Raw genomic sequence first — 144,179 nt, 5'->3', positions numbered from 1 at the left:
GGGTGAGCCATTCCTCCACGTCCTCGCCGAATTTTCCTGAGAAAGGGCGGGGCTCCATCTGATGCATCCAGGCGCCGGTTGTTCGCACTGGAGCTGCCAGAGAAGGTTGTTGGTCACCGCTGTGGGACATCGGGATCTCAAGTGGTGTTGGGGGCAGTCGAGCGAGGCGTCGGCTCCGGCATGGTACTTGCTGCAGCAGCTCCGTCGTCTTGGTCGAAGTACCCCGCACCTCCACCACAAAACTGTTACGGTTAAAGTTAAACAGGCTTTATTTAAGGACCGAGATTGATGGCGAAGTAAAGATGGCGTCCCGAGGCTGCACACGCAAGCACACGCTAACGTCTTCTTCTTCTTCTCCTCGCCCGGCTCATGCCGTAGCAATATATATATATATATATATATATATATATATATATATATATATATATATATATATATATATATATATATATATATACCCACTGAATATCTCACAAACTGAGCCTATTTGTATGTTTGGTACAGATATGTAAACGGTTGAAGCGACAATAAACGATTGAAAAACAGTGGTCTTGATTAAAAAGCCGCAGTTTCGCCAGAAAGGCTAGGTATTGATTGCGGTAGCAAATTAGCAGACGGCCATAGGAAGTGTGTGTGTGAAAACTTTTATTGTACTGAGGTCCGGAGGCTCGACTTCTCAAGCCAAGGCGGGCCGCCCCCACGTTGGCACTGTCAGGCCAAGCCTTTCAGCGACATCATGGGCCCTCTGGACTGCCCTTAGTTGGTCCTGAAACAATGGGCTTTGAATCCTTTTCTCCCACTGTGTCCATTCTTCAACGAGGTTGGGGAGAGTCGCGGGACACCCCGCCAGCATATGTCTGATTCCAATGATGCCATTACAATCATTGCATTCCATCTTAATCTCCCTCTCTGGATATATTTTATTAATGGTGTACGGTGTGGGATATGTACCCGTTTGCAATAAGCGCAGTGAGACTGCCTGAGCCCTGTTCAATTTTGAATGTGGCAATGGGAATTGTCTGCGTCCTAAATAGTAATGTTTGGTAACATCATTGTATGTTAATAAATGATCTCTGGATTCCCTCGCTTGATGGTGAACGGCTCGGTTGTGACTGTCACGGTTAGCAAGTCCTCGTGCCAAGTCATGAGCAACCTCATTGAGGTTTACCCGAGTCTCGTCCACTTTCCCCATATGCGCAGGAAACCATCGGATTTCAGTTGTCATAATCACAATGTTTTCAAAAAGTTTAGCTGCAACTCCAGCTACGTAGCCTTTATCAAAACACTTTACAGCGGTTTTCGAATCACTGTAAATGAAGGCCCACTTATTACTCCTGATGGCTAGAGCAATTGCCGCTTGTTCCGCCACCGTGGGGTCCTTGGTAAAAATTGTGAGAGCGTCTTGCACCTTCCCTTGATAGTTTGATACAATGGCCGTATATGCTTCTTTACCGTTCACCCAGGCGGCATCAACTATAGCTGCCAGTTGGTTCTGCTGCTCTATTTCCTTCAAGAGTGCTTTAGCTCTTGCCTTTCTCCTTTCGACATTATATTCTGGATGCATGTTTCTGGGGAGAGGGTTGGTTCTTATCTTGCTCCTAACTTCAGTCATTAATTCTACTTCAGCCTCTATTGGACTCCTCGATGTATTCAGTTCTGCACCTATTGCCTGTAATATGTTCCTGCCAGCTCGTGACTTTGTCAATCTTTCGTGTTGCGCTAGCTGTTGGGCCTCCGCAATTTCTTGCATTGTATTGTGCACCCCTAGACTCATGAGTTTGTCGGTTGCAGCGTTACTGGGTATACCTAGGGCTACTTTAACGAGCTTCCTGAGCATCACATTAAGTTTGTTAAGTTCTGCCTGCTTCCATTTGAATAATCCAGCCACATAAGTGAAGTGACAGAGAGCAAAGGCATGTATTATCCTCAAAGCGCTGTCTTCTCCCAAGCCTCTGTGTCTATTGGTAATTCTCCTTAGTAACCTAATGACCTCATCTGTCTTATTCGAGATATGTTGTATTGTTCTGTAGTTAGTGTTGTTTCCGTCTATGTGATACCCAAGAACCTTGATTTTTTCAACTAGCCTGATTGCGGATCCTTCATGAGTATATAAGCACACTCTTGGCTCATCTTCCGGAATGTAACCTCTTGGTTTACGACCTTTTCTGCAATGTTTAATGACTAAGAGTTCTGATTTGGCTGCCGAGCATTTCAACCCCATGGCTTTAAGTGTGTTCTCTACAACGTATAAACTTTCCTGTAATCTGTTCTCTGTCTGTCCTATATTGCCCTTGGCACTCCATATGGTTATGTCGTCGGCATATATCACATAACGTATACCCTCAATTTTCTCCAGATTTCTTGCAACCTTGGACATTGCTAAATTGAATAGCATGGGTGAGAGCACAGCCCCTTGTGGAGTGCCCCTATTTTCCAAATTCTTAGCGTCTGATTTAAGCTCACGCAGCATGAGTTGTGCAGTTCTATTTCTAAGAAAGTCCTTAATCATGTTAAAAAGTCTCTTACCTAAACCCATCTCCGAGAGAACGTCAAGTATTGCCTTATGCTTTATACGATCAAAAGCTTTTTCCACATCCAATCCCAAAAGAGCTTTCGTATGCGCTGGGCTAGCCTGTATAAGTTGATGTTTGATCAGCAGCATAGCATCCTGAGTTGACAGCCCTGGACGAAAGCCGATCAAGTTGTATGGGAGGATCTCGTTCTGCTCAACGTATTTCGTGAGTCGATTTAGGATGACATGTTCCATAGCTTTGCCTAGACATGACGTTAAGGAAATTGGACGGAGGTTGTCTAGAGTGAGTTGTTTGCCTGGCTTTGGTATGAGGATAGTATTGGCCACCCTCCATTCCTCTGAGTATACCCCTTTTCTCCAACATTCATTGAAGTGTTCAGTTAGATAATAGATTGATGCATCATCCAGATTTCTTAACATCTTGTTAGTTATTCCGTCAGGTCCAGCCGCCGATCTACCATTAAGACTGTGAAGAGCGGCCCTCACTTCACTCTCAGTGAAGTCCCGGTCAAGTTCTTCACATATGCCTCCCGTATACTCGGGGCTCTCCTCTCCTTCGTTTGGTTGTTTAAGTGGGAGATATTTGGCTGCGAGACTATCCATGATATCTTTCTCTGTTCTATCTTGGCTTTCCTGATGAACCAACTTAGCTACAGCTGTTTTCTTGCTTGTCCTTCTTTCATTCTCGTTGAGCAAGTGCTTGAGGAGGTTCCAGCTACCTCCATGTTTGAGTCTACCATCAGCCGAATTACAGATCTCATCCCACTGTTGCTTCACGAGGGTCTTCGAATGATCATCAATTTCTCTGTTTAATTGTGCTATTTTTTTTCTTAGCCTTCTGTTAAGTCTCTGCGTTTTCCATCTCTGTAATATAGCCTGTTTGGCCTCAATCAGATGCGCCAGCCTGCTGTCCATAGCTTCAATATTTTCCTCTGTCCTGATTTCTTTAGTGGCCTCCTTGACGTCCTCTCTGAGCTGGATGACCCACGTCTGAAGGGGCTCCTGCTCGGCATGTGGAGGCCCCACTGTCCCTCTGTTCGCCCTAATTTTTCTGAAGTGATCCCAATCAGTGAATTTGTAGATTCTTGTTTCCTGTCTCGGTATGCGTATGGTTATGTGTATGATGTAATGATCGCTTCCGAGATCCAAGTTTGAATTTTCCCAATTGGCTCCTCTTGAATTGTTCACAAAAGTAAGATCTGGCGTGGAGTCCCTGCTTGTGGAAGTGCCACAACGGGTGGGATACGCAGGATCAGTAATCAAGCATAATCCCAGATCCATGGCAAGACTCCATAGCTCCTCTCCCTTCTTTGTGTTCCAAGCGTATCCCCATGTATGACAGGGAGCATTAAAGTCCCCTCCAATAATGAGAGGGGAGTTTTTGGCAACCGAAAGCACCTTGTTGAAGAGTGCTCTAAACCTTTGTCTCATGTCGTTAGGACTGCTGTAAATATTCAAGCAGAAAATGCTTTGCGTCTTACCTCTGTTTCTTTTAAGTATAATCTCAACTAGAATAAATTCAAACCTGGAATGTCTAAGGTGAATCTCATGCTCAATGTACGGCAACTTTTTGTCAATGAGGGTCGCCAACCCCCTCCCCATTCTTTTGTCTCTACATATAACTTTGTACCCAGTGAGCATAATTTCGTCCGCTAAGGTTTCCTGCAGCATAATTACCTTTGGCCTGGCCTCAGATGACCTGATCACCTGTTGCAGTGCTGCTTTTTTGTGTTGGAACCCACGACAATTCCATTGCCACACGTTAAATCCATGATTACTGTCCATTGTTATTAGGTGAGGATGCCTTTCTATTACCTGCTATTTTCCTCTTTGTGATGGCCCCCGACAATCCAGGAATGGACTTTATACTATCCGCCTCCGATGGCAGATACTCATCGTCGTCATCCCCTCGCGCCTCCATTTTTTTAAGTCTTTTCTCTGCCGTTAGCCTCCATTTCCACAATTTGTCCACTTTAAAGTTGGTCGTTTCCACTGTCTCTCTTAACGCTTTAATTGCCTCTTTTATTTCACTGAGGGCTGAGAGGACTGAATCACCCTCGGAACTCACCGCTCTCTTTTTAGGGGCAGGGGAGCTGGATTCCCCTGGATCGTTGCTTTTGCTCACAGGTCTATCTATCTCTACACTAGCAGGGCTTGACTGCTCTTTTTTACGAAGCTCTACTACCTGCCTGGTCAATTCTTCATTAGCTTTTCTTAAAGAGGCTACTTCTTTAATTAATTGCTGTATTCTGGCATCATTGTCATCACCCACAGCCGCCGAGGCGCCCCCAGCAACCCTCGCCATACCTTTGACTTTGTCAGCCCAGGTGGTTCCTGGCGTCGTCTTCTCGCCAGGGATTGAGTCTCTTTGCACGAAGTGCACCTGCGCGTCCCTTGACTTGGAGCGCCTTTTCTCCCTGGATAGCGAACGATGCCTGGATCTGGTGCGACTCCTGGAGCGCGAGTGCTCCCTGTCCTCGGGGCGATGGTTGGGCGCCAGCTGATGCGCCTCCGACTGCGCTCTTGTTGACGACCGAGTCCTGTTGCGCTCTCTTCGACGGAGTCGTACGACGTAAGGGACTTGAAATCTTTTCTTACAAAATTTGTCGCCGGTAGGGTGATCGCCGTCACAAAATTTACACCTAGGTACACACACATGCTCATCTCCTGGGTTGCGAGTTCCACAACCTCTGCAATGAACAAAGTCAGGTGTTGGACACACATCAGAGCGGTGCCCGACCCTTCCGCAGGTGAAGCAGACGTCGAATTGCTTCCTGTAAAGGTAGCATCTCACTAGTGTGGATCCATACCTGACAAAATTGGGCACTTTGAGTCCATCGAAAAGTACTATGACCGATTCCGACGTCTTGATGCGCTTAGCAGCCAGCGCAAGCGGGTTCAAGTCATGCACGATATTTCTTGTTATCATAGCTTGGGAGTCTCTGATGTCCACTCTTCGGATGACGCCTTTGCATGTGGCATGTGGTGCCGCTTCGTATGCATTTGCCTCGTATTCCGCTGCCATGATCTTGAAAGACTTGATTCTGACGTACTTCGCAGCATGTTCGGGCTTAGGTGTGCTTACTACGATGATATTTTGAGTGAAGTTTGGGCAGACAACATCTTCACGGGCCTCGTCTTCCGTTAGGCCGGACGCCTCAATGACTGCAGAACCAATCGTGGTGGTGCTCACCTTGTTCAAATTGAGCCTTCCTCGAGGCCGTATAATGATCTTGCTGTGCTCCTCAGGCAGTTGAGGCATTCTCGAAGCTCTGATAACCCGATTCTTAATCATTCCACCGACGGCGGTTTTCTTGGCGCCATGATCTCGCTGACTGCGTGGCAATGTGCTCTCCTCATCCACAGCCTTTGTGCTAGCTCGTGATCTTCGGCCAGCCACGACTTGCCAGCCGAAGTCTTCCTGAGCATTGTTTCTTTCATTTCCAGGAAAATCTTCATCGTCCATGCTTGTATCCGCCATGCCTGCGGGCAGGTGGGCTTACTAGGCCCAACAAGGGCCCTACTCCTCACTAAGCTTAGCTCCGCTAAGCTCAAGTCGGCGTCTAGGAGCAAAAAAGGTTCTGTAAAATTGTGAAAGTAGGAGCCCCACCTCGAATCTTGGTGTCAGTCGATTCGCCGTCGCTTCGTGGATCCAGTGGTATGCTTCTTTTCGTTGTACTCTCAAAATTGGCGAGCGGAGCATGGAAAAAGGAACGGAGCCGATGCTTCCACGTCTGCACTGCTCGGCGCTTCTTCTTCTTCCGCCATAGGAAGTACAGTATTTTTATTTGCCGTATCAGCTTGTAAACTTTCGCTTCCTAACTAAATTAACAGGCATGCTGTCAGCATGCATAGCAAACATCAACACATCACTCTTGATGACAGCAGACATTCGCTGTCTAAACGATGGCGTAGGCAAGCGCGACAGAAGTAGCGAGCGAAGTGACCTTTATGCTGTCTATCGCTTCAACGCAACCTGATCACCGAGAACACACAACACGCACATAGCTACAAGCCGTCGAAGCACCTAGAATCTTCCCCCAACGCAGATTTCTCTCAAGATACGGCCGTGCGACCGCGCACAGACGCCACATACGCAGTTGCAGCCGGAGCAGAACACCGCCCCCTCCTCCCGGTGCCTCGCAGCGTTGGGTGCCTCGTGCGCGACGGAAGATGACGCGTATCTCCCCACTCTCCTCCCTTACGCGCTTGCAAGATTGAGCCGCGATCGTCGGCTACCCTCGCACGCTTTCACTCGCAAATACAGCGCAGGGCACGCGGACACCACGTTATCGATCTTGGACTTTATACGGAACATCACGGCGACGCTGGCAGTGACGTCGACGACAGAAATACACCTGGAGTGGCCATATAATTTCTATCGTAATAAGAAGGGCATGAATATTGCTCAAAAAACTTTGCGACCGGTTCATACGCGTGCCCGCCCTCCCCCTTAAAAACTTCAAATAAGCTACGGAATGGGGAAAAACGCTGCCACAACAATACTGAAGAAAGAAAAGCACGTCAATGGTTTCGCAAATCACAAACTAATAACGTTGGTTTGTGCCAACATTGCCCTTCAAATTTAACCGTAGAAATGGTTTTTCGTTCAGAAAGCAAAGATAAGGTTTATAATAATACGATTCCTTGTCACAATCTCTGCTTTTAATTACGGCTGTTAGTAAACAGAAATAATTATTAACTCAGAAGAGCAAAGTAACCATTACTGTACCGGTGATGCAGTAGTCGAGGAAGGGCCAAGGGCCCAATAACGTGCAACTATTCCAATATGTTTCTATTCCAATTTCCTGACGTCAAATTTGCGTAACCACCAACGCAAGCACCGGGCGGTCACCCACAGGGTTGTCTGAGCAGACCAATCAAACCCTCTCCTTGTTCATAGGAGGTCACTTTTGTTTACTTGAAAAACGAATAACATTGCCTACACTGAGCGGCTTGTCGTATCTAATTGGCTGACAAGAGGCGAGGAGAACGCTCAAGTGGAGAGGGATTAACTGGGGCAGAGCCAGTGCACTGAAAATCGATAACCGGATGAAGAGGGTGGTGCCGGCGTCTGCGATTGGTCGGATTTCCCTTACTTAGCTTGTCGTGGCTGGTCGAAAATCGCGGCGGCATGCAACGGAAGTTTAAGAATGACGCTAAAACTGACCCTGAGCAAAGAAGAGTTGGCAGAATGAGGTAGTAAACGTGCCTAAAATGCTTGAAAACGTTACACGGTCAAGCAAGAAGTTTTATTGTACACAAATACACCCATGCTCTCCGGCAGGTGTGAGTAGCCAGCGTCACAGTGATTGGCGGCAGCCATTTTTATTCCTTTCGGAACGGGGCAGCCTGTGGCTATTCCGAAAGAAATTTAGTTTTGTTCGGCATATTAATGCATCTTTATCGCGTACACGTCACTTTGAGGCGGTGAGTTTGTGCGGTTTTGTGAAGACGCGTGACAGACAGGTGAAGTGGGTGCAGCCCGAAAACTTTTTACCAACAGCCGAGCGCTAATGGTGAAAAGGAATCGAATCAGAAATGACTGTTCTTCTTTTTTCTGTCAAATCATGCATAATCAGTGTGTGCACATCATATAAGATGGGGAGGTATTGCGGTTTTCGTGACGTCGCGTGACAGACAGATGAAGTGGGGGGTGGTCGAAAAAAGTTTTTGACCAATCGCGGAGGCCTGATAGCAGAATTGGAATAGAAAAGTTTGGAATAGTTTCACGTTATAGCGCCCCAACTGTAGTAACCGTTTTGACACCGTTTTAACTTATACGCAACATCATACCTTATACGCACTTTATACGCAACATCACGCTGACACCGATGCTGACGACGCCGACAACGGCAAAAATTCGTTTTGAGTGTCCGTGTAATAGATATTGCAATAAACTGTAGGCATAACTTAGGAGACAGGAAGAGAGTGGTGTGGATGAGAAAACAAACGGAGATAGCCGATATTCTAGTTTACACTAAGAGAAAAAGAAATGGAGATGAGCAGGCGACATATTGCGTGGAGAAGATAACCGTTGGACCGTTAGAGTTACAGAATTGGTGCCAAGGGAAGGGAAGCGCAGTCTGGAATGGCAGAAAATTAGGCGGAGTGATAAAATGAGAAAATCTGCATGTGCGACTTCGAATCAGCAAGCACAAGACACGGCACATTGGAGATTGGGCGTTCGTCCTGCAGTGGATATAATATAGGCAGATGATGATGATTATATATAGATATATAATATGTATATACCTATATATAGATATCCGTAACATTACGGTGAGCTGTAGTCCCTGAGGTACCTAGGCAACACGTATCGGCTCACTTCTTTTAGGCTGTCCGTGAGCCGGTCTCCTGGATTGGCTCAAGAAAGAGGGTAGAAACGTACCCGATACGGAAAAGTGGTGGTAGCCCTCTCAGAAAGATTTTATCTTATAAAAAAAATGTTTTCACCTAAGACAACAGTTTCTTACTGGCGTGCATCCAACTGCCTATACATGTACTTGGGATATTTCTACCGGTTGTGTTTTCTAGGATACCCTCACGCGCCGCTTGGTAGGTTTGACCATAGAGAGTGGTCGTTCGTCACAGTTCGCGCCGGCACAGCACTTGTACTCCACTGCTTGGCTGCACTGACGCATGTGGGTGGGCCCGAGTCGTTCGACTGAGGTAGGGCAGGGAGGACCGAGTGGTTTGTCGCCTCGGTATCGCGTGCGAGCGCGGCCCCTGCGGCTCACACTCGGGAGGCCCGTGGCCAATCACGGGTGCCTTAAAGAGTAAAGCCTGCCATATTTCTATCTTTTCACTCACGTCAGGGATCTTCGGTTTGTCAGATCTGAGCCGCTGGCGGCTATCTTTGGTTTGAGTAGCGAATACCTAATTTCCTTTATGATAGCTAGGATCGAGTGCGGGCAAGTTTTCGGAAACTCTATGCCCACATAAGATACCACCAGTGGTTAACACTTCAATATAGTGTTTTCGTGGCAGTGTCCTTAATGTTTGTTTTGCTTAGCCTAATTTTTTGCATCGCCTCGCATTTCGCCAGCAACCGTGGCCTATCGCGCCTCCTCAGGGCTCCACAATGAAACTAGAAGGCGCAGTCACGTGATACAAAGCTCGTGCCCAGGTACATCACCAAATGGTGTTGCGCTGCGCACATCTCGGAGCACCTTGCTTGCGGCGTTTTCTTCGCACGGGCGCTTTCGCGTTGTCGGTGGGGCGGGCGTGTCAGGAGTCGCGTTTTCGCTCACGAAACGCTAGCCTTGCTGCACGTCAGCCATCCGAAGAGGGGCACCGCGCAAGTGAAGCTGCACTATGTCGCCAACACGGGCGCGGAATCGGAACGTTGCCTAAAGCGAGAGCGTCGGCGAACTGCAGCGATGAAGCCATTACCGGTGTAAAGACTTCAAAGAGTGCGGACCGAGGACTCTACGATCATCCAAAACTCCGCCAAGAAAACTTTTTTTTTAGATCTGCCTAAAAATGACTTTAGCGTGAATCAGCCATTTCTCCCCAAAACAAGAATTTCCCACGTAAATGCAACGCTGGTTACTATATCAATAACACGGACTGGCCTCTACGTCATAATGATGCGCACCCATTACAAGTGCTTCTAGTTACTACTAATGTTACTTATGATAATTGGCCTTAATGTTTTAATACCGCATGGCTCTTTAATTATTGCGCTTACATTTGAGAATCTAATGGCTCGTTTTTTTGCGAAAGCTGTGCTTTCCCGATCGAGGCTATTTTGTTACTTCTACGGGAAGCTCACCGTCCGCACACTTCATCTTGACGAAGTCAAGCGGTTATAGAAAGCTACGTGACGCCGGGAAAAAACGGTTTCAAGTTGACATTCATCGCAGTGCTGGTATAGGATGGCATGTCATGGGAAGAAACATTCGTTTTTGCGAACCGCTCCTTTTTATTGAAAAACAGGGGCACTTCCAGATAGAAAACATTCCGGCAACCAACCAGCCAGTTGACCGAAAAAAAAGAACTGAAACTATAGAGCTCTCAAACTGGTACACTTGTTGAATAATCTGACGAAGAGATTTGAGAATGTAAGAGCAATCCATGGAGTTTCATCACTGTCGATAAAAAGTATTTTGGTGCAGGATCTATTCTTAAAAAAAGAACAGAATTGATAAAAAACAACGATAAGAAAAGACACGGTCAAATGCGGACGAATCAAATTTAAGAAGCAACTACAGCTAAACGACTGGCTCGGCACGTCACTCGTTTTTGCTGTTTTTCATGCTGCAAAAGAGTGTGCCTGTACTTTCAAGTGCTGTCCTACGATGTGGACAGCGGGTAGCGAAAATGACGAGCAAAGGACGAACATCAGCTGATGGACGATGTCCGGAAAGCAAAGGATTGCGTTACATTCAATGTCTCAACTTCCCTCACAGCAGCCTGCGATGCGGTAGTAGTGCTATGGCGAAATGCGAAATGATCGCCTTATTCTTTCAGATTTCTTCAGTTTTCTTCAATGATTCCCGCGCGCTATTGTACATGTGACGAAGCTACAACTCTACACGAATAATTTTTTGACTCCGTCGATTTCTTGGATCATTTGGCTCAGCAGAATTTCTCAACAACCGTAGTGTTCTTCATTTGTTTATTGAATTCAAAGTTTCCATGGAATTTATTTTAAATATCAAGGGCTTTCGGAATTTTTCTTTTTTGGTGACGAGATAGACGATGCTAAAGCGTTAAACTTTTCACGTGCGTGTACTATGGCACAAAGTTTTCCCTTCTCTTTGATTTTTAATGTCAACGTCCACAGGACTAATTTATCCGGGAAATTTACATGTACGCAACCATTCGGTGATGCTTGAAGGAATTACGGTGTGTGGCCCGCTTTTTTATGCCACGTAGAGGCTTGCGAGGAGAGGCAATCCAACGGAAATAGAAAAATGTGGCTGTTTATATGGACAACGCGAGTGGCATAACAGAAGTACAGGCAGTAGGACGCTGAACCTGGCATCTGTAGGGTGAGGCAAATGCCATGATCGTTCTTTTCTGAATTCTCTCGCCCTTGCTGTTGCGCCTAGCAAAACTGACCCGATACAGCATCGCAACGCCCCTTTTCCCTACAGTGCTGGTCTAACGAGGAAGCTGAGTCCCTACAGCACCATATACTCGCACCCCCAGTCGCGCAGTTCAGGGAGTTCTCGGAGAGTACGGCGGGCTTCTTGCGAAATGACTGGGTTGCGGAATGCCTGCCGGATGCATTCTGGGAGCGCCGGCATATACTTGGGGGACGGCCTCGCCACGAACTTCCAGGCCGACCTCAGCACGTACCGGAGACACAGCATCTGGAAGCGGGAGGTAAGTTTAGTATCAGCTTCTCATATTAAGATCACAAAAACAGATTACGCCGGCCAAATTGGCGTTGTCAAAATGGTTGACGTTTCCGTTTCCACACGGAGAACCCCCTCCTCCCCCTTTCTCTTTCTTTCCACCCACCAACGAACACAAAAAACGAGACGCTCATACAGGACGATGAACACTGATGAAGGAGATTTCACTGACGACTTCTCCTATCATAAAAAAAAAAATTAATTCATGGCATTCAGGCGAATGTCAAATTTCGTTCAGCGGCTTTGCTCGGTGCTGGATAACCACTGAGCATGTAAATACCGTGCGTGGTCGACGTCCGCTTTCAGACTTGCCTCAGTCGCGACGTCATGCGCTGCCTAGCCCACCATGATCTTGCTGCGCTCGCACATGATGTCTGCGAAATGCAAGGTGTACTGGACTGACAGCGAAGGAGCCGTCGAGTTCCGCGTCTTTCGGTTCATGGCCTCCACAAGAGAGGAGATGAAGGCCACGTACGCAGTCCAGCGGTACTGAGGTCTCCAGGCATCCCGCCGTGCTGGCGCTGAGCTTGGTGGCGGCCACCTCGGAAGCATCTCTTCCTAAATGCTTGTCTGATAAATTACACGAGTATCAGATACGCGGACACGGACATTCGATCGCGATGGTGCTTGATCCGGATCCCCTCGATTGCTACCCGTCCATTGCGGTGGAATAGTTGGACTAGGTCCGTGCTCTTACTTTGTGAGCTCAGCCAACTGAGCCCGAATAGTTGGACCGTATAGCAGCGATCTCTCTCAATCACGCTGGAAGGATTCCTTTCGAATCGGGCTCCATTGCGATCGAAAGGCCCGTGTGAGCTCTCAATTCCTATTCGACTAAGCTCCGTACCTCGCACGCTAATAAAAAAATTGTATTCCTTTAGAGTCTCCACTAAGAAGGGGGGCCTAGGCGAGGACAACCTACTTAGGGTGCATCACGCTTTTCTTATGAGCCACATCAACTATGTGGTCTCGGCCCTGCAGTGGACAAAGACTGAAAGGGACAAGCTTGACACGTTGATGCGGAAAAGCGTCAAGAAGGTCCTGGGTATTCCGATCACGGCGAGCACGGACAGGCTAATGCAGCTCGGCGTTCATAACACGACCCTCGAACTCATAGAGGCGCAACGAGCGGCGCAGATCACGAGGCTTTCGGGCTCCAGCGCCGGTAGGCGCCTCTTGGAGGCTGCGGGCTTGCAGCCACGTTACAATCACAGCGAGGTGGTTCAGCTGGACGAGAACTCCAGAGGGACCTACGTCGTCAGTCCCTTCCCTAGAAACGTTCACCCGCAACATAATGCGGGCAGGCGAGCAGCTCGTGCCAGGGCGATATTGAAGAAAACGGTCGGCATGGAAGCCTTCGTGGACGCAGCTCAATATGGGCGCTCCGGTAAATTCACGGTAACGGCGGTCAGCGAAAAGGGCGAGCTCCTATCTGCGGCCTCGGTAGGCGCTGTGACGGCCGACGTGGCAGAACAGGTGGCGGTGGCGCTGGCGATGCAGGATTCACAAAGGCCGTATATCTACACTGACTCACGCGCGGCCGTCAGGGCTTTCGCTTCGGGAATGGTTGCGAGACAGGTGGAGGTGATTCTGAAAAACAAGTCCAGAACTAATTGTGACCCCGTGCATTATATTATATGGTTTCCAGCTCACATGGGCGACAACGTGCTGCCGGGCCGCCCGAACCCCAATGAAATTGCTCACCGCCGTGCGCGAGAATTAACGCGCCGCGACGGCGATGGGGCTACATTGGATCTGGAGGAGCTCGGCCACAGCGACCCGTTATTAACATTTCACGAGATCGTCTCCCATTATAAAGAGGAACGCAGGCGCTTCCCGCCTCCACATCCAAATCTATGCAGATCACAATCGATCACGCTTAGGATGCTTCAGACGAGGTCATATCCCTCGCGAAGTTTCTTAAGCAGGATTTATCCAGAAATTGACCCACAGTGCCCGGATTATGGCGAGGTTAGCACTCTACCTCATATGCTCTGGCAGTGTCCTGCGTTACGGGATACGTCCCTCACCAGCGAACGGGACTGGGACGGGGCCATATCTAGTACGCAACTGAAGTTCCAGTCCATGGCCGTCCAGAGGGCCCGTGAAAGAGCGGAGAGGCTTGGCCTCCCGATTCCGACATGGGAGCAGCCAGCGGTGAGCCGGGGGCCCCAACGGGTCTCCACCGGCTGGTCCCTCAGGACCTCAATAAAAGTTCATTGTCTGTCTGTCTGTCTTTGGCGGGCGTAGTATCTGTGAGCTTTTCTAAAGTGCGCGAGAAACCATTTACCGCCTTAGTTGTCAGTAAAACACAGTGCACGTTGACTTGCTCAGAGTGCATCTGCGAGTACTGCTAAAGCAAGCATTGTGGACGTTGTGGAAGCATTTAGGTTACATTGCGTAAGCGCGTCGAGTAGCTCCTAAGGCTGCTTGGCTGCAAGATTATAGCTCAACACTGCTGCCTATTCCACCATATGTTTCTGCTTTCCAGGTGCGACTGCGGACGCTGTCAAGTGCGTCGCAACTTTAGCGAGCTCGAGTGACTGTGTGCCGCTAGATGGGCCCTTTTCTGCTACCCATACAGGAAACTATAGAGGTATGCCGAGGTCATTTGCATCACTTACCAAAGCTATTCCTATCGTATAATGGGACAGTAAAACTGCTGTCATATTCAGCGGTTAATTTCTTAGCTGGCCCAGGACATGTTCTCTGATTTTTCAATATCTTTACCTGCCACATATGAAAAAGAAAATGCTACTTACCGTAAACTTTTATACAAGCACTCTCGTACAAATTCACTCCCTCACTCAGTCAAAAGTTTGCGCTGAAAGTTAATACACTTTTCTTATTGAGCAGCAATAATTACTCTTGATTGCCTTCCTTATCTTTAAGTGCATTAAATGCTGCACCTGTGCATCAAATAATTACAAAGACAGGATTGAAATTATCTGCTATCTGCGTGCACAAATTCAGGACAGCTCCCCCAATCTGCTACGCCTTCTCTGTAATTGTGACTTTGTGACTGTTTCACTCAAACCACGGAAGCGTTTTTCACATCTGTCATTGCAATTAGTACTGCAGGCCAGGGACTGACGTGGACATCTGTAGGTCTTGCTTTTGTTACCATCCATCACATGCATCATTGCATCATTTATAACCTGTCACACTGTTTTTCAATTAACAAGTAAAGATCACTTTCCAATATACACATAAAAAGCACCAACACATATTGCACCTTCGTATCTGAACTTTTATACACCAACAAGTAATAGTAGTATGCACTGTTTACTTTCTCACCAAATGTCACCTCTGGGGTGCAAGTCAATTCTTCCGGCTCGTACGTTGTGTCATGCATGTAAGGATATTGCAGTACTGGGGACACGTTAGGCGAGGGAATGTAACTGATGTCCTTTGCGGGTGTGCGTCTCTAGAGCTTGACTGGTTTCCTGACACAAGTGATACGCCGTCTCTTGATTGGAGTTGATGTATTTGGCGTAGGTATGTTCCGAACATTCACCTGAAGTGCCTTGCATTTCATTTCCTTCAGAGTTGTTTTTACTTAAACAGCTGGAGAGCAAAGAACCACCATGCGAAGGTCTGAACAAAAGAGAGCCAGAACAATAGGTTTAGAGAAAATGACACTGTGCCGCGTAGTTTCTGAAAAGTTTGGAAAATGACAGCAATTCTGACTAAATTTGCATAGCACAAAGCACCAGCAAACATGCTGAAGTAGACAACGTTCTACTAGCCTGTCTGATATTTTTTTGGTGGTGCTACGAAACAAAAGAAAATTTGCTACTTGTTCAGACTCCATCACATATAACATAAGTAGCTTTCGTTAAAAGCCAGGTAACAGCACGGGTGTACTTAACAACGCTCGTGCCCAGTGGTTTAGCCTGCACTCTTTTGCATTCCCGACGCTGCGGAAACTGCTTGCTTTCGTGGGGATCTGCATTAAATCTGCAGCGCCTCCGCGTCTTTCGCGCCAGAGGGAAGCGTCTGAAATGTGCCCAAAATGTACTAAGCTGCGTGTTGCGCCTGATCTGCGTACAACTGCAACCACCACGACAAACCCCGCACACATACCTCCGCGTTGCTTTCGGTCAAAGTGCCAGCAGTGTTATTTTCAGTGATCAGGTCGGCAACGTTAGCCTGTAAATAGAGGCAGCTGGCTATGAGTAACGTGAAGGCCGGCGCACACTTGCTGAGTTTTAGTAATAAAGGTTAAATAGCATGCGGCGTCAAGAAGAGGCACATCTCACGAAACTTACGTCCTGCAGCAACGGTGCTTGCTCGTCATGGGATAAAGGCGATATCGACGGAACAACGTTGCCACCCAGTCGCGCTTTGAAATGCACATCGATTGGCTGTATTTGGAGAGAACTGTGCTCAGAATACGCGTTGCTTTCAATGGAGGTTCCAGTGACGTCATTTTTCGTGACCAAGTCATGACAGTTGGCCTGTCAATAAAGGCAGCTGGCTATCAGTACCGTAAAGGGCTGCGCATAGTTGCTGAGGTTTAGTAATGAAAGGAAAATAATATGCGCTTCAAAAAGAGGCTCTACTCACCATGAAAGTTTCGCCCTGAAGCAACGGTGTTTGTTCTTCATGGGATGAAGGCAATATCGACGGAACAGCGTCGCGACGAAGTAGCATTTGAAAAGGCACGTCCATTGACTGCCTCAAAAAAGAATTATGTTCGTAATCCTCAGGGCGGAAATGCATCGTGCACACGTGCAGTCTGATCGGCACCTTTCCTACCCGCTGTAGCATGGGAAATGCACTGAGCCAGCGAGAACGTCGAGGTTCGCCCCGCGGAACCGCATGGTAGTGCACGTTGGTGTCGGAGCTTTCAGTATCCTTGTTCAGACGACGTGGACCGTTTGGGCACCCCGCGACATCACATCGACCCGGCATTTCGCCGCTGGAAACTGGGAACTACAGCTGTCAAGAGCCTTCGTGATACAGCACCGACAGCACAGCACGCCGCGAAATGGAAGCTTTGCCATTCACCAAGCGAAAGTGCGAGCTTGGTCAGCGCGGCCGAGCGAAACCAGAACTTGTCGGCACTACTGTGGAGTGAGCGCGATGGCCGTAATATGCAGCAATACAATAACTATGGCCTATCACATATTTTATTTGTTGCTAAAATTGATCTAATTTACTTTTCAAGTGTAACATGTAGCAGTAGTTGAATAATTAAAATAGTGGCTGTGACGCCACTTTATGAGAGGTACCACAACGCACGACTGATGGCGTCCCTTCAATTTCTCAATTTCTTCGTTTTCTCGCTTAGAAATAATCTGTTCTCGCTAAGAATGGTGAACTTGTCATTACAAGAGCCCAAATTTTCACTCTAGTTCAACTTAATATTTCCCTTTAGTGTCCCTTTAAGGACCACGCAATGAGCGATGCAACGAAAAATGTTAGGCGTAATGTTAAGAGACAGGAAGAGAGCGGTATGTATCAGAGAGCAAACAGGGATAGCCGATGTTCTAGTTGACATTAAGAGAAAGAAATGGAGCTGGGTAGGTCATGTACTGCGTAGGATGAATAAAGAGTGGACCATTAGAGTTATAGAATGGGTGCCAAGACAAGGGAAGCGCAGTTGCGGACGGCAGAAAACTAGGAGGGGTGATGAAATTAGGAAATTTTAGGAAATTAGTTGGAATCAGTTGGCGCAGGACAGGGGTAATTGGAGATCGCTGGGAGAGACCTTCGTCTGCAGTGGACATAAACATAGGTCGATGATGAGGATGATGATAATGATGAAGTGTTTAGATTTTTCGTGTTAATAATGTCCGCCTCTTTGAATAGCCCACCTCAAGAAGAATTACACAATTGCTGCAAAGGAAACCCATACGGGTTCATCGAAAGAAAGGCCTCATAGTTGAAGCAAAGGCCTGCTTCGTGTTGTCGACAAATTCGACTTCGCCGTACCATCTGCTAGCCGAGTGGTTAGCTCAGACGGTAAAGCGGCTGCCCCGGAAAGGCGGTGGTCCCGGGTCCGAGTCTCGGACCAGGACGAATTTTTGACGCATTTCTTTCGAGGAATCCGTATGGGTTTCCTTTGTAGCAATTGCTACGAACGGGTGGATGTCTGATTTTCCCTTTATTAATTGCTTCTCTTCACCTTGCAGATTTCCGCAGAACTATTACGTCAATTACAGGATATGCAACAAACAATTTTTAAATATTGCGGAAAACTTACAAATTATCACACCGTATTTTGAGAATAGATATGGTAATACAAGAAACTGGTCCGGTATCCACAAGCTCTTGCTCTAGGATTGTTCGTAAGAGTACATGCCAACAAATCCTCATACGAGACATACCGTAGTACCTTGTTATAATGAAGTTGTAAGGACCGGGAACAATCTTAACTATATCAGTGTAGTCGCTGTAGCTGTAGTTGATCATTTTGCTCTTCTGTAACTGCGATATTTCTTTTTTTCATTTCAAAAGACCGCAAATGTGCTCTTTGTTGAAACTCAGAAAACGTGTACCTCTGCTTCGAAGTGTTGAATTAATTTTGTTCGGACAATCCTGGTTTCTGGTTTTGTCACTATTCTCCCGAACCACGAAAACAGTCTAAACTTATCATTAAGAGTACCTCGTGCGCTTAAGGCGATTCGATAAACACATGAAGAGCTGAAGCGGTCTCGCCGCGCCTGGTGTTGTGACGCAGTTAGCAAAAAGCAGTTTGGCCGTGGCGACAAAGTTAGTTTGGCGTGTACTGAATCTTAGCGGGACAATTTTGCGGCGCTTCTGTGGCTCCGCAACAACATATAGACGGTTTCATTCGCGCCATAACTGCAGCGAGAGTGCGCCCCCACGAAACTACAGGCCAAGGGCCTTATCAGTCTACCGCGTCAGAACACAAACCGCGTTTTTACGTTGTTTTACTGGCGGAAACTCTATCTGTAAGTTTACAGATAAAATACATGCGCATTACGCCTCAAGGCGTATACATAAACATTTTCGTATAACTTAGGGGGACATTCACTTGTAGAATTGTTCTTATGAATAGCGGAAAAGTGTTGAAAATTTGTGGGCTTAGATTTTAACGCACTCTTGCTAGTCAATATTGCAGCCACTGCATTTCTTGCTCGCTAAATTTAGCGGGCTACGTCAATCAGCAAAACCGGGAGCCGTCCGGGGCCTATGTTTATAAACAGTGAAAGGGTCTATACATTCTTTCGGTACTCACGCTTGTCGAAAGCGCGACGAGCGATTGCCAAGAGTGATAACACGAGAGTATCTTGCTTGCGTCGACAGAACGCACAAAAGATAACGCCGAGGAGCTGAAAAACCAGAAAGTCATAAATCGAAAATTCTATCTTTTGAACGACTGAAAGCAGGCTCGGAAGTTCTTGCACGCTTGTTTAAAGAAGACTACGAGAACTATGGAAAGGTATAAGCCGCGCATCTTCGTGAATACCGCCTCTCTGCCGAGACATTTCGACAGCGGTTTAGACAGGAAAAAAGGGGCAGCGTGTCGCACAGTGAGTTCGCGTACGAGTTAAAGTCTAACTTGAAAGAGTGGCTCGAAAGTGCAGAAGTGTATGGCAACCACGACAAGGTGCTTGAATGCATAGCACCGGAGGAGTTTTACCGAGTTCATCGAGAAAATGTTAGACTTTCGCTGCAGGACAGGCTCCCAGGGCTAGACTTAGAGAAGGCAGCGCAGCTCGCGGAGGAATATTACGCGCGCCAAAATTTCCAAGAAAAACCTATTGAGCAAAATAGGCTAGAGAATAATGACAATTCTGTAAAGCGGTTTCCCCCTCGCAACACAATTTTTCCTAATAAGAAATCATCTACGAGCGGCGAGTTCACCAAAGAAGTATCGACTAAGGCTGAGGTGACGAGCGAAGGGCTTGCGAGGACAGCCCAGTTGGCTGGGTCCGCTAAAGCTAAGGCAGAGGTAGAGCGCGCGTTCGAGGCCCGGAGACCAATTATCTGCTTCCGTTGCAACAAGGAAGGCCGTATTTCCTCAAATTGCAAGGAGCAAATCATGTCCGCCAGAATTAGCCAGTCAGACGAAAATCTGATGCTGCTCGAGCCATATATGCAGGATGTCGTGGTAAACGGGAAAATATGCACGGTACTTCACGATTCCTCCGCCACAATGGATTACTCATCCGTCCTGTGTTTCTCTCGGGGACTATACAGGAGAATGTGCCTGGATCAGACAAGTCGCAGAAGAGCAGAGCGTGTGCTTGGTAGTTGCCAGGGTATCTCTCGAGGGCGCTTTTGGTAGGTTGCAAACGGATGCAGCCGTGGTTACAAGTTTACCCGAACACTTTTCATATCTTTTTTTCGAACAAATCCGAGCAGCTTTTAGAAAAGGAGGGCCGGTCGTTCTCTACCAGTCTCGCTTGCATGGCATTCACGCGATCGCGGTCACGCGCCCTGTCAAAGAAACGTGAAATCTCATCTTCAAACGAGGAAACTGACAATGTAACGTCCTCACAGCGGCAGCCTAGGTCGCGGCTGATGAAAAGCAGAGGACTCAGACTTGTGGCGGATCAATTACCGGATCAGTGACAGTTTTGCCGGGCCTTTCGTGACTCGGGAAAACGGGACGCCTAGGGCTGAAGTGGGAGGTTCGCTGCTTAGTCCCGCACCCTTTTGCTGGGAACAGCTTAATAGGGTTTACTGAGAGCCGTTTATCGCGGCACAAAAAAGTGACCCTTCGTTAACTATGCTGCAGGCTAATGTGAATGGAGTGGCCTGAAAGAACGTCTCGTTCTACACTAGGTCGTCTCAAGTGCCAGAAATATCAGGATTCCAAGGGTCGGACATACAACCAACTACTCGTGCCAGAAAAGTACCGACCACAGCTTTTACAGTTAGCGCATGGGAATGCTTGGGCGGGTCACCCCGGTATCGAGAAGGCAAAGGTTAGGATAGCGCAAGATTTCTATTGGCCAGGATGCTGGAAAAAGGTTGAAACAATTGTTCGGTCATGCGATGCATGTCAGGGAGTTGGTAAATCCAACGACAAGTGGAAGGCCCCAATGAAATCGGTGCCCATTACCACAGAGCCATTCCGGAAGCTACATGCAAATGCTGACGGACTTAGCAGAGCCTTTTAGGGTGCAGCCTATGCTTATCCGAGAGCTTATCCTAGAAGTTAAAAGTTTAAATGCTACGTTTTCATGAATGCTCTTGTCTCTCCAGTTATTTTAGCAAATTGAAGTTGGTTGACAATCACTTACGACACACAATCGTGTGAAGGAAATCGTAATGTTGGTGTCACCGATTAAAATGAGCCTCCGGATCGCTCGAGAGCTTACCGAAGCCACTCGAATTGACTATCATTACAAACCAAGTGACAGAATTTCGCTCGCAGCGAGACAGGGCAAAATATAAACTTTCTTTGACTGCCTCAGCTGTGTTTTGCCTACCCGAATGATGGTTGAGAATTGCTTTGCAGTATATTCTTGAGCTGTTTATTCTCTTTGAATGTGTCTTCTTTGAGAGCACTATTTATAGAAGTCTGTATCCCGAGCTCTTTATCGGGCGTGTGTCTCGTGTTTACTACAATAACTGTAATGATGCGGTTGAGAGCATAGGGGGGTTAGAGCGTTTGTTTTCGTGGAGTTTGGTCAGGCGTTGTGGAGAGCATTGGGAGGGTGCTCACTTTCGCTGAAGTGGTTGGCGTTGATTTTCGGTCATTCCGTGAGTTTTCTCAGATCCAAGCAAAGGAAAGACCAGCGGATGAAAGGGCAGCAAAGCCATTCGAGGACGTGACTCAACCAGCACATCACCTACGTCGAGCCGCGTCGAACAGCTCGACTTCTGGATGCACTATCTGGCGGCGGGGGTGCTGTAGTGCCATACTACGTGCCTATCATCGAGGTGACGAGAGCTCCCACTTCTCCTCAACGAATCGAGAATTCGACGTGGGTGACGTCATCACCCACCCCGCCTGTTCCTGCCGACGAGAAGTCGTCAAAGGGATTTAAGGGAGAACCGGCCCATTGTGAAGGGAGGGAGTCGCCCCCAGCCGTCCAGTCGGTCTGATGCGCTCTTACAGCTATATGTAGGTTTCTTCTCCATCTGCGGAAAGAGTCCGTCTCTCGTCCTCCACCCCGAAGTCACAACATCCTCTAAAATGGCATATACCACCGACAGAAATTTGGCAAATAGAGTTTTCTTATTTTTCTTTTTTTCCAGTATCGGAAGCGCATTCATAAATCTTTCCGTTCTTAAGTGTTATTTGATATTTGCTGGCTGCCTTCACTAATCGCAATTCCAGCTTAACAATTGACTAAAGTTCGCTTTTAGCAACGATCCTAGCATAAGATGTTTTTCTGAAATTATTATTACGGGCCCTGATTTTCCTGTAGTCCTGCTGATTATAGAGTCCATCTATTGATTCACTTAAGTATGTCGCCCTCTACGAAGATCAGTAACTCGGCAGTAAGAGCAAGTAATCCTTATAATTAACAGGTCAACATATACAATCAAAGCTAAAAATCTGTCTATGTACATTGTTTTGAAAGGGAAAAAATAAATATAAATCAAGTAAATCAATAACAGCATTGTTTTACAACATGTGCGGTATCGATCCGAGCCACGGCGTCCCCATTTCCATGGGGCGAAATGCGAAAACACCCGTGTACTTAGTTTTAGGTGCACGTTAAATACATTATTTCGGAGTCCCCCACTGCAGCCTGCGTCATAATCAGATCGTGGTTTCGGCACGTAAAACCCCATAATTTTATTTTTGCAAAACATGCCATAGGTGGCACAAAGAAGGGCCGCAGTGGCCTAATTATTTTTGCGTCAGCGCATTGAACAACTAATATCTTCAAGCTTCACAATCTACATAGGCAAAAGCATGTACATATAGGGAATTCGTACGTTCATTGCCCCACGTTCATGTTTCATTTGACATAAATGAGGGATTTCATTTAGATCTGTGTTGTTTTGCCTACGCAGAGCAATCAGGTCTGGTGAAAGTTGCAGTCCTACGACACTAGCCACTGTGTAAGAATGTGTAAAATGCACATATCGGGCCAGAGAATAAAGTTTTGCTCAGGATTTAATCAAATACAATAGCACGCTACAGTGACGAGAATTTGATGATGTCTTTGGAGAGACATCGATAAGCTATGGGGACTGCTGATAATGCCTGGCTCAAAGTCTGCCGGTGCGTATCAGTTTTTCTTGGATGGTATGTCGAAATACCGGGCAGGCCTTCAACTGACCTTTCAAGATTCACGAGGATTTCCAGGTTGTGTTTTTTCGTTCGCAGGAGCTGCAAATCAGAACCTATGCAGTGCGCACGCATGCATACATGTGTGCGTGCGTGCATTTTTTAAACTAATGTATATAAATGATGTCGTCACCATGAAACGCTGCTCTTTGATTATCTTATATGCAGATGATTCGAATGTATTTTTGGGGTTACAGACGCATGCGACGTCTTCAAACACACAAAGGACTGGCTGCAGGCGTTTAAGCTTGTTTAATACCAACAACCTTACGTTTAAAAAACCCGCCGTGGTTGCTCAGTGGCTATGGTGTTGGGCTGCTGAGCACGAGGTCGCGGGATCGAATCCCGGCCACGGCAGCCGCATTTCGATGGGGGCGAAATGCGAAAACACCCGTGTGCTTAGATTTAGGTGCACGTTAAAGAACCCCAGGTGGTCAAAATTTCCGGAGTCCTCCACCACGGCGTGCCTCATAATCAGAAAGTGGTTTTGGCACGTAAAACCACAAATATTATTATTATTACATTTAAAAAAGGCACAGTTACTCGCTCTTTGAAACGAAGAGTATACTACAACGCCGAAAACATACATTTAATTTTCTATAATTTACGATTTGAAAGGCAACAACTGCTCAAATTTTCGGGGTCATATTCGACGAGAACCTGTCCTTGTCCGCGCACATGGACACTTCTGAGGTTGCCATTTCTCTTGCTGTTGACTAAGCTGAGACCCGTTGTTTGATGTATGTTACACACACGATATACTTTTTGCTTATATAGAGGCCCGCGTTTCATACTACTTTCTTGCATGATCAACAACAACAATGCAAACACATCTGGACGCATTAGAAACGGCGCAAAATGGAGTACTACATGCTATTCGTAACATTGAACGCAGAGAACTACTACAAAAATAGCGCGAATGACACAGGGACAGAAAGGACGACTGCGCGAGCGCTTCCTCACGACGGGGACTTTCCCTATTTTATGACACCTACTGGCCCAGTTGGCGATACTTCGTAATCGTTCTATAGCAAGTACAAAATAATGAACATCGCGGGAGCTTCAATCAGCTTGTATTTGCGAAAACGCTCTTAGGCTAGTATTGCCCGTAGGGCAAATCGCAGTGATTACTGATGCTGGGCATACTAGCGAAGACGACCGGTCACTTGGGAAAACACACGCAAGAAACGCTTTGCAAATTCGGTCCCTGTCAATGAATATCCACACTCTTGAGTAGTGTTTTCACGTGCTTCAAATTTAGCGATTTTGCTGACTTGTACCGCCTTACTGCTTGAGCTGTAAGGGTGTCACAGTCCACTCAACTGCCTGCCGTAAACCAGAGGCAATGTTTCTTTTAAGATTCTCAAAAGTAAATAAAAAACGAAGAAGACGAAGAGGAAGGAGAGCAGTTGCAATGTTTAATTAAGAATGTGCCCACTATTCTAACAGCATGTTTTTTATTTCGACCACTTGGAGCTCTTTGACGCTCGCTGAGCTCTGAAATAAACGATAGTCCTCATGTCAGCGCTATCATGCATAATGCGACCACCGTGGTTGCAGGCTGAGTCCGGTACCTCGGGCTCGGTAGAAGGATGTGCTGAGTCACTGCGCCAGACGAAGCTCTGTGCCATACTTCATGGTGCAGTCAGTGGAAACAACGCGCTACCTAAGCAATTGCCATGAAGACAATGTATGCACACTGTGCATAAGGTGGGTTTTATTTCTCTTTATTTACGACTGCTGATGCGTGTCTTGCGGCGCTTCACCGTGGCGTGTGGGGAGCTCCAGGTCGTGTCGTCCGTTGATGTGCTCTCCTTTCTTTTTCTGCGGCGACTTGCCCCACACGATCTTGTCCAGGCGACCAACAGGAGCCTCGCAGGCCAGGAACACAACCAGCGCGAGCATGCAGCTCCAGACAAACACAGACACACTCTCGGAGAACTGCGGGGAAGGAGAGGAAAATGAGCGCTGGCAGTGAAAGCCTCGAAGTAACGGCGATTGTATGCACTGCACGAGAAGTAATCCTATGAATACGACAAGTAAATAAAAATGAAACGCGCATTCGCTCTAATCGTAGTAGGAGAATAATAATAATAATATTTGGGGTTTTACGTGCCAAAACCACTTTCTGATTATGAGGCACGCCGTAGTGGAGGACTCCGGAAATTTTGACCACCTGGGAATCGTAGTAGGAGAGTTCACAGTCAATTGTAGATTCATTTATTCGAAGGTGTTAACGTCCTATAGCAAACTGGGGCTAAGGAAGACGCCGTAGTGTAGGGCTCTGAATTATTGTTTGCAACGTGTGTTTATTTAAGGTGCACTTCAACCTAAGCACACGAGTGTTTTTGCATTCCTCTCCCATTGAAATGCAGCCACCGCGGTGGGGATTTGAGCCCGCAACCTCGTGCTAAGGAAGAGAATGGCATAGCCACTGAGCTACCGCGGTGGATATAGAAACAATTGCAGTGTACAATCGACAAGACAATATTCTAATTGGATGTAATTGGTTGGCTGAAGCGCCAAAAAGGTTCTACTCAAATTGAGGACGACGCAACGAGCTATGGAAAGAAGAATGATAGGTGTAACGTTAAGGGATAAGAAAAGAGCAGATTGGGTGAGGGAACAAACGCGAGGTAATGACATCTTAGTTGAAATCAAGAAAAAGAAATGGGGATGGGCAGGACATGTAATGAGGAGGGAAGATAACCGATGGTCATTAAGGGTTACGCACTGGATTCCAAGGGAAGGGAAGCGTAGCAGGGAGTGGGAGAAAGTTAGGTGGGCGGATGACATTAAGACGTTTGCAGGGACAACATGGCCACAATAAGTACATGACCGGGGTAGTTGGAGAAGTATGGGAGAGGCCTTTGCCCTGCAGTGGGCTTAACCAGGCTGATGATGATAATGGAAGCGCCAAAGGCATGGACAGTTTACTGCGACAAACACGACACAGCGTTTGCTGCGTCCATCCGCTCATTCGTCAGTCCATTTTTGTTCTTCCTATACTCGCGCACAACTCTCTGCGGCAATGAAGGGGTGGAGCTGCTACACCTGCGCCTGCACCAATACTTAAAGGTCTCTTGCTTGCCTCGACTGCTGCCCGGTTGATTCTTCCGTTCACTTTAAATCTAAGCGCTTCTGGAAGGTGCACGCTACCTGAGTGGGTGAACGCCTTCGCGTTCCATCAGGATGTGCTGAGTGGGGTCCGGATTTTCTTATGCAGCATGCACATGCCTTATCTTGTTGAGAATATTGGCTCCTGTATGTTTTTGTCCTCAGGCAACCAGCTCGAGCCTCAAATAGCAGAGCACTGCCCTTTCTCTTGTCGTACAGATTTTCCCCTTTTATTTTTTTTCTTCCCTTTCATGTAAATTTACATGGACGTTTCTGTTTCCATTCGCTGTATCCAATTCCCTACCTCTGTTTCTCTCACGTACTTGCTCGAGACCCATGCTTGTCCATATACACTTTCAGTTACCCTGCACTTGGATGCCAACTTTCTCGACCTCTTCCTCCATTGTGTGTCCACGATTTTCAGGTACAGATACTTGTGCACTTTAGCTGCCCCTTCATTTTGACACATGTTCCGGAGTCTTCCTTCAAAGATAGTTTTGATGTGTGCTGCTCTGACTTCTGAAGTGGCCCAACCCATGTCAACCTGCACTGCCTCATCTGTGGTTTTACTGTGGGCTCCCAAAGCCAACCAGCCTACCGATCTTTGTTTAACTTCCAACCCCGACAATATATCCGATTTTAAGTATAAAATGGCATTTGCGAACGTTAGCACTGGCACCATTGCTCCTTTCCAGATTCCATGCATCAGCTTATATTTATTGTGGCCCCAAAGTGCTCTGTGTTTCATTATTGCTATATTCTGATTCCCCTTTATTTACAGATTATCTTGTTGGGTGCTTGAGTAAGTCTTTCCTTCGTTTATGTTTACACCAAAGTATTTATACTGCTTGACTATGTGTATTGCTTGCTTTTGAATTGACACCACGTAATTACTCGTGTCTTCAATAAATATAATTCCCGAAGAAGGTAAGGCCAATGCCACGCTGCGCAGACTTTCATATAGTTATATCAACGACGCTTTGTCAGCGATATCAGTGCCAGACGGGAGAAAAAAGCCGCACTGCTCAGCAGGCCTACGTTAGCGTAAGCGCTCGGTCCAGTGCATTCTATTCGGTGCACCAACGAGTGCAATGGTTTTGCACTCGCTGGAAACAGAAGCTGGCCGTCTCAGCACGTGTACAAATCTCGCAGCCCTTGGCAAACAAAAGGGTATGGGCGCACTGCTGCTCCCTTGTGGCACTTACGTAATTGAACGTGCTGAAGTACAACTTCTCCCTCACGGCGCTCTTCCACAGAAAGTAGAACGGGAAGTGGACGAGGTAGATGCCGTAGGAGAGCCTGCTCAGCACCGCCAGTGGAGCAGCCGACAGCGTTTTTTGTACAAAGCCTGGAACAGAAGTACGAAGAAGCCGTAGAAACACCAGGAGAATGTTTCAGCGTTTGCTCGCCTTCAATTTTTTTCAGCGGGCCTCAAGGGCCGCATTCATGCTTTGCCGCATAGCCTGGGAGCGATGGTGCAACACTGGACAAAACCATTGCGCATAAAACGTACAGGCAATAAAATTCGTTCACAAGAATTGTTTGTCATTGGCCTTTGCAAGCAGTACGTTCGATACAAAGATTCAAGGGTTCCAATTCATTGGAACCACCGTATTGTGTACGAATCGCGTTTTGATTTCGGCCTTATGTCTTGTTCACTTTGTCAAGGGGTAGCTATATAGCGTGCGTGACCCGCGTCAATTTGCACAGCGCACTTTCAAGGCGCCCCACAGCCTCTGCAGTTGTCGATGATGATGATTATAAGTGGCGTCTTTGCACGATTCTACCGCGCCCCCGATTGTAACGCGCAGTTATAGCCCCGCCAACATCCTCCCCCCTGCCCCCCCCCCCCTCAAAAAAAAGAAGAAAGAAAAAGGAAAATAACTTGGTGCCGATTTTACCGCGCACTTCAAGTAACGAAACTTCAGTCGACACGTACGGTGTCGACATAGAAAGACACACAAAATGGCACACAGCTCAGTCTTCGCGGCTAGACACTATCGGAGTCCGACAACTCCTTTTCGCTGTCTACCAACAACAGAAATTCATCTTCAGTTCCTTGTAATGCATTAGAAATGCCACACGTACAACAAATTAGAAAATAGCGAGCGCATATTAAGCAGAAAAAAAAAGTTCCGTCCCTTCGATGGAAGTGTGGCTAGCTACCTTGCATAGAGTTTCTTTTTATTGTTTTAGTAAAGATCGGTTTCGTTTTTGATGTTGACTAGTATTAGTTACAATTGCAACGCTCATGAAGATTTGAACTCATTTTTTAGCCAAAAATTTGTGCGCGTTAGAATCGTGCAACTACGTACTTCATTCATTTTTTTTTTTGCGCTAAGAGGCAATGGGGACGAACAAACGCTGGATAAGAAGCGGACATGAATACACACCAACTAGTCCAATTCATAGCTCTTCTAAACCTATTTTACTGATAGAAGTAAAAAAAAAAGGTCCCTTGTTCCAGTGATCTTAACGCGTAGCTTTTTCTTCGTCGTCGTTTTATTCTCTTGTTTCTTTTCTTCCTCTTTTTTGGGGTTCATGGCGCTAAATACGACCATCGATATCTGGCCATCGTATGTTTAGAGGGAAAGAGCTGGTAGGTTTAATTCCAGGACGCAGCAACCGTGCTGCGATGAGGGTCACTTGAAAGATGCACGTCAAGGAACCCCAGTCGGTCAAAATATTGAGGAGAGTCCCTCGATACATGCCAAATGTACCGGAGCGTACGGATAACAAAACAAAGTGCTTTCAGTATTCTTCGCGACCAGAAACGTGCGAAAAAGAATGTACGAAGAGAATACAAAACGAATCCCCTCCTTTCACACATTCTTCCCCCTCAACTCCTACAGCGAAATTGACACGCGATTTCGCTGAGGTTTTAGATGTTTCTTTTAACCAAGCGAAAAAAAAATGGAGACAGCCAAAGAAACACACACCCCACCACGATCGCAGTGGTGTAGTGTGTGTTTCTTTCGTGTGTGCTCGTTTTTTTCGCGGAGTTAGAAGAAACGTCTAAAACTATGAAGCACGTAGCCCGCCAGAACATCAGAACCCTGCTGTGGCTTCACAGTTAGACGGCAATTATGCAGCGCTCCAGAATCGAATTATCAAATTTCTTCCTCGTTTACGAGAAATCTACGATAGACCTATTAAAACTGCTATATGTAGGCCCGTATTTCTTGAACTTTCCTTTCATTTGCCACTCCTTCTTGGCCATAGCTGTGCATCCGAAATCGCTGTGATTGGCAATTAGGCGTCACAGATGAAAAATAAAGAAGTGTATGAGAGGACAACAAAAACGCTTGCAAAATACTGAAGAATTAATTTTCCTGCGGAAGAAAATGCGTGATTAAAAGCTCGCACACCAATTACAGCAAAACTAACAAATGAAAATTCCACAATAAAGGTGAAACAAGGAAAGCGGACTAAAGATGAAAATAAGAATGATTTAATATGATGGGATCTGAAATTTAAAGGTCACGGGAGACGTTGCACGACATCTGGAGGGTGAAACAGAAACACCTGGAGTTAATGTTGGAATATGGAATCAAAATGTCTCTAGCTGCAAATAACACCCATTCGGATGTTTCAAACAAGACTAATTTAGCGTAAAGTGTGATCGTAATTAAAATCGGAAGAAACAAAAAATAATCGCTCACGCAATCCGCACAGATGGTTAACCAGCGAAGCTGAAACATGCGGCCCCGCTGCTTATCACTGGGTAATCAAGACGTTTCCTTAAACAATGGCTTGGTAGGCTGCTGGATCATCGGTGTGCAGTTGCTGCTTGCGCTCGGCTGCATGAGTCTGTTCTTGTGCCCGGGCTGCAGCATCGGCACGGCGTGGACGAGCTCGTTCCCTGTTCTGCTCGCGGCGTTGCTGATCGAAAGCTGCCTGCTCCTAAGTACGTAAGGCGCGTGGCCTGCCCATTTCGGAGCCGGAGAGAAACTGCTGCGCGTGCGCTCGTCTGCGACAGAGAGCGACGATGTCATTACTGGCGCAGCTAATCCAACACCACCTAGATAGCACAAGGCCTTTTCACTCCGATCAATGACGCCACGTAACCAGGTCGCGCTGCCATATAATCTAATGGGGGGGCTCCCGAGTAGGCAACAGTAATTTTGACGTCACCGCTTTCGTCACGTCGGCCTTGTCCATGGAAATTTCGTGCCAGGCAGCGTTACATCATGGATCGGAGTAAACAGGCCTTGTGCTCCCTAGGTGGTGTTGGCTAATCACGTGTCTCTCCTTCTCTCTTTTTTTTTCGCGCATGCGCATGGCGTAGCGCCGGAGGAGTTTTCGGCGTACAGGCGAGCGACAGACGGACGAACGGACATGTCGGCTAGCCATATACAACTTCGCTGTAAAAGAAAGCAGATGAAGAATTTAAAGGATGTTGGTCATAGTTTCTGTAAACACTTTGTTAAAATGCACCTTTCTTGGTAAATTTCCGACAGTACAGCTTATTTCCTTCGGTCATGGTATATTCGTTGCAATTCATTACGGCTTTCTCTCGCACTACTCCACGCTTTCCTGCGCACTGACCTTACACCATATTTTCGCGCATATTATACACCAGTGCAGGCTGATTTGACCAAGTAAGTGGGCCAGTGGAGTGTTTTCACTTCGTAAAGATCCGCCATGCGAATTTGCGCTGGCAGCGCGTACTGTTTTCTGGGGAACAACATAATCGAGGTACATGCGGCGAATGTGAAAGATCGTATTTAGAACACAATAAAAGTCTCCTTGGTCGTTTTTCGTTTTCTGGTAATAAACACTTCACTTTATGTTGAGACAACGTGCCCGTATATTCACAGAACCGTTCATGTGATAAAAGGCTTTATAGAAACAAGTGTGGCCAATCATGACAGGTTGCTAGCGAAGGCAGCCAAGCAACTAAAATTGCGTCTGTGAGACTAAAAGCTCTGCGACTCCAGTTCCTGTATGCAGCGGCCCGCGGATGGACGACACCGCTGGCCCCAAACGGAATTGGCAGCTTGCGCGTAGTGTTTTTTTTTTTAAATTAATTGTGCGTATCTGTATGACCTAGATAAGGGTGACCTTGTTTTGTGATCCTGTGCTTTATAAACAAGTGCGCTATTGTTGTCTCTCTGTCTTGGCTGGTTCCGGAGTGGCTTGTCTCCCGGCCGTTTCCGGCAGGTCAGTACGTAGCATGCCAACTCCTTTGGTGCGCCCGAGTTGCTAACACCGTAGTGTATATCATCATTTATGAACTGTTCACAACTGCACTTAGAGAAGATGATTCTAGTGAGCTCATGACTAACAAAACCGTGTCATGAAAGTGTCGCACAGGCGCAGCAATCTGCAAAGAAGGCTCCGAGGAATCATCGTCGCGTTGCTCCCTGATATTTATTTATTTATTTTTATTTGTTTATTTGTGATACCCTCAAGGTACATAATTGTACATTGCAGAGGGGTGAGGCGAGAATACATTCAAAGAGTAAAAAAACACAGGATTAGTTCAAGGAATTTCCAACGAACAAAAGCAATATAAAAAAAGTAGTAATACATTCATAACAAATATCAGAGGCTTACATAACATGAAAATACAGAAAGAATACACTTTAGCAAGCAGACAATGTTCACGAATAAGTACATAATCATGCCATTTGCTACCATACATTATTTTATGCTGATTAGTGCATTCTTAAAACGAGTGGGGTCACTGATGCTTACTAATGATGTTGGTAGATTATTCCAGTCGAGTGAAGTCCTAGGAAGGAATGATTGTGAGCACGCGACGGTGTTATGACGGGGTACGTTAACTTTATGTAAGTGGTCACGAGGAGCCGAATAATAAGGCGCAGGTTGGATCCAAAGAGGGCGAAGAAATGCGTTGTGGTAGCAGATTTTATGGAAAAGGGAAATGCGTGATTCTTTTCTGCGAAGAGATAATAATGGAATTTGAAGGGTTCTCTTCAATAATGTAACACTAGCAGTGCGATGGTAGTTAGCTAAGATGAAACGAACCGAGCGATTTTCCACCGATTCAATTTCGTTAATTAATGTGATCTGATGAGGATCCCAAACAGATGAGGCATATTCTAATTGGGGGCGGACGTATGTCGTGTACAACAGCCGTTTTAATGAAACAGGCGCAAGCGAAAAATTTCTCTTCAAATATCCTAAGGAGCGGTTAGCTTTAGATATTACATACTGTACATGCTGCTTCCAAGAAAGGTCGCTTGTTATATGGATGCCAAGATAATGGTAGCATGCAACGGATTGAAGGGGGCAGTCATTAAGGGCGTAGGTAGGGCAAGTTGTGTTAGAACGAGAAATCCGCATAGATTTGCATTTATTAATGTTGAGTTCCATGCACCAAGTGAGGCACCAGTTATATATGTTATTTAAATCAGATTGAAGGGTAGCTATATCAAATGCATTAGTCACTTTTCGATATATAACGCAGTCGTCTGCGAATAAACAAATTTGTGAGGAAATGTTATCAGGTAAATCATTAATATATATTAAAAATAAAAGAGGACCAAGAACAGACCCTTGTGGAACACCGGATTCAACTGGAGCCGCGTGAGATGTGGAGTCATTAGTTACAACAGATTGGGAACGTGAAGAAAGGAACGATTGGATCCAGCTGAGTAATCCCGGGTCAATGTTGAGTGCACTTAGTTTGTGTAGTAACAGTACATGTTTCACTTTGTCAAAAGCTTTAGAAAAATCCAAAAATATGCAATCAGTGAAAAAACCACTATCAAGATATACATGTAAGTCATTAGTGAAAGTGACCAGCTGGGTCTCACAAGAAAAAAATTTGCGAAAGCCATGTTGACTGTTAGAGAAAAAATTATTTTCTTCGAGAAGGTTGACGAGGTTAGGAAATATGATATGCTCCATAATTTTGCATGGTACTGAGGTAATCGATATGGGCCTGTAGTTAAAAGGATCTTGAGTTTCGCCAGATTTGTGGATAGGAATAATCCTGGCTGTTTTCCAGTCATGAGGCAAGGATGAGGACAGATACAATTATGAAAAAATGCTCTCTAAGATGATAGAGGAATACTCACTAGTATTTTTTTGAAATTTCGTCGTGATTTCGTCTATTCCCCAAGAAGACGTAAGGTTAAGAGTGTCTATTATCTTTTTTATGCCAGTAGAGTTAAAAATTACAGGATCCATAGGAAAAAAAAATTGCAGCATGGTAGCCTAGGAAGGTCGTTATCATGTGCTGAAGGAGTGGAAGCTTTTATGAATACATTATTTAAAACCGCAGCGCAGTGCTGCCGAGGTATAGGCTCACCGGAAGACGTGCTAAGTGATATGATTTTCGATGCACTAGGCCTTACTACATTCCAGAAGCTTCTTGGATTATTGATGAGCATGTTCGGAAGGGTATTATTGAAAAAAGAAAATTTTGTATTCTTTATCGCAGATGAGTAGGCCGAGGCAGCTTCTTTGTAAGCAGACCATTTAGCCTGGCTTTCCGTCCGCTTAGCGGTGCGAAAAAGACATTTTTTTCTGTTAGATAGGCATTTCAAAGATTTAGTATACCATGAAGCATTGTTATTCGAAAAAACGCGCCTCTTCGGAATAAACTTGTTAACAAGATCGTGAATTTTTTCTTTGAATATATTCCAGTTAGTATCCAGTGAGCGCTCAGCAACTTTAGGCAGGTAATTATCAAGGAAAAGAGCAAGTTCGTTGTTGATAGCGGTGAAGTTGCCGTTTTTATAATCATGACTGGTTTCAATAGTGTTTTGGGACGGTAGGATTGCCAAGCTAATGAAAAAATGGAAGACGTCGTGATCACTCAAGCCAGGTGAGTGTGTAACCTTAGATATGATATCTGTTGATGATGTTAAAACAAGATCTAAAAGAGATGATGTGGTGTTTGTTACACGTGTAGGGGAAGTAACTACCTGAACCAGGTTGAAATCAGCACATATCTCTACAAAATGCTTCGATTCTGCGGAAGTTGTATATAGTGAAGGACACGTGCTTGACCATGAAATATTCGGGAAGTTAAAATCGCCCATACGTAATATTGGCGCTCCGGGGGAGCGAACGCTTATCTGGCACAAGCAATCGCACATGCTATCGCAAAAAGTCGCGGCTGATGATGGTGGTCGGTAACAAACAGCAGCAGCATAACAATGCAGCACCATGCACATTCAATGTTACATGATATGGCTACAGGGAAACGGTCAAAGCATTCATTAACAGCTATTAAAACACCACCGCCTAGTGTGTTAGCGCGATCAGTACGGTAAATATTATACTTTTTGTTGCTACTTTTATTTGCTGCGGGTTCAGCGCTGCGTCATTCACCGCCATCCTTCGAGCAGCCTTCCGCGTCGAAAGAGTGATTTCCATACACGAGGGGAGGGGGGGGGGGAGGAACGAACACCAAAGACAGCACAGCGATGCAAAATTATCGCAGCACAAGGAAAAGCCAACGTTACTAGACTAGCTTCAGTTGTAAAACTCCCCGCCCGCGCGCTTACAGCCGCTGTCGCCACTTCTGTGACAGCCGCCAGAGGGCAACGCTGTTCCATCGGGCTCCACTGCAGACGCCTCGTCACAGCCTTGAGCTCGTGCGGACGGGCCGCCGTTGGCGCGTGTTTCACGCTCGCTGGCGTTCCCCTTGTCCGAATTAGTGAGACCACGAGAAAGCGATATCCACCTACAGCAATAAGATTTATCGCACCAGTTCGTTAATACTGAAAGAAGGGTAAACTGCACGAAAGGAAGAAACGCATACAGCGAAGCGCAGAAGCTGCGTCTCTAAATGTCGTGTGTTTCTTCCTGTCGTCTTAACGTTTCGCGCAGTTTAGGCTCAGGAGCCTGAATATCTGGCGAAAGTGCGTGATTTTAGGATGATCTTCATCCCCACCGAAGCTTGTCACCACGCCAAAGAAGCGCTACAAAAAGAAAGATGAGGTCGGTCTTTGTACACACAAGCCACAGGCACACACACAAAAAAAAGAAGCCGGATTTTTCATTCCGTCAAGATGCTTAATCAGCGAAGCTGAAACGTGCGGCCCCTGTGTTTAGCACTGGGTTAATCCCGAGCGTTCAGTAAAGTATTTCTCAGTTATGAGGTTACACACACAATCGGCTGCGAGTGAGAACGACGTCACTGATGGTATGCCCGCAGTCCGCAGTTGTCGCTTGCGTTCGATGTCTCGAGTTTGCTCGGCGGCGTGGTTAGCAGCCATAGCCTGCGATTTGCCGCTTGTGATTCTTTGAAATTAAATTTCTTCAAAATTAAATCTTTCCGTTACGTAAGACCATGAGGGGCTCATACTCCCTTAAGCAATGGCTCATACCCCCGTAAACGCGGCCTCCCCATTATGACGACAGAAGAGAAGCGAAATTCTATGCTGGAAAGATGAACGGCCATGCAGCCAGCTGTGCAAGACGATGACGAACGCGGGAGCAGTGGCACGAGCGCGTGCTGTTGATTTCGCAGAGTGTTCCCGGTCTTCTTTCGTTCGGAGCGTCCACTTTGGGATTCAGCCACAGGGATGCATGCTTCGCTGTCGGAACATTCCTTACGGAATCTAAACGGATGCCCTGCTAAATTCCTTTCTTTTTGTTTTTACTGTTAAATTAATTATTACTCATTCAATATGACCTTCCTCATTTTATTTAACAGGTAATTCTGCGCTATTCAATGCTATTTCAATAGCTATTAGGAAATTTATGCTCCATAATAATTTAGAATAATCCACCCATTTCTTGGCCAATGCCCCATCGTGGGTAGGAGCCACACGCATCACAGGCTACAACAACTGTTCCCGGTCGGCACGAGGAATCGCTCTTTTTCACGCCGAGCGAAGCATCGCATTGCTGGGAGCACAGAAAAAGTGGTGCGCCAAACTGTTGACATCGTTCCGATAGTGGCCTATGCAGACAGGTACGCAGCACGTCGGCATCGTCAGCTGATATTCTTAAGAAACTCGGCGAAGCTACAGTTCCAAGGATGACATGCTTGCTGAAATTCGCTGTCAACAACGAACCACAGAATACACCAACGCTGCACCGCGTGCTTAGTCCGGCCCGCCCGCGTAGCCGGCCAGTGACGAAGTGAAGCCGGGCGCGACTGCAGCGCCACGAAGGCGCGGGCGGGTGGCGGTTCCGCGCAACGGCGCCGAGTTTTAAAACTGAAGCTAGTCTAGTAACGTTGGGAAAAGCGGTATCCACTGCCGAACAAGAATGCAAAGCGTATCCAGTTGAAATAAATTTCCAGAATGACGCCAGTTTGGAGATACGCGCCATCAGACTCGTCGTAAAAATGCACTGTGGTTACACTTCTTTATGAAAACATAGTTTCATGCATTGATGTCCAAAAGCAATTGGATCGTCGATGTATTTAGTTCCCCATTTGGGAAATAATGTCTCGAAACTGGTGTCATCCTGAATAGTTATTTCAAGTGGATACGGCTTGCAATATCACCGGCTACATTTCGTAAATTGCAATACGTACCATAAAGTAAATATATAAGAAGGAAATTAGTGAAGTTTTGGTAATTAATCATACTGCGTTTTGAATTATCGTGATCGTAATGTCAGCCTCTTCATATCATCCAGCTAAGGGACAGGAATTATGCTATCTGCCTCAGGCATTTTTAAAAAATTCCGGATAACTTAACAATGACCACCCAGTATAAACAGTATAGAGTGAGTTTCGTTATTTCCCATCAATTTGATCGCATTTATACAATGGTAGCTGAGGCTTCGCGAAAATGTTTATGGTTAGAGATGATCACAATTTCTGCAGGACGGTTGTGTCGTTCCATGCATGTCTGAAGAAAATACTTAGTGTTGCATGGTTCAATTCAGACTTCGTACTGATGACCGATGCGGTGTGACGCGTATGGTGGACGAGTAATTAGAACATCATGAAGAGTAGTGTGATCCATTATGGTATAGTTTTTGAAATAAACACAGTCGTGCCACTTCACGGCTTCTTGCTAGAGAAGGAAGAATGAGGCTAGCTTTCATGGACGTTATACTAGCGGTTTGGTTATAGTAGCTAAAAAAACCTACGTACTTTGCACTGGTTTTAGAGATGTATTTAAATTTTCGTTACTGGGATCCTAAACTGGTGACAAAAATTTCAGTTGAGACGAAACTAGTGTTTTATAGAGCATTAATTTAGGAGAAGTTTGCGTTTTGTAAAATTTACCGCGTAAGTAGCCGAGCATGCAGTGGGCAATGTTAATAAGATCCCTTATTTACATGAAGAAAAATCGCACATGCAAACTGTAAAGCCGAGAAGAATGTTTCGTGTGCTTTCAAATGTTTTTTTTCTCATTTTTTTACAGGATACAGGATGTCCTCTACAGTGGACAACATACGCATCAGTTCCAGTCAGTGTAGGTGCCGACTGTTTTAACGCGATAGCGTTAAGGAGCTCGTGTCGCAGAAAAGCCGGTGTCGTCGGCGTCCGCGGCGTTGACCGTGAGCGATAAATCACTGCAGGCACTTCATAAATAGAAAGCAACTTCGAAGATGGGCTGGGTGGGAATCGAACCAGGGTCTCCGGAGTGTGAGACGGAGACGCTACCACTCAGTCACGAGTTCGATGCTTGAAAGAAGTACAAAAGCGCTTCCAGTGAATGCGGTGTTGCCTTAGAAACGTGCCGTAGAAAGTTATACTGCGGTGTATATCGGTAATTACGAGCATGTTACTTACAGAAGTCGCATTTACATGAGTAGCGCAGTACGTTTCCGCAACATTTCTTCTGTGCTTACCGCACACGCAGAGCCATCTTGCGACAAACACAGAAGACCCCCTCCTCTCAATGTACGGCGCTGCCCCGACAGGTGGCGCGCCACGGCTGTGCGCGGACCGGTGCCAGGCGCGTCGCATGCCTCGACTCCCTCTCCCCTGACGACGCTTCGCCGTTCTCCCACACGGGTTGCAGACTCAAGCGCCGTTCCTTTCTTTAGATTACTATCTATCTATCTCTCTGCCCGTGCCGATCACGACGTTCGGCTGGCGTAGATCGTTTCCTCCTCCGAGACACCGAGTTCTTTGGTTTGTGCCGTTTGCTCAGACGCACATTTCGTTGCCGCGCCGAACACTGCGTTGCTCGACGCTCACCGTGTCTGATGCGGGGCGCCTCGTAAGTGATCGCTGCGCCGTAGCGCATTGTCTTACACCCCTTGGCGGGTCGACGGGAACGCTGTCGCGTTCCACTCTTGAAGGCGAAGCTTAAGCGTCCTCCAATTTTAGAGCGCAGCTCCTTGGCGTCCGTTCCTGGGTTTCGCGTCGTCGTCGGCGTTGTCGTCGGCCTCGTAACCAGCTCCGCCCCCCTTTCATCCCCCCAGCGCTAGCAGCGACCGACTGATACCGCTGGATGCCGCTGACGCCGCTAGAGAGTCAAGATAACGTGACTGCATAGAACACCGTCGCCGCCATGCAGAAAGAGGAGGAAAGGGTCCCCCCCCCCCCTGTTCTTGTGTGGCGGATAGGGTGCTCTTCAGTTGCCGACGCGCCGGTTATTTCACGTAGGCCCCGGCACGTCGACGAATACGTGACCACCTTCCCACGGCTAGACCTGGTTCTTAGCGCTGCGGAAGCGAGGGTATCATATTGTTTGTGTCGGCATCGGCGGCGTTGTCCCTGAAACCAACTCCGCAGCTGGGGTTGACTCACTATCGGCGTCAGCGGCATCAGTCAGTCGCTGCTATCTCTTCCCTCCTCCCTTTATCGTGTTGTCCGCTTGCTGCGCGCGCTTCTGCCCCCATCGTTTGCCGCTGGGTGTACACGCCGCCCCCCTCCCCCCTCTTCCTGCGAGTCTCCGGTTGTCAAAGCGCCGGCTCGAACTTAATTCCTTTCTTCGCTCCTCCTCCAATGCAACCCCTGTGCGGTGGCAATCAGAGAGCCAGATCGGTGGCGGCGGATCTGTATATGTGCACCGCCCGAGCCGAAATTGCCGCTGCCGTTCGCCCTGTGGGGTGGCAATCAGAGAGCCAGATCGGTGGCGGCGGATCTGTATATGTGCACCGCCCGAGCCGAAATTGCCGCTGCCGTTCGCCACTGCGAAATTATCTGCCAGTTCTTTCTGAGCCATGAGCGAGACAACCGATGGAAGTCCTCCGTCTGCTGCTGCTGCTGCTGCTGCTAAACGAGCTGCCAGAGCAGAGGCCCAGCGCCGTCGCCGTCAGAATCCAGAGGTGCGTGCCGCCGAAGCAGAAGCTTACCGTCGCCGCCGTCGAGATGATCCAGGAGTACGCGTCGCCGAAGCAGAGGCTAAGCGCCGCCGCCGAGAAGACCCTGCCGTTCGCGCCGCCGAAGCGGAGGCTCATCGCCGCCGTCGAGAGCAACCAGCAGTAAGCGAGGCTGAAGCAGAAGCTCATAAAAGCTCAATAAAAAAAAAATTCTGTGATAGCGCATACATGTGTTGCTCGATTTCTTTGCCTCAATCTATCGAAAAGGTGAAACAGCTTATTTGCTGCGCTCAAATTTCGCATTAGGAAGTAACGTAATCGTCGGTAATTTTTTTCTTTTGCTTCTACTGGCGCATTTTTATCACCAAATTAACAAACACAAGCTTGAATAGCGACGTTTGGATGTAACGTATGTTATTGTGCGTTATGGAATACACACACACACATACACACACAAAAAACGGTCACCTTTGTCGGTAACGTGCAAGTATACCCTGCAGTGTTGTAGTAGCGAGGAATTTTATTTTGTAGGTGGGTGTGTACTCACTTGACCGGATGTCTGACAAGGCGCGCATTGTCGCATGTCGCTTGTGCAACCTTCCTGATATGCAGAAATTTGTGGGAAGGGATGGAGAGGAGAGGCGAGGAGGACGGGCCCAGTGTCTCCCCCCCCCCCCCGGCTGCGCCCAAGACGCCTTGCATATAACGCAATTATATGTCGCTTTGCATTTCCAAACAACCTTTTACATATTTGTTCGGCACGTTATTTCTGACTTTAAGAATTATTCACATTGTCATAACGCTCGCGGCCGCAACAAAAATTCACAAGTGGTCTCCATTTCTGCTTTGGCAGGAACTGCTGGTAACGTATTCAATTGTTCCTTCCTATTAACTCGCGGGATAGTATAACGAAAAAAAGCGTTAGTACATCAAAATAAGAGGCAAATATAAAAAAAAACAATTCAGTTGAAAGGTAAAGGAACGAGGACTGCACTGCATGGGAAATGCTCCCACGCACGTGTTGTTGTCATGCACGGTGTCCACTAGTGTACAATTTAGACATGTGTTCCGCAGAAAGAAATTGGCTTTACTCCGCCCTGTTGTTTACAGGTCTTGCCTCCGAAGGCTTCTTATATCCCGCGTAGACAATTATATGTACTATATCGCAACGCCACGAGACTTATATGTAAAGCTGAGAGGAGGTGCGCGACTTACCTTCCAGAACAACATGACACTATCTTTGAAGTCAAGTTCGAGAAAAAAAACGGTGGTTGGTGGCACCTTCTAACACAGCTCTAGAAAGCTTCAGTTGTCTGCTCAAGCTAACAATATGCGCAAGAAATTCTCGAGAGCACCAGACTTCTTAGAAAAATCACCGAAATTTGTACACTGTAGTGGCCAGCATGCAACAATGAGATATCTTATCTTTTTTCGCGCAGTGCCAAAGTTAGGCTACAAGTGATGTGAATGCCTAGATGGACTCACAGCATGCAAAGGTGTGCTACTAAGGCAGCATGGGACACGAAGTGCCGCAGCCGGACAGCGTAGCTGCCATGGTAGGCCCGACCGCGTTTCACAGTCACGTGGAACACGGTCTGTCAATCATAATAGTCCGCTCCCGCGCAATACGTATAAGGACGCCTAACGTACTTCAAATGCAGAACTGACAGAGCCTTTAGCTAGCTTTCTGTTTTTCCTTTTACACTGGTCATCGGCGCATGTTCTTACGCAGTGCTCGAGCTTACAAACGGCCTTGTGAGGTAAGCCCTCTCTGCGAGACACTATCGTTCAGAATTGTACTGGCACATTGAGACCTTCTCGTGGCATGCTTAACTCTTTCCTTATAGCTAGAAACTTGCTGACTTTCGCCGCTTTTATGTTTTAGCGTTTTATATAGAGAGTGATCCATGGACGTCTACCGAACTCGCTGGTGTTTTGAATGAAAGTAAAGCGAAAATAAGTGCTTATAATAACAAAAGTTATCCTGAGAACCTTTGATAAAGCACCTTAAGAAACATTATTGCAAATAAAAATTTGCTATGTTTAGGATAAGTGCTGAAAGGAAAAAAGAAACTGAAATATGGGAAAATGTGCGCCTGGAACCTAGTTCCCAACTTCTGTAAGTTAGAGCGCGCAAAAAGAAATCTTATGCAGATTTGTTAGTGTGAATGCTATCCATGGTGATTCCCATGTTATGCGGGAAATCTGTGGCTCCGCAATATATGGGAGCGGGTAAGTGCCTCTTGCGCAGAGAGTATCTTTTACTTATCCCAGCAGGCACCTGGTTCCATTTTTACCGCATTATTTACGCTTGCTGAGCGATGATTGTGAGGTTGAGGCGTCTCAAGGCCTCCTTGTACTTACTTATTTTCTTTGATCAGGTTTTCTGCGTAAGCCTAAGCCAGCCGGTCTATCGCGCGTTAACAGACACTGGAGCATCCACATGCTTTTTAGAGTACCTGTACAGTACTGCACAGCAATGTGCCGTGCTGCACAATATTCTAATGTAATCAAAAAGGACATTTGCACAGGCAGAGCAGAAAAACTAAGAGATTAGACTGCTAGTTAGGCTGCGGTTGAAGGTCGGTATGAAATTAACTGCATGCTCTGGTGTGAGTGAAACATCCACACGACGGGAAGGATTGCTCGTAATCATTTGTACATGTGCTGTCGAAATGTTGATGGATAAAAGCGGCCCACGGTGGGAAAAATAAAGTTGTGCTTGATATTAGTGGAACACAATTATGAAGATAACACGCACTCATGAGCATCTAGCGATGTTTGAGACATCGTTAACCCAGCTTAAGACGTAGGATCGGAAAATTAGACAATGCCACAGAAGCTTCTGTGTCGTCACTGCTACTTTCATTGAAAAATTGTGCTGCCGAGTGGACCAAAGCGCAAGTTTTAAGTTATCTGATTGAGGCAGTGCCACGAGCACTGGGACTAGTTTCGACGATACCTCCAGGTGAATTTTTGTTATTTTACAGACTCCCCAGTCTGAAGAAAAGTGTTTAGTCTAACAACGAGTGAAAATACTGTCACCATTTCATACGGTGCATGGCGTTCCTAGTGGAAGAATTCCAAAGGGAATGCTTAACAAGGTGTCAGAAAGCTGTCGATCAAACTGATAGATTTCTTTGGGTCTGCCAAGCAAAGCGTTAACGGCAAAGGTCTCAGCTATGCAGTGCGCCCTGCTGGAACATCAGTGTCAACACTCCTGCGTCTTTGGAGCAATGTCGTTCACGAGCCATTTTTATGTGTAGATATATTGCTAATCACAGCTGATGACCTGGCAAATGGTGCGCAACTAGTGAGACAGAGCGCATCGCCGAACAGCGGTGGGCTAAGATTGTAGTTCCGAAGGGAATTCTATGTGGGTATTACTAGGCGAACAGATGCACCTGAAGGCATGTAAGGTAACGTACAAACTATTTTGCATTGTAATCACGGCAACCGATAAAAGCACTCGACGACACACACATTTCGTCAACTCATCAAAACCGCAAGGAGCGCACCTAGCCGTCGGAGGGCGCCTAGAATCATTAACCAGTCAGCAGTCGAGATCAGCAAGAAACGTTTAGAAAATTTACAGAAAACAAACAGCGAAGAAATTGATAGTACCGGATCCGTTACAGGCATACGTAACTATATACGAGGTAGACATAAATAACTAAAAGATTAAGAAGGGATAGACAAAATTCTAGACTGATAAATATTTATAGAATATTTGATTATCTCAAGCAGGCTAGGTGACTATTTGTCGCCGCCCCGTTTTGAAGGGGATGCTAATAAATCATCGTCATCATCATCATAAGCGGCATCATCATCACCAGGAGCCGATTTCGTTCGTAAATTTTGTCTGCAATTGACCGGCCGCATTCCTAATAATATGGGCAGCATAACGATTGGCTGAACTCTTTTCGTGGGAAAAATTTTAGCTCAAGAATGTTTTGTGAATATGAGCCCTACTCTATATGTCCTGTGGAATACGGATTCTGTGTCGCAAATTCGCCATGCATATCGGTAAGGTGTAATGATGGAAGACGTTTTTCTTAATCTCTCCTTCTTGAGTCTTCAATGTGTTAGTGCTTTTCTGCACCCTTTCTTTTTGCTCTAGCCTCATACGTAACTGCATAAAGTGCCACTCACCTCCTCTTCCGGTAGCGAGGAGGAAGGTGAATACCGCCAGGTTTAAAGCCCAGAGTGTTCGATCCCAGAAGGCCAGCGACACCTTTGCCAGCTCGCTGTGCCTTGTGCCGCGTGTCCACTCGAAACGGTAAAGCACGCAGGCCGCGCTGAAACCGATGACCACGGCCCACAGCATCACCTGGATGCCCTGCGTGAGTGTTACGCCATTTGGATCCACCGGTGGACGTCATGAGCTTGCCTGCGAGATTGCAAGTCAGGCTCTTCTTTTCGACATTATCCCAACAAAGGCGGCGGTAGCACAGAACTTGTTGGCCGGGCGACGTTCGTGGTTTTGTCCAAGACGCAGCTGCCTGCAGCCTCACAACTTTGATTGCGGGATATTGGCTCTGCGACGAATTACCTTCGTGCTTCTTTGAAGGGACACTAAAGGAAACCACCATCACTTTAGACGGATAAACTATAATTTGAAAACTCTGTTGTTGCTAATTTCGAAATAGGCTGGTTATTGGAAGAGAAACTGAAGATCAATGTATCCGTTTTTGAATTTCCCGCCGAGTCGTCAAATGCGGCACGCCAGTTAGTCGTCATGTTACTCCGGCGGCGGCTGTGTATGGCGCGGCTGAGCGTGGCCGTGCGGGCCCTATCTTGAAAGTGATCTGCGATTACTAGAGAGCCTAGGTGCGCGGAGGGCAGATAGCTTCGTGTGCGGTGTGTTTTCGTCGCTCAGTTCCCGTTGAAACGAGAGGCAGCACGAAGGTCAATTCGCTCGGTGCTGCAGCTGCTCTTGCTCACGTCAGCGTTTTGAGAGAGCGTCCGCACTCGTCGAGTGGGATGTGTTTATGTTTGTCTGTGCGTGCGATACACCATGCGTCGTTGGTTGCTCTTTCGGGTGAAACTGACTTTTTTCTCCGTATGACGTAGGGATAGAAAACTTAGCTGCGCACGCTCCTTTTCACTTAAAACATGCGTATACGTTCTGCATCTCAACGACGAGAGCCTATGGTCGTCGTAATCTTCAAACAGCTATCAAAACAACGTTCTTTTATTGTGCGTGCGCATCAGAATTGAGGTAATGAAATAGGATGTGGGGAAGAGTATAGGCGTATTAAAGATGCACATCATGAATCCAGGGCGGCTGTAAAGTAAGTATTCCTTTCGCTCTATTCTATTTTTTTATCATCTACCATTCCCGTTTGGCTGATACCGCTGGTAGCGTAGGCCGAACGTCGCTAGACCCGGTGAGGAAGCACGAAATGGAATGACGTTGGAATAGAATCGGTGCATTATCCCGACCAGGTGCTATTGCTTGTGTGTTTAGAAAAATATTATTTCAGCAATTGCCAATACAAACTGAGCGAGTCACGATGACGGGACAATACCACCAGGATGAAGCTACTGTGCATTAGGCCGGATGTCTCTGAGCATTTTCCCGCATTTCTCCGCAAAGTTCGGGAATTATTATCTCAAAACTGATGTGATCCTGAGAATTCGTTCTAAGTGGATCCACCTTGTGAATTCCACGGGTAGAATTTGCAAATTGCAACATGGGTCATAAGGTAGTTAGAACCGAATTAGCAATTGCTTGTTAATTAGTCGATTATGCGTTTCACTTTTTTGTGCAAGCAATGTCCGCCGCTTCGAGTAGACCAGCTCATGAATTAGAATTGTGCATTCTGCCACAAGCAACCTTTAAAATTTTTTAAAGTGTTCGCTGAAACACTCTGTATACACGTCAGGTGTTCACAGAAATGTGCGGCTACACGTCCTCTATACTATACATCTTAGACGAACTGGGAACACAAACACAGTTACAGATAAATGAAATTTGAATTACAGATATATGACGTTTAGCGCTCCGCACAAACACACAAAGTTTATGTGCATTTCACGAGGTGTCCGAGGCAAATTATTGTCGTTCTCTTTCCTTTCTTTTTTTTTGCGGCTAACGCTAACTTCGAAATGCACGCAATATTGGATATCTCTGACTGTCAATTTCTGGCTTAACGGAATGTTTGAGCTATTTTAGCCTATCGAAATTATTAATATACGTGCAGAAAACAAGGTTTTGCAGACGTGCTACTACGTGAGTTTGCATCCGGAATTGGATATTTATTTTAAGGACTCGGTTTTCACTCCTGTCAGGCAGTATGTCTACAATGTGGTCCGGAGTTTTTTCCGGTCAGGGTTTTACATCACTATCACAAAGTCTAGGGTAACTATACCGGGTGAACTATATTAATGGAAACATTGTTTTTTCTTCTAAACAGGGCTTAACTGATGCGATGAACTCCGCTTTCGCCCTTTTTTAAAAATACCATTACCACATTGGCGTTAAAGCCAGGTAATTCAAGATAATTTACCAATCTTGGTTAATAATTGAGTGGACTGCAATGGCTGCTCGTCCACCAAGTGTCCGCAGTACTGAAAAAAAACGAAGAGTGAAAAAAATATCACCACAACGTTTAAATCCTTCTAGAAAAATCTCTTTTCATTAGAGAGAGATCGCACGGTGTATGATGGTGGCCGTACCAAGAACCGCCAGCGCAGCCGGGGTGGTTTTGAGATCAAATGTCTACTTCTGCGTTCACACGAACGTGGACGCGGTGATTTAAATGCGAAAACGCGTTTGTTGTTATTTCGCCGCATCGACGATTAACTTCGCCGATGAGTCGGCGCACGTTACAGTTTGCGGCTAGTGCCGACTTGGAATATTGGTCTTTATACACTATTGGTGTTCTTTTTTTAGTTCCACGCTAACTGTGGGTAGAGGTTGCGTTTACTCGAGTGTTCGGCTAAAAGCAAGCGTGCAGCGCATAAACGAGGCATTATAGGCGCATCCTGCAAGCGAAGGCCCTGCACAGTCTGTTGCCCGATCGCCGTTTCGGCTTGCGTCGCTGAATTCAGTGGGGGCTTTAAATCATGAAAAGGCTCCCCTCAATGAGCACGTATTTCTTAATAAACTATATGCATGAGTTGCGCTCTCTCCGTCACCGGCAGTATGCACAGTGAATACGTTTCTTTTTTCATTATTGTAGCTTCGGCTTGGAAGCAGCGTACCGGAGCGCGTATTGGCTGCTCATTTCATTCTTTCGTAAGTGCTGAGTGTAACTGGCCGGTCGCCTTCGCTAATGGTGTGTCCAACATCAGGAACGCCGGCCATCTGCTCTCACGTGCATGTTCAAACCTAAGTATATACTTTTCTGTGAATACTGGGCTGAGACACCGTATTCAAAAAGAACTCTTACGTTAGCATTGTTTGTGCGAACAAATTCCAGCCAATCCTGACACGGTACTTATTATTAACGAAGGGCCGGCCAATGACAAAGATTACTTGCGAACAAAAAAAAAAGATTTGTGGGTTTGGCCACAGAAGAGTGAAGAAGGCGAAAAGAGCGGAAGGCTAGGGAGGTCACTGAGACAAATTTGAAAAGTTAAGGAAAAATTTAATTCACTAAAGTTAAGGGAAAAGGGGCTAGAAAGAAGAAAACAGGGAGACGCTCACTAGGTCATACTGGTGAATTTGAAAAATAGGAGTGGCAATGAATCGTATTGATCGCCAGCGACAATTGTGGCGATGGTCTCCGAGGCCCAATTTACCAAGTTTTTGGTTCGTAAGTGCTATTTGCCATTGGCAGGGTGCGTTCGCTAATAATTCGTCGAGCTACGGGATTAGCGGCATGAGATGTGCTCTGAAGAACAATAGTAGCGTCGATACTTTTGTGCGAATACGGGCGATGTCTACTGGTTGGGTTACGATCATTACATGCTTGTGCTACCTTTTCTGGGTCACTTGGCTCCATCAGCTGTAACACCAGAAGCGTATTGTGAAGCGGCTGCGTGTTTGCACACTCAACTCTTATAACGACCAAGTCTACGAGTTGAGTGGTGCATGACACCGGTTTCAAAGCTTTGTGAGACGTTGCAACGAGGCAGATGTGTTGAAATCCAATGTACTGTGAGAAAAAAAAGAACTAACGGACACAGAGTCAAGGCATGCACGTTCGGGAGGCTGGTTGCTAAGATGCTTGAGATCTCCACTGAGGGTCTACAGTATCGACCAGAAACAGCCGAGTGTCTCGTGTGCTGCAACGCAAAAAAATATATTGTGGAAATTCAGAAATGTTCCAGAAAATTCTCGGTAGCCACCTAAAACATTGTTGCTCAGGTTGGCACACTGCGTGTATAGTCACTAGCTGATTTCGGCGAGTTTCTTCGGCAGTAGAGTTGATTTGCCACCGGAATGGTGTATAGTAGCGTTTGTTAACTTACGTAAAACGCTTCTCTCGCGCTATCGTACCAGGTGTGATCTCTTCCCTTAAGAGTGAGTGCAAGCGATATTTTCCCTGTAGTACATACAATCCTGCAGCGGTGCTGAGTACGCATTTCACGTCACATGTCACAAACGTTTAAACCGCGTGCCCATTGCGACTTATGTTTATTTTTCATTCATTTTCTCGCTGAGCACATCGCATCGAGTACAACACACTGTAGCCATTGTATCGTTGTTTAGTGTTGCTAATGTTGTACAAGTCACTGAGATTAAATTAAATTTGATTTCTCAACACTCAACGACTGCTCCATCATCAGAAAGAAACTCTCCGCAGATGGCAAGGGCCCTTAGTAGAAAATAACACTGTGCGTAAAACATATTACGAAGATGTTCCAAATTCCATGATATACACACATCACAATTGCTTTCAATAGATTCTAGAAAACAAACTCTGCATAAGCTAAGTACAGTCTTGTCGTATACGAGCATTACCTGGTTCTTTCCCACTAAGCGAAGGTTTCTCAATTTATGTTTGCAAATGTATCGGCTTACCTTTGAAATCTTGTTGTTTTTGAACTTTTCAACCACGTAGAACGTAATGCAACCGCCAAAGAAGCAGACGCCGTGGTATGTAGGAAGCATGTAGACGTCGGTCAACATTTTCAAGTAGTCACTGCGAACGAGTCAACAAATCAGGCACCTGTTGCACCTTGAAAAGCAATTAACTCGACTCCCTCCACCAACTATATAGAGCACCGCATAAGCTCAATCGCAAAATTCGCATGTTGCGAGCGTCGGCAGGTGGACAAGCATATGCGTGTATTAATGGTTCTCACCGTGAGTCAATAATAATAATAATATATGGGGTTTTACGTGCCAAAACCACTTTCTGATTATGAGGCACGCCGTAGTGGGGGACTCCGGAAATTTTGACCACCTGGGGTTCTTTAACGTGCACCTAAATCTAAGTACACGGGTGTTTTCGCATTTCGCCCCCATCGAAATGCGGCCGCCGTGGCCGGGATTCGATCCCGCGACCTCGTGCTCAGCAGCCTAACACCATAGCCACTGAGCAACCGCGGCGGGTTACCGTGAGTCAATGACCCAATCCTTATGAGCGTTGCTAGTGTAAACTAGAAGTTTAAAAGATTTCGATTTCGAAGACGATGGCGCAAGGCGTCGTGACGTGGTGGTCCAGTGGTCAAACTTCGCTCCGATATCTCATTATTGCAAATTTTTTAAATCATATCAGCAAGTTTACATTCAGAAGTTTAGGCATTCGTAAAAGCGGTGGAGATCTGGGAAAGCGCCGAGTGTCAGTGAAAGCTCGGTGAAAAGGCTTGCTCACTGCCTACATGTATACGCATTTCATGCGCAATAAGATGTACTATGTGTAGAATTCAGGCATATTTTTAAAATGACTGCTACGTCGCCACGCCACTTTTTCGTTACTCCTATATCAGCATGCCTGCAATGCAAGTCGAATGGTACTCACTCGTACGTCTCTGTCAGTTGAACGATAACCGGTGAGTACCTACTTCCGTGAACCTGCCACGCAGTGAAGGAGCTGCATGCGATAGACAGCACCGCCAGAGCAGCTATGATTGCACGTGTTCTGGTGGACAAAAACAAAAACAAGAAAAGTAAAAGAGAGAGAAAAGCAGGAGGAAAACTCAACAACAACATCGAAGCACATGCGAGCCAAAATATTTAGATAACCGGCCATGAACACATGTAACCTGTCAAAGACCACATGTAAAAGTAGGTTCTTTGACTAATCAGTTCTGACAAATATGAAATTCATGGCTGCGCTACAATATTCGCACGCGTCTTTAACCATACAGTAAAAAAATTGTGCCATTAGCGCTGATGACATACTAGCGCAGAATTCTGTAGCCGTTGTGTACCACATTTCGAAGTGACGCCATTTAGCAGCGTTGGAATGAAAACGCTTGGAGCGAAATGCGTTCTCATTAGAAATAAGAAGATAATTGATATAAAATCTGTACGTGTAGAGATACGTAAGAAGGTGCATTGAAACACGCTACTGAGCTACAATAACGTATATCCATAGGATACACAGGGCTCGCAGGTATATGCACGATTTCCGGTTCTCCACATGTCGTGCGTATTTGTGTGTGTGTGTGTGTGTGTGTTTGTTTCTTTGTTCAGTTTCAAGCTTCAATTGAATATGTAAAACCAATCAGGTCAAACCGTAGCCCTTCTTGTACGGTAGAAGATATACGAGATACATTATTAACTGATGAACCGCTTCACCGCAACACTTATAGCGTCCCATCATGCTTACCGCTGATCGCGCGTTTTACGCGTCCTTACGCGCGTTTTACGTAACATTAGTGGTGTGAAAAAGATTGTAAAAGGCAGTAAACACTGATAAAGTTGGTGTCAGCACCTGTTGCTTTCTTCCTACTAGCCTTTTATTCTAATAGATGTTTGAACAAAAGTACTAGAGTCACATAAAGCCAGGCGCTGAGAGGCGGGTAAGCGGCAAGGAAGGCAACGACCACCTGTGTAATTTGGGCCCTATCGCGGCACTGTTTTATTTTTCCCTCATTCCCCGGCGCTTGCCAAATACCCACCACTTAGTAGGACCTGAGCATTTGATGTGAACGGCGATCACCACTTTGTTTTCTTTTCCTTCATGCGCGGTTGCTCCTCTAAACCAATCAAATCGCCTGTAGGTTCGTTGGCACAGTAGATAATAATAAATTATGAGGTTTTACGTGCCAAAACCACTTTCTGATTATGAGGCACGCCGTAGTGGAGGACTCCGGAAATTTCCACCACCTGGGGTGCTTTAACGTGCACCTAAATCTAAGTACACGGGTGTTTTCGCATTTCGCCCCCACCGAAATGCGGCCGCCGTGGCCGGGATTCGATCCCCCGACCTCGTGCTCAGCAGCCCAACACCATAGCCCCTGAGCAACCACGGCGGGTGGCACAGTAGATGACTTGACGCGCTTACATTTTCTGACGAGCCTCAGTCATATGGATAATGCCTTTGACACACAAGCACGCTAGAGTCGTTTAAAGTAAACGCCTTTCTGTTCGGCTGAAGCACCCCGTACCAAATGGAATTTGGCCGCTGGCACACACTACGGCATTGCCTCCTTTACATATTTTTAGCAAGTGTCATACAGCAAAACGCGTGGCACCGCTTCTTTAAACCAAAACTGACAGAATGTTAACCAATACTGTATCGATCGGATTAATGCCGAGTAAAAAGAATGAAAAAGGTGAACTAAATTTAGTACGGTCTTGTCGCAGCATTAGACAGTTCCAAGGTGAGCATCGCATACCTTGAGTTCATCTTGGAATGTTACGTGGAAAAACCTGCAATCTCTGTTAAATTACAATGTTCCTACTGAACAGATACATAGTTTGAAAATAAAAGGCATTGAGGTAAAGCACAAAGCACTTGCAGACACTTTTAAGAAACATTTTGTTAACTTTGGAGCAAACTGCGCACCGATCCATGATCTTGAATACATTTCTCCAAATGCTAGTTCTATATTTCTTTATCCAGTACATGAGGAGGAAATAACTAATACAATTCTCAGCCTAAAAAAGTGCCAGAGAGATTAGCGGCCTTCAAATTAAACCTATAAAATACGTTGCTGATCTTATATGTCAGTGCATTGCTTATGTCTTTCCACCTCTGTTTAAACGAAGGTACCTTTCCTCATAGGATGCAGATAGCGCGCGTCATTGCACTGTTTAAGAAAGGTGATAAGAATGATTTGGGAAATTACCGGCCATCATCAATACTTCCTGTGTTTTCAAAGGTTTTCGAAAAAGTTATATTAAGGCGGCTAACTGAATCTGTCGAACACATAAGCTGCTAACCGACAGTCAGTATGATTTCCGTAAGGGGATGGGTACTCAACTTGCTTTGCTAACACAAAAAGAACACCTACTACAGCATTTGTAGAAAGGCAAACTTGTTCTGGGCATCTTAATTGACCTATCAAAAGCATTTGATTGCATTAATCACAATCTTCTAATTCAAAAACTTCAACGCTATGGCTTTCGTGGCAATGTCGCTTCTCTTTTACGGTATCTAGAATACGGCCAACAAATAGTTGTCATAAATGGCTATCACTCAGATCTACTACCTATCTAATCCGGCGTCCCACAGGTTAGCATTCCAGGGCCTTTCTTTAAGTATGTGAATGACATTGTTAAAATTAATGAAAATGTGAAATTTATTATGTAGGCTGACGACACTAGCATATGGATAGGTGGTAAAGATATCGATGACCTTGTCGGCGACGCTAATTTCACGTTAGCAAAGTTAGCTGAATGGACACGTAGGAAGAGCCTCCTAATAAATGAGAATAAAACAAAAGCTGTAATATTTCGAGCTAAAAAAAGATATATCAATGAGCAAACTTATCTCAATAAATGCGACATCTATTGAGATTACTTCCTGTATTGAAACATTAGGTGTCACTTTCCATGAACATATGTCATGGGATACTCATGCGGATAGCGTGGCGAATCAACTTGCGCAACTAATAGGTTTAACATACAGAATTCGCTATATACTTCCACCGCAACTACGATGTTAATGTATAATTCATTGTTTTCCAGCAGAATAACCTACTGCCATCTAATATGGTCTGACACATCACAGGGAAACATAAACAGGCTTTATAGGTTGCAGAAAAACGTTCCTTAGTATTATTGAGGGCTTGCCCTATTACTCTCACACACGGCATCTTTTTGACCAGTACAACGTAATAGAAGTTGCCAAATTGTTCGACTACACTTTAGGCAAATCATTTAAAAACGAAAAAGTAAATAATAGCTCCTTTTTACAACGTTTAGCTAACCTACAGGAAAACACTTCTGCCTGACACGTAACCCTATGCCCTGGAAAGCGAGAACTAATAAAACAACGTAAGGTCTACAGACACTACAGAACAAATTACCCAGGTTACTAAATAGATTAAATAATGAACACGTTAAACTTGAAGATATAACATTTAAAGAACTTCGACAGCACTTTAACAAATTCTAGGCCATTACTTTCTTAACTTTTTGTTTCAGCAAACCAGGTGTTTCTTTACCACGTTATCCCTAACAGTGTACGCGGTGAGGGAATAGTTCCGTTTTCCCTACTTTCAATTTACAATGTGTATTTTATCTGTTTTGTTTCTCTTTACCATCATTGTATATGGACTACTGTTATTTCTTGCGGATAAGTGAAACTGCAATTATGTTGTTTCTTTTGTGACTCCTCCGTCGTTTTGTTGTTTTATTATATGAGTGAACTTGTAATTTGTATTTCCATCTTGCCTTATTTCATCACAATGTGTGTACGTTACACTGTACGGTCGGAATGTGTAATTTCAAATGTGATCATGTATTATATGCCTTTTTTGTCGTTATGTAACTGCCCCGTGTATGGGGGGTCTACGGCTCTGTCAAGCTGTCATTCATGACAGCTTTTACTGCGGGTCTCCCGTGTGGTGTATTCTTATGGGACATAAATAAAGACATTATTATTATTATTATTATTATTGCGGTCCGCTTCGATAGCATTTCACTTGTTCAAGATTGCAGAAGTGCTGTTCATTGCGCGTTTCTAAACATGCTTCCTTAGACGCTAATGGTACGCAGTCAGTTTTGCTACAAAGGCTCAATTGGCTCGACAGCTGAGCGAGGACACCGTTTTGGTCAAACGATTCTGCCTTCAGGTACCGGAACAAGCGTCGCGCGAGCGCGCATAGGCATTCCCGTTTAGCAGCTGTGTGCAAGTTTTTAGGGCACGCTGGTCTGAGCGGATAACAAACGTTGCATCACAAAGCTGTACGTTGCTCCCTCTCCCCTCCTCCCTCCCATTGACCCCCATACCGTGACGAAACTAAAACGACTCGAATCACGCTGTCTTGTGTAAACTCCATGTGGACAGAGCTACTGATTGACCAAGCTGTCAATGGTCACGCGACAGTGGGATTGGTAACTGGGGCAAATAATGGCTAAGACGATCTGAGAGTATCGCTGCCACTATGGTTTGACTGCCGGACAAAACGCGCCGTCCGCTCAGTATAAAATTGTTTTTTTTTTCTAGCACGAAAAGTATTAATATGGCACCATTGTATTTTGTCAAGTTTTCGGTTGTTGAGGAGTTGCGCACGAGGTTACCCCTTTCGATAGGAGTTCGGATACCTACATTTCTCCAGGGACCCTTGCCGAAAAGGAGAGACTCCTTAGTCATGTGTCACACCGCATTAAAATCTCTGCGGTAAACGTTTGCTATAGTTCAAAGGTCTTTGTAGTGCTCGTGTGTCAGTAGTATTTAATGCTATTAGCTTTCGTGGCGCACTTTCAACACGTACCGTGCGTATCAGTGGCTCGTAATAAGAAACTCATCCCAAGCTGTGTTTACCAAGGAGGCTGCTACCTCTCGGCATGTTCGTAATTGTTCCAAACGAAATTATAGACTGCTCGTATCAAAGTAATTCAGAATATGTTGTTCCTTGTGCACTGAAGTAAATTAAACGAGGCATTGAACCACAAATTCTAGCTTAACAGCTACGCACATCATATAGTCGTAATTTTTGCACAATTTTTTACAAAATTCTTTTCATTGGTGCTTCAAGTAAACGAGAAAAAAATTATGCGATTAGGCAGAACAGCTGTTCCTCTAGCAGTCTTGCAAAAAAAATTATGCCGAGTGAATAACGCAGTATGATAGAGCGAAACTGAGAAAAGAGCTCATTGGTGATTTTCTGGTGCCACCGAACGTCCCCACCAGAATAAGCCTTACCCAACCAGCTGGTAAACAAGAAGAGCTGCAAGGAAGAGCTGGTAGTCTGCCGAGATGTACCAAGTATAGGCGTTGATACCCTGCAAAAGCGATTAGGCATTATACGAGGTTTTAGAGATCAGCGAGGTGAGCGTGAACGAAGCGAAAGCAAAACCTAGCAGGTCATCTCATTCGGGTGTTTTTTAGAAGAGACGTAGTTGGAAAATTCAAGGTATAATCAGAAAAAAAAGGAAAATGTAAAGCTCGCAAATGTTTGTAACGAGATGAAAGAACCTTGAATGTTTCCAAAGGAATGCACGATTTTCATGCAGCGTAGGTGAACACCACATTAGATTTCTTTTTCCCGACGCCCATTACGAGTTGGGTGCAATGTTTTTGCCATGGAATGATATTCGTGCTTGTGCAGCGATTCGTTGCGTGAGCCACAAACCTTCGCCGCTCGCAGAGAAGGTATGGGGCGCGATATCGCAGCGAACTCATCTGTACGAAATATGGCCTAAAAGCGGTTCTCAGAAACGTGCAGCTTAAGACATACGTCGTGTGGAGCGCGAGATTTAAGATGCGTAGAACGCTAGTTGGAGAATATCCCATGTGCGTGCATGTGTTACCAGATGGCAGAGGAACAAGTTCATCTGCATAGCCGGTGATATTCGCGACCATAGCGCCGCCTGTACGCAGCGCGGCAAATCGGAGACGCCGTCCCCCTCTGTGCCGGCTCGCAAGCACTGATGCCGCATCGTTTCCCTTACGCGCTCTATAGTAGAGTGGTGCGCGTGTTGAGTCTGCTACTATCGGCAACGTCCCGTATCGCGCCCCATTGACGAGTGCGAGCGCTTGCAGCCCACAGTACCACTCGTTATGCGCGCGAAAATTGGCGGGAAGAGACACTGCATGCTATCCATGAAGCAGTCGATGCTTCTTGTTGCCTTCTCGTTTAATTGTTCGAGTTTTCTTGTTTCATGCCTGTTTAGGATTTAAGCACACTGCCATGAACTGCACCCGATCAATTCACGCGGCCAGCTGTCACAAAATCCAGGAATTGAGAGACCTGTGATGTGATGCTTGTTGGAGCACGGGATCGCTTATAATCTTAAACTTTTATTTATACATACATTGCGCGCCAGCTGTTGTTGATATCCCAGTCTTTAGAAGGCGCTGAATGCGAAAATGAAAACTGCGTCCTGTAAGATATCCATACGAGGTGGTCATTAAAATATCTTAAATTAAGTTCAGTAGTTTCACGTGTCAGAACCACGATCTGATTATGCGGCACGCCGTATGTGGGACTTCGGATTAATTTCTTGCGTTCTGCCCCCATCAGAATACGGCCGCCACGGCCGGTATCGAGCCCGTAACCTCGTGCTCAAGAGCATAATGCCTTGCTCCCGGCGCGAGTCGAGGCGGCTATTTACAGCTTGCAGGAAACGGGTCTCGCGACCAACTATAAGGCTGTGAATTCCCCTTGCAATATCGCACATCGTTCAGCATAGACAAATCCCAGGGTGCTTACAAGGAAAAAAAGCATGCGTTCAGCTAGGCGCAAAGCATCGTTCTGCGTCTTCTCGTAAGCCGTGCGCGTCACTAGCTGATCGGGCCTAGCACCATGTGCCGAAACTTTAAAATGAGTACTTTTTCGGGCCTTTCTTAAGCCGGTGGCTGTGTTTTCAAACAATCCATTTCCCGAAAATATTATTACGGGGATGTTGGGAGTATTGACAGACTGTATTTGCAGACTCAATGTGGTCAAGATGGCTGACCAGCAACAACACGCAGCAGCCAGCGTCTCGCGATTCTTGTTCTTCCTTTCTCTTCTTTTATCCTTCCGTAACAATACTTTCTTATCCGTCACGCCGAGCGCCCTACACCGGCGATAACTTCAGGTGGTAATCAGCCATAACGAGCGGCGAACTGAATCTTGTGTGAAGTGCATATTCATAACATTGCGCACCTTTGGACTACATACGTTCGTAAAACTAGCAAGCTTACGCTACCAATGCTTGAAAAGTGTCGCTTATCTTTCGGGTTGCCAATTCTATACGGTCTCTATCGGAAATAAATGCACGGCTGCTGTCACTATTCCGGGTGCGTAGATTCGTCGCACGGGCGGGTACACAGCAAGCTTACTACGGCGACTAAATTATGCCGGCAAGTCAGCGCTTTTCAAGCCACACATTGCATTCGTAGCCGTGCACTGTCTTGCTAGACTGAGACAAGTACTCCGCGCGTGTGCGGAATGGATCTTCCCACATTGCAGCGACATCGGAAACCTGTCCGCCGTCATAGAGTGTCTTTCCTTTCCGGACGCTGTCACTACACAAATAATACTATTTTTCGCGCACAAATGGAAAATGGCAGATCCGTACCTCTGTCATCCTCGCTGTAATTGTCGGGGAGTCGCGCCGCGTCTCATCCCCAATTTGAATATCCACCACTAGGCTGCCTTCAGGGGTGCCTCTGTAAGCGACGCTCACCACGTATACCTTCAGACAGCTGTGCGATCAATGCGCGCATGCCAGTTTTCCAGGAAACATCTCCTTCCTCAAACCCATGAGGACATGTTACAAGCGGCAATAACGCACCTACCCCTGTGAAAACTTCCCTCGGTCACAACATCACAACTTAGTTTAAAGCCCTTCATCAATAGCATGCATACTCATATTGATTATTGTACAGAAATTTACTCCAGTGGACCCGTTCACAAAGAAACTTTGCATGAGACATGTCATTGCCTGTACCGGTTCCGCCAACTCTATCAGGCAAAATAAATTAATCCAACTCATATCATGAACACTATTTTTAAGAGTCACTTGCTACGAAGCCAGTTCCTGTGCGATAGGCACAGCGGCGCGATATTGCGACAAGAAATAATCGCAGCCCCAAATGAGATGACACTGGCAACCTAACACGATGACAAAAAAAAAGAAACAGTCTTTCCATGGACTCCTTAGCAAGACCCTTGGCTATAGTGGAAGGCTACAACCCGGTAACCGATGAAGGCACACGAGGCGCACAAAGAACAGTGCTGTGCCTTTGTACTTTGTGTCCCCTTTGTCTTCGTCGGTTCCCGTGCTGTAGCCTGTCACTATGTTCAACCAACAAGCCCAGCTAGTTACTCTGCTCAACCTTGGTTATACTCAGCTATACTCAACGTTGAGCGTTTGCGCTTTCACTCGATAAAAAAAAGTACGGTGAATATTTCCCAGGTATTCTGTATAATAATAATATTTGGGGTTTTAAGTGCCAAAACCACTTTCTGATTATGAGGCACGCCGTAGTGGAGGACTCAGGAAACTTTGACCACCTGGGGTTCTTTAACGTGCATCTAAATCTAAGCACACGGGTGTTTTCGCCCCCATCGAAATGCGGCCGCCGTGGCCGGGATTCGATCCCGCGACCTCGTGCTCAGCAGCCCAACACCATAGCCACTGAGCAACCACGGCGGGTTTATTCTGTATAAACCGAAAAGGGTGAGTGAAATAAACCTATCCGGGTTACTATGGCGACCGGCGCACAGCTGCTAGCCTACATGCATGCGCTCCGATAAAAGAAGCATGATGAGGTCAAAGTCACGAGTCAGCCTGCGTCCCAAACAATAGGAATCTTTCTTTTAAGTGCCTCGGTTTTATCGGCCGTTGCGACGGAGACGAAAAGTAGCGGGAGGGCACCCGGGCCCGGAGGCGGGGTGCCCTAGCCCTTGTAGTCAACCATATAGTGGGGCTGCGGCCACTATGGTTGATGAGCTGACCAAGTTCACTGGTGGTAACACGTGGTCGTATCTACCCAGTGATAGTAAATAAAATAGCTTTCTTTGGCTTTTTCGCACGTTTCTGTGGTGTTCTGTGGCTGGACTTCCTCCGCCGATGCGAAGACTCGTGCTCCCACGCAATTGAATTGCAGGTTGCAATTGTCGCCGAATGCCAACGAGCTCCTTGAGGCACACGTGCTGTAGGGGGAAAGATTTGTGGCGTTTGAAGGTTTAGATGCTCTGATCTTTGGTGGCGCTGCGTAGCGCACGTCCGCGGCCGTGGCTGACGGTTGCGGGACGCGTTCGTTAACCAAAGGTGCTGCGCGTACCTAGTCGATATGCGCAGTTTCGTCTTGCTGGCCACTCAACACAACTTTGTTTAGGCCGTAGTGCACAAACGAGAGCATAAGCAATTGCAGGGGAGCCGCCCTTGTTATGCCATCGTCGTCACGCGGGACACCATTATGTTGTCGTCATGCCATCTTCGTCATGCTGCCTTCGTCTTCGGACCGTCATCATCTCATTCGTCGTCACTCGATCAAGGTCACATCGTCGTCTTCAAGCTATCATGCCATCAACCAAAACATGTCGGCAATCGTTTGCGCCGCCCTCGTAAAACACCTTTATAGACATCAACAGCACACTTCCCAAGTATTGCCATTGTGCACAATCCATTTATGGGGTCCTCCTAAGCTATTTGCATACTTTGACAATAACGACGAGGAAGTGTGTCTCTAGTTGACCGGTGCTTTCCCGCCTCCTGATGATTTTTTCTTTTCCCGGCGTTTATCTGCGGGACAGCGGTCCCCCGCCGGCAGTGATGAAAGTGCACACTGCCTGGCTTGCTCCAGGCCTGGCCTCGCGTTCAGCGGTGCCATCGCGGAAGCGTAACCGTGAGCAGAACGATGCTGCCAGTGGGAGCACGGAACTCTACTGGGCCAGCGTAGAAGACTCCGAAGACGGCTGCCAAACGTTGTGAAGCTGCAAGGCGAAGGGGAGGAGCTTCAGGACACCTTCGGCTTCAAGTACGTCGACTGTACAGGATACGAGCCGTTCTCGAGCCCCCGCCGTACTCTTCATGCCGCTGGTTCCCTCGGGCAATTTGCGCCACCTGAATAGGCAAGCTGTATCGACTTTCCTTGAAAGATTAGTGCCAAATGAGATAACCGACATAAGAATTGACACTCACAAGAATATACTCGCCGTAAATGTCCTCCATTCAACCAATTTTGACATCTTGCGTACAGTAACCGATTTCAACGGGATCAGAGTGCGCTGTCATATTCCTGTCTACAAGGCTACAGCAACAGGCGTCATCTACGACGTATATGTTTCAATACCAAATGAAGACTTTCCTGTCCTAGTCAAGGCAGCCACTCCTGGTGCTACCTTCATGGAGCTATCTCGAATTGGCAATTCGCGTTGTGGGAAGATAGTCTTCAAGGACAACGCCATGGGCACGTTGCAAGCGCTAGGCGGCGCCCTGTCTTTCCGACCCCTAGCGCCATCTGACGAATAGTTGCGCGAATGTGGTAGGAAAACTCACGGCGTCAGCAGCCCGCGCTGCGTGTTTGGTGCACGCGAAACAGCGTGCTGATATTAATTTTAACGGGGTTTTGGGAATTAGAAGATCTCCACAGCTTTTTTCGTGAAAAGAATTTAGAGAAAGGAAGTCGTCTATTTGAAGTGGGGCACTTCTACGACGTTAGAGAAGTGTTAAACTCGCGCTGATCGGAAGTGACTGCTAGGTGTATTCCGCAAACGAAAAATAACGCACCAGCGAGATGCGTGAAGCTCAGCGTAAGTTACTTCGTTTTCTACGGTGTGGACGCATGAAATTATAGGCGACATTGATTCTTGAAGATCGGCGAAAGCAGACAAATCCTAGCGGGAAGCTGCGATTGCCGTGCTGGCATCGCAGGGAAGTGCAAGGACGCCGCGGTAGTTTCCCTGTACATACAGGACGGCAAATACGAATCCAAAACATCTCATCCAAGAACGTGGGGTGTACGAATGACTCGCAAGACCTGCCCGAGGTATTCTAACGTTGCTCTCCCCAAACACAAAAAAAGGGAGGACCTTACCAGTTGTGTTAGACTACGTTGGGAAAATATTTTCGCCCAACTTAGTGGAAGTGGGATACTTTTATGTTGCGATTTTCCAGTGCGTGCAAAGGAGGTTCCAATAAACCACGGCGTCAAAAATTTTGATGGTCTCAACTGCCCCTTAGTTGATATGCTGGGAGCAGAAGGGTGTATGCAAGCTCAAACAGCTGCAACCTCTCATCAAACCTCTCAGCAAGCCGTAGCGCTTTTTGAATGGGAGAGGATTTGGAAAGAGTTCCACTGCTTTACTGCGGTACAGTGTGGGAACAAACTACTTTGTTTGCTGTATATCCTGGTACGCACTGCAGGTGTCCCGTTGCTGCCATCATTGCTGTAAAAGCAAAGAATTCGGCGTTAACGCGCTTGTCATAACACCGGAATATAAAAGGGCTTATGCCATCGGACGAGCGCTATCCAGTGTTGACGCCATTCTGCTTCATACGGTCGGCTTGGAAACCTGTAAAACTTTGTTCCTCGTGATTTGGTGTACGTGCTGTTGTAGCCCACTATGCAACAGCTCGTCTTGCACTTCGCCATTGCTCAGAAAAGGCAACAGCTACGCGCGAAACAGTGCGCAGACAGGCTTTCCGAACGCAAGCGGGCCGGTCTTATCCTGCCGGTTCCGCGCTCGCCGCCGCGAGGGGCGCCCTTGTAGGCGCGGGAACTACGTTCGCAACCTGCCTATACCATGTAATGTTACGGTGGGCCATTTTCGCCACCCCGTAAAACCGTAAACCGTTCACTCCGAAACCTCTGCCGTGCCACAAGCGCCTTCGGTCGGGTCATGCCAGAGGCGTTTGTAATAACGCGGCAGTATATGTCCGCGCTGCGCTGAGTCTAACACCACGGAATTTTGCCAGGAAACTGCACTTATGTGCAGAAATTGCAAAGGATCGCATGAAGCGACGTCGAGAAATCGCCCCGAATCAAGTTTGAGTGGAGTATACCAAAGGAGCACGTAAGGGAAGGCTCTACACACCGGGAAACAGTCCTTTCTGTGAAAAAACGGCGCGTCCGCCGCCACCGCCGACTTTCACCAAATACGCGAAAGGCCCCCACAGCGCCAACCTCGCCCACTAGCGTCATCACCTCGAATTGTGGAACAGCAGTCATTGCGCGACACCAGACCTCACGTTATGAATTAGAGTGAAGCCCAGAAAAGTGCTTATGACGTTTCCTGGCCTGCACAACCAAATGCACGCCCACCTGTGAGCTTGAGCGGCTAACAGCGCCTTCATCGAACGTACTTCCTGCTTCCGACAAGTTGCCTGAACAGAATGTACAGCTGGGGCCGAATCTTATAACGGTTCGGAATACGAACCGTTCACTTCGCCGCTTACGTCACTAGATGTGCCACTCCCAAGCCGGCGGTGGAAGAAGGGGAGTACGCGACCAATAGATGAGAGGGTGCCACCTCTGAAGTGTACGTCATTATATGACGAGCTAATCGAGGAATTGCAGAATGTTTCTGCTTGCTAAATAAATGTAAAATATAAATTAAATATTATACGCCAAGTTTTGAAGTATAAACTTATGGTGCCGGGCGTTTACGCAATGCAGAAGTAATTTATTAATGTCATTCTTTTTCATTCTCAGCCCACAGGTGGTATCGTAAGTGTAAATGAGTTGGCAGAGCGTAGCGCTATGTCGTCTGCTACCAAGAGCTCGCACGATGCATGCAACAGGAACGCACTGCCAGCACTTCTCAAGTAGCTAGCGCGACAAAGCCGTCAACTGGTTCTTAGGGACACCTTTACTAGCCGACTATATCAATTTTCCTTCTTTTTTCGCCCTTCGTCATCGGCTCAGACATGACTTGCTCGCCGCCGCGCTGCCGCTATCGCTGCGATCTGCCCCACGGCGCGTCGCGTGATAGAAGCAATGGAACTTAAATCGAACATTACGATACACGGGCCCTGCATTGCCTGCACGAAGTCAAATCGAAGAGTGTGGTGCTGACGGTGCGCGCTGTGCCGTGAAATTGAGAAACAAAGTATGGCACTCCCGAGCTAGAGAAAAAAGGGCAGCCAAATAAGAGAGCTCCACAATACCTTCCCGTCCTGTCTGTATAGTTTTATCAGACGAACGAAAGAAGCGCTGAACCAGCCTAGGTTAAACCGTTCTGACTGCTGAACGGCGATCTGCGAACTATTCACACTGGCGATAGCACAGGGAATTCGATCTCACCATGCAAATATCTCCTTGGCACTGACTTTGAAGCTGAGGTCACGGGAAAGCTGACCCAGCCCTTCAACCGGCGAACACAGTAATTGCGAGAGCAACTTTGTGGACAATGTCGGCAGCAGAGATCTAGGCAATTCCGACGAATGCTTCGCGTCCGACTGAGCTCTGGGAGCTGCAGGCCGGTCGCAATGAACCCCAGCGCGCAATATTCCTCCCTCTGCGTGGAATGGCCACTCGTACGCTTGCACCCGAGTCTCCTCCATTTGATAGCGTAGCCTGCAAAAGGTCTACTTAGAAAGCCAGCAAGGGCGGTGCAACTCAATATTCGTCACATCTTCGAAAGCGTATCGCATCTGACACCGAAAGAGCAACGCCAAGCAGATGACGAAGGCAAGTAATAGCTTCCGAAGCAACCAACGCACGCGCGCGCGACGCCCGCGTGTCTCCGGGGACGCGCGACCGGCGCGCGCCGCCAGGGTCACAAGCCAACAGCCAAGCCACAGCAACGGAACCCAAAGCGGACTACCCATTCGCCGGTTCCTACGACCGGTTCGCTTTGAAGATGATTGACAGATGCGTGACGTATTCGAAAATTGCGATACCGCCGCGCTGCCTCTGACGACCTGTGACGTAATCAAAATTTTGGCCAATCAGGTGAGGCCAAAGGAACGGTTCCCCAACCGAACCGTTATAAGATTCGGCCCCTGGTTATACTGCTGACGTCACTAATGGCTGCGATTCGCACGCTTTTGGGAAATGCACAAGCTTCGACTGCTCGATGCGCTTTAGAAGTACTGAATGCTCTCGCTCCTGTGCCTGAGAGCTTGCATTAGAAACATGGCTCGCCCAATTCTGCAGAAGCGACCTTTTCAAGAAGTCAAGAATGCCTTATTTCAGCGGAATGCGAGATGTCTGAAATCACGTATTTCCAATTTTCGTTAATTTTGTTAATTTTTTCACCTATTTCCAATTTTTGTTGTTTCCGGTGCTAGTCATCTGTTAAGCAAACGTGGAAAACATTCTCAGAATATCAGGATACGATTCGTTTGTTTCCGCCACGTGTGACAAAAGCAGCAAGGTCCTTGTTTATGTTCGCAAGGAGCTCACCTACGTGGCCCAGGCCGTGCCTCCCCATGACGATAACCAGTATGTGGGCCTTAGCATAAAGAAGAACAGGCTCTCTTTCACACTTATCGCAAGCTACATTTCCCCATCATGTCGTTTAGACTGCAAAAAGGCTTGAAAATGTTTTGATGACGACCTTCAGTCCTTGGATAATCACAGGAGATTTTCATGCTCACCACCCAATTTGAGGAAGTACAAGAACAAATTTAAGATGCCGGACTCTTGTATATTTTGCTTCGAACCATGACCTCTGCCTTTTGAACGACGGCAACCCAACGTTCTTGAAAGAGTTGTCGTACAGCAGCTGCCCAGATCTTGCTCTGGTGCCACGACGCCCTACTTAGAGCGTCTACTGGTTTACTGACTTAAAAACACGTGGAAGTTACCATATTCCTACTTACGTTGCTATAAAAGGTGTAAGCAGTATGTCTTCTCCTATGGTCTGTCCAGCGATTGATTGGCCTGCATTTGAAGCCTTTGTGAACGCTGAATGCAAGGGCGGCATTGCACGTAGCATAGACCATGCGATTGCAGGCGCGATGCATGCTGCAAAGCGCTGCTTATCGCATGGACTTTGTCATTGAATTAGAAACGCTTCGAGCATCGCATCGATGCGCTGAGAGGAGATATACATTCACAAGGTCGATTCAAGACATTAGGGAGGCCAGGTGCACGCAGAAGAAAATACGGCATCGCATGGACAAATTAGACAATGAACGACGGCAATCATTTCGTAACTCGTTGGACCCACGAAAAGTTCTCTCTCGCGTATGGCGAACTCTCCAAGACCTTCGCTCTTCTCCTCAGCAACGCCACCCCTTTAAGCCACTCTGGCTGTGCACCAAGGTTGTCGAGAAGTGGATGTTGGGGATAAGTTTGGTGAGGCAATTGCAGGTGACAGAGAGCTACTAAAGGATCTTGAATTCTGCCAAGTAGTCTTCAAGCAAGTTTCGGCAACAGATGAACCTTTCTCCATGGAAGAACAGGAGGCTGCTCTAGCCACTTGCAGGCGTTTCTTTTCGCCCGGACCCGACAACATCACGTACGCTGCTATCCACCACCGTGAAAATGAAGCACGAGTGATCCTGCTGTGTCATCTCAACGTCTCATGGAGTGACGGTGCTGTTTTTTTTCTTAGTGGAAGCGTAGCTGTCTTGTCCCAATCTTAAAGCCTGGAAAGTTTCCCCTTGAACTGACATCATATCGACCTGTTGCTCTCGCCAGCTGAGTTGGCAAATTGATGGAAAGGATGATCCTCACGTGCCTCGAGTGGTTTCTTGAACATTACAATGTTTATCCAGACGCGATGAAGGGTTTTCGACGAAGCCGTTCGTCGGTCGACAATGTCCTTAATCTTGTGTCTTCGATTCGACAACAGAAATCATCCAAACCCCTCTGTAGCCCTATTTTTAGATGTGAGGGGCGCTTGTGATAATGTTTATCACGAAGCCATTCGTGACACACCCGTGGCTGCTGCTATCGGAGGCCGCGCTTTTCGATGGAGTCGGAGCTACCTCTTTGGAAGGAGCTTCCTTCTTGTCACCGAGGATGGTCAAACTTCCGACCACTACACCAGCCGTGGAGTTCCACAAGGTGGCGTTTTGAACCCGGTTTAGTTCAACCTCGCTTTGCTTGGGCTGGCGGAATTCCTGCCGCAGTCCTGCCGTTTGTCCTGTTTTCCTGTTTGGCCTGTCTGTAAGTTTGGCCTGTCTGTCAATTTACGCAAATGACATCTGCATCTGGGCGTCAGGAGTAACTGGGCCGCAGGTTCGCGCAAGGTTGCAAAAGGCTGAAATGTTCTATTCAGGCATGTACCCAGGGGGGGGGGCGGGGCCAACTTGATTTCGGGGGGGGGGGTGGCCCCCCCCCCCGAAATCAAGTTGCATACCCCCCCCCTCCCCACCCACGCCACCACTCCTCACACATTCCTAAAGCGCCGCCAGATTAATGTTGAGACTTGGCAGCTGTTCATCGGTCAGCCTTATGCTGCCTTTTTCACTCCTTTTAGACGGCGGTAGTTATCGGCACCTCTTGTAATGTGAAGGACAGTTTTCTCATGGATTCCGCATCCGCGCGATTAACTCGAGATGCGCTCAGTTGTCACCATCTATTCAACCGTCACGCGCATAGCTGTTGCTTTTGTTAGTTCAACCTTCTTTGTTTAGGGTGATCCTGGGACCAGGAGAGGGATGCGGCTGTTACTCAGCTGGTATGTACTCTCATGGAACGAGTTGCGGCCGGAGAAAACACCAATTGCGTTTACCTTTTCCCTTTGCTGCATTATTTCCTTGAGTTACGGCTCGCCGCGACTGGCCGATGCCCGGAACCATATACACGTGATATGGGTTAGATAAGGTGGGAAATAAAATGATGTGAAAGAGCGTCCATCATGAAACCCTGCAATAACCCTTAAACCCATAAGCAAGATGACTGTCGCCAGTTACCTCGTCTGTTTTTCCTTAATTGTATCGCACTTTTCGTGCAAAATTGGAAACCGGAAACAAAAATCGCAAGGAGTTGAGAAATTAAGCGATCTACTAAGGGAGAGAGCCAACGCGCAACAACCAAACTGCAAGCAAAAGCGAAAAATAAAAATGTTAACCGTTGTTTATGAGAATATTTATGGATCAACATCTTTTTATTTAAAAAGGAAATAGAGAAAACGCCGCCGGAAGTGGAGAATAATTACTTCCTTTGAATGACGCTTCTACAGTTATCGGTCGAACCGCCTCACGTAGCCACTTCTCTGCTGTGCTTATGTGGGTGTTTTTCTAACCTTTCTCGGTGAGCGCAGTACGTCTAGAATCGCAGAGTCCTGCGCTCTACGCGTTTGTATGGGACTGGCGGACGCAGAGCGTTACGCAATTCGCGGAACTGTCAAACTGATCCACAAGGCGAAAATAACTGATATTCGAAACTATAACATGTGAAAGACTGAAGAAGCCGTAAAAAAATTAACGCGGCCTGACATCAGTAAAAAAGAAACCTGGCATAGGACAAACCATGATGTATGCACTAAAATATAAGAGGGATAATATAATAAGGAATCTTGAAGATACAGTAAAAGCAGCGGGAAAATTCTAAGCTGACCTGTATACAGTACCCAGAGGAGTCCCGATACCTCACTTAGAAAGAGTAATGAACAGGATACGGAAACTCTCCTATAACTAGCGATGAAGTCAGAAGGGCCCTGCAAGACATGGAACGATGAAGAGCGGGAGGAGAAGGTGGAATAACAGTCCATTTAATCAAACATGGAGCAGATATATTGCTTAGAAAACTGGCGGCTCTTTATACGAAGTGTATATCGACTGCAAGGATCCCAGAAAACTGGAAGAATGCAGACATTATACTAATCCACAAAAAAAGAGACGTTAAAGAATTGAAAAATTATAGGACCATTAGCTTGCTCCCAGTATTATATAAGATATTTACCAAAATAATGTCCACTAGAATAAGGGCAACACTGGATTTTGTCAACCAAGGGAACAGGCTGGCTTCAGGAAGAAATACCTTACAATGGATCACATCCATGTCATCAATTAGGTTATCGCGAAATCTGCAGAGTACAATAAGCCTCTCTATGTGGCTGATATAGATTACGAAAATGCATATGATTCAGTAGAGATACCAGCAGTCTAGAGGCACTACGTAATCAAGGACTACAGAACGCTTACGTAAAAAGCTTGAAAAATATTGCTACATGGGTTTGGTATTTGTTTGTTTGAACGAGGTGCGTGGGCGCCATCACTCCAGAAAAGAGGAGGACGAACGAACTGGGCTCGCGCTGTGAATCTAACCAGTCAGCGCTGCAACCGTTGTTGTAAATATAATCTGTAAATAGTTTCTCGTCTTACTGGCTCGTCCTTCGTGTAGGAATATATACAGAGGTTCTACAGCTACCTTAATTCTACACAAGAAAAACAGGGAGATACCTATAGGGAAATGGGTCAGACAGGGAGACACAATTTCTCCAAAGCTAATGACTGCGTGCTTAGAAGAAGTCAAGCTATTAAACTGGGAAGGCTTAGGAGTAAAGATCGACGGCAAATATCTCAGCAACCTTCAGTTTGCCGATGACATTGTTCTATTCAACAACAATGCAGACGAGTTACAACAAATGATTGGAGACCTTAACAGAGAGAGTGTAAGAGTGGGGTTGAATATTAATATGCAGAAGATGACGATAATGATAAATAGCCGGGCAAAGGAACAAGAGATCAGGATCGCCAGTCGGCCACTAGAGACTGTGAAGGAGTACGTTTACCTAGGTCAATTAATCACAGGGAACCCTGATCATGAGAAGGAAATTCACAAAAGAATAAAAATAGGTTGGATCGCATACGTCAGACATTGCCAGCTCCTGACTGGAAGCTTATCATTATTATTGAAAAGTAAGGTGTGCAATCAGTGCATTTTGCCAGTGCTGACATAAGGGGCAGAGATTTGAGAATGAGTTAAGGACCACGCAAAGAGCGATCGAACGAAGATTGCTAGGCATAACGTTAAGAGAGAGAAAGAGAGCGGTTTGGATCAGAGTGCGAACGGGTATAGACGATATTCTAATTGACATCAAGAGGACAAAATGTAGCTAGGCAGGTCATGACGTGCGCCGGTTAGATAACCGTTGGACCATTAGGGTTACAGAATGGGTACCAAGAGAAGGAAAACGCAATCGAGGACGACAAAACACTAAGTGGAGCGATGAAATTAGGAAATTCGCGGGCGCTAGTTGGAATCGGTTGGTGCAGGACAGGGGTAAATGGAGATCGCAGGCAGAGGCCTTCGTCCTGCAGTGGACATAAAACAGGATGATGATGATGATGATGATGATGATGATGATGAAGGTGGTGGGCCCCCCCTCCCCGAAAAAAAATCCTGGGTACGTGCCTGGTTCTATTGAATACATTGTTGCGCCAAAAAAGGAAAATAAAGACTTGGGAGACTTGGAACGACAGAGTGAGCGCTGAACTTCAACTGATTTTATTCTTACAGCAGGGCAGGGAGAATGAACAAATGCGCATGCGTGCATCAATGTTGGCTAGAGCGATTACAGTGACGCTTTTAACAGTTGCAACTCATTTTCAAACAGAAAAACAGACGTATCACTAGTACAGCTCGTGCCTCTCTCTTTTATGCGATATGCCTCCGAAAGTTCTCTTGCAAACGTATCACCACTCCTGCGAAGTATCTTTATCTGACGCAGTAGTGGCTGGCATCTTCCTTCCAGGCAAACAGTGCAATGCGCTGGTAAATGCGCGTTACTTTGTTGATTAAAGACAATTCACGCACCCGGGCCCGGTCATTAACACATCTCCCCGTTTGTCCAACGTATCATTTCTTACATCTCAGCGGTATCTCGTATATAACGCCCGTCGCACATTTCACGTACTGTCTAGTGTGCTTTTTCTGGCATCCTGGCATCCTGAACCTGCAAGCAAAGGTTCCAAATTCCGTTTGTAGTTAGACAACGGAGAAGAGAACGGCGCAACCGTGACCAATCCAAACAACCAACTGGGTCACCAATGCCTCTCAAGCCGGCCCTCAGCAGCTCGCACAGATCCAGGAGCCGATCCCGAGACCCTGGCGGCGAGGATAACGGCTACCAGGACCGTGTCCCTTCTAGGGGTCGCTCGACGGAACGCTCGTCTTCCAGAGGCCGCAAGGCCCCCGGGACCCGCTCCCGCTCCAGAGGCCACTCTCGTTCCAGGGGGCCTGCAGTTCAGATTGAGGAGCCTGCTCATCGTGGTACCACATGGGCTGACCGGGTCAAGGAATCACCGAAAAAGGTAACGGGGGGTCAATCGCCAGAGCACGACAGGATTGCACAATTAGAAAGAGAAAACGCTTCGTTAAAATACGCAATGGAGCAGCTCAAAGCAGAAATTGCAGAACTAAAGAAAGCCAGCAAGCGAGAGTCAGTTCAACCCAGTCAGGCCCCTGAAGTAGAAATGCCCATGGAGATCCCCGTAGCGGAACCGACTGCCAGCAAGCAAGCCAGCAAGCGAGAGTCAGTTCAACCCAGTCAGGCCTCTGCAGTAGAAACGCCCATGGAGATCTCCGTAGTGGAACCGACTGCCAATGGTTTACCCAAAAAGAGGGCGCTGGCAGTTCATGCCTCAGACAAGAGCGCCAGCATTCGAAAATTGGAAAAAACGATAGATAAAATTGATGAATCCCTCGAAAAAGTCCAAATTGTTATTGACAAACTTGCGGAGGTGGTCAAAGCACTAGGAATCAGATGCGATAATCTGGAACGCCACGTTTCTACAATGGCTTCAGTTACACCGTTGGAAAAAGTGAATGACACCGACACTGAAAGGTCGGCAGCGGCTGCGCTCCGCAGCATTTTATAATACAAGCTATCTACTACGTCCCACCATGGCGGCACACCACAAAGTAATTAACATCTGGCAGTAGAACTGTAGGGGATTCCATCGTAAAAGGAACGTCCTCCAACAATTCATTCGGACCCACTCGGAAAAGCCACATGTAATCTTATTACAAGAAACGCTCACGGATAAGGTCACCCTTCCAGGCTATAGATCGCATACCCAATATGCTGATGGGAAGAGGGGAATAAGCACATTAGTCTCGAACAAATGTGCGTTCATAGCCCACGATCTGAATCTGCAATCCAATAAGGTTGAACACTCGCTTGTTGAAATAATCCCCAGCGGACTATTCAAGACAAGTATCTTTATAGTTAACATATACAGTACACCCAAAGACCTCAGGCAAAGATTCGCGGCAATTATTAACAGGGCTACAAGCAAGGCCACGACATTTCCACTCCTGGTGGCCGGAGACTTCAACGCTCCGCATCAAGCATGGGGGTACCAACAAGCTAACCGCAAGGGCGTTGACCTATGGCAAACTACAGTCAATAATCACCTCACGCTTATAACAGATCCGGCTTTTCCGACCAGGATCGGCAACTCCTGCTCTAGGGGTACCACACCCGATCTCTTTTTCATACGGAATGTGGAATCGGCATCTTGGTCCAACCTCCAAGTTGACCTTGGCAGTGATCACAACATCCTGGCCACCTGCGTCAACGTGAAAAGCGGGGACCTCAAAGAGTTCATTATTACAGATTGGGATTACTTTCGCAAGATTCGGGAAGAGCGAGCACAAACGCATGACTCAGCACTTAGCCTCGAGCAGTGGGCTGAACAGTTAAAGGAGGACATCAGCGCAGCGACAAAGAAAATCCAGACTGAACTGGAGGTGGACAGGATGGACAGCCGCCTCGCTCATCTTCTAGAAGCTAAGACGTCACTTTTGAAACGATGGAAAGGGCAGAAACTCAACCGAAGGCTCCGAAAAAAGATCGCGGATCTCAACAGAACTATAGAAGATCACTGCCAAACCTTGAGCAGACAACAATGGGATGAGGTCTGCAATTCTGGATGGCCAGATGAGAGTTGGAGCTAAATGGAACCTACTCAAGCATCTGCTGGATGATACCAATACCAAGTCAAACCAAAGACAAGTGATAGCGAAGGTTCTACACCAGGCATCACAATCAGAGACATTGCAGACCGTACTCGACAGTTTAGCTCGCAAGTATCTGCCACTGGGCAACTCGAGTGACGAAGACTATCCCCCCTACAAAGGCTCATCTTGCCCCGAGCTAGATAGCCCCTTCAAGGCATGCGAGGTAAGGGAAGCTCTCCAGCATCTAAATAGCAGGTCTGCCCCTGGTCCTGATGGCATCCCCAACCGCGCCCTCCGAAACCTGGACGACTGCTCTATAGAATGGTTGACAGAGGAGATTAATAGAATATGGGAACGAGGGGTTGTCCCGGAGTCCTGGAAAATGGCCTCGGTCATCCTCATTCCAAAGCCTGGAAGACCCCCGAGTCTCTCAAACCTCAGACCCATTTCCCTCACGTCCTGCGTGGGGAAAGTAGCGGAACATGTCATACACAATCGAATTTCTAAGCACATCGAGAAACAAGGATTGTTTCCGTACAACATGATCTGCTTTCGTCCGGCCCTGTCAACGCAAGACGTCATGAAACTCATCAAATGTCAAATCATTGACAACACCACAAGAGATATAAGAGGCATCCTAGGCTTAGACCTAGAGAAAGCCTTTGATATTGTATCCCATGCTCACATTCTGAACTCCATCTCAGAGCTCAATTTGGGAGACGCCTTCCACAGATACATAAGCTCGTTCCTACGGGATCGCAAGGCCACGCTCAAAATCGGTGACCTCAAGTCCGACGATTTCAGTTTGGGCCCCAGAGGCACGCCACAAGGAGCGGTAGTCTCACCACTGCTTTTTAACGTCGCCATGACGAAATTATCGCAAAGACTCTCCAACATAGAAGGGATCAATCATACGCTCTACGCTGATGACATCACAATCTGGTGCACCGGAGGAAGCGAGGGAGCTGTTGAATTAGGCTTACAGGAGGCTGTAGATCAAACAGAGATGTACCTGGAAAATATGGGGCTTAGATGCTCCCCGAGCAAGTCTGAGCTCCTCCTCTACAGGCCAGTCAGGAGAGGTCCCAAACCTAGAGGATGGAAACCGTTGTCTGAAATAAGCATCAAAGTCCACACTAAAAGCGGCTGTACCATCCCCAGAGTGGACACCATTCGGGTCCTTGGCATGTTCATCGAATCCAATGGCAGTAATAATACTACGCTCAACAAGCTCACAGCCAAGACTGAGAACATGATGAGACTCATCAACAGAGTCTCGAATAGGCGTGGAGGCTTAAAGGAAGACAACCTCCTTCGGTTGTTCCACGCCTTCCTCATGAGTCATATAGTTTATGTGGCAGCCATGCACAACTGGTATAACTCCGAGAAGAAACGATTAAACACTCTCATCAGAAAAAGTATAAAAAAGTACTAGGCATTCCGTTACGGGCGAGCACGGACCTCCTTATGCAACTAGGAGTGCACAACACATTGGACGAGATAATCGAGGCCCAGCAGTCAGCCCAACTGGCCCGTCTATCCTGTACCCCGGCTGGAAAGAAGATCCTGGCAGTTCTTGGTATCAACCCTATCCTCATGGAAGAGTGGAAATATGAAATATCAGAAAATCAAAGGAACAACATACTAGTTGCACCGTTTCCCCGTAATGTTCATCCTCGACACAACGTAGGCAGACGCAGGGTAAGAGCCCTCGCCCTCCTCAAGCGTACCAAAGACGATCCTTACTCGGCATGTTTTGTCGACGCAGCCCAATATGGACAGTCGTCTAACTTCGCCATTGCCCTCGTTGATCACAACGGACAGATAGTGAATGCGGCTTCCCTGAAGTGCTCAACACCAACCAGAGCGGAGCAGGTCGCAGTTGCTATAGCACTCCTAGACAACAGCAGATCACAAATCTTCACTGATTCGAGATCGGTGGTCAGGGCTTTCGCTTCAGGATCCATCGCTGAGGAGGCTCACAAGATTCTCAAGAACAAGATAATCTCTCCGCACACCATCACGTGGTTTCCGGCTCACCTCGACCCCCAGCTTGACTCGTTTCCCAATCTTAATGACATTGCCCACTCCCAAGCGCGCGCACTAACCCACCGCGCGGGAGCAAGATTGAGCTCAGACTCTGGGGTTCTCGAGTTTCGGGACACTCTCACTACTTTCAGCGAAATTACTACGCACTATCACCTGGGTAGGAGGACTTATCCTCCCCCTCACTGCAAACTGGCTACACCTCTGGCGTCCACTTTACGCATGCTTCAGACGCAGTGCTATCCGAACCTGGCCCTTTTCCACATGATCACTCCAGAGGCTTTCAGCTCTACTTGCCCCGACTGTGGGGCTGTTAGCAATCTCGCACACATGCTCTGGCGATGCCCCTCGTTACAGGGACCCCATCGCATCACAGAACAAGAATGGAGCTCTGCCATCCGGAGCTCAGAATATGCACATCAAACTTGGGCTGTCCAGAGAGCCCACGATGCGGCGGTTAGGCTCGGCCTACCAGTCCCCACGTGGGAGCGGCCCGCAGCTCTGCCCTAGGGCAAAACGTCTCAGGACCTTGCTATTAAAGTTCTTTGTCCGTCTGTCTGTCTGACTTTTTGTCAACGTGGCTTATTCGCGGACACAGTCCAGCCAACTTGCGTGGCGCCGAGAAAACAACTGGCACACCAAACCTGGTAGCGACTTTCTTCAAGTTGTGGGAAAGCTCGTGGACGTATGGCACCACTGCGGGTTTACCGCGTTTTTGGTCGGGCCTAGGCGTACGCCTTTTTCCCTTTACTTTCTGGAGCAATGTTATTGACACCGCCCCAACGACCCAGCTCGGGTAGCCGGCTGCGTGTAGCCTCGCCAATCGCCTATCAAAGCTAGTCTGCATCGCGTGAGGGCACGACTTCATGACAGCAGATTCAAGGCAGAGTGGCTATTCCTCTTTTAACTAACTTTGAGTGTGCCGAATCGTACGGTAGCAATTCCTTCTGGGCACGTGGGCTATACTTCCAACATACGTGGTTTTTGTCGAAAGCTAAAGACAGATCTAAAAACTGAAGAGTGCCATATGTGTCTCCTGAAGTCACCTGTCACCAAACTGAAGAGTACCGTTTGTGTTATATTGTGCAGTCAGTGTGTCGGTCTAGGTTCATCGCTTTCTGCTTACGAAAAGGACTTCTGCCAGCCGAGGTTAGTTTCCTTTTTGGTCATCAAAAAATCAATTCATGGCCCGGGATCATGAATTGTCTGTAATCAACAAAGTAATGCGCATTTACCTGCGCATAGCACGGTTTGCCTGGAAGGCAGATGCCAGCCACTACTGCGTGAGATAAAGATACTTGGCAGGACTGGTGATACGTTAGCAAAATATCTTTTGGAGGCATATCACATAAAAGAGAGGCACGAGTTGTATTAGTGATAGGTCTGTTTTTCTGTTTGAAAACGAGTTGCAACTGTTAAAAACGTCACTGTAATCGCTCTAGGCAAAACTGATGTACGCATGCGCATTTGTTCATTCTCCCTGCCCTGCTGTGAGAACAAAATCAATTGAAGTTCAGCGCTTAATCTGTCGTTTCGTACTCTCCCTCCCAAGTTTTTATTTTCCTTTTTTTTGGCGCAACAATGTATTCATTCGATCCCAGCCAACTCCAAGTTCTACTCGGTTCCAATTATGACGTGTAGTTATCTTCAGAGACAAGGCCTCAGAATTTCAACAGAAAAATGCACATTAGTCGCCTTCACGCGAAAATCGATGACTGGATACCCGGTGTCTATTAATGGCCAGCCCATGTTGTACAAACCCATCGATTTTTAGGGATGATTGTTGACCGCGACCTCTCCTGGGGCCCCCATGTATCCTACCCAAGGAACAGACTCCTCTCAATCAGCCATATTTTCAAAGCCATTGCTGGAAAAACTTGCGGACCGTCTGTGCGTTCTATGCTTCAACTGTACAAAGCGCTCTTCATGGGTTTCTTGCATTACAGCACCCCGGTGCTGTCAAGCACCCGGAGGACAAATCTCAGAGTGCTTGAGAGCATGCAAGCTCAAGTGCTTAAAACATGTCTGGGTCTACCACGATGCGCTTCAACAGCCGCAACAATTGCCATCGCTAAGGAACATCCCATCAGTACATATATGGTCATAGACACCCTTAGAAATCAACTTCGTCACCTTTCGCGACTCCAGTCTAAACGCCTTGCTTTCCTCTCGGAAAGTGGACCAGATGCAACTATTTCGGGCATTGTAGCCTGTAATGGTTGGGGTAGAGCATGAAATAGATGGTAGCTGGCCCATGCCGTCGTCCAACTCATCCACGCTGAGGAAGTTGTTGAAGGGAGAGACTTGTTCTCATCGAGAAGTCGGCGTCCCAAACCTACTTCTTCCAGGATTCCCCTGCTCCAATTCAACCGCGAAGGCGATGGCGACTCCACAAACAATACTTGGTGCGCTGACTGCGTCCGGACATCCCGGCGCCGCTCGCTTGGGGACGCGGCGCATTGTCGTCTTTACAAAGCGAGTCGCCGCATCAGACATGCCGGCGCCAACGGCTTGTTGACGAGGTGCATTCTTGTTTTCACAAAGTGAGTCATCGCAGCGGGCCGGGCAAAGTTTGACGGTCGCTTCCCCTAAGTGCGCCAGCCCCCGCAGGTCGAACCTAACAAGCCTCATACTGATCCTCTCTTCTGTCCGATTCACGCCTGCAGCAAGATCACCTTGTCCTTTGTGGTTTCTCTGGCGGCCACAAATGCGGCTTTCCATTCCAGGAGTTCGAAAAAAGTCCTACTTGCCAAGTTGTGCCCTCAATCAAGCCGCTCTACACCTATTGCACAATTCATACACCAATCGAGTTCACGTTTATACCGATGGCTCTCCGACTCTAACCATACCTACTGGTGCGGTAGTCAATTTCCGTCGATGTCAATCTGCAAGAAGTTTAACATCAGCCATGTCACAACATCGACAGGATCCGAACTTTCCGCCCTACGCAGCGCAGTGCTATATGTGCAGCAACAACCACAAAATCACTAGGCTGTATTTTGTGATTCAAAGGCAGCGTTGCAATCACTCTTATCATCTCTGGGCCACAGCCCACATGAACAATTGGCAGCAGAGATACAGATACGCTACCACCAAGCAGTGGACAGAGGCCACGCCATTCTATTTCAGTGGCTACCCGGGCATTGCTGGCAATGAAAGTGCCGTGAAAGCAACTCGATACCATTGTCGAGAACAGATGCAGCATGGCACCTCAGCGGTCTTCGCCAAACTGCTACTGGAAGAAAATGGAACACACCGGAGTTCAATAACCGGGGCCTATATGCTATGGACCTGCATACGACATTAGAACTTTTACCGGATTGTAACCTACGGGAATAAACGGTACTGTGCCGCTTGCGAATAGGTGTTTCTTTCACAAACCTCTACTCACTCCTAATTGGAATGGCGGACAGTCCCAAATGCAGCAGATTTGGTGTCGAAGAAATGACCGAACATTTCCTGCGTGACTGCCCTGCATACAAAGACGAGAGGAGTGCCCTTCGTACAGCTTTGGAGTACTTAGACAACCGTCCTCTCTCTCAGAGGAGACGATCTTGGGGCTGTGACCTCGTGCGTCTCCTACGTGCAAGGTCAAAAAGGCGCTTGTGCTTTTCTTGAAATGCACCATCCTGTATGACCACCTGTGACTGACTCAGTGGTGCGCGCTTGTGTGCGTAACAGTGGAGATGTGACCTTCTTTCTTCCTTCCCCTCTTTCAATCCCCTTTCCCGCTTCCCCAGTGCAGGGTAGCCTACCGGGCTCAGCCTGGTTAACCTCCCTGCCTTTCCCTTATGAGTTATCTCTCTCTTCACAACAATCATAGATGGTTTCTGCAGCGTTTCTTCTCTATGATTTGGCGCTTTCTGGCCTCATAGTGTTAATAATGAAGCATCATTATATTGTGTGTTCGAATACCAATTGCATGCACTTTTCATTTCTCCTTGACCACTGTATGGCATTGTGCCCTTGCTAGATAGCGTTTTCAAACCGTTATTATGCGTGTTGGAGATAACTAGAGTTTTCAGGAGCAAGATCTGCACTTGTAGAATTTGTTTTAACATAAAAAAGTAAACCATATAGTCATCGAAAGAAAGCTGATAAGTTGACGCAAGAACATGTCAATAAAAAAGGAAAACAGGGGAAAGTTTTACTTAAAAGCATGTATTCATAGAAAAGACGGAATTTTTAGGTGGATATAACGACCGAACCATGTACGGCGAGCTTTGTAGAAACAAAATATGGGTATACTATTTGCCGTGGGGATTAGCTTAAGCGAAGCTTCTATTGGCATTCGCGAAAAAGTTGTTTTTATTTATCGACCATTTACAAGTACCCAACACACGAACAAACTGTACTGTGGATCACACTCACGCCGACGAAGATACAACGAGGATTGAATGACGACAACGGTAACACAAGACGGCGTGACGACGAAGACGCGTCAATGGCATGACAACGATAGAACAACTACGATGATGGCGACTCTATGACGACGTTGTCGGGACGACTACGACATAACGACAATGAAATGGTGAGACTGGAATGGCTAAGACATAATGCGGACAATGGAAAATCACGTCGGCATGGCTGCGACTGTAGGACGACGACGGCATTTATTTACTTATCTCACAGCCTCCAAGACTTGAGTACTAAGCGAGCGGATATTACAACACTATATAGAAAAGAAGGAAGAGCACAACCTTACACAATAGTTATAGCAGCAAGAAACCGAAGAATTAACAAGCAATAATACCGCAAACAGCTTGTTTATTAGTGTGACGATGATGGTATGGCGACACTATGATAACAGTGGTACGACATTGGAATGACTGTGATTGTATGATGACGACAGCGTGACGACAGCGTGACGACAGCGGCATGGCGACAATGGGATGACTATGACGGTATGACGATAATGGCATGACCACGAATTCACAACGACGACTGTATGACGACGGCAAAATGACGACAACATGAAGACGATGGAATGACGGCATGATTACGACGGCGTGATGACAACAGTATGGCGTCGAAGGTATGATGACTGCTAAATGGCGACTAGTTCATGGTTAGAACAACGTGACCACGACGCCGAAATAATGATGGAATGGCCACGAAGGAGCGACAACGACGGAATAATGATGACAGGGTGAAGGAGGCGGCGTGATGACTAAAATGTGACAACGCAGTGGCGAATAAGACATAGCGAAGACGGCGGTACGATAAGGACGGCATCACGACAAAGGAACGATCATCACGGAATGAAGGCTGTGAAGTGACCACGACGGAAGGACGACGACGGTGTGTTTGTGGTGGAGCTCACGTTCGCGCTTACGTACATCATGTGCCACACCGGGTCAACTCGGTTACGCTATATTCAGCACTGGTCTTTAGTATGTCCGTACTAGGCAACTGTGCAAGGCAATAGCCAGCAGCCAGTAGGGCAGTAGCCAGGATTCGAAACGTTGGCGGAAGAGGCAAAGAAAGCTTCTTCGTTATACCGACAACGCTCAACCCTATTCATAACGACTAGGATGTGAACACGTCTATGCGCCTCACTCTGTACCGACTGGTACCGAGACCGAATGCTCCATACAGCAAATATTTTACATACTGGCTCTATGCATCCCCCTTCCTTCGGCTGAGGTGCCCTCAGCCGAAGGGAGGGGGATATATTGAGCCGTACTCATCTAGGCCAGTGATTAGCCGTGACTATCTGGATGCCCGCCAAACCTGGGTGGCGACCATCCCGTACTTTACAACCTCTCTATTGCTCATCCACGCGTCTGGACATACCAGCCCTACCGTTTTCTCCTCTTTTCCCTAGGCATGCGAGCCTTCATCATTGGAAACAAACACCGTACGCATAATAATGCATGGCAGACACAAAAAAAATTACCCTTGCAGTAACAGTTTTTCTAGTGGCGGTCAGCCGCCTGCCCCTTTCAGGACACTGGTATACGTACGAATGTGAGCTCTTCATACATGTTGCGGATGTTGAAGACAAGAGCCCACCAGTAGCTGGAGACGTCTTCGTAGAACTTGTCGTAAACGACGCTAGTGGTTGGTCCCGTAGTAAACAATGGCAGTAGCGAGAAACAGCATGCCACGAACACCAGGGGCAACACAAGTCTGTCATGGCGGGGCGAAAAGAGTTGGCGTAAACTTTGAGTACAGGAAATGGCTGGAGGAAAGAAATTCCGGGACAAAATTCACAAAGCTCGTAATGAGCGAGAAGCCCGAACTTGAAGCCCGAACTTGGAGCCCTAGCTTACGTGATCTAGATGACGCCTGCGTGAACGTGAACAAAACGCTCATTGCGTTTCCTTCGGCGTGTTCACGTCAAACGTGATCTAGATCAAGTCAAGCATGGCCTTCAAGTTAAGGCGCATGCCTGAGCGCGGAGCTAAGTGGATCCAAGGAGCTCGATCTTTTGTTGATTGAGCACTTTGTCAGTGTTATTTGCCATTGACATATTATTACCCTTCGCTATTGATATGTCCATTATATAGCCATTGGCTGAAATCTGCTATCTTACGAATAGACGTAGCGTAAGGACATTTTTGTGAATGTGCGCCCAGATGAATTTGTATCTGCATGATACTTTTCATTCGCAGGGCCTACATGGGCGAATGGCAGTTTCTATTACTTTTTAACAATGGTGCGCTTAACGAGTTCGTAGTATCAAGCTATACTAAAAAGAACATTAAAAAACTCACGAAAGAAACAACGGATGGTCGCAACGCTGATAATTAGGTAAACAACTGTGTTGAAATCGCCATGAAATACAACTATACTTCTATATTTGTACGCTTTACGCTATACGATTACATTGCCCCTTCTGCTGAGCTACAAAATTTTTTGTATGATACACATTTTGTGATAGGAGGTTCATTTTCCGCTATGGGCTCTGCAACGTCCTTCTCTATAATGATGTAGTATGCGACTTATAAATTAAGTTAACTTCAAGTGCAGCTTGATTGCCCAAGTGGCAAAGGGGGAGGCGACAGAACATCATCTAGTAAATTGCATTCATACAATATCTCAACTCTGCAGCGTGGTTGATTGCCTTGCGAAATGCGATGGACTATATATATATATATATATATATATATATATATATATATATATATATATATATATATATATATATATATATATATATATATATATATATATATAAACTCTCTGTTGGACGTGCTACCTTGCCTCCGGAGCTAAATTACACTCTAGTATCTAGACACACTATTCTGATATGGGTTAGGTGACGGCTGGCCATTCAGGCAAGTTTTATGATCCATTAACCAATATTACTCAGACAACGCGAGGTGTAACGAGCGTAACTCCTTGGAGAGCCCTCTACAGCGCTTCCGCAACGCTTCAACGGCGTAACCGTTGCATATTTCTTCAGACAGCATCGGCTCACCGCCTCGCACCTAACTGCCTTAAGAGGCGTGTCCACGAGCGTAAGACGTAAGACGAAAGGCAGTGCGAAAAACAAACAAGCATGGGACTTGCTGCGCGAATGAAGACGCAGCTGCTTTATTAATGGCACGAGTTCGCAGGATCCACGCGGCCAGCATAGCGAACGGCGTATTTGCTCTGCTTGTATCATTTGTCTCGTAGTTAGCGCTGTTCACCATGTTGAAGGTGGGTCGACTCTCCCATCACAACCGTCGTAGCTTACACATGCAGCACCGCAACGTTCTTGAAAGTCACACCTCAAGGAACCATGAGTAGCCAACAAACAAAGACACCACACAGGGGAAATTACTTGTACTTACTAACTGAAATTATAAATTATAGGAATTGAAAGTGGATGGAAAAACAACTTTCCGCAGGTGGGGAACGATCCTGCGTCTTTCGCATTACGCGTGAGACGCTCTACCAATTGAGCTACCGCGGCGCCGTCTTCCCATCCACTTCTTGGGATATTTATGTGTTACTGCTAGAACTAACCCTGAGAGTGTTAGCTAGTGCCACCATTCACAAACCTTAGCGGCGGCATCCTTTCTGCCGCAGGAGTCACGAGTACGTGATCTGCCTGGGTGTAGGCAACTGGTTAATAACCCCAGCATGCTACCTGCAGGCATCATTGTTGCCGGAATCGAGACCCTCGTCATGTAAGAACTAGAAAGACGTGGGATCGTTCCCTATCTGCGGTAAGTTTTTCATCCACTGTCCATTCCATTAATTTAAAATTTCTTCATTTCAATTACTAAGTGGAATTAATTCCCCCTGTGTTGTCCTTGTTGTCTTTGTTGGCTACTCATGATACGATCAATAAAAAAATCGGGCCCCTTGGTTAACCCCCTTTCTTTACGTCAACGAGCCGTGTCATAGGGGAAGCGAGCCGAAACCATTTGGTGTTGAACGCGTGTTTTTAATAAACTTTTCACAAAATGAACTGAGCATTATTCTATCTACAGCAAGCTGAACGGAAAGAGTTACATGCGGTACGCGTAAGGCAGTGAAACTCGCGGCAAAGTTCTGCCTGGCAGCCTGTACTTATTGGACTTTCTTTCTACCTGTAGGTAGAAAGAAAGCAAGGCGGTATAGAACGGGCAGAGGAATGAAACAAAATATCGTATACTGCCGATTTTACTGAGGTGTATACATGCGACTCCATGAGACATTCAGGCAGAAATAAGTGCATCCACCACCGAACCTTTTGTTCATGTACGTTAGGTTATCAAGGTTACCGAGTGAATTCGTTGATTTTTTCGACACGGTTTAATAAACCTTAAACAAAAGGAAGTGCTGACATCATTCTGTGCGGCTACAGCACTGCTTTTATGCTAAGTGGAACGGTGGCTTTGAGACTGCACTGGTGTTTTGGATCGTTGAGTGTTGAGGACGACGCAACGAGCTATGGAAAGAAGATTGATAGGTATAACGTTAAGGGATAAGAAAAGAGCAGATTGGGTGAGGGTACAAACGCGAGTGAATGACATCTTAGTTGAAATCAAGAAAAAGAAATGGGCATGGGCAGGACATCTAATGAGGAGGGAAGATAACCTATGGTCATTAAGGGTTACGGACTGGATTCCAAGGAAAGGGAAGCGTAGCAGGGGGCGGCAGAAAGTTAGGTGGGCGGATGAGATTAAGAAGTTTGCAGGGACTACATGGCGACACTTAGTACATGACTGGGGTAGTAGGAGAGGGAGGGATAGAGATAAGAAGAAGGTAGGGAGGTTAACCAGAATCACGTCCGGTTGGCTACCCTACACCGGGGGAACGGGAAAGGGGGAAAACAAAGATAACAGGGAGAGAGCGGAGGGAAGGAAAGGGGTAGTAGAAGTGCAGGAGATGCCTTTGCCCTGCATTGGGCGTAACCAGGCTGATGACGATGATGATAATGATAATGATGATGAAGCTGATGCTGCTGCTGCTGATGATGATGTATGCTTCTACTTATTGGACTATGAGTATTTGTATTATTCCCGTGTGCACAACGGTGCGGAGTATCGCACCTTCACCCTGACTATTGCCGCCGCAGCCGTTTTATTTCTTTTTCGCTCCCTTCTTCACTGTAAGTGTGTTGGTTCAACTCCTCCTATAGAAAACTCAAGAACTGAGTAATTGGCGCCTCAATACCATGCAGTGTCAGCAAATGACTTAGACGTGACAAACACTATAAAAAACGGGGTCATTGAGAGAGGCTAATAAACACCTAGGAAATACCACAATGACAGCCTGTATAGAAATAGATACAACTTATATTACATGCAAACGCACGATCTGACACGTATGTGTACCGAAAATTTTGATTTTGCACTACGCGCGCACTTTTTCTGGCTACTATGTTGCGACTCCATTGAATGCCAGGAGCGACATTTCAAACACTATCTGGCTCTGGCAGGCCTTTAATCGCTAGTTTCTTTCTTGCATTCATAATCAAGCCTTTACAATCATCGTGCAATTTTGCGCCTATGCGTGCCTCTGTAAACGGGCTTCGCGGCCATTTTAAAACGACTGCCTTTGGTGAGTTTCAGTTTCGGCAGCGTAACTACGAATGACCTGAGCGCCACTGCCCGTGGTGCACCAGCAGTTATGAAGGCAAACGGAGCTTTTGCAGCACGTGTTTAGCGTTTGTACTAATGGTGCAATACTAATGGCACCTACCTGTACCAACGTCGAACCGCGATGATAATGACAGCTACGACTCCTCTTCCGTTCTTGACGCCGCTGAGTGTGTAGAACAGCAGGTACCCGCTGCGAATAGAGAGCCTCGGAGTAAGTGCACCGGTAAGGTGCCAGAAGACGTATGATGAAAATGCTCTTCCTGGATAGGCCTTTTTTCTTCAGCTGTCAACAACCCGCGACGTTTAATATAGTGGTGACCTGGCAGAAGTAGTTATCGGTTGCATACTATACATATTATCTCGCATTTGCGTAGTATATTCGTCCGTGCAGGCGCTATACTTGAGCTGCGTGCTCATCGCTCGTCGGCCCACGAAGCTGTGAAGGCGCCTTTGTGTTTCCTGAGGGCGACTGACCTGTGCGAACGCCTCTGACTTGGCGCTGCATTCCGAGCGCATGAAAGACAAAACAGGCAATACACACATGAGAACGCATATCTGTGTAAGGGAGCACTTTTTGAATCAACAAAAAAGCACCTGAAAGATTTGTAGAAAATTAAAACGTTTTCTGCAGGCTTACGGGAGCTGCCTTGCGTCCACAATAATGCAGTGATCTTAGGGTTCTTCGCTCTAGCTCTGAAAGGGAGCAAGTTTTCGTGTGCATGTTTCCCACGGAGAACATACCGAAAGGTTACATCATTCAACTTTTGTACCGTAACTATGAACATTAAAGCGGTATAATGAGTGCCACATCTGCTCATGGTTGGAGGAACATTAGGATACCTGTCGTAGTTACATATACCGCACACAGTGCAAGAAAGGCCTAGGCAATGACGCAAAACAGATATGCTCATAACGTGCGATTATTGCAGGGGGTAAACTGAAAGAACGTGAAGACTACAACAAAGTAACACTCACATAGCGCCCTTACTATATGGTGAGACGGGGTCAGAACAAAAGAACAACCACAATCTAGAATATATATTCAGAAAAGTTCTGTCATGAATCCACTGTTGCAGACATTAGACACTCTTTCCAAGATTTCGGAACAATCTCTGCGTCTTTCAAGAATTGTCACCGTGATTCTGTCCATGTCCATAAGCAAAAAAAAAAGATGAATTGGAGCGCGAATGATTTTACAGAGAAGTAGTTACAGTAGCGTTTTCACATCCAAACATATAGTACCTATACCAAACAAAATTTTCAACTCCGTTTTGTGTTGTGTCCATGTAAGAGAGCTATATATTTCTTTTAGGAAACTGGAGTGAGCAGACAAAAGTAAATATTCCTAGAAACTTTTTTGCTTTTCTTTTTTTTGCAGGGGTTTCAGACAAGCATGTCACAGGTGCCTCACGTGCCTCAAGAAGAAGAAATTGTCCACAGACATGAAGGAAGCTGTCGTCAGAGTCGAGTCGTACTGATCCATGCACGGCAGCATATACATAGACCCAGCTGCATAGAAAGAATGGGTTTCGCCATTAGCTTCAAATAGAGACTTATTAGAAGAAAAAGCGTGAGCCAGGTTAACTGAACTTTCTCTTTGGTCTGGTGCTAGAAAAGTTCAGTGCAATGTGACAAATAAACACAAACGTCAAATTGTTGCACAAAATGTTTGCGACGGAAATAACATTGGGTTGAATTTTAAATGGTATCATAATTTTCTAAAGCTGGATAAAATTTCGTATGTGCAGTTGCGATAACATATGTTACGCTGCCAAAGTGTTAATTATACGAGATTTGTTATTCAGCATGTACTAAGAAAGTCTTCATTTGCAAATCATTGTAAGTGAGAACAATGGTGCTCTGTTACGTAATAGTTTAGTCTTTCTGCGAGCATTCTTTGTAAGTATTAGACATTCCTGTCACCGTTTTTGGTTACGAGATTCTCTACAAAAGAAATCTAGTTGAACGCGCAAACTCAAGGTACAGTAGCAGTTATAATAATATGCAGTCCTTTAAATATTTACCAGCAACACTTCAAATTTGGGAATTACGAGTATGGATGAAGATGTTATTGGATGTTGGCGGACCTAGCTGGCATTGCGGGCAGTCCTACCCCAGCGTCGCCTTTCAACAGGGTTTAAGGAACTTATAATTTGTGCGTGCCTCGTTCACTGTGTCCTCATTCAAGGCGCATCGTCAGACGGGCGGACAAGGCGACGTGCACAGCGATGTGGCGCAGAACGCAAGCTGAAGTGTGGGAGCACGGCCTCCGAGATCGGGCACTGCCTGCTGCGAGCCATCTAGTGCACGATGCCGCGCCGGTGCGCCCACTCGCATGGCACAACGCCCCGAAATGAATCAGCTAAGCGTTGCCAATCACAATCTAAGTCCGCATCAATTATGAACTCATGCGGGAGCGGGAGCACCTCCCTCCTGAATGCTCAGTGCCTTCGCAGAAACAACATTGTGGGACGCCTCGATGCTGACACGCTTCAAACTAAAAATTGCACTCTGCAGCCAGTAAAGGACCCTGCAACAAATAATGCTCAGTCTCCTTGAATCTGTCAAATGCTGTCACAAATTCACGGTAATTTGTATTATAAATGAGGCTTTGTTTAGCGACTGAACTATTGGTTAAAAAAGCCGAGAGCAGAGTATTATTCGCAGTCTTCACGATCACGAAATCAGCCAATAGACTTTGGTAGGTCCAGCTGCTTGGGATAACGCTGCATAACGACATTCCGGAAGCGAGAGCAAGCAATTTTTTGCGGTGCTTTTGACCTGAGATTGTAAATGCCCTACTGCATGTAGTGCAGTAATATTTAGCTCACATGCTCAAAGGAGCCTCTTGTGCAGATGGGTAGCGCTTTCGTACTACGTTCGAAATATGTTTCGGGCCCCTTTAAGAACTCTTCCTGAATAGCGTCTCAGGGGCCGAATTCACACAGCTGTTCATTATTAAGTACTTTTTTTTTGCTATTGACCAACCGCCATCAATAATATGTGGAGCATCAAACAGGGTGTCCACCAACTGGGGAAACCGGGCGTGAACTTATATAAGGAAATTAGAATAGTCTGGAAATACTCCGGGGAAACCTCAGGGACTGTGTGCTTCTGTCAGGGAAAATTAGCTGTTGTTTTATTCAAAAGCAAAGAGAGTCGCGTTAATGCTGACTCCAGTAACAGAGGAATCACAACGAATCGTCATTGATGCCACATCGTCGGCCCCATGTATTGGCTGTGTAGTTGACGACCGATTTTCCAGACGCCCGATTTTTCGGACACGCCCGATATTCGGACGGCTTCGCGCCAACACCACGTACACCATAAAGTCAGTGTAAATTGCCGTGACTGCAGGTGTGAAATAGCATTAGCAAAAGTCACCACCGCCGCAATTTTGATTATCTCGCTGCCTCGAACCGGCGCTCTCGCACGCAGATCCGCTAGCAGCCGTAGCAACCACCGCGGCAACGTTAGGCCTAGCTGCTTCTATATTCCCTATTAAGCTTCTTGCCGTGCGCTGCCGTGTTTTTGTTTCATTGAAAGAATTCGCCACTGTCACCGATGGCACCGACTCCGCCTTTGTAATCTTTGCGATTGCACAGCGCGTTGCGTAATGCCAGTCTTTGAAAGCTAGCTTCGCCTCAATGCAGAAATGTTACGCAGCTAAGCATAACAAGCATGGGAAGGGACAATTGTCACGAGATAAAGTATGTGTTCCTTAAAGGGACACTAAAAGCAAATACTAAGTCGACGTGGATTGTTTAAATACCATTTCAGAAACCTTGGAACGCTCGTTTCGCGCCAAGAAAGGTATTAGTTTAGGAGAAAATTGCATCTTAATGGTCCGGATGCCTTTTTCGAAATTCAAATCTCCTGCCACCCAAAACGGGGGAGTAGTGACGTTGCATACCCCATACTTTGCTGCCATCGGTGAGCAAAACGGTACCCGACCGACGGCGGTACCGAGCCAAGACAGAGAATGGGAAGGGATGAGGTGCGAGGAGAAAGTTGATATCAACAAAGGACTGTGGCAAGGGTGCCCTCTATCCCCACTGCTGTCTATGATGCATATGGTGAGGATGGAGAGGGCGCTAGAAGGAAGCAATATCGGGTTTAACATCTCATACAAACAGGCGCGTACAGTAGTAGAGTAGCAGCTTCCAGGTTTACTTTATGCGGACGACATTCTGTTGCTAGCTAATAAGCAAAATGATTTACAACGTCTTGCTAATATCTGTGGACAGGACGGCAACAGTTTAGGTTTGAAATTTAGCGTTAGAAAATCAGGTGTTATGGTATTGAATGAGAACAGTGAACAGACAGTGGAGATACAGGGCCAGGAAATACCTCGGGTAACAGAATATAAATACCTTGGTATATGGATAAACGAAGGCAATATATATATGGAAACACAGGAAAAAAACAATAACAGAGAAGGGGGAAAATGCAGCCGTAATGAAGCACAGAGCGCTATGGCGATACAATAGGTATGAGGTGCTCTGGGGTATGTGGGAAGATGTAATGGTTCCAGGACATGCTTTGGAAATGGGGTTGTTTGCTTGAAATCAGGGGTACAATCCGGACTCCATGGCAGCCAAAGGTCAGTGGGACGCCTTGCATTGGGCGCTCACGGGAAGACTACAAATGAAGCTGTGCAGGATGTTATGTGCTGGACTAGTTTTGAAGTGAGCGAAGCTTGCAGCAAAATTGATTATGAAGAACGAGTGAGGAATGTGAAAGAAAGTAAATGGGCTGGGAGAGTGTTGAGGTATCTGTACAGGAAAAACATTGATTCACAGTGGAGGAAAAGAACTAGGAAGCTTACCAGCAACTACGCGGCCTTTAGGGTGAGCAACACAGCAACAAAGAACGTCAAGCCGAAAGTCAGACAGACTGAAATAATCTCATGGGTGGCGGCAATGTCAAAGAAACCTGCCATGAGTAACTACTTAAGAGGAAAAACCGAAATCAGGAAAGAAACGACTTATGATAACTCAAAGGGAAGCTCACTACTTTTAGAAGCGAGATCGGGATGCCTTCGAACACGCATCTATAAAGCGAGATATAAGAAGGAAGAAGAAGCATGTGCTTGCTGCTGTAAAGCTAGGGAAACGATGGAGCATGTTTTATTAAAATGTGAAGACATCTTCCCAGTGGTCGATTTAGGCACCACTGGCTTCCTTGAAGCCCTTGGGTTCATCGAGAGCAGGGGAAAAGTAAACATGTCCGCAATAGAGATTAGTAAGAGGCGATTGGAAGATAGATGGAAGAAAAGTACGTAAATGACAAAAAACGGAGACAAAAACAAAGTTCACAATAGGGGGTCAGGAAATTTGGGTATGGGAATTCATCGTGGCGTTGTTTTTTTCTTCTTTAACTTAGGTAGGACATTAGGCAGTATAATAGCAAGAGCTTGGTGGCGCAACCCACTGCCCTGTTCCAAAGGGGATGCTCACAACATTCATCCAACCAGAGTGGTGGATTCGTCACGTCAGCTGCTTTTTTGTCAAATGGCGTAGACGGTTCGGGCATCCTGCTACATCACATAGAAGTTGAATTCAGTGCTACTTGTAGTTTGTGCGATTTTCACGAGCCAGCAAAGCGAGCGCAGCACTACGCGATAACGAAACTAGTCAAATGCGAAGGTCGAGCGAAAATGAAACCTTTAGACCGCCCGCGTCGTTGTCAAGCGTAATTTCAATGCGTTCTCTTTTCTAAAAAAAATGAGATAGAACTGGGCAAACAGCATTTTATTTTGTCCTATTATAGAAGGATGTTTTTGCAACGAATGGTTGAGTACTAGGGACAGAATTTAACTGAGGAGTGCTTTCGTCATCGGGCACGTACTTGAATTTTCTGGGAGAGTCTCTAACTATGTCTTGCATTCACCTCAATTTCTCGATTATTAAGGCTCTGTTCGCGATAATATTGACGCCTTAGAGATTCTCGAGCACTAATATATCACTTTAGCTTGACTTAATATTTGTCTTTAGAGTCCCTTTATTTATACACGTGTGTACCCCTGTCTCCTGCCACAGTACAAGCACCGATATGACTGGTAAGTGTGCTGGCAGGCCTTAATAACATTTTCAGACTTGCCTGTGCTAATATGAGCCCTTAATGGCAGTTAAAGACATGCATTCATTTTTTTTGGGGGGGGGGGGGGCTGCCCGATTTTTTTTTTTTGACGTTATCGCGGCATCTAGGGAGTACGACTGTACAGCTGACCAAGAGGATGCTTCAATGGTCCGTGGGGCGAATGCGTGGCGGAAGGAGGATGAGAACAGAAAGGAGCGACGCACTGAGGAATTAACAAGAAAGGAAGCGTGCCGCCGCCTCTTTGAAGGAGCTTGAGTTCAAAAAACAGCGTTGGCTGACGCTGGCTCTTTAAAGTTGACTGACTCTTTAAAGCAGTGAAAGCCAACACTGAGATGTTGTGTACGGGATGAGAGTATGTCAGGACAGTTTAGGTTGACTTTCAAGCTGCTGAGAGAGAATCCTAGTTGTGACACAGTTCAGGCCTCACACCGATGAACTTGCTATCAGTTGATAGAAAGAGCTCATATTCTAAAATATTTACTCCTGTATGCGTCTCCTTTTCATTCATATTTGAAAATGTTCGACTCGATTTGGAATGGGTTTTACCATTTTTTTCGTATATATTTGATTGGCTGTGCGTTTTACTAACCCCTTCCTTCTGTTTTCTTTTCGAATAAAATAGATATTACTCCTTACTAGTCAAACTGGATTAAGTCATGCTTTCTTTCAACAAGCTTACTAGAGAGTGAAAGCATCGGGCAACGTGGTGTCAGCCCGTCTTGGCATAAAACAAAGTTCTGGCTCATTCAGGGAATTTCGCCAAGCCCCCCCCCCCCTCGCTCAGGGAAAACCTGAAATACTCAGGGAATTCGAAAATGTCAACTTGGCAGACACCCTGATCAATATCGGTTGGAATTTGCCCTTACGAACAATTGTAGCGGCGGAGATTTCTGCGCTAATTTTTTTTTTTACGCTAGAATTGTTCTTAATAGCGATTTCCAGCCAATCCTATGGCTGGATATATTATTAGTGAAGGTGGCAATAATATGCCAAAGAGAACTTACGAACGAAACGCTTTGTGAATTCGACCGCAGGTTCTAAGGACTTAACAATACTACTCAGGTAGCCTGAAAAGAATAACTGTTTCAGGAAAGCTTATCAACCAAAAAATTTGCTATTTCTTTCTCCTTCTATTGCGGCGAGTACGCAGTTTTTGAGCATTGTTTTATATGCCTAGTATCCTAGTATATGTCTAGCATATGCCTAGTATCATTTTGTCGCTCTGTGTTTAATACACATTGGGGTATGCCCAAATCTACGTCATTGGGGCCTTATGCCATCGGTTTTCCAAGTTCGAATTGTGCCCACCCAATACGGTCGTGTGCATATCATCAAAAATATAATTTCGCTTCGGTTTCCACATTATCTTCTTATGATAAACTATTTGCACACAAAATAGGTGAGCGTAACATGTGCAAGTTTTATATATGCCAGATAGCTGAACTTGTTTTCGCCTTATTTTGCTTGTTGATGATTTGCGGCGACCAAAAATTCTGTGTTACACCGATGCATGCCACTGATTTACGCTGATGCATTTATCGGACGCCTATTGTATGGTTGTATAAATTATGTATTCGCCAACCATTTACGCAACATCAGGCGCCCTGAATTCTCGTGATTTCCCTACAGTGAAACGGAGAAAGACGTTTCGCAGTCGCATGCTGCGTTAATCTGTCTGCTTTAAGGCCAGCAGGGGTGGGAACAATGCGTCAAGCTTAGAACAGCTGCGGATGGCGCGCTTTCTTGGGAAACAGTTTTGGACCTTCCCATCTGACCTCCCTTTTAAGGGCCCTTGGGTTTTTTGTTTTGCTTTTAATAGATTTTGTATTGAATGACTGCTATATCCCCGAGCGTTGTCCGTTGGAACCAGTGAGCCTAAGTGAGAGTATGCCAACAATGGACACATGTCCAATATGTCAACTTTCACAAATGTAAGCTTGGCAGGTGTGCATAGAATTGGGTAAACCTATTTTTGTGAAATGTGAGTGTTAGCGTGGAGGTCTATATAGGTTTACAGTTGGCTGGTATTGAGTGCGCTCCTTACACCTGCGTCCAGGTTCTTCGGTGTTCTAGCGATGAGGTTGGCATACTCATGCGCGCACGTAATTCACAGGCATGTAAGCGTAAATGTCCGAGGGTCCAGGGTATGCGAGTACGAACGTCAATGAGGGCTGTTGAGCGTCAATGCAGCGAGTATGGATGCCAGTGGGTCGCTGGGAGTGAGAGCAGGTGTAAGTATGAGCGCACGAATACTTGGGAGTGTGAGTCGAAATGAGTACGAGTGAGCGTCTGCCTGAGTGAGTTCAATAGTGCTGTCATGTAAGACTGCATCGCATGTTTCGGTTGTGGTGTGCATGTAAACATAAGACGGCCCTATACGCCGTCCGCGAGAGGATGAGTGCCGAAATCTTGAGCGAGCAGCACTGCTCGTCCACCTCGTGCTAAGCAGCCACTCCCTCGGGCACGTGGCTCACGTGTCTGCCAGGTCAGAGCAACCAATGACAAAGAGCGTTCCTTTTATTGCGTGTTAAACATTTTTCTCAGCCCACGAGACTACATGAGAACGCACCGCTATATCGAGTGAGCCTATTTTCGGAAGGTTGGAGTGCAGGACCAAACATTCTGAACGAGCGGGGGTACTTTTTAATAAGCGGCAGACTTCCGTTAAAGAAACGTTGGTAGATGTCAGCGGCTACGGTGCATAAGACATTTTTCTCGAATGTGTATTTTATTTTAACAAAGGTTCTGCAAAAGCCTTTTTATTGGCTCGCGCTAGGCGCGTTCTTTACGGCCATGGTGTCCCAATTTTTCATGGGCATGTACCTGCCGTCGTTCACCGAGCCTTTGCGCCATATTGATAGGCGCAAACGCAACAACCTTGCGACCAAAATGGGGCTGCACTGCACCACCGTATGGGCTTGACCGCACTGTTGCGAAACTGGACGCACATGATATGCCATTCAGCGCGGCCATTTCGATTAGATCGAGATCGAATATAATATGGAAAAAAAAAACGTTTCGTGAAACATTTTTGCCGTACCAAACGGTCACGCCTTCTTCATTTCGCGATAAATAAATCGTGCCAAAAGCAGCGGTTGCCCTAATAATACAAATAAAAGTAAGACAGTATTCTGGCGAAATAATAGCTTAACCTTACAAGCGAATTGTTTTCTTTTTTTGTGTGTGCGGATGCCTTTGCGACAGTGGCACCGGACACGTCGTTGAACTAGCTCGTTCCGATCATCAGCGGCACAGCCCTTGGCAGCGCACCCGGCGCTGCGGAATCTTGGGGCGACTAAGCCAGAAGCTATGTTCGATACAGCTCTTCTAATCGCGATGTGGACCCAACCCACAGTGCATGCTCTCGTGCTGGCTCTTACATGTGGTGAAGGCCAGCTCTGTTGTAGAGTGCCCAAAGACGATGTAGTAGATGCTGACGGCACGGATGCCGTGCAGGAAGCGCAGGTTGTAAGCGCTCGACGTCTTCTCGGGCGTGGACGCCAGCAGCCTCAGGTTGGCCGGCATGGAGAAGCACATCAGGACATTCACGGCCACTTATGCGAAAAGCACCGCCAGGCATGCAGTAATATTAGTAACAACAATGGAGTGTCTATTATTTCCCTTTTACCGCTTTACGTGACTTTAAAGAGAAAGAATGTATAAATAGATGAAATAATGAATTAAATCTTCAAGAAATCGACCCACTAGATTAAGCGGCTTCTCCAGAATACAGGTGGCGCGTCTAAGGTTAATTTAGCGTGAATTGCGTGCTGCCTCAGGCATTGGGCTGCTGTCTTGACTGTGAAAGTTGTAGCCCATTGCATCACGTTAAGTGGGAATTCCTCTCCCCTCCTTCTTTCTTAGCCCTTTTTTCATTCTATCACTTTTTGTTCCCTCTAGCCTCCCCCTAGCCTAAGATAGCCAGCGTGTACTTACACTGGCTAACCTCCCTGTCTTTTCCTCTCTTTTTTTCTCCTCTCGTTGTCAGAAAAACCAGGGTGATATTGTTTCCCGTCTTTTCCACAGTTCACCCATGAAAATAAATTGTGAAAAAAAATTATCTAATTGATTTCCAACAGCTAGACGGAGTCTCCGAGGTTTATATTGTTTATAGGTTTTGAAGGGTCACATGTTTATAAGTCCAAAGGTTGAAGTTATTTTACCTCTGAAACCTGCCTAAAACAAAAAAAGGACCGACGCCCTGTGCAGGATAAGAAGTCTGTTATCAAGTATGAGTAGTTTTTTTTTTGCGAATGTATTGGCCGTGTTACTTCCTTAAATTCGAAATTTTTTGTTGTTCAATGTCATACAAAAACAGCAATGTTTCTGTTTTTGTTGTTTTGTACGTAACCACTCTTACACTAGTTTGTATTGCCCCCCCTCTCCCCCCACCTGTGTTATGCCTTCGGGCCTTGAAGGTGATAATAAATGAAATGAGCCAGATCGGCACCTATTAGGCGCAGATTGCACGAAGCAGATTGCACGAAACGGGAGGCTGCAGGTGCTGCGTTCCATCATTACTGGCGAGAGAATAGCTTTTCCTTACTTTTGCAGTCAATAGTTAGCTGGTGCCCGCGTGACTGAATCGTTCTTTCATACAAGAACGCAACATGTCTGAGTGTACAAAAGCCGATATTTAATTATTTTAATTAAGAAGGCTATCTAGAAAATGTACGAAGCATATTCTTGCCATCATGTCTTTCAGTTTAGTATGCAGCGCTTCGGAATAAAATAATGCATGTGTTTGACACATATATCCATAAAAATTTACCTCTTGGTAGAAGTGCATAAAGGAAGAAACGCGGGGCGCAGGCTATGATTTGTTTGTTTTTTTAAAGCTGAAAATTGCACGCAGTACCTTAACGCAATTGAACCTAATACATGCAATTACAGCGCTTACTTACTGGTATCACGCAGAGCGTAATGGCATGCAAATAGGGGCCGTATAACGTAAAACTATTCCCATATGTTTTTATTCCAATCTCCTAACGTCAAATTTGCGTAAGCGCCGACGCAAGCACCGGGCGGTTACCTGCAGGGTTGTCTGAGAAGACCAATCAGATGCTGTCTTCGTTTATAGGAGGTCACTTTTGTTTGCTTCAAAACCGAATAACATTGCCTAAATTCGGCGGCTTGTCTTATCTAATTGGCTGATAATAGGCGAGGAGCATGGCTAAAGTGCATAGGGATTCGATGGGGCCGAACCAGTGTACTGAAATTCGATAACCGGATGAAAAGGGTGGTGCCGGCGTCGGCGATTGGTGCGCTTTCCTTTACTCAGCTTGCGGTGGCCGGTCGAAAATCGCGGCGGCATGGAACGGAAGGTTAAGAATGCTGCTAAAACGGATCCTCGGCAAAGAAGAGTTGGCAGAACGAGATCGTAAACGTCCCAAAAGGCCTCGAATACGTTGTACGGCCACGCAAAAAGCTTTATTCTACGCAAATAAACCCAAGCTCTCCAGCAGGTGCGAGTAGCCAGTGCCTGAGCGATCGGTGGCAGCCATCTTTTATTCCTTTCGGAACGGGGCAGCTTGCGGCTACTCAGAAAAAAGAAATTCAGTTTTGTCCGGCTTAATAATGCATCTTTAAAGCGTGCACGTCACTTCAAAGTGGTGAGCTCTCGCAGTTTTGTGACGCCGCGCAACAGTTAGGTGAAGTGGGTGCAGCGCGAAAGCTTTTGACCAATTGCAGAGGGCTAACGGTGAAAAGGCGTCGAATCAGAAATAACTATTTTTCTTTTGTTCAGTCAAATCATGCATAATCAGTGTGTACACATTATATGAGATGGGGCGCTCTCGCGGTTTTCATGACATCGCGTGGCAGACAGGTGAAGGGGGGGGGGGGGGCTCTAAAAAAGTTTTTGACCAATAGCGGAGGGCTGATTGCACAAATGGAATAGAAAAGTTTGCAATTGTTTTACGTTATAGCGCCCTAAGTTACAACACGTGCTTGTATGCTTTTCAACGTCCGCCACTGTCGGTGCGTCGGCCTGTTTAACAAGTTGCTACGTTGCGTTATACTACGCTGCACCTTCTACTTACGCCTACTCACCGTTCTTCTTTGCGTCATCGGATGCGTACGCGTCCACAAAGGTAGCGGCCAACATGAGGCTGAGAATGGTCGCCAGGATAGCCCTGCAGAAGAGAATGGCCCAAGGCGCTGTTATACAGTGCGAATGATGCAATTGCCAGATATGCACTGTGCGACAAAATTTATTCGTTGCTTACGTAACTATAAACCGATCCCCTAGGAGTTGTGTTACAAGCGTCTTGACATTGCCTGGCCGTCATACGCTGTGTATAAAGAGGTTCGTGAAAAACCCTTCTTCTTGTACGAGATCACAAGAATGTAAGTTGATCATCAGACACCGCAGCCAAGGATGACGCTGGTCAGTATTTCCAGTTGCGTAATGTATACACGTGCACCAATACGCGTCCCGTAACACGTGCAGCTGACACAGCACCGCACGTGTCCTGTGCACTGTGGGCAGTGTGGGTTCAATATCCTCGAACCCGTGACATATAGTTTAACGATCACTTTAATTCGCCTTACCTCGTTTTTTTTTGCGCCACATAAGTGAATAAATTACCTCGCCTGAGCCTCTCTTTCAAGACGAAGTGCGCTGAATTCTATATATTATTTTCTACCTTGCGTGAATTGACTGTTGGCATCTTCATCAGTTGCAATAATTTTTTTGTCAGAATCGATGGATACCGCAATACAATACAATGGAATACAACGAGAGTTAACTAATAATGAAAGAAACATACAAGAATAAATCATAAGAAGCATAGCAAAGAATAACTTTATATTGGATGGCTTCGCATCACGAAGTACAAGCCGCTCCTCGTGCTAGCTGTTTCTCTCTCCCTCGATATTTTCTCGTCGGCACCACGCTCGTGCTTTCCGGACGGCAACTCGGACCAGCCATGACGAGGCTACTCCAATATTCAAGTGTACACGGCTAGCGATGCAGCGACCGCTGGCTTATGACGTGATGGCGTGAGTACGAAAGCGTTTTTTTTTTCTTTCCACGGTGTTTCAGCGGGCACATCGAAATCAAAAGTACCCCATCGGTTATAGGTCGGCCCAATAAGTGGAAACTCGCTCATATTCACGAACCAATGTTTTCTTTTCTCTTTATCGGGCTCTCTCAGACTCATGTTTGCTCACACTGATCGGCATCCATTAATGCTCACTCTGGCGTGCGCTGAAACTCACCGGCACTTACGCACGTTCGTCCGGGCGTCCACTCACGCTAGCCGACGGTAATTCACGTTCACACTCGCGTCCACTCGCCGCCTTTCGCAGCTGCTCACCCTGACCGGCGCACACCCCTCTTGATGCGTCCACTGACACGCCGGCACTCATTCCCATACGCACCCGCGTCCAATCACAGCCTTCGTCGCTCACTCACACTATAGCGGGTGTTTCAGCGAACACTTTCAAAAATTCTTAAAAGTTGCCTGTAGCATATCGGATGGTTCTAGTTCATGAGCTGGTCTACTCGAAGCGGCGGACACTACCTGCACACAAAAATTGAAATGCATTATTGACAAACTAACAAAAAAAATCGCCAATGATTTTTTTTACTAATTACCTTATTACACTGGTTTCGAGATTTTCATTCCCGAGCTTTGTGGAAAAATGCATTGGCGGTCCAGTTTACGCTTGTGCTTGAATGCATAAACGACGTTTTGTTGATAAAGTAACTGGAACGCCAAAGCAGTTCTGCGCAAAGTTCGAAATTAATATCTCGAAACTGGTGTGATCCTGAGAATTCCTTCCAAGTGAATCTGCGTTGCGAACTCCACGGCTAGAATTTGTAAATTGCAATATAGGCGATAAGGTTATTAGTTAAAAAAAGTCATTGGTGATTTTTTTTTGTTAATTAGTCGATAATGCATTTCAATTTTCCTGTGCAAGGAGTGTCCGGTGCTTCGAGTAGACCAGCTCATGAACTAGAATCGTGCTACATGCCACAGGCAACTTTTAATAATTTTTGAACGTGTTCGCTGAAACAGCCGGTATATCCCACGTCTGGGCAATCAGTGTCGAGCGAGCACAAGTCGGTGTACTCGAGAGCGAGTATGCCGACCTATGCCCATAAAAACGTCCAAGAAAAAAAATTCTTTTTTTCTACTGGTGTGGCCATACTCTCAATTTACGTGGAAATGCAAATACACACGAGCCTTACGCCTGGTCTATTTCATTCAAGTATTTCACAATCTTTCAGTACAGGAATTGCATCTGGTTAAAAAAAAAGCTTTCGTCCATCCGCAACGCTAGAATTAGGAAGCAAGCTCACCACACGCGTTGAGATCTCCGAGGACAGTCACAAGCAGACTTTCTATTTTAGGATGGTGCCATAGCTAGTATACTTGAATAACTAAAAATATGCAGTTGACACGCTTGTTCTCGTACAAAAAAAAAAAGACCTGTAGCAGGCAGCACATTGATGACGAAAAATGACTACGCTATGCCCATTTTATAAACATTACACATGGAACTCAACTCCATCAATGCAGCCGAAACTGTCCTAATGCCTCCTTTAAAGCGCGGTTATTTGAGCGGGCTAGCGCACTCTGCAGTGGCGTAGGGATAAATCTGCGACCTGGATAGAATGGCTTGCGTAAACATCTGCTTTCATTCGACATGAATTTTAATGCTGTTAAATCAGACCTTCGGCCTGGACTCAGGGCTAGGTGCAGCCGGAGCCGCATTAAAATTTTTTTTTCAGATTTTACCCAACTTCATCTGAAACAATGCGAGCAATAATTAGTGTCCACGCCCTGTTCCCTGTTCGAGTACAGCGACGCTCAGTTGAGCACGACCGTGCCCCGCCACTTGTGCAACACCAGTCAGAACCTTGAGCAACCAACAACCCCCACCCTTTGCCGACTGGTTTTAGACTTGGATGTCCCAGCAACTCCTGCGCAAGCAGATGAATTTGCACTTTGAGTGCAATCGCCCCCTCGCGCAGCCAGCATATAGATGCGTTGACGCACGGCTCTGCGCATGCCCCGCATAGAGAGGATGTACAGAATCGAGTTCATAACGAGTCTATGGAAGCAGGTATACCTGCTTGCGTACACCCGTTAAAAGTACTGCATCACCTGCAGTATACATTCAACGTGCGCGCACAATCATGTCCACGCATGAATTTCATGCGCTTCAAGTGTATGGGACCGCATCTGCTTGCCTGCTCTGCTTTTCAGCCTACGCGAGTGTGTCTGGCCCTTTTGCAGTGGTCATCAGCACTTTGGGGAACACGTGATAAGTGCTGGACCTTAAGTAACTTCACCATCAGTGATATCATAAGAAGCCAACAAACACTGACACCAAGGACAACATAGGGGAAATTACTTCTGCTTAATAAATGAAATAAAGAAACGATAAATTAATGGAAATGAAAGTGGATGAGAAAGCTACTTACCGCAGGTGGGTAACGATCCCACAACCTTCGCATTACACGTGCGATGATCTACCTATCGAGCTACCGTGGCGCCGTTTCCCCATCCACTTTCTTGGGTATTTTTGTTTCCTAGTAGAACCCTGGGAGTGCTAGCCAGTGCCACCGCTCAGGGTCTGGATGGCGGATGAACATCATTTCTGCCGCAGGCGTCACGAGAACGTGATATTTTTGGGTGAAGGCAACGGGTCAATAAACACACATGCTACCTGAAGGCATCAATGTTGCCGGCTTCGAGACCCGCGTTATATATTAAACAAGAAGAAAGGGGGTTAACCGAGGGGCCTGATTTTTTTCTAATCGTATCATGAGAAGCCAACAAACAAAAACGCCAAGGACAACATCGGGCAATTACTTGTACTTACTAGTTGAATTAAAGAAACGATAAATTAATGGAAATGAAAGTGGATGGAAAAGCAACTTGTGGGATCGTTGCCGACTTGCGGCAAGTTGCTTTTTGATTCACTTTCATTTCCATTAATTTACCATTTCTTTATTTCATTTACTAAGCACAAGTAATTTCCGCTATGTTGTCCTTGGTGTCAGTGTTTGTTGGCTTCTTATGATATGACTAATAAAGATCGGCGCCTCGGTTAACCCCCTTTCTTCTCGTTCACCATCAGTTGCAACATACCTGAGGATAAAAAGTAGGTGACATGATGTTTTGGGCGTGTACATAATAAGGAATCACGCACAGGAAGGATTTTATTCTCAAATGAAGCTGGCCGCAGCGGCAATGCTGTAAACTGCACCAATTGGGACTTGCAAAAGGTGGCAAAATTGACGTATTCTACACCGCTTTAAAGTATACACCAGTAATTTAGGAGGGAGACTTGCAAAAGCATAGCAAACATTGTAACCACTAAACGTAAATTGTAAATTAATGTGCATTTGTGCACTTGGGATCTTCTAATAGATGCACTTTACAGAACTGCGATACCTGTTTTTGTTGCAGAATTTTGAATTTGTGAACTTTGTGCTTCAATTTTTTTTGTACTCATCTAAAATCTTCGGCAACCTTAATGAAAAATTTACACTCCTAAAAATTATTTTGCTCGCATTCCTGCAATTTTACTTTCTCTCTCAAATGCATTATATTTGATTCAAATCGGTCAAGCGGTTGTATCATGTGAGCATTTATGTGTGTTACACGCATTTGAAAGGACAATCGGGGTTTCACCCGCACAAGTTAAAGATGATGCGTTAATTAGGTCAAACTGCTGTGCGTGCCCGTATTGCTATGTACATTGTCTCGTGGTGTCTCCGTGAATTTGCCAGCTACTCTATGCGCGTGCGCTGGCGTCTTATATGTGCGGGCACGTATCTTTTCGGCTATGTATAATAAGCAGGCATTCGCACGTTTTTACGGATGCGGCAGAGCGTGTGTAAAGACACCCGCAATTATTATTATTATTTTTTGTACATGGGAAACTTGAGAAAGTTTCCCTACTTCAGTTATTGTGGTCTCAACGCGCCGCCTTAAGATAAGAAACGCACTGCGCAGGCTGTGTTCAAAACTACTTATCGTAAGCCTTGGTTTTTTACATTTTGGCTCCATGTACAACGAGCGACGAAACTGCGTTCGTTGGCACCCTTGAACTCACAGCCTTTTACACGGGCCATATTCACGCGCAGTACGCTGACAGTTGTGAAAGAAACACTCACACGATGGCGACCTGCGATGTGCTGAGCGCCGGCGTGATGTCCGTGACGCAGTTTTTCACATTCACCGTCACGGCGTCGCCAATGACTGCAAAGTACGAACACCAAACGTCAAGCTCAGGTCTGTGTCAGCCAGAGTGAAGCAAGCACATTCAGAGGGTCGCAATGGAAACAGGATACTTTATAAATGTTATATCTGACTTGACCAATCTTTAAAGCATGCTGCGTCGCGACAAAAGTTTCACTTGCAGATACGGTTAGAATAAGCGTATGGTCTTTCTCATTTCCCGGAAACGTCTGTTTCAAATATGATACTGTCGGGAACCGAGGAATCGCAGCAGATTCCCAAGACTAGAGGACCAGCGCGGCAGGCTCTTAGAACGGATTAGCGGGTGCCGTGCTTGCGCCGCGAGCACGCGCCGTCCAACTTTATTTTCGTGTTCTTTTTTGCATTGCCGACCGAGAGCGCCGACCTCTAGCGTCCGCGCTTAGCGGCGCCGGTGGGCACTCCAGGGCCCCCCACCCAGACGGAACGGCGAGATGTACTCGTGGGCGAAGTGGAGACGGTGCTGTCTGGGTTGCGTGCAGATCCGCGAATACGCCGGCGACATCCCCGGGGAGCTCCGTGGGAGGCGTCTCGAGGTAGGCCGGGTTGAGGCGGTCAATGAGACTACCTCTTCGTGACCACTCAATAGGATGGTGGCGGACTTCAGCGTCTTGTGGAGGACATGGTACGGCCCATCGCAGGAGGGTGTAAGAGGTGTCTTTACAGCGCCTCGTCTGAGAAAAACGTGGGTCGACGACGCAAGGTCCGGATGCACAAAGATGCTGTGGTCTGAAAATCGAGGCGGGACGGGACGCAGTCGCTGAATGCAGTCGTGTAAGCATTGGCGTTACTGCAGCGGCTAGGGAGAGGGGTCCGAGGGAATCAGCAAGTCTCCAGGAAGTCGCAGGGGTGCCCCATATACGAGTTCGGCTGGAGAACAGCCAATGTCGCGACGAAGGAGAGCGCGTAGGCCAAGGAGCAGCATAGGAAGGTGGTAAGGCGGTGGAAGGTGGAAAGCGACAGCCAGGAGTCAAGAAAGGCTGCGTGGGATTGTTTGGAGGGATGGGGGGGCGGCAGTCACTTTGGCGGTCGGGCACGCGAGCCACGAACGTGTCCAGTGGCTACAACTGGTGCCAGATGTAGCGCTGTGTAACGAGACGCTGCGTGGCTCGGATGCTGACATGTCAGATGTCGCGAAAAAGCTGGAACACCGCACGACGGAAGCAGCAGGAATGAAGGGGTGAGGTGTAGCCGCTGACATGTCACACCATAGTGAGCCAGGCACAAACAAACGGGTGAGGAACGAGTTGTAGGTGGCGGGAACGGGGATGGTTAAGGGGGGCGTGAAGGGGGCAACGCTTGCAGCTCAGGGTTTTCCATCTGCGCCCGAGCCAGACGTTCCCAGTCCATAGTTGATGTGGAAGTGCCGAGAGAGGTGATGCGGGAGAGTGCTTCAGCCGCTTCGTTTTCACTGCCTTTGATGTGCCGGATATTCGTAGGGAACTCCGATATATAGGCCAGTTCAGGAAGTTCACGAGCGACGTACTTGGAAGAGTTTGTATGAAAGACATACACCAGAGGCTTACGATCCGTTATGACATAACATGGCTGGCCCTCCAAGAAGCGCCGGAAGTACTGGATTGTGGAGTAGATAAAGAGCAGCTCGCGGTGAAAAACTGGGTAGCCAGTCTCGGTGGGTCGGAGCTTTCGAGAGAAAAAGCCCAGTGGACGCCACTCGTAGCCGACTTGCTGCTGGAGAACAGTGTCGATGGCTACACTGGAAGCATCCACCGTTCTGCGAGTCGGTGGATGAGAAGCATCGAATCGGTGACGGCGTGTTTAGCAGCCCGGAAAGCACGTTGAGCTTCGGGAGACCAAGAAATCGCGGATGAGGAGCCCTTGATCGTGCGAAGAAGGCCAGTCAATGCATGCAGAAGCGTAGCGCAGTGCGGAAGAAAGCGTCGGGAGAAATTCACTAGGCCCAGGAACTCAGGCAGCTGTAGTAGGGTAGTGGGTGTTGGGAAGTCTTGCACGGCCTGGACGTGGGAGGGCAACGGACAAATTCCCAGAGCCGAGATGTGGTGACCCAGGAACTCGAGCTCGGAGGACCCAAAGACGACTTTCTGGGGGTTGGCAACCAGACCAAATTGTTGAAGGCGTTGAAAGAGTTCCCGGAGGTGACGCTCATGGTCTTGTAGATTGAGACTCGCGACGAGGATGTCGTCGATGTAGGAAAATACAGCCGGGAGTGCGCGCGTTACCTCGGCAATGAACCTTTGGAACGCTTGAGCTGCGTTGCGTAGCCCAAGGGGCCTGCGCACATACTGAAACAAGCCGAACTCAAACAAGTCCAGGTCACTAATATCGGGAACCAAGGGCTTGCAGCGGTGCGCCAGAACCACAGGACAAACGTAGGAGGCTCTTAAGACCTACTAGCGGGTGCCGTGCTTACGCCGCGAGCACGCGCCGCCCAACTTTATTTTCGTTGTCATTTTTGCATTGACCACTGTGGGCGACGACCTTCAGTGTCCGTGCGTAGCGGAGTCGCTGGGCGCTACAGTACTAAACGTGCAAGCTTTAGAAGTGCCAAATCTACAAAACTACGAATCTATAGCTCGTCCACGTCAAGCCACAGCCAGAATTATGCGTCGTGTGTTTTCAGTTTCGTAGCACGTTTAGATTTCCACAAGTTGTACGTGCAATTTCACCGAGATGACTGGTATTAACGAGTACTCGTGGATACAGGCCGGATGTTACGATGCCTTTTCCGATGCTATAGTCGTTTTCGCGCTTCGTCAGTGGTCGGAGCGACGCTCCGCCCGCGTTATAGATGGGATCAGCCGACCGTGAGCGGTGGATGATAAGAGTGGCATAGAATAGAACGAAATAAATCACAACAAAATTTATTTATTTTATTTCTTTATTTAATTATTTATACATACTTCAGCTACTTCAGCGCAATAAGCGCTATAGCAGGAGTGGATTACCAAAGGAAAATTATGCACAGAAAATTACGATACAACGATGAGGGTAAAGTGCTTGGACCATTCATCTTGGAGGGCAGATGCAAAACTTCGGGATGAGCATGAGCGAATAGACGCAGGTAAGGAACTCCAATCTTCTATGCAACAAGGGAAAAAGCTGAATTTAAACATGTTAGTGCGTGCAAAGTAACGCTTATACGCGGTAATAGTTTTCATTTGTGCCGAAAAACAAGTTAGCATTATTGCAGAAATGTCCAGCAATCAATTCCGCATTCTTATCGGTCATGTACCTAGAGGCCGAATGTATTGTACAAAATTATAAAAAAGAGCGGTATGTGAGTTTTATGATACAGTGTTAACCGCGAACGCTTGGTTCCTTTCCTGATTTACTAAGAATAATTTACCGGCCACTGCATTCCAGTAAAACTCTTCCCGAAATATTTCAGCCATCTTCATTCGAGTAATGCATGCAGCGCTGGTTATCATGTTTGTACAAATGCTTCTCATCTCAACAAGCTGTACTAAGTACCCCTCAAGCCTTTCTCGGCTGCCCATTGAAAAGATTTACAGAGAAAACATTTACAGGTAAAATAAGTTGAAGTTAACAACAGTGGATCACGCAAGCAGCCTAAATTATGCGTGCTTTATTTACGCGATCCACCGGCATCATTAACGCCATCCAGCATTTAACACGTCTCTGTTTGTCTAGGTGCGTGCGCGCGCAGGCACCTTTTGCTTTTATTACGATAGCAACGTGGCCGAGACGCAAAGACAATAAGCCGCACGGCATAACCGCAGTGACGCCGCGCCATCCAAACGCTTTTTACGCTAACCTAACGTAACCTAAGCTAACGTAAACCTGACCTAAAGCTAACCTAACCTAGCATAACGTGGACGAGACGCAAAAGTCAGTAATCCTCACGGCATGACATCAGGCAACTGCGTCCAACCGTGGTTGCTAAGGCACTGTGCGTTTATTTCACTCAAAGGGGACCACTCAGAAATGCACCTGAAAAGTCCAGGAGAGCAGGCCCGGCCTCCACAACGGCCCCTTTTGCTCCCCCGGGGAAATCAGTTTTTTTTTCTTTTTTGAAGGTATAGAGTGCCATAAGGCATGTCAAAGTTATAGTACGGCATGACTGGCTCAGCAACAGCGCCTCATGCGCGAGAAGGTCTCTCCGTCGTACTTTTAGACACAGCGATCACCAAATGGGGTGTCAGTGCGCGCTGATTCGCCTGTATCACCGCGCCGGCAGCCAGCGTCCGAGCGCAAACAAACTCGACCCCCCTCCGCCATGCCGGCACGCCTAGGGACAAACGCACGCTACACGCGCAAAAAAACTTCTCCACCGTAGTGCCTAGGCAGAGTCACATATTCAAGGAGCAAAGGCCCCCAGACTTTTTCTCTCGCACCCGCTCTTACTCGCGCCTGCGCAGAAACATCGAGCGCCTTCAACAGCGCCACGCCCCGCTGTACCTACTAGCAACTGTAAAAACGCATGGAGTAAAAACGCGACCGGACGGAAGGGGAACTGACGATAACGGCTCAATCTCGCGCGCCGTATATGGGGAAAGCGGGTAGGCAACGCGGTAGGGAGCGGGGGGGGGAGGGGGCTTTGACTCCGCCAACAAGTGCGTACTGTGCACGACCGGGCGCGGTTGCGTGCGCTTTATCTTGAAAGGGATCTGCAGACGGCTCATACATTTGTGCGCGCTGTGTTCTCGCCGCTCTTGCGTTGGAGCGATAGACCGCGCGAGGTCACTTCGCTCGTTGCTGCTGGTGCGCTTGCTCACACAAGTGTTTTGACGGCGAGTGCCCGTGCTTATCGAGTGTGATGTGTTCATGCGTGCTCGTGCGCGCTGACACCATATGCTTGTTAATTCAGTTAGTAAGCGAATGTTTCCACGTTTATACGGCCGATAAAACTGCTATCTCACATAGTATGGTTGTGCACTAATTTGCTATCGCAACCGATGCTTCGCCTTGCGAGCGAAACTCCGAATTTTTTCGAAGACTCAAATTTTGACTCGCAGGAAGCATGAGCCTGTATACAAAGGCCGTCTGCCAGTATGTACCGTAATGTAAAAAATGTCGTACGGGAGCGAGCGACTGCTTGGAGCTCTTCTTCGTTGCATTCTGAGACGACGCAGATGCCCCAGCGGAAGCCGGGAACTCGAGGGTTTGTCTGGTAAGCCATGAGCACAGGGGCCTGCAAGCGTTCAAAGGCGTCAACTGTCAAAAAAACATAAGAGGTAAAACATAATAGGTAAAGAGGTAGCTTGACTTAATATTTGCCTCTAGTGTCCCTTTAAAGGGAGACTAAAGGCAAATAATAGGTGAAGCTATAGGGATAGGTTAGTGCTTGAGTACCTCTAAGGCGTCAAATTATAGCGAACAGAGGCTTAATAACCGAGAAAATGAGGTAAATGCAGGTCATGATCAGAGATTACCCTGGGACACTGAGGTACTTGCCCGATGACGAAAGCACTCCTTAGTTAAATGCTGTCCCAAGTACTCAACCACCCGCGCTTTCGCGTTTCAGTAGTTTGGTTATCGCGTAGTGGTGCGCTGGTTTTGCTGTCTCGCGAAACTCGCACAAACTGGAAGTAGCGGAGAATTCAACTTCCATGTGATGTCGTGGGATGCCCAAATGGTCTACGCCACTTCACAAAAAAGCAACTGCAGCGGCGAATCCACTGCTTTGTCTTGGCTCGGTACCGCTGTCTGTCGGGCACCGTTTTACTCACCGACGGCAGCAACATGTGGTGATGGCGTATGCAACGTCCCCACTCCCCCTATTGGGTGGCGGGAGATGTGAATTGCGATAAAGGTATTCGGGCCCTTCACATACATTTTTCTAGCAAACTATGTCTTTTCTTGACACGGAGCAAGCGTTGCGAGTTTTGTGGAATGGTATTTAAACTGCCCACGTCGACTTAGTATTTGCATTTACTGTCCCTTTAAGGCCTTGTCACACTAAGCCGACACGACACCGACATGACAACCATGCCGACGATATGCCAACTAGTTGGCAGACCATGCCGCTGAAAGCCTGGTCCCGACAAGATGCCAACGCCAATGATTGGTCTAGGAGTTGCATGTTGTCATACTATAGGTGGACAATGCCACCAACGCGACTTCCGCAGTAGGTATTATATATATATATATATATATATATATACAAAGGCCACTCAACAAGTTCCACGGAAAGTGGAAATTGTTCAGTGGCCTATGATTTCGGTTACGAGTTGTAAAAATTCACAGTGTTGTCACAGTATTGCCATTGAAGCAGCTCTGTGGAAAACTTGCCGGCCACAGCTTAGCGTTCTTTCAGACATCGAGGCTGCGCTGCAGTTACTATAGCGAGACTTTCCCTCTCACAAGTGCGCCCAGCGTTCGTTGCGTTCATTCGGGGAATTAGGCAGCATTAGTCTTACAGTCGATTTCCAGTGGCTGCGCTCGCATAGCGGCACATCGGGCAACGAACCTCCCACGTACCACACTGGAGATCAGGCTAACGAAAAAAAAGTGTAAAGAAACAAGGTATCTTTTGCTTCCGGTCATTGTGGTATTGATCGCGCCTTTGTTGCGTAACTAAGAGGCTTCACAATAGTGGAGCTGCCCTTCTATAGATCGAATCGCAGCTGCCCTTCTACACCCACGGCACCAGCGTCCATTCCAGCGGGGTCACGCATGACTGGAGTTGACGCGTCATCGTCGACCTTCAAGCACTCGGCGACGGGTTGACGCGTATAGCGACTGTGCGCACATGCCAGGGCTGGCGACACTTTCTTTTTCATGCTGAGACTGGACAGAGATCGTTCTTGTGACGCACGAGTGGCTGGTTGCTTGCATTTCGCTGACATAGCGCGCTCTGACTGTGCACGTTGCATAGTAGGATGGCCGAGTTAAGTGATGCTCTAAGCCTCCAAAGGTATTCCTTCATGCTATATTTTGTTTTTATTTTGCAAGTTATTTTTTCTATTCCCATGCCGCTGAAGTTTTTTTTTTGTGATTGAGATAGCCGCACTTTCGGTGGCCCATTTTCGCGTGGCCTCATCAATCAGTGAACCGCAAGAATAATTGGGCCCTCTCTGGGACATCAACATTCGGGAGGGAGCTAGGTGTTTCGATCCTGCTCGGGGCTCGACAGTACATGCTGAGTCGCATGGGTCAGCTATAGGGGCACGAAGTTGGGTGGAAGGCATTCAGCATGCGACACTGAGTTATCGCCCACACCTCTGCGCTAATCATTCATTGCTTAACTAATTCGGATATTGCTACCATTCTAAGTACCAGGCCTTAGGAAGGAAGGAATAACTTAGAAAGGTTTTTATTTTATTTTTATTTTCTTATTTTTAAGTACTGTTGGTGGTCTTGGGGGTGCGAACAGTCTACCGAACCCAAGAATGTACCACCGCGAGAGGATTTCGACATATGCATTGAAGTATGACATAACGCCAACGTTCTTTATGAATTTTTAGAAACAAATACAAAAAACACCAGTCAAAAATACTTGTGAGAAAGCGCAACAGTAGGGCACACAGAACTAACGAAAGTACTGAGCAGAACGATTGTGCAGAAAGGAAGCGAAAAACGAAAACTGTGCGAGTGCGCATACAACAATAGATAGAAGCTTAGTAATTGCAGAGGTACGTCATCCTCCATTTCCTATTATGAGGACGATTGAAACCTGTCGACACTACTTTCGTGTTTCAGTGCAGCAGAAAAGGCACCCATTTGCAATTGCATTTTTTGAAAGAGACAGGGCGAGCATCAATACGGTAATTCAGGTGCACAAAATTATACTACCAAATCACGAATTTTGGTTCTCAGATATCTGCTACCACCGATACCGACTCGTAGCTCCGAAAATTGAACTTTCGGTTGAGGGAATTACTCGCAAACGAGATAACAACTGGCGCTATACCAGGTATACTTTCGATACCCTGGCTATAATCAAGCGTATACAGATGGTTCTTGCCAAACAACTTCTTCTACAGCTGCCTTTGTCATTGCATAATGGAACCATATAGAAACGTTTAAACTATCTCACACGAAGTCATCAACAACAGCAGAGCTTCTTTTAATATTGTGTTTGTTACGATACATAAATTCAATGCAAAAAAGGGAACAAAGGGTCATCCTTTGTGACTCGGATGCAGCTTCGTCATCGCTTCACAGTGACATCAGCAATTCTCAAAATATGGCATTAGTCCATGAAATACTATAGGAACTCACAAAAGGAAGCGAAGAAAATCGCACAATAATGTTCCAATGGATACGTGGTCGCTGCAATATCCGTAGGAATGTTGCAGCAGGCAAGGCAGCTGGACAAGCGTATTTTAATAACGCCACATATGGTCTCCCTCTAAAGCAAGATAAATTGCAGCACATACTAAAACAGATCTCAGCCCATGGTTGCAAACCGACATGATTGCCGCACGATTGGCCGCTGGAGGCACTTTGCGTGTATTCGCGGGCTTCTTTGATGCTCGAAAAAACACTTTTATGTAGCACGTATGGAGGAACAGAAAGCTGGATCGGGAGCTTTTCGTGTCGCTATACAATGTTCTGATTGACATTTCCATCTAATTATTTGACCCGCCGTGGTTGCTCAGTGGCTATGATGTTAGGCTGCTGAGCACGAGGTCGCGGGATCGAATCCTGGCCACGGCGGCCGCATTTCGATGGGGGCGAAATGCGAAAACACCCGTTTACTTAGATTTAGGTGCACGCTAAAGAATGCCAGGTGGTCAAAATTTCCGGAGTCCCCCATTACGGCATGCCTCATAATCTGAAAGTGGTTTTGGCACGTAAAACCCCATATATTATTATTACTATTATTATTATTAATTATTTGAGACGCTTATTAACTAAATAGTAGTAATTATGTAATTAGGAAGAATGCAAAAACATAGTTTGAGTATCTCCAAGCGACGGCAAACAAAATTACCTTTGTTCTGTCCAGCTACGTGTCCACTGCATATTTTAAAACTCTGGTTAAGGTAAGCTGGGACACACTGTATAACGTGCATAGTCTATATGTTAGTCGCGATGAATTGAGCACAAAGCTTTGAGACTAGCACGATGCAGTCTTAATTCTAACATTTCAATGTTTGCGGCCTATAGAAGAGCACATACCGAATACGTGTTAAAAGGATAGCTTTCTTTGGCTTTCTCCTCTACACTTCTTGGTTTGTCAGTTTGTGACCGTTTATGGCCAAGTTCAAACACTAGATGCCACTAGTCGCGAACAGAAACTACATAAATTAACAAAAACCTTCGGTGGTCGATTTAGAGCCCCGATCCCCCAGAGCCCGTCGCTCGAACCATTAGACCATGGACGCATGCCAGAAATGCCCAAATAATCTGGCGCAAGCCAGCACTTGAGGCGATGGGGCATTGAGCGCGTCTCATACCAAATATTTTCTTTTCAAAGGTGAGCGCTCGCTTCTTCTAGCTGACGCTGAAGAAATAGGTTGCGGGATCCTGTGATGCAAAGATTAAAAAACATTATGGGGTATGACGTGCCAAAACCGCTTTATGATTATGAGGCACGCTGTAGTGGAGGACTCCAAAAATTTCGACCATCTGGGGTTCTTTAACGTGCACCTAAATCTGCACCTAAATTTGATTGTTGTTCCACCAGTGCCTTCGCCTTCCCGCATCGAAACGACCGACACGGCCGCCTGTGACCACTGCGGTGGAGAGGAAACGATAAGTCACATTTTACGCCATTGTGCGCAGTACTGTGTACAGAGACTGGCTTACAACCGCTGTGGTAAAAAAGTTCGGCGAGCGACCTCTGTCGGAAGAGATAATCCTACAACATAGATGTGGCTCGATATCCTATCAGAAGACCGCAAAAACATTGCTGTGCTTCTAACGAACCGCCGGAGTCGGTGGACGCCTATAGTTGTACCTAATCGTTTTCTTTGTTTCTCCTCCTCCCTTATTTTAACCTACTTTTCCCTCACCACCGAGCATTTTTGCTAATTGGAAACTTGCATCTCTTCAACTTCCCTGTCTCTCCTCTCTCTCTACGAACGTAAATGTCTGTGAATTCGACCCTATATATCCATTGTGAGACACAATTCTGTCATCCAAGGCACCTTCATACACACTCAAATTTATTTTATGTCTCGAGGATGAAGGTAGACTCGGGAAAACATTGTCGTTTGTCATTTGAGGAGACCCAAAGCCTTGCTGATACATGGAAAACACCGAGGACATTAAGGCGAGTTCATTGAACGTAACAAAGCATAAAAAGGTTTTACACAATACAAGTCATAATCTACATGGACGCCAATATACACACTACAATATACAATACTGCAAATACACGAACTACAGTATACACAGACAGTTTTCTTAACGCCTTAATTACCATTTTATGTCTTCCCACAATAAAAGAGCTTCCCTAATATCACGCGTACTGCGTTGTTGAATTGTTATCTTTCTTTAGTAATTTATTTAATGCGTTTAGGCTCTCTAATGTTGTATTTAGAAGTGTAGTTAAAGCATCATATCGTCACCGGTAAAAAAAAAAATGCTTGTGTCGTCAGCGTACATTACGTGTTTAGGTTGATCACTGTTTTTGGCAATGTAATTTCTATAGAGGTTAAAAAGCAACGGTCCAAAAACGCTACCTTGGGGAACCCTAGTTGTTATTGCTTGGATAGAAGAGAAGAAATCGTTAATCTTTACACATTGAGAGCGGTACTTAAGGTACGATTTCAAGAGCGAAAATGGGATGCCGCAAAAGCCGTACATTTCTAGTTTTTCAATTAATCTATGAAAACTCCAATGCACAATTCTTTGTTTTCAAAAGGTTTTAGGATTATTTCTTTCTGAGCTAGTAAAGCAGTCTCAGCCGACCTGCCCTTCATAAGAACATATAGTGATCTAGATATTACACCAAGTTTAATAAGAAAATTCATGAGTCTCTTAAACATATTTTTTGCAGACCTTTTGTTGCAAGTTAATTTCTGTCTCCTTTTTTCAAAACAGCACTATGACAACGGACGTTACCATTTGTTTTGCGGAACAGCCTGTAGATAAAGACAAGTTATAAATGTGACAGAGAGCATTAGCTATAAAATGGATGGCATGCATTGATCGTAGAAATGTTCTTTATCGCGGAAAAAGTTAAAGCTATTTCTTGATCGTTGCTTGGTCCGAGAAAACTGTGCTTCGTTTATTTATTCACTGTGTGAGTTACGGTTGAGTGTACTTTTCGCGTTGGCTGTACCACGTTTATGAGAAAACAATTGAATGTTTTTCTAAGTTCTATATTTTTACCCACGTAACCATTTATGTTTATTTCAGCAATTCCTGGGGCATTAGCTGTCCTCTGTAGCAAAGCGTTAAGTTTCCCCCGAGCTCTACATTCCCATAGTAACCGTCTGTACGAAATTGTTCACTCAAGTAATTTCTTTTTTTCTTTCCTAATAAAGGCGTTGACATTATTGCGGTATTCACTAAATGTTTTTAGATCTGAGATGTCTTTGGTTCTTAAAAACATTCTAAGCAGTTTTGTTTTACTTTTGATCATTTTTGAATATTCGTAATTTATCCATGGCTTTCGACTTTTACAGTTCTTCTTAAAAACTTTTCTTTAATATGTCCAAAATTGATTTGTTTGAAAATAGCAATGAGTGTTTCATAGGATTAATCTGCGGTTTCTCAAATGTAGACTAGACACCAATCTGTTTAAGAAAGGCTTCTGCGGAATGCAGTTAAGCTAAGAGGAGTGATGTTTTGGACTGTTCTAGTTGTAATTCCGCGTGTTTTTTTTTGTATAGCACAGTCCATAAAAAAATTGAGTACCAAGTGGTCACTAATGTCACAGCATATTACACCCGTCTCCACGTTATCCTTGTTTATGATAGTAATGAATAGATCAATTAACGTTGTCAAATTAGGCGTGACACGTGTGCGAGTTTCTGCTACTTTCTCATAACCACTAGACCCAACTGTAGCCACAAATGCCATTGCGACAGTAAACGACTCCAGTATGTTGATCTTAATGTCACTGCCAAGAATTAGTTTTACGTTGTCATTTACACAATTTAATAGTTTTTCAAGACTATTAATGAATATATTTACAGGTAAATCAGGTGGGCTATACACGATAGGATAAATGCAATCACGCGATGTAAGAGTTCAGCCTTCAATATCAGCACTGACATAAGAAAATTCTGGCACTATTTCAGAATCTATGCTGTATTTTACGAGGACTGCGAGGCCACCACCTTTATTCTTTATGCAGTTGAGGAAGAAAGAATTATAACCATCTCATTTGTAAATCTCGTCATCTAGAGTATACCAAGTCTAAATAATCATTATGAGGTCAACGGGAAAACTAAATGGATAAAAAAACAGATAGTTCATCTTCCTTGAGTCGAGCTGAACGAATGTTTATATGAAAGCGGCACAATTTGCTACGATACTGACTTTCTACACGGATTCGAATAACGGCGAAGATGCCGGTACTTACAAGAAGAAGGTCTAATATTAACTGGCATTTGTTGCACACATGAGAAGGTAGTTTCAACAAATTTTGCCAACCCGAGTGAAAGCATGATGTCAGGCACAGAATCTGCGGTCATGGAACAACCTTCCGGCAAGTCACGACATCGGCCTTCTGAAGAAACGCTTACGTTCCAGTGAGAAAGATATTGCTGCGATGTTTGCGACCTGTGCAATAAACAAAGTATAACAATTATAACAAGGATGAGCGACAATTCGGTGGATGGTAGAGTCCGCGCGACTACAAGGTGGAGAGAGAGAGAAAAAAAGAAGAGAAAGGCAAGGAAGTCAATCAGAGAAGCACCCGATTTGGCACCCTCCACTGGAGATATGGGAAATGAGGAATGAAAAGAGGGAGACCGCGAACGCAGCGTGCACGCCGGGGAATGCGCAGGAGGACTACAGAAATGGTCACTTAGACTGGTGTGCTTGAAGGACTGCACTATTTCATGTTGGTCATTGTTAAAAAAACAGTTTTGCACTTGGCCAGGGCTTCACTTGTGGTCCTTTGCGTTGCGTCTTGTGGCCGCCTTAAGCGATGCGGCCCAAACGTAGTTTCTGTACTCGCCAAATGTTGATACTCTACTGTATTCGATGAGTTGCGCTTTGACAGAGTAATTGCCGTCAGCATATATCTCCGCAAGTCTAGGTTCGCCTGCAGTTTCGCTTACGAGGTTCTTTTTTTTTTTGTCTGATGAAATAAAGAAGTACTGGTTATGTGCACGGTATTATCCTGGACTTGACTGAGAGTGTACGTTTGTCAATCCGAGTGGGATGTTCGCGCTTGACAGCGCTCACTGTGCCAGAGTACGTATGCTCTACTGAATTCAAACCGATGGCTAGGAGTTATAAGGCCTAAATGTATGCAATTTGTTGCGGAAATTTCACGCTTACTCAGCGTTGGTGCTCCTGTGTTCGACACATAGGGTCCAGAAGCGGCGCACTCGGGAGGTGGAGCGATGCCCCTTTGATCGCGGCGGAACGTGTCCGTCACCACAGGGAGCGCAAGCACCGGAGCCCCAACCGAGTGAGTCGGTGCTGGGCAGTCTCGGGCAACACTGACAGAGGTGGCATTTCTGTGCCCTAGTGTTCAAACACCTTTTGCAAAGCAAACGGGCTCACTTCGACCAGGAGGCGAGCACTATTGCAAAATTAGGCAGCAGGACCCCGCACTCGCTGTAACACAAGTTAACCATGTAACCTTTTTAATGCGTGAATAAACGTAACTTGTGTATTCGGTTACGTCATTTATGCACTGCAGTACTCGTACAGCCTCTGCTGCACGTGCAAGGTGCATGGCGTGCCTGGTACAGTCCCCAATTTTATTTTCAACCAGCGTAGTCACAGAACGAAAACTGAGCAAGGTAAACACGCCCAATTTACAAAACAAATTTTCTTTTTCATTCATGAGCAGATTAGACTGCATCATAATTGTGCTTCTAATTTAAACCGCATAAACTGCAAAACGTGGTAACAATTATGTGCCACTGATATTTTGGTACCACTTGGAACCGAAATTCGCGTGGGCCGATTCGTTCTCCCGCAAAAGCAGAAAGATGACAAACAGTGGGTATTACTTTTCTGTGCGTCATGAGCAGTCCTGGCATGAGAATTTCGGCGATCGAGGTGTCGTTGTCCATCCGGATGTAGAGACTGCAGTACTGCGCTCTGACCAATTCTCTGCCCGAGTCGTCCCTCACGACGGTCGCAAGGCACTCGTCGAAGGATCCCAGTTCGGTGACCGTTCCCGTGAACACTCCTGTCGGCATCTTTCCGGTGGAGTCGAACACTGCGTCGACAGACATGCGGCGAATGCGCTTTGAATGTTGTCCTCTTACTGGCTTTTCAGTTTACTACTGAATATTTTTAGAAATAGAATTCATCATTATACTGGGAGATAATTTTCAAGTTTTTCGCCGTTTTTTTTAATATCTCCTGTGGTCGATAGCACAATTGTTGTCGTTATTGACTTGGAATTTGAAGAGGCGGACATTACTAGCATGAGAAGTCGAACGAATGAATGAATGTTTGATGTTTAATGGCGAAAGGGCCAAGTATGGTCAAAGAGCGCGAAGTCTGTGGTAACGAGTTTGCAGTGCAATTATGATTACTATGAAGTTAGTGTGACGTGGCTGTAAAGTGGCTTTAAATACAGTCACTGTAAAGTGCGTAAAATGTACGTGTAATAAAATTATGGCGATGACAAATGACGTGTACTATGAGCAATAAGGTGCATTGCAAAATAATGATACGATATAAGAAAATGCATAAGTTATAAAATTCACTAGAGCACCATGGCCTCGTTAGAGCCCTTGAGACTCAAGGGCCTGGAGGCATGTGCTTTAGAGAACAATTATCACAGCGGCATCCACTGGAAAGAAGATGCGCTATGAATTTATTGGGTTCATAACATGTAGGACAACGTCATTTAAAAAATTTAGGACTACTTTTGTGTTGAAAAATGGTTCCTTACCACGCAACATAGCTGGGTGAAGAGGTACGCAATTACGATATGCAAGAGGAAAATGTTTCTTTCTTTCAGATTCAGCTTTGCGACACTCCAAGAGGACGTGGAGGACGGTCAGCCTCTCACCACATCGACCACAGCTTGGCGGTTCATTTCCAGTAAGCAGAAAATTGTCTGTACCAAATGTGTGCCCTATTCTGAGGCGGCAGAATAGGACATCTGTTCGCCGTGATTTTGATGGGGAGGGCCAAAAACCTAGCTGTGGCTGCTTTCCACATGCGTTGCCAGTGTTTCACAGTTTCTTACGCAAGAACTGTGACAGGGACAGCAGCTGTGGGAAAAGCGTTTAGTGATGTGAGTGATGTGGCCACTTTATCAGCCAGTACATTACCCTCGATACCTCTATGGCCAGGTACCCAGGTACGTCAGGTATGGCCAGGTACGTTTCTATGTGATACATAAATATTGCATAAGAGCGAGTAAAGTTCAATGAAAACACGATTTGTATGCTTTTGTAAGAAAATTAACGCTTTTACAAGACTTAACGAGTCCGTAAATACTATTGCTCTGTCGAGTTTTAATTTATTTATATGTTTTACTGCAAAAAATACTGCATAGGATTCTGCAGTGAAGATACTTGTTAAAGGATTCAACACGTCAGATTCAGAAAACGAGGGACCAACTGCAGCAAAAGATACGCCAGAATGTGATTTTGACGCGTCTGTGTAGAATTCGCTGCAGGTGTACTTCGATTGAAGTTCACGGAGATGCATACCAATTTCAACCTCAGGAGCGTGCTTTGTGACCTCTGCAAAGGATATGTCACAGTCTATCACCTGCTACTCCCAGGGTGGTAATAGCTTAGCTGGAGGCATTAGGCGATGTTCTAGAACAGGGACATCCATTTCCGCGCTGAGATCTCTTACACGCAGTGAGAAAGGAATTCTCATAGGGGGTCTATTCCGAAAAAGTGTTTCACACGTAAAGTCATTAGCAGTTGTGAAACACGGATGTTCCTTATTTGAGCGAACTTTAAGAAAACATGAGAAGTGGAAGCGCATGTACGACTAGCTAAAATAAATTCTCTAATAAACTTCGTAATCGCTTACATTACGGCACATATTGCAATTTACGCATTGTAATCGGTGAGCTTGCAGGACGTAGCCACTTGAAATGAATCTCTAGAATGATGCCAGTTCCGCGGTACAATTTTCCAAAATTTGGGACAAAACACATGGGCGTTCCAGTTACTCTCGTGCTTTAATGCACAAAAGAGCGTTTGGGTAAAACTATAAGTGCGATAACAGTGCATTTTTATGGGGAGTTTGATGACATATATAAAAACTGGCGTCATACTATAAATTTATAGTTTATGAATTTATATTTACTATAAATTCGTAAATTGCAATATGCGCCGCAGTGTGATTGATTAAAGTGTTAATTTTAGATTTTTTTTCAAATTATATACATACGTGCTTCTATCGCTCGCGCAAACATTGTCTTCCTCCCTGAATAAACCGGCTGAAGCACTACAATTATATTATCCGCAACCGGCGATCTTTAAATATTCTGGAAAACTTAAAAATCATCACGCCATTTATAAACTAATCTATATCGAATAAAATGCATAGGTATCCAAGAGAACTCAATGTTACTTCTGCGGAAACTAATGGAAAGTCATTAACTTCTGAGGTTTCGCGTGGCGAAACCATGGTATGGTACACGGGCGCTTTTGCATTTTGCTCCCATCATACGCGCCGACTACGGGGGGGCTCCGGGGCCCGAGCCCCCCCCCCCCCCCCCCGGCGATGCCGAAGCCTACTGCCCTCCCCTCACCCCCACACACACCTGAAGTGTCATTTCCAGAGCTTTTTCACTCACGTCATTTGAAGTTTGACTTGCCTGGACCTTTTTACTTAAACTTTTATTTTGGCTAATAGCTTACTACATTATGGTTGGCGCAGACATGCATGGCTTTTAATTCACACTTCCGCGTCATTTCTGCAAATCCTGACAATAGGAGGGCAAGCGCAATACAAGCACCAGCGGCGGCAGCCTCATCCGTATTTTCTCACTTCAATATTGTTCTAAAATTTCCACTGTGAACACTATGAACATACACAATATATTTAAATATATACACAGGACACATTTCCTTATATTTTTGAAAGAGAAGGAGGTAGCCAATTAACAATTATTTCTAAAGCCATGGATAGCCTTTGCCTAGAGAATGAATTTGTTGTATATTAACCTCCCTTCAAATTGCTTTGTGTGCTTTTTTGACCTTGGATAAAACCTATAGACTTCAGTTCCCCCTTCGCCAGAGCCTTTTATCAACGGGGTGTGAAACGTACGTGAATGATATGTGTCTCAGTATTGCTTCTCTTTCTAGTAAACGATGCTAATGACTCATGACAAAAGCGACATTTCTAATAATTTATAACATTTATTAGGGATGGAAACATCGTCATTGTATGCAGAGGTGATAAAAATATATAGGGTGTCCCAATCAAATATCGTTCACCAAGACTTCAAAAAAAAAAGAGCAATGCATTACTCGAAGAAGATCTAGTGCATATTGTTTCCTGCTCAGTGGAGTAGCTGCCAGTAATGTTTTCGTTACTGAGATTTAATTAGGTAATTGTAATTAATTATCTATCTCGGGACGTACTATCCTAATTATCAAAGTGTCGATGAGGCATTTGTAGGTGCAGCTAAGGGGCACCTAACTGTGGTTGTTTCAGCGACGTACTAATTTCGTACAAATTTTTTAACGATTGATGAATAACTCTGCGAAATATGTAGAATAGCACGTGACTGCGCTCCCACCCGCATAATAAAGCAGCGCCCTCGAACAGGCCTAAGTGAGCCAGAACAAAATAAAGGAAATAAAGAGAAACATCGTCATCGAGCTAGTGCCTTATCTGCAGTGCCCCCGCCGACTTAACACGTCGCGTTTGGTGTTAGGTGGAGACAAACTATGATAGCTGTTGTCTTAGCGTAGATAAATTGCATGGAGTTTTTTTTTCTGTTTTTTGCTACAAAACATGTAACCACAAAAGCGAGTTGACAACGTCAGTGCAAATGTTTAGAGGTGCATTTTGTTTCGTCCCAGTGGCCATGTCTTTTTCTAATGAGCAGAAGGTAAACATGATCCTTGCCTTGGGATCGGCAAATCGCAACAAGAAGAAGGCCACAAATATATGTAGCGTTCCTAACTAGAACGGCAACACAAATGACATTTTATTCCGCCATTTTATTCCAACTTCTTCCTTCTCACTTCTCCCCTAGCCCATTCCTTCGTCTTCTTTCATGCGTCCAGCGCAGACCGCTTCACTCTTCCGGATTTCTTTTAATTACAGCTCCGGGGGTAATACTTGAATACGTTTCCAATAGCGGCGCACTCCGTTTGGCCCGAGGCTCCGGCGTACCAGACATTCTTCAATATTCCATGCTGGCATGCAGTCTTCATAACTTGAAATGGTCCACAAAATTTTGAATTTGAGGGCGCAGCTCCTTTTCTTACAAGGACATAGTCTCCAGGCTGTATGTGCGGTATCTCGCTACTGTGCCTTTTATCAAAGTTTCGCTTCATGCGGCGCTTGTAGATCTCCTGTTCTTTGGCAGTTTTCCTTACTTCCGCAAGTTCGACGTTCTCTAGGAGACCTAGCTCACGATCTGCAGGAAGTATGGGCGCTGTACCTGAAGTTACAAAATGAGGGCTGCAGCCTAAACCCGTGGTGAATGATCTGTTGTGATGTTTCACAGCGGCCTCGAGACAGCACTTCCAGCCACCGGCAAAGTCTGGATACATCTTCAGATACTGTTTGATGTCTCGTATGGCACGTTCCGCTAGACCGTTTCCTGCCGGGTGGTATGGAGAAGAATACTTTATCATTATGCCGTGCTCCTGAGCCCACTTCGATAATTTGGCACTCTGGAAAGCCGGCCCGTTGTCGCAGACGAGCGTCTTTGTGCGTTTAAAGCATTCAGCCTTGAGGAGATCTATTACGCTGTTTGCGTCTTCTTTGCCAGCTTTAGCCGCAATCGTCCTTGTGCACTCATCTATGGAGAGCAAGAAAGCTTGCGTTCGCTTGACTCCTTCCCCCCTTTTTTTGAGTTCCGCGAAGTCCAAACGAATTGCTTCAAACGGAACGCTTGAATATTCAGGGTTTGTCATAACATCTGTCGATTGCTTGAATTTAACTTTGTTCACCTGGCAGAGGTGGCATGTGCGGAGGTAATGGCTGATGTCGTTTTTCATGCCCGGCCATGTGAATCTCATGAGCAATTTCTTATAAGTGCACCAGAAGCCATCATGTCCACCCGATTCAGGGGTGTCGTGGTATAGATCACGAATCCTTGGAATCATAGTTGGTAGTACGTGATACCTTCCATTGATAAACTGGAGCTCTTCTGTATCTTCCCATAGCTTAATATGATCGATTGTCTCCGGATTATTGCTTGATTTCTGTACAAGTAATCTTGATAGTGCGTCAGCGTCAGTGAGGAGTGGGCCAGGACGGTGCGAAATTAGGAAATCAAATTGTTGCAGATAGTTCACCCATCTAGCAATGCGGCCTCTTGGCTGGGACATGCTCAGAAGTTGAGTCAGTGCTTGATGGTCCGTGAAAAGTATGTATTTGGCACCTTCTAGGTAAGTACGAAAGTACTGCACAGCTTTTAAGACGGCCAGAGCTTCCTTTTCTGTGGTGCAGTAATTGATTTCGGCGGGTTTCAGGGTATAGCTGTAGTAGCCCACGACGTAGTGTTTGGTTTGATCAGCTTGTTTGGATGGCTTCTGGTATAGAACTGCACCGGTAGCATAATGTGATGCGTCCGTGTCCAGCACGAAAGGCAAAGAAAAATCCGGTATTCGCAAGATCGGGTCCGACGATATTAGTTTTACAAGCTCACGAGAGAGAACTTCGCACTTCTCGTCCCAATGAAAAAGCACGTCTTTCTGAGTTAAACGTGTGAGGCACCTTGTTCTCAGTGCGTATTCTTTCATAAACGCCCGGAAGTGTCCTGCAAGGCCAAGTAAAACGCACAGGGAGTGCACATCATAAGGGTTTACCAGCTTGGAGATTCTCTCTACCAATTCTTGCTTGGTGCTTTTAGTCTGTCCATCAAACACCCTGCCAAGAAATACTACGGTATCTTGAAAGAACGCACTTTTCTTGAAGTTGACTTTGAGTTGGGCAAGACTGAGGGCATGAAGAACTTTTGAAAGATGACTACGGTGTTCGTCCTTTGTCTTTGAGTAGATGATGATGTCGTCGATGTACACATTGCAAAATATGCCCAGGTAAGGTTTCAGAATGTCCGTCATAATCTTCTGAAACCACGCAGGGGAGTTTTTCCAACCAAATGGTAGGCGGTTGTACTCAAAGAAGTCAAATGGAGTTATGAACGCGGTGTACTTCTTCGTTTCTTCACTTAGTGGAATCTGCCAAACGCCCTTGCAGAGATCTATTCGTGAAAAACAATGGCAACCACCGGTTTCATCAATGATGTCGTCGATTCTCGGCATTGGATAAGGTATTAATTCAGTTTGACGATTGAGAGCCCGGTAGTTTGTGCAGAGGCGGAATGTCCCATCTTCTTTAGGTGCAATAGTTATAGGAGAAGCAAATGGGGATACAGAAGGCCGGATGATACCTGCGTCTAACATTTCTTGCAACTCCTTTTTCAGCCACACCTTTTTATCTCTGGACATATTATAGGCGGCTCTACGAACCACACTTTTATCTGCGAGCTCGTAAGGAACGACATGGGATTTCATTGCTGGAGGGTAGCTTACCATGCATATAAGCTCTGGGTACCTAGTCTTGATGTCTTCCTGGTGAAAAATTGGCCTTGATACACCAGGTTCTTCACCAGGATCTTCTGTTCTTATCGTGTCTTCGGCCATTACCTTGTCATCCCAATAGAGGTTCATCTTAAGTTTTTTCATGTCTGGATGGGACAAAAGAAAATCGTAGGTGACATTGGGAATTGCCAATACGTCACTGGTAATAGCATTTCCTTGAATTTCAATAGCCAGGGTTACCCATTCGCTATGCATGGTCACTGACCCATCGTAGGCTTGGACACGCAATGTTCTACCAGCGTGCACACGACTGGCATCCACTCGAGTCTTGTTGATAATAGATACCGAAGCTCCACTGTGAACGAGAGCCTTCATTTCAATGCCATCTAGCTTAATGGGGGCGTACAATAAGCTTGACGACACCAAATACACTGTCTCACTGAAGCTCTTTTTCTGGGGCTTGTGATGCACGGTAGACAGATTATGTGGAAGTAGGTTGCCGTGAACTGCGGTAATTGGTTCTTCACCATCCTCACAGTCATGATTTACGCTTCCTAGAGATTTGTTTATGAAGCTGTGTTCACATTCAGTTGACGGCAACGACTCTAGATACTCACTCAGCTCACGAGAATCAAGTTGCGCTGTTCGACCGTCTGGCTGTCTTCTCGATGTAATTCTTGGCACTGAGGTCTGTAGAAAGTTCAGAAGGTCATCAAACGTTCTTGGACCTTTGAGCTGGACATGACTACGGATCTCGATACACAATCCTTGCGTTATCAAAGCTAGAACAGCAGAAGACGACAGCTTCGGTTCTGCAGAGAACAATAGGCGACGCTTCTCAAGACAGTACTCAAGCAGAGAACCACCTGTATAACTGAACCGTAGTGCCGCATCCCATCGTTCTACTGCGTTGCCTTCGAAAGCCCCTAAAAAGTTGCTTTTCCACAGTTCCCAACATGTTGTTCTATGATCCATGAGTTGGACGTCATACCATTTTCTGGCTATACCGCCCAAATAGCGGCGCATATGCAAAATCTTTGTGTCATCGGAGTGCCATATATTCTTGTCACAGGCGTACTCGAAAAACCACAGCCAGTAGTGTGCATTTTGCGAGTTTCCTTCAAAAACATCTGGTTCAACAATGCTTCGTGCTGACTGCTCTCTACTAAGCGCTTGGACGAAAGTTCTCATTATTTTGATCTGTTGTATAATGTTCCTTTGCAGTTCCATATCACTCAAGTGGAGGCTCACCTTCCCGGCAGGCGTTTCCTCTTTGAGGGTGCCACGTCGTCTGGGTTCCAGAACGAGTTCGCTCAGTGTCTGCAGTTGTAGATTCACTGTCACCGATCCTGTTTGCACAAGGGCTTGGCGGCTGATTGCAGCTTGTTGCAGCACCACGTTGATCAGCGCGGTAGAACTAACTTCAAGAGGAAGGTCCGTCGCTGGCTCACCGTGCACTTGGTATCGGGTGAACACAACAGACTCCGATGACGCCTGGTCGACGAAAAACGTCACCCGCATGGCTTGTCTTCGAAAACTGTCGGGTGCGCCAAAATGTAGCGTTCATAACTAGAACGGCAACAGAAATGACATAATTGAGACGGGTGTCGTCCGCCATTTTATTCCAACTTCTTCCTTCTCATTTCTCCCCTAGCCCATTCATTCGTCTTCTTTCATGCGTCCAGCGCAGACCGCTTCAATATATTTGTTTGTTTGTTTGTTTGTTTGTTTATTGGTTTCTTTCCAATACAAGGAAAAAGCGAAGGGAGAGCTAAAGGCTACTAGCCTGACGAGGCCCTCCCTCCGTATACAGTTTCGACAACATTACAAAAGAGATTTGAGAAAAACAGCACACACATTTGTAGTTACACTCTACACAGTTCTATGTCATAGAGGATCTAGTTCATATCACTGCACACAAATATATAAAACAGATTTCTTGTCATAGATGTGACAGAACGGGAAAAAAAACATATGAACGCAAATGCAAAATGTCAATCATCGTAGCGAACATATGAAAAAAAGAGAAAAAAAGGCGACATCCAACACACAGTAAAAGAGCACTGTTTTACAGACAAACGCTACATATGGTTTTAAATGAGATGTCACTGGTAGCGAATTTCTTTCTCGATAACCATTGTTTTGAATGTTTTTTTCTTAATCGATTTATTGAGGTCGACATCATCTGGAAGTTTATTTAGAAGCACCGGAATTTGGTAATTTAAATGTTGTTTTCCATAATTCGTGCGTGTTCGAGGCTTTCTGCGCTCTTGCCTTCGAAGGGCGAGCGTGTGTGTTTCAGCGGGATTGCTAAATGCGTGTAGTTTATGTTTTTGTACATACTGCAATAACTTGAAGCAATAAATTTCATCAGCTCTTAGCAGAGAATACTTTACAAACAGTGGACCTGTTGGCAAGTCTTGTGGGTGTCCTGCATATCTTTCGAGTAGGCGAAGTACACGCTTCTGAAACTTTAGTATTCGGAGGTAGTTTCTACTAGAGGTTGTACCCCAAACCAAAATACAGTAGGAAAGTCTGGAATAAAAGAGAGTATAATAAAGAGAAACTTTAAGCCACAAAGGTATAAGTGAGCTTATTCTATACAAGCAGCCGAGCGATCTACTGAGCTCCAAAGCAAGATTATCAATGTGGGTGTTCCAAGACAAATTTTCTTGGAACCATACTCCCAGAAATTTTTTGGGAGTATGGGAGCATACATCAGTAATCGTAGTGTGGCGGAAATTATGGAAACCTGAGACAAACCAGCTGCATTAGGAAACAGCGGCGGAGGATTCCACCTTTGAGACCTAAATACACATGGATGTTCTACCATTTATGGCCTCAAACACTCATGCTAGCGTGCGGGACGTGGCCACCCAGGTACCGATTTCCAAGTCATCGGTTTGAAGGATTCTAAATGACGGCCATTCACCCATACCACCTTAATCAGCACCAATGCTTGGAAGACAGGGACCTATAGAATCGCCTAGATTTCTCGGATTGGGTCCTCACAAATGCGGGTGCGTCACATGACTTTTTGAGCAACATCATGTGCACAGATAAAGCCAATTTTCGCGAAAACGCCCACGTAAATTGGCATAACGCACACTATTGAAGTGCCTCCAATCCACACTGGGTAAAGCGCAATCGGCACCAGCACTAGTGGTCGTGCACTGTGTGGTGCGGAATGTACGCCGGTGCTATCAATCGGTCCCATCTTCTTCGATCACAGACTGACTGAACATCGTCACGTGCATTAAATCCGTGGAGTGGTCGATGAGTTTCTCAGCGAAGTCCCGCTTTCACGTATTCCCCCTCTGTGGCATCAGCAATGTGGGGCATCCGCATGTAGCAGTGGCCGAGCACGGAACTGGCTGGATGGGACTTTTTATGCGCAGTATATTGGAAGGCATGGGCTTGTAAATTGGCCGGCTATGGCTCAGCTGCCCTCGCTCCACTCGATTTCTTTTTTTAGGGTTATGTGAAAGTTTGTGCTTAAAAATTAAATTCTGGGGTTTTACGTGCCAAAACCACTTTCTGTTTATGAGGCACGCCGTAGTGGAGGACTCCGGAAATTTTTACCACCTGGGGTTCTTGGAACGTGCTCCAAACCTAAGTATACGGGTGTTTTCGCATTTCGCCTCCATCAAAATGCGGCCACCGTGGCCGGGATTCGATCCCGCGACGTCCGTACTCAGCAGACCAACACCATCGCCACTGAGCAACCACGACGGGTGAAAGATCATGCTTACATGATCAAGACAGACGTCAGATTAGCTCAAGGCAAGGATAAGGGTGCCTGCCCTAGAATTCGAGCGTCGGTCATCAAGAACGTCACTGAAGATGTGATAAATCGGACTCGGTACTGCGTGGCAGCAGAAGAAGACCTATTCGAACACGTCCTCTAGGCCGCAGCTGGTGTTCAACAGGGCTTACGAATTCATAGATAATAGGGATGAACTGAAATTCGCAGTTTTTTTTACTCTTTGTGCAGGAATCCTGAATGCCTAATCGGTTTATTTAGAAGTGGTATATATAATTTTTTTGGACGCATCGGTTTTGCCTTTTCTCTAGATGTGGGTCAGTCCTCGGTCTGTTAGTTTCGCTTTTATTTTTTGGCACGGACTTGTTTTTGCAGCACGCATACACTTTCATGAAAAATAAATCCGTCACTTTATTGTGGTTTCTGGCGCGAAATACAGCTGCGCGCACATTCTTTCGATGCGGTGCTAGCAGGAGCTCTTGTTATCAATGTGATCAGTCGGACTTGAGGGACGGATAATAAGTGGGTCCTAGAAATGAGAGGAAGGAATTGCTGCGAAACGCGAAACCTGCTGTTGGTGCTCCTTCCGTAAGTGACGCGCTGTCTCTTCGGGCTTGCTACAGGCAATGCAGTTGTTTTCAGTCAGCTTGTTTGAGGGCGCTGCTTTATGATGCGGGTGGGAGCGCAGTCATGTGGTATTTTTCATATTTCGTGATGTTTCTTTGCCAGTCGGAAAAAATTCTACCCAATTAGTACGTCGCTGAAAACACGTTAATTAGATGTCATTTGGGGGTGCTACAAATGTCCCATTGACACTTTGACAATTAGGACAGTACTTGTCGAGTTAGATAAATAATTGCAATTACCGAAATGAATATCAGTAACAGAAAAATTACTGGTGGCTGGAGTAGCGCTACTGTTCTTTTTGAAGTCTTTCTGCATCATAGTTGGAGCACCCTGTATAATTCATTCAGAAACCGAAATGAGGCCAAGCCGGATTCACTCGAAATCAGAATGAACAACAGTCATGCGCAGGAGCACTGATAGTGGGACTCAGAGAAAATGAAGCGAGAAAGGAAGGTGAAGCAATATTAGTGATAGCCAAGAATACGACAATTATACGAAGGAAGATTACACCACCGAGAGATGCCAGATCTTGCGTGGTGCGAGAGGAATCAGGCAGTGATACTGAACTGTCTCCTACTATGAGGTCTTGTAAAGTCTCATATTCTCTGGCAGGTGAACTATATATATGGGGTTCGGAACGCTGGTCGGGTTCCAACTGCCCCCCCCCCCCCGAAAATATGTAAACTCTGCGCCTGGCTCCCATCGAAATGCGGCCGCCGCGACCTGGGTTCGATCCCTCGTACTTGGGCTTGGAAGCGCAACACCAAAGCTACTATACCACCGCGGTACACGGAGGTTAATGAGAATGAAATAGAAGTCCTTCATTTGCCGTACGGCCTTAGGAAACTGTTTATGCTCGAGTTGATTCATTGATTATACGTGTGTGCCAATCAGGGAGTATTAGAGGTACATTGTGGTAAGCTTTTTATAACGACCGTCATTTCGCATTTTGCGTTAAAAACAAAGAGCTCTACAGGTTTGCTTGCAGGAGCACTGTCACAGCGCGAAAAAGCGTAAACTACAGAGCTCTGAAAATTACACCTTTCGAGAAACTACAACTTACTCATTGTTAGTTGTAAAGACAACCAGCCGGATGACCAGGAACAGATGCATAGGGTGTCCCAGCTAACGTTAGCCAAGCTGTTCAACGAGAAAAAAGAACGGGATTAAAACAACTTGCTGCAAGACACGATTTTAAGGCCTACGGTGTACGGTTATCAGACCGCTGACGACGGAGCACAGTAGGTCCTATAAGTGTATCATGTTTCATGTTTGTTCAATCTTCTATTTTTTTTTAACAGCTTGGGTAATGTTAGCTGGGACACACCGTACATCTGCATGACCTGGCTCAGGTGAGAAGTAGGGGAGCCGAGGCAAATCCTTCCTTGCCATTTTATGACGTGTTGGCACGACTAACTCGCTACACAGAGGGTTTGCATAAGCCCGACATTGTCGGCATGAGTCGCCTTGTCGGTCCTAAATAGAGTTATCCAACTAATGTCATCATCATCATCAGCCTCGTCATCCTCATCCTATTTATGTTCACTGCAGGACGAAGGCCTCTCCCTGCGATCTCCAATTACCCCTGTCCTACGCAAACTGATTCCAACTTGCGCCTGGAAATTTCTTCATTTCATCACCCCACTTAGTTTTCCACCGTCCTCGACTGCACTTCCCTTCTCTTGGCACCTACGTATTCTGTAACTCTAATGGACCACCGGTTATTTAAGTGACCACCGGTTATTAGATGGCCTGCGCAGCTCCATTTGTTTTTCTCTTAATGTCCATTAGAATATGGGCTATCCCCATTTTTTCTCTGATCCCCACCGCTCTCTTCATTTGTTTTAACGTTTAGCCTAATATATTATGTTCCATCGCTCTTTGCGTGGTTCTTAGCTTAACTACAAGCTTCTTTGTCAACCTCCAGGTTGCTGCCCCATATGCTATCACTGGTAGAAGGTAGCGATTTTACAACTTTCTTTTAAATGATAGTGGTAAGCTCCCAGTCTGGATCTGGCAATGCCTGCCGTATGCACTCCAACCCATTTTTATTCTGGAAGTTTTCTATTCATGCTCAAGCTCTTTGTGAATAATTGACCTTGACAAACGTACTCCTTCACAAATTGTGGAGCCTGACTGGCCATCCTGAAATCTTGTTCGTTTGCCAGACTATTGAACAGTATCTTTGTCTTCCGCATAATAATCTTCAACTCCACTCTCGCACTTTCTCTGTTAAGGTCCTCAATCATTTGTTGCAATTTGTCCCTAGTGTTGCTGAGATATTTGCCATTGATCCTTACTCCTAAGCCTTCCCAGTTTAATAGATCGAATAATTCTTCCAAGTATGCAGTGAATAGCATTGGAGATATTGTGGTTCCTTGCTGGACCTATTTCTTTATAGGCATCTTCCTACTTTTCTTGTGTACAATTAGGTAGCTGTGGAATCTATGCAGATATTTTCTAAGACATTTACGCAAGCGGCTTGTACTCCTTGATTTCGTAATGCCTATATTGATACAATGATGTGGGGCTCCCGCACAGCGGGACGGCGCGCGCAAGGGTCGGCACCATGAAAGGCGATGAAGCCTGTAGGCTGCACGCTCTTCTTCTGGCCCGCCATTAAAGAGAAGCGTCTACTTTGTAAGACTCCGGCTTCAATCTACCTTACATTTTTCGGGTGGAGTACATGGGTACATGGGTAAGTGGGTACATGCTACCACTCCCAGATCAAACACCGCCTATAAGCCCAGTACGGAGTCCGGTCGAGCGGACTCCAGTTCAAGTACGGACAAGCCTTCGACTTCAAGGACTGCCACCTGAGCACGAGCCTCTACACAATCCAGTCGGAAGGATGAGTACCTCAGTTCCATCTTCCTCAACCGCACCGACCGAGGTCGTCCTTAACCAGCCGCGAATCCCCATATCCTTCCAAGAGGACACCTTCGAAGATGTTGAGGACTGGCTAGATCACTTTGAGCGAGTCAATGGCTGGACTCCAAAGCGCAAGCTACGCAACGCCTACTTTGCCCTCGAGCACTATGCGCGCACATGGTTTGAGAACCGTGAGGCGGCCTTATCGACATGGGACGAATTCCGACGGCAGCTAATCAGCACATACGCCAGCCTCGATCGCAAGGAGTGAGCTGAATCTGCAATTCAGGCGAGAGTACAGCGGCCGAACGAAAGCGTCGCAATGTTTGTCGAAGATATGTGCCAACTTTTCCGACACGTGGATCCATCCATGCCGGAAGAAAAGAAGCTCAGGAACGTGATGTGCGGCGTCAATCAAGAGTTATTCGGTGGCCTAATACGCATCCCACCAAAGACCGTTGCAGTGTTTCTCGCGCAAGCCATATCAATGGAAAAGGCACTGCAGCAGCGAACAAGGCAGTACAACCGCGACATGTCGATCCTATCGCATGACCCTCTCCCTATACCCTTGGACAATACCGACGCCTTGCGGGAGCTTATTAGGCTTGTTGTCCGGGAAGAGCTTCAAAAGCTTCAGGTGGCTCCGGTATCGGTACCGCGACTCGCTCTGGCTGAGGCCGTCCGGGAGGAAATCAGGCAGACAGTACAAGACCCGGAGCGAAGCGAGACACCACAACGAGAGGTACGGCAGCCACAGCCTCGTATGTCGTATGCGGAAGCTGCGCGAAGTTCGTTGTCCCCGACGTTTTACGATGTGCGCGACGTCCCGGACATTCATGGTGTGCGCGCCGTTGAAGAAGCAACCGGCGACTTCAGGACTCGCCGCACGCCATTCATGGCTGAAACACGACCACCCCGCAAGAGCGACGTATGGCGCACTGCAGACCGGAGGCCCTTGTGTTTTCATTGCGACGAAGCCGATCACCTCTACAGGGCGTGTCCTTACCGCCGAGCTGGGCTCCGTGAATTTTCACTCTTTGCGCCGTGCCCGCGCCTTGGTGAATGCCCCCTCGAGATTGAAGCATACCTTGCGGACGCCAGGACCTCGTCTGCCCCACGATTCCGTGAACACCGATCACCGTCATCCACCCGAAACAGGGCGTCCAGCCCCGTCTTCACGCCGGGAGCAACAAGGCGTCGCTCACCCAGCCCTGCCTCCCAGGAAAACTGAGTCCAGCGACCTGCGGAGGTGAGGTCGCTGACTTTGCGGACGCTGATGATCCTCCACTAAGACGACCGTGATATGATGCAATTGAGACGCAGCGAAAGCAGTGTAGGTCGGTGTCAGTATCTTGCGACGTACGAGTTACCATAGATGACCACGAAGTCACGGCGTTAATCGACACTCGGTGCGGAGACGTCTGTTATGAGCCAGAATCTCGCGCGTATCCTGAACAAAGTTTCGACGCAATGGAGTGGGACTCAGATTCGTACTGCAGGAGGGCACCTCATAACTCCAATGGGCCGTTGCACGGCACGAGTCAACATTCGGGGCTTCACGTACATCCGCTACTTCGTCATTCTTCCTGACTATACAGAGGACCTTATGCTCGGCATGGGTTTCCCTCAGGCGAACGGTGCCATCATCGACCTGCAAGAGTCTAGAGTCAGCTTCGCTACTGTGCAAGACATAGCGAACAGCAATGACAACGACCGTGACATCGCGCTTCGCGTAGCTGACGATAACGTCACGTTGCCACCCAAGAGCAGCGTGCTTACCCTTGTCCGACGCGACATGGACGATGAAACCGAAGGAATTGCTGAAGCAAACATCCCTCTGCTTCTTAAGCGCCCCATTTGCGTAGCCAGAGGGCTTCTTCGGGTGCGCAACAAGTGTTCAGTCATCTTGCTAACAAACTTTAGCAACGAATATCGGCATGTACTGCGAGGAACCACAATCGCATTTCTTCGCGAAATCATTAATGTTACTGACATTGCTACATTGTAAATCCCATCGTCTCAACAATCTGAGCTACCCAGCCTCAAAGAGCGGATTCACGTTAACGCTGCTCTACCAGACCATCAGAAAGACCATCTACTGAGTCTCGTGAATGAATTTGCGGAGTGTTTATCAACGTCATCAAAAGTATGGCGCACGTCCATCACAAAGCACAGCATTATAACGGACGAGTCCGCACGTTCCGTTCGTCAGCATCCTTACAGAGGGTCTCATGTGGAAAGGGAAGCGATCAAGCATCAGGTGAAAGAGATGCTCCAAGACGACGTGATCCAGCCGTCCACGAGCCCGTGGGCCTCCCCTGTAGTGTTAGTCAGAAAGAGAGACAACACACTACGCTTCTGTGTAGATTATAGAAAGTTCAACCGTGTCACCAAGCGCGACGTTTATCCATTGCCATGCATCGACGACGCATTGGATCGTCTACAACACGCCAATTTTTTTTCTTTGTTGAATCTTAAATCATGGTATTGGCAAATCGACGTTGATGAACAGGATCGTGAAAAAACAGCGTTTGTGACACCTGACGGGCTTTATGAGTTCAAAGTTCTCCCCTTCGGTCTCTGTTCCGCAGCTGCCACCTTTCAGCGGATGATGAATACCGTGCTTGCTGAACTCAAACTGCAAACCTGCCTCGTATACTTGGACGACGTGGTGTTCTCGAGCACGTTCGGCGAACATCTCGCACGTCTCGAGAGTGTCCTCGCGGAGACCCGTACTGCCGGCCTCACCATCAAGCCTGAAAAATGCTACTTCGGGTTCCAAGAGCTCATATTTCTTGGCCATGTCGTTCGCCCTAAAGGCGTCCGACGAGACCCCTACAAGTTAGCTGCCATAGCCGAGTTTTCGCCACCCACAGGCAAGAAAGCTGTCCAACGCTTCCTTGGTTTGTACGCATATTATAGGCGCTTCGTCGAGAGATTCTCGAGAATTGCTGAGCCTCTGACACGGCTTACACGCGACCATGTGCCTTTCATTTGGGCGGACGAGCAGCAGCAGTGGTTCAATGAATTGCGCAAGCGCTTGCAAGCGGCCCCAATACTTGCTCATTTTGACGAAGACACTGACACTGAAATTCATACTGACACCAGCAATACGGGTCTCGGCGCAGTTCTTGTGCAGTGGCAAGCTGGTGCGGAATGCCCCATTGCTTATGCAAGCCGAAGTCTCGCCAAGGCTGACAAAAACTACTCAACCACTGAAAAAGAATGCTTAGCGGTTGTGTGGGCAATTGGTAAATTCCCACCCTACTTGTACGGTAGACCCTTTAAGGCTGTCAGCGATCACCACGCCCTGTGCTGGTTTGCGAACCTCAAAGATCCTTCAGGCAGACTAGCCCGTTGGAGCCTGCGCTTGCAAGAGTATACCACATTACAGTTGTCTACCGATCTGGAAGGTAGCACAGTGACGCTGACTGTTTGTTACGCGCACCACTCCCTACGACGTCATCTGACTATGACCATGACTTGCCATTTGTTGGCGTTATCGACACCATAAAGATGGCTGAGCACCAGCGCGCTGACCCTGAGCTGCTACCGCTGATCGAGAACCTTCAATGAGCTGAAATTGTTTTACCCCGCTCACTCGTGCGCGGCTTATCATCGTACTTGCACACCAACGTCCTCTACAGGAAAAACTACGCAAGCGGTCCCAATACGTGCCTCCTTGTCGTGCTGTCGGCGCTGTGCCGAGACATTTTGCAAGCCTGCCATGATGAGCCATGTGCGGGACACCTGGGATTCGCTAAGACATTAGCAAGAATACGACAGAAGTATTACTGATCCCAGCTTTTTTCTTCTGGGCAACGGTACGTGAAGACGTGCCGTGATTGTCAGCGCCGCAAGAAACTACCAGTTAAACCGGCGTGCTGTCTCTACCATGTGGACCCTCCTCAAGCACCGTTCCAACAAATAGGAATGGATCTACTTGGGCCATTCCCAGTGCAACAAACGGATAGTCGTCGCTACCGACTACTTAACCCGGTACGCCGAAACTGAAGCTATACCGCAAGCAAACTCGTATGAAGTGGCGAAGTTCTTTGTACGCCACATCGTCCTACGACATGGTGCACCGTCTGTTCTCATGACCGACCGCGATGCAACATTTACAGCTGAACGTATGGAGGACGTTCTCCAGTTGACGCATTGCTCTCACCACAAGAGCACTGCGTATCACCCTCAAACCAATGGATTAACTGAACGTCTGAACAGAACGCTGGCTGATATGCTCTCCATGTATATCGACGTAGAGCACAAGTCGTGGGATGAGATTTTACCCTATGTGACCTTCGTGTATAACACTGCTGTACAGGAGACTACACAGTTTACGCCATTCGAACTTGTACACGGGCGCCACGTCACGACAACACTTGACGCCATGCTACCTCTGGTTGATAATAGCCCGAGCAGAGAACACGCGGAAGAATTCGTACAAAGAGCCGAAGAGGCACGCCAGCTTGCTCGGCATCGTATCTGGAGCCAACAGCATACCGACACCCTTCGATACAACCAGGGTCGACGCAACGTCCATTACAATACCGGTGCCTTCGTGTGGGTCTGTACGCCCATCCGTCACCGTGGACTCTCGGAAAAGTTGCTCCGCCGGTATTTGATCCCTACAAGGTTACACGCTGCCTCAGTGACGTGACCTGCGAAGTCGTCCCTGGGAGTTCTGACCCCGGTTCGCTCCGTCGTCGTCCTCGCGCGGAAGTTGTTCTTGTAGTGCGCATGAAACCCTACTATGCGCGTACGTGAACGCCGAGATGCACCTGAGGAGCTCCATTTCTTCTCGTCGAAATAACTTTTTGACGCGACCGAGACGGTCGCTTTTCGCATGAGGGGCAATTGACACAATGATGTGGGGGCTCCCGCACCGCGGCACGGCGTGCGCAAAGGTCGGCACCATGAAAGACGATGAAGCGCGTGAGCTGCACGTTCTTCTCCTGGCCAGCCATTAAAGAGAAGCGTCTATTTTTTAAGACTCCGTCTTCAATCTACGTTACAATATGACTGATGGTATTTCTATTGCATCAAATGCCTTTCTGTAATCTATGAAGGCCACATAGAGAGGCTGATTGTACTCTGCAGGTTTCTCGATTAGCTGAATAATGACATGGATGCGATCAATTGTAGAGTATCTCTTCCTGAAGCCAGCCTGTTCTCTTGGCTGAGTGAAGTCCAGTGTTGCCCTTATTCTATTGAAAATTACCTTGGTGAATATTTTACACCATACTGAAATCAAGCTAATGGGCCTATTTTAAATTCTTTAATGTCTCCCTTCATCTGGATTAGTATAATATTGGCATTCTTCCAGTTCTATGGTACATTTGAAGTCGTGAGGCATTGCGTATAAAGGGCCGCAAGCTTTTCAAAAATGATATCTCTTCCATCTTTGATTAAATCGGCTGGTATTAGATCTTATTCTGCCACTTTTCCCCAGGTAATATCTTGCGAGGCCTTCTAACTCCACCGTTAGTTATAGAAGGAGCCTCCGTATCCTGTTGATTACGGCTTTGAATGGAGGTATCATGGCTGCTCTGGGTACGGTCGAGGTCAGTATAGAATTCTTCCGCTGCTTTTACTATATCTTCTGAATTGCTGATGATATTACCCTACTAATATTTCAGTGCATACCTCTTGTCATATACCAAGTTTTCTTCTGACTGGTTTCAAGCTGCATCTATTTTTTACTGCTTCTTCAGTCTTTCTCACGTTGTAATTTCGAATATCCCTTACTTTCTCCTTGTTGATGCGTTATGACAGTTCCGCAAATTCTATCTGATTTCTTGAGTTGGAAAATATCATGCTTTGTCATTTCTTTATTAGGTCCTTTGTTACTTGTGAGAGCTTACCTAGTTGTTGCCTTGTTGGCTTACCTCCAACTATTTGGAAGGATTTGATGCACTTTGTAGACGATCACAAGGAAGAAGATGGGACAGGCGCAAACTAACAACTGAGGTTTATTCGAGGGAAACACTTCAACATTGGCTCATGCCAGCGCAGGTGCATCAGGGTATCAGCAGCAGATAAGAGGAGAAAAAACACAAAATCAGAAAAAAACCAATGGCGTGGCTCAGCTGATCATATTTTCTAGTAAACGTGCCTCCCTATTGTAAAGTATGATCGATGTGTCACTGATGCATGCTTGTCCTTTGTTTTTTCTATAATATGCCTCTAAACATTCCTGGGCTTCTTCGTTACTGCACTTCCTCAGGATCCTTACCTGATTGAGCAGAGGCCTGCATTTATGATCTAGGCAATGTATGGGTAAATGACGTTGCTCCCGGTTTTTAATAGACCTTTCGTGTTCACGGAATCGCACGTTCAAACAGCCTATGTAGGTTGTGCCGCATGTCAGGGGAATGTGATAAATAACGCCAACTTGGCAATCTACATGGGGGTTCTTGTGTTTCACGCCACAGCCACCTTGCTTCTTTCTGGTGTGAAGTCTCCCATTGCGGGCGCAAAGGTGACTCAGCTTGCAGGGGGCCGAGAAAACGAGTGGGACACCGTGCTTTGTTGCTACCTTCAAATTGTGTGCAATTCTATGAACACAAGGGATTACGACTAGCTTTGAAGCTTTGTTGGCAACATCAGTGTTTACTTTTTGATGCACTTTTAGCCTCTTTTCGAGCGTTTCAACAATTGCCAGCACAACCACATCGGGGAAGCCAGCCTTTTTCAGCCTAGCAATTCGCATGTCGAAGCTGGCCTGTATGGTATGTGTACATGACTTTTTCAAAGATTGCTCGATAATCTGCTTAGCAATGGCCCTTTTGGTGATCTTAGAGTGAGTTGTATCATAGCGTAACAGTTGCTTTTGCGTGCGGGGGCAGAAACAGCAACAAACGTGCTCATTACCAATGGTAAGTTTGAGGTCAAGGAACTGCAGCATGTTATTGACAGGGAGCTCATGTGCAAAGGTTAGACCTAAGGCATTATGCTCAAAGAGGTTTGAAATGTCTGCAATGGCGTCGTCATACATAGAATCATTTCGTTCCTTCAGCAGCACAAGAAAATCGTCAACATACCTAAATACATGTACTACTTTGTCTGTGTCAAGTACACCAAACAAGGTGCGGTCAATAGTAGATAAAAAGATATTGCATGAAACTGGTGCTACGCACGACCCAATGTACACTCCCTGTCGCTGCAAAAAGGTTTAGTTGTTAAAGGTGATAAAAGTAGCACTGAGATAAAATTACAAAAGAGCCAGGAAACTGTCTACCGAAATGCCTGCTGAGTTTTGGAAACCCATGACATCGTTGGCTTCAATGCAGCTGCGCACTGATTCAAAAAGTGGCTGGTGAGGTATGGAGTATAATAAATCTTCTACATCAACGGAGAACCAAAATCCGATTGAGTCAACTGTCTGCAGCAGACAGTTTCTGGTTCTGGACAGTTTCTGGACAGTTTCTGAGACAGCTCTCGGATTGTAATTTGACTATTCGAGAAAACATAATTCTACTACGTGAAAACTCAAAGAAACCCCTTTTTGCAGCATTTATACTATTCACAGACCAGCCGCGGCGTCCGCCATTTGCGCGCGCCGGCGCGCAGATGTTTCAGGGGCCACGGAGCGATGCGACCGGATCCTTGCAATACCTCCAGCTGGCGCTCACCTCCGCCGCATGGCAGCCCATGTAAGATGTCGCGTTTCTACCAGAAAGCCTGTCTTCGTGCATAGCGTTCGCGGCCAGCGTTTTACGGTAAATATAACGGTTACACATGCCCCAGCTGCCGGGAAGCGTGAGAAGCAGTCAGGGATCTTTGACTGCTAACGCGTTCCACTCTCAAATGCGACGCTTAATGTCCTTCACATTTTGATCTTCATTACAATCTAAGGGTAGTAAACAAATGTCTAAAAAGTCGCAACAAATGTTCAGTCGCAGCAATGTTTAGTCATTCATATTTAAGGTACATGCTTGTTCTAAAAAAAAGAAACTCGTTCCACGAACCATATCGAGTTAGATTGTCAAAGTCTACTATAGTATTGTTTTGTAGCCTGCTGGGGGGGGGGGGGGGGAAGGGGTCTATGCCCATGCCATCTGGTAATCACGAAACCTTGTGGGCACATCAGCAGACGCATCAAGTGGCAATCTCGCTGCTAATCACACTGCGAAACAGTGTCACGACACGGCATATCTTGGTTTAACCACAGCAGCTCGGTTGAAACTGCATAGCAAGCCCAGTATCCCTACCATCCTAGCTGCGATTTTGTTGCAATGGCTCATTCATCAAGCGGCAGCGCTCGACTATTGCGTAGTGCTCGCCGCTGGCGCTCACCCACCTCACCTACTCTTCCTGTAGCGGGAGACGTCACCCGCGCCCCCAGATGGGCGAAATATCAGGGGTGGTTCGCGCCCTTGCAGTTGCCGCACCCCTACTCACCTCCTCCTCTCCAGTTCGTGACGCCACCGGCGCGTACGCTGACCAATCAGATACCTTGCTCTGCACTGGCAGGCATTCTCAAATTATGAACAGCAGGCTGCCACTATCCCTCAAAAGGAAAGTGTAGAACAGCTGTGTGTTACCAGTACTCACATATGGGGCAGAAACCTGGAGGCTTACCAAAAGGGTTCTGCTGAAATTGAGGACGACGCAACGAGCTATGGAAAGAAGAATGATCGGTGTAACCTTAAGGGATAAGAAAAGAGCAGATTGGGTGAGGCAACAAACGCGGGTAAATGACATCTTAGTTGAAATCAAGAAAAAGAAATGGGCATGGGCCGGACATGTAATGAGGAGGGAAGATAACCGATGGTCATTAAGGGTTACGGACTGGATTCCAAGGGAAGGGAAGCGTAGCAGGGGGCGGCAGAAAGTTAGGTGTGCGGATGACATTAAGACGTTTGCAGGGACAACATGGCCACAATTAGTACATGACCGGGGTAGTTGGAGAAGTATGGGAGAGGCGTTTGCCCTGCAGTGGGCGTAACTAGGTTGATGATGATGATGATGATGATGATGATGATGATGATGATCTTTGAGATTGTCATAGAGGTACAAATTTGTGTCAATAAACTATTTCCCGTTTCGGGAATTCACCACTGATGTAATTCGAGAGCTATATTACTTGACTAAAGGGTAGATGCTTGGATTGTGTACAAAATCAACATCGTTAACGAGTGTTGTCATGACAGAACTTACACAAAACTGAATGCCGTAACTGACCGGAGCCCGCAGCATGGTTTGTTCCAGCATTTTGAAGCAATTTATGCACTTGATGTAACGCTTTGTCGTCGTGTTCATAATTCTAAACGCAAGAATGGGTCCTAAAATTGCGCCCAAGGGCCTATATTTAAGGTGGCATGCACTGCGCGTGACCAGCGACATGTATGGCATTTTCGTTGGCAGCGTAAGGATAGACTTTTCAAAAAAGTGCATGGTTGTGGAACAGCGCTGTAACGACGTCCCATCGCATGCAGCGTTTGCGTCATACATTTTAGTATCGCTGACTACGAGCACTCGAATACTAAATGTAAAACGGTCATTAGTAATCAAAACGGGCCAAAATGCGGCAGTATATGGATGCGCTGATGAGTCTAAAGGGCGTGACTCGTAAATAGCACTCATAATTTTGCCACCGCATGTCTGCATAGCAATATGTGCTTGCGAGAATTACGCACTATATCAGATTCAAGACGTCAAACACGAGAAATTATTCCTTGAGTATCGTAATTAAGGGAAGAAGAGCATTCACGCGGTTATGCTCGCGCAAATAACGTGCCTAACAGTTCTTTCGATAATGCTCTTGATTTATGCGAAGTTGAGCGCTCAATTAGGCTACGACTCACTGCGCACTGCCCAGGGTTCCAGGTCTGAGAGTCCGCGAAACATCTTGAATAGGGCCAGCGAGCACTGCGTGGACACGGGCGCTTCAATCAGCGCCTGCTTGACCCACGGTGGCACTTGGCGCGCCAGGCCGCTCGCGAAGCGCCGAATGGTGTCTGCAATGTTCTCGGTGGCGTTCGCCGGCGAAACGGGAGACGCGGTGGCGCGGGAATCTCCATCGTGCGTCGACGTTGACACGAGAGCGCCGTAGGAGAGCGACGCCATCAAAACGAACCAGAGCCACGCGCACATTGAGGGCCCTTTAAGCTTCTTTTCCGCTGTACATGTGGTGACGAAAGTTGAAGGATTGAAAGTGCCGGCAGGTTTTGCTGCCAGAGCAGTGAGCTGGCCAAACTGTAGTGTTGCTGGTGTTCCTCGCTCAGAATGTTGGTGCGCAGAGCCGTCTCACGGCGGCTCGACGGAGCACTTTGTTCACAGACGCCGCCGCGAAGGCGCCACGCTGCTCGTCCAGGTCGTCGGCCGGCGTCGTTGGCGGCAGTCGGGCGCTGACTCTTTCCCGACGGCGGCCACCCTCTCCCCCCGTGGGTTCGGGTCGGGCTTTCCGTTTCCTGCTTCGCGTTGGCGGGAATGCATTGCTGTGCCTCCCTGCTTGGTTTTACTCCTGAAATCTAAGCTGAGAGCTCTGCCACGATTACAGTTGGGTGCATGCACGAAATGGACGCAACAGCTTATATAAATACTTCAGATTGAAATAATGTCATTCTAGAACACCAACCAGAGCAGCGGCAAACCAAGAAATTTCCAGTGCCAATACTGGGGAAAAAAACTAGTGCGATTTTTTTTCTGTCTGCTTTCCTTCAAATCATACATGAGGCGTGCTAAGGCACCGCCACGTGCTTCGCGCGCACCGCATAGTACGCAATAGGATATAGTTCGGTGCTTCGGCATCGGTTATACGGCCAAGGCATGGGATTTGTATGGTGAACTGCTACATAAATGCATGCCTCTGCTGAGTCTTACATATTTCCCTTAGCGCGTGTTCGAAAAAAACATCTTGCGCTTACCGCTCCACCGTTCTTGCTGAAACTTTGCACAAGGATTGTATTTTGTAGTCTACGTCGTTAACAGGGGCGTAGCCAGGGGGGGGGGGCGGGGGCTTATGGGGCTTCAGCCCCCCCCCCGAAATTTTTTCGTGCTGTCCATGCACCGCTGACCAAAGCGACCCCCGGCGCCGGAAATCACTCTGGATTTTGTCTAGAATGTCTTTTTGACGCTCGAAATGACATTTAACCGCGAAGATTGCGAACTCGGGCTGGATTTCATGGCAACGCCCATACACGGGAAGTCACATAACGCCAAGCAGTCCCATCCGAGCACAAAGTTTCAAGGGCGCTTTGATGGTGAGCGGGCTCGCCGCGGCATCTCACTGAGGCCACGGAATCTATGGAGCGCATGGATATCAATTGCGGAACTTTATGGGTATAAATCTCATAAGCTCTTGATGTGAAACGTGCATTGACATTTCCAAAGTTGTGCTTTAAATTTTCAATTGCGGAACTTTGTTGGTTTAATGTTGTTATAAACATTTGACGCCAAAGGTCCATTGACTTTTCTAAAGTCTTACATCGGAACATACAACGGGACAAGCGAAATCAACACACTAGCAGACGAGTTGACAAAGCACGCAGCGAGGTCCAATGAGACGATGTGTTGGGGTAGTTCATTTGTGCCCTCATGTCACATAAAAAAATATCAACACTTTTTTAACCTACGCCAGAACAACCATGTCAAGACACTAAAGCCAGCCAAAGTAACTACGTTCTTATTTATTTTTTATACTTTGACTTTTATTCGCCGAGAACACATTGAGCCTCTTAAATTTCTTTGTTCTCGCTACCCTACCCGCGGGCTGCCAGAGCGAGCCAGAGCGCATATGTTTTTCTCGTACGGCCCCGACCACCGCGCGGTGCACTTCGGTGGGCGTTCGGTTTGCTCTGGCCGAGCGGATTTTGACCTGACAGAGTTTTGGAAGCTTTCTGGCTAGCAGATGAGAAAAAAAAACAATGGTTGCTCGCTGCCATCACTGTGGGGACTCGAAGGGTTGCACCGCGTTCCTTGAGCGGAACCTTTCCGGAAAGTCTTGTTTCGCCGGTGTAGGATACTGAGCAATATGCGTATGGTTCTCAGTGGGCCAACCGTCTCATGTTTGCTTCGGTATTAATTCTGTAGCCCCATTAGGTGCCCGATGTAGGCATTCGATTCTGGCCAACATACTTTCCTATGCGTTTTTATGCGAAGCATATTACGAGAGCTCAACCCAGCTCCTCAGGCGCGGCGGTGTCGCCTTCAATACCACGTGACACCGTGACGTCACGACAGAGGAGAAACGGGGCTCCAACTCGCGGCGTCGCTCGCGGCGTCGCGGCGGTATATAAGCAGCTGCGCTTGCCTCTGCTAGACACTCACGAGGTGAGATGCCTCCTCGTTGGAATGAGAAGCGAAGGTTGCGGCGTGCTACAGAGACTGATTTTCTAGGCGGCTTTGGCTCAACTCTTGCAAGATGGGCTGGGTGGGAATCGAACCAGGGTCTCCGGAGTGTGAGACGGAGACGCTACCACTGAGCCACGAGTTCGATGCTTCAAAGCGGTACAAAAGCGTCTCTAGTGAATGCGGTGTTGCCTTAGAAACGAGCTGTTTCTAAGGCTCAGGCGTGCGTCGCTTGCTCAGGCGCACATTTCGTTGCCGCGCCGAACGCTGCGTTGCTCGACGCTCACCGCGTCCAATGCGGGGCGCGTAGTCGCTGCGCCGTAGCCCATTGTCTTACACCCCTTGGCGGGTCGACGGGAACGCTGTCGCGTTCCACTCTTGAAGGCGAAGCAGAGTAACGCATGAGTTGTTTCTTCGTCTAGCCGAACCAAATATAGCCAAGCAACAGCAGTTCACCAGGCTAAACAGTGGTTCAACAACTAAAATAAAGGCTAGTATGCTTCGCATCCTGGGCTTAACCTTAGCTAAGCCACAGCCAGTTTTTTTTCCATTTCGGTGCCTCCGCCTCACAAAAAAAAATACATTGTTGCGGCACAGCGAATTGGCGCATGGTGAAAGTTCGATTTTGATACTTCTTTTGCGGAAAGTAATGGGCGACGGGACGCTTTAGTTGCCGGATACGTTTATTGTATTACTGCGAAAGAAATTACATGGACACTCCAGGCGCATTCCTGCCGTCGCCGTCGCCCTCATGTTTCGTATGAAGTCCAAGGGTGATAAAATCGTGACCACGTGCTGCATGCTGTATGTGCGAATGAACGCGTAGAGGGGGAGGTGAAATGGGTCAGCCGACGATGGTGGCTCAGTCTTGTGTGCGCAAAGGAGAAAAGCGGGGAGCAAGCGCGGCGCCTTTCGTCGCACGCAATACATCGGGGGGAGTGGATGGAATGGGGGCGGAATCTAGGATTCTGTGAATCTATGATTGTGCAACATGTTTATTTGCCTTGTTTGACGCATTACATACAGTTACTTTTTCTTACATACATATACTCATTGGAGACTTATACGTATACTTAAATATCTTGTTGCGATGTTTTGTGTATACATGCAGTGAACTATGTTTCCAGTGACACTTTTTTGTCCTTTATCAAGCCGTATTTTCACATTTGTATATCCCATTGTATCTTTGCATTTCTAATGTACGAGGGCGAGTCAAATGAAAGTGCGCCTACCCTAACCACGCAATAATGGTTCGGTTCATTATCTGCGAGGCATGCGCGTAGGAGAACGGCATGTCTCATTTACAAAAGTGACACGCAGGTGTGAAGATAAATGTTCTTTAATGCTCTCATACACTGGGTTGAATATGGTTGCGTCACATAATGGACACTTCAAAAGTTGAACAGCTCGGTGTCACGAAGTTTTTGACAGCTAAAGGTGTTTCCGAAACAGAAATTAATCGCCGTATGGCTGCCGTTTACGTTCAACACGGCATTTCATTGACCACTGTGAAGCGTTGGAGCAAACGGTTTAAAGGACGTTGTAAAGACATTCCAAGACTGGGCCAAAACCATCGTGCAATCACCCCCCACACAATTTCAAAGGTTCATGAGCTGATGAAACAAGAACGGAGGATAAGCATCGATGAACTGGCAGACCGTCTGAACATCAGTCACGGTTCGGTTCACGCCTTACTTCATGAGCTTCTCGGTTATAGGCTCATTGGTGCGCAATGGATCCCCAAGATTTTGATCCATAGCGAGAAGACGGAGTAGTTTCGCGCTGCCTTGACTCATCTGATCGGGTATCACAATGAGGATGACGACTTCTTGTTTGCAATTGTGATCGAGGACGAACCTTGGTGCCACTACTACGAGCCTGAAACACGACGGCAAAGCTTACAGTGGAAACATTCGAATTTACCACGCCCAAAGAACGCAAAGGCCATCATTTCCGCTGGAAAGGTGTTGTTGACTTTTCTTTCGGTCGTCAGGGTCCATTACTGATAGAATTTATTAAATCTTGAGAGGCTATCAATTGTTTCCGATATTGTGAAACGCCAGAACGGCAGTGTGTCGCAATCAAGAACGAACAACGTGGAAAATTGACGAATGGGGTCATCTTGTTCCACGACAATGCCTGTCCCCACGTCGCTTATGTGGTTAATGCAAAACTGGCAAAGTTAAAGTGGGAAACGCTGCAGCATCCGCCATACAGCTCAGACCTGTCACCTTGCGACTTCTACATTTTGGGGCAACCGAAAGAACAGCTCAAGGGAACCAGATACAGACTTTTTGAAGCAGAAACCCAAGGAGTTTTATAAGACGGGAATCACGCAACTCGTTAGTCAATGGGACAAATGTCTAAATTCTCATGAAGACTACTTTTAAAAGACGTACCCCGTTGTTGGCTCACATTTATTTGACTTGCCGTCGTATATCTTGCAGAATTCCTGCTTTTTATACGTGCCCTCTGTTGCGACTGATTTCGGTGCAATTACTTACTATACACGACCGGTGACAGCTGCTTCTGCGTAATACATTAAAACAAATTACAGCGTCATTGAGATTTTTCACTGGACATTGCATATATACAAGAATGTAAGCACGGTTCTTGCATGCCAAAGTTTCATTAACATATTTGTCCTCAACTTGTTCAGTTCATTGCCTTTTAATTTTTCATATCAGTGGCATGCACTGCTTTCCTGGTTTCGAACTGATATAGTTCTAAAGTTCGTGTGATATTTTCTTTACTTAAATAGACAAAAATATGGAAGCATTGATATCAGTTATTTTGGGCAATATTTTTGGCACATACGAGTACATTCATTTATGAAAAAATACATATTTTATTGTTTTGACTGTGCGTAGCGTTCAAGAATTCATTTGCAGCATCTTTGGCAATGACAATGCAGTTATTCATGGATTTGATCCCTTGGCAAATTGTTTAAGAGGAAGCTTTAGCTCGGGCCCAATCCGACGCGGCCTATTCAAATAGTTGTAAAACGCAGAAACCCTTTTCTTAGATAATCCTGCTAATCGCTTTTATTGAGATTCGTTGCATTTGAGAGAGAAAGTTAAAACCTAGTTCTGTTGGAAACACAACTTCGATTTAGGGCCTGAATGTTGTTTAAAATATTTTGAAAAATTCGAAAGTTTGAAAATATACAAGCACGACGTTTACAAACTAATAGCTATGCATGAATAACAGACATTGTGGTTCTGTAAACGGCATCTATTAT

The 144,179-nt window shown here is 46.5% G+C and overlaps 1 protein-coding gene across 1 annotated transcript; it reads right to left on the bottom strand.

Annotated features, from left to right (window-relative positions):
* Positions 1–24,862: 24,862 nt before the first annotated feature.
* On the bottom strand, positions 24,863–131,444 carry LOC135914814 (O-acyltransferase like protein-like). The gene is made up of 17 exons (XM_065447742.2): positions 131,301–131,444; positions 129,729–129,928; positions 129,221–129,312; positions 114,679–114,890; positions 105,665–105,776; positions 100,540–100,624; positions 95,454–95,536; positions 92,783–92,956; positions 84,716–84,809; positions 83,401–83,490; positions 79,242–79,407; positions 54,631–54,710; positions 49,330–49,449; positions 48,387–48,507; positions 43,565–43,751; positions 27,454–27,596; positions 24,863–25,072 (listed from the first exon to the last, which is right to left on the bottom strand). Exons 1-17 carry the CDS (start codon positions 131,442–131,444, stop codon positions 24,863–24,865), a joined length of 2,313 nt encoding a protein of 770 aa, XP_065303814.2.
* Between the last annotated feature and the right edge of the window lie 12,735 nt (positions 131,445–144,179).

This window comes from Dermacentor albipictus, unplaced genomic scaffold, assembly GCF_038994185.2.
Source record: "Dermacentor albipictus isolate Rhodes 1998 colony unplaced genomic scaffold, USDA_Dalb.pri_finalv2 scaffold_25, whole genome shotgun sequence".
Taxonomy (NCBI): Eukaryota; Metazoa; Arthropoda; class Arachnida; order Ixodida; family Ixodidae; genus Dermacentor; species Dermacentor albipictus.
This window is presented reverse-complemented; position numbering and strand designations above follow the sequence as displayed.

Bases quoted from the DNA above. Each gene is read 5' to 3' on its own strand.
- LOC135914814 (XM_065447742.2), bottom strand. From the start codon at position 131,444: ATGGCCAAGAAATATGAGCTCTTGGAACCCGAAGTAGCATTTTTCAGG. The intron at 95,537-100,539 runs GTGAGTGTTTCT...TCTCTTCTGCAG, and splicing joins ACATCGCAGGTCGCCATCGT to GGCTATCCTGGCGACCATTC. The intron at 49,450-54,630 runs GTAAGGCTTATT...TTTGTCCACCAG, and splicing joins CTTGTTTACCAGCTGGTTGG to AACACGTGCAATCATAGCTG.